This window comes from Cyanistes caeruleus, chromosome 24, assembly GCF_971803275.1.
Source record: "Cyanistes caeruleus chromosome 24, bCyaCae1.hap1.1, whole genome shotgun sequence".
NCBI lineage: Eukaryota > Metazoa > Chordata > Aves > Passeriformes > Paridae > Cyanistes > Cyanistes caeruleus.
The window spans coordinates 173,672-311,399 of NC_141724.1; the positions used below are offsets into that span (position 1 = coordinate 173,672).

At 49.4% G+C, this 137,728-nt stretch overlaps 7 protein-coding genes across 18 annotated transcripts; 3 read left to right on the top strand and 4 right to left on the bottom strand.

The window, feature by feature from the left end:
- Positions 1 to 14,731: 14,731 nt before the first annotated feature.
- On the bottom strand, positions 14,732 to 37,570 carry TAFA3 (TAFA chemokine like family member 3). Of its 3 annotated transcripts, XR_015279049.1 has the most exons (8): positions 37,453 to 37,570; positions 32,179 to 32,263; positions 31,792 to 31,910; positions 25,856 to 26,005; positions 24,752 to 24,876; positions 21,095 to 21,472; positions 16,868 to 17,004; positions 14,732 to 16,030 (listed from the first exon to the last, which is right to left on the bottom strand). XR_015279049.1 is itself a non-coding variant. In XM_086862093.1 (6 exons), the coding sequence occupies exons 3-6, from the start codon at positions 31,907 to 31,909 to the stop codon at positions 23,429 to 23,431; spliced, it is 405 nt and encodes a 134-aa protein (XP_086718219.1). In that variant the 5' UTR covers position 31,910; positions 32,179 to 32,263; positions 37,453 to 37,541; the 3' UTR covers positions 22,525 to 23,428. The 3 variants fall into 3 exon arrangements, 1 of the variants encoding a protein (XP_086718219.1); XR_015279050.1 differs by lacking the exons at positions 32,179 to 32,263; positions 37,453 to 37,570 and adding an exon at positions 31,982 to 32,021; XM_086862093.1 differs by lacking the exons at positions 14,732 to 16,030; positions 16,868 to 17,004; positions 21,095 to 21,472 and adding an exon at positions 22,525 to 23,440 and having other exon boundaries at positions 37,453 to 37,541.
- A 5,879-nt stretch (positions 37,571 to 43,449) lies between these two features.
- PPM1J (protein phosphatase, Mg2+/Mn2+ dependent 1J) lies at positions 43,450 to 52,495 on the top strand. 2 transcript variants are annotated; one of them, XM_086862062.1, is made up of 10 exons: positions 43,450 to 43,745; positions 44,990 to 45,116; positions 45,585 to 45,908; positions 46,394 to 46,506; positions 48,106 to 48,190; positions 49,723 to 49,841; positions 50,018 to 50,081; positions 50,252 to 50,359; positions 50,501 to 50,652; positions 50,908 to 52,495. In XM_086862062.1, the coding sequence occupies exons 1-10, from the start codon at positions 43,492 to 43,494 to the stop codon at positions 51,053 to 51,055; spliced, it is 1,494 nt and encodes a 497-aa protein (XP_086718188.1). In that variant the 5' UTR covers positions 43,450 to 43,491; the 3' UTR covers positions 51,056 to 52,495. The 2 variants fall into 2 exon arrangements, with proteins under 2 accessions (XP_086718188.1, XP_086718189.1); XM_086862063.1 differs by lacking the exons at positions 46,394 to 46,506; positions 48,106 to 48,190 and having other exon boundaries at positions 43,451 to 43,745.
- A 1,550-nt stretch (positions 52,496 to 54,045) lies between these two features.
- On the top strand, positions 54,046 to 63,135 carry RHOC (ras homolog family member C). 2 transcript variants are annotated; one of them, XM_086862068.1, is made up of 6 exons: positions 54,046 to 54,310; positions 55,533 to 55,605; positions 61,275 to 61,432; positions 61,672 to 61,792; positions 62,101 to 62,231; positions 62,367 to 63,135. In XM_086862068.1, the coding sequence occupies exons 2-6, from the start codon at positions 55,599 to 55,601 to the stop codon at positions 62,538 to 62,540; spliced, it is 591 nt and encodes a 196-aa protein (XP_086718194.1). In that variant the 5' UTR covers positions 54,046 to 54,310; positions 55,533 to 55,598; the 3' UTR covers positions 62,541 to 63,135. The 2 variants fall into 2 exon arrangements, with proteins under 2 accessions (XP_086718194.1, XP_086718193.1); XM_086862067.1 differs by having other exon boundaries at positions 54,206 to 54,310; positions 55,533 to 55,799.
- A 318-nt stretch (positions 63,136 to 63,453) lies between these two features.
- MOV10 (Mov10 RNA helicase) lies at positions 63,454 to 70,798 on the bottom strand. Of its 6 annotated transcripts, none has more exons than XM_023942242.2 (22): positions 69,711 to 70,798; positions 68,981 to 69,074; positions 68,752 to 68,885; positions 68,434 to 68,672; positions 68,107 to 68,347; positions 67,796 to 67,918; positions 67,553 to 67,706; positions 67,313 to 67,467; positions 67,022 to 67,198; positions 66,793 to 66,940; positions 66,541 to 66,702; positions 66,343 to 66,446; positions 66,000 to 66,097; positions 65,800 to 65,919; positions 65,609 to 65,711; positions 65,304 to 65,427; positions 65,033 to 65,224; positions 64,818 to 64,892; positions 64,601 to 64,726; positions 64,337 to 64,425; positions 64,096 to 64,217; positions 63,454 to 63,960 (listed from the first exon to the last, which is right to left on the bottom strand). In XM_023942242.2, exons 1-21 carry the CDS (start codon positions 69,842 to 69,844, stop codon positions 64,103 to 64,105), a joined length of 2,907 nt encoding a protein of 968 aa, XP_023798010.1. In that variant the 5' UTR covers positions 69,845 to 70,798; the 3' UTR covers positions 63,454 to 63,960; positions 64,096 to 64,102. The 6 variants fall into 6 exon arrangements, with proteins under 6 accessions (XP_023798010.1, XP_086718184.1, XP_023798011.1 ...); XM_086862058.1 differs by having other exon boundaries at positions 63,454 to 63,901; positions 69,711 to 70,259; XM_023942243.2 differs by having other exon boundaries at positions 63,454 to 63,936; positions 69,711 to 70,259.
- A 45-nt stretch (positions 70,799 to 70,843) lies between these two features.
- On the bottom strand, positions 70,844 to 82,407 carry CAPZA1 (capping actin protein of muscle Z-line subunit alpha 1). The gene is made up of 10 exons (XM_086862066.1): positions 82,239 to 82,407; positions 78,077 to 78,140; positions 77,776 to 77,827; positions 76,896 to 76,959; positions 75,388 to 75,594; positions 74,931 to 75,010; positions 74,428 to 74,506; positions 73,864 to 73,935; positions 73,221 to 73,283; positions 70,844 to 72,654 (listed from the first exon to the last, which is right to left on the bottom strand). Exons 1-10 carry the CDS (start codon positions 82,275 to 82,277, stop codon positions 72,514 to 72,516), a joined length of 861 nt encoding a protein of 286 aa, XP_086718192.1. The 5' UTR covers positions 82,278 to 82,407; the 3' UTR covers positions 70,844 to 72,513.
- Positions 82,391 to 105,035, top strand: ST7L (suppression of tumorigenicity 7 like). 3 transcript variants are annotated; one of them, XM_086862064.1, is made up of 16 exons: positions 82,391 to 83,042; positions 84,365 to 84,447; positions 85,388 to 85,547; positions 86,059 to 86,113; positions 86,636 to 86,751; positions 88,626 to 88,704; positions 89,447 to 89,601; positions 89,724 to 89,821; positions 90,228 to 90,342; positions 92,067 to 92,139; positions 92,846 to 92,948; positions 95,997 to 96,147; positions 96,287 to 96,379; positions 98,952 to 99,091; positions 104,201 to 104,270; positions 104,499 to 105,035. In XM_086862064.1, exons 1-15 carry the CDS (start codon positions 82,784 to 82,786, stop codon positions 104,252 to 104,254), a joined length of 1,734 nt encoding a protein of 577 aa, XP_086718190.1. In that variant the 5' UTR covers positions 82,391 to 82,783; the 3' UTR covers positions 104,255 to 104,270; positions 104,499 to 105,035. The 3 variants fall into 3 exon arrangements, with proteins under 3 accessions (XP_086718190.1, XP_023798007.2, XP_086718191.1); XM_023942239.2 differs by having other exon boundaries at positions 82,599 to 83,070; XM_086862065.1 differs by having other exon boundaries at positions 82,875 to 83,070; positions 99,033 to 99,091.
- Positions 105,036 to 112,771: 7,736 nt separating this feature from the next.
- On the bottom strand, positions 112,772 to 128,292 carry WNT2B (Wnt family member 2B). Its single transcript, XM_086861892.1, has 5 exons — positions 127,986 to 128,292; positions 116,968 to 117,188; positions 115,160 to 115,437; positions 114,604 to 114,868; positions 112,772 to 113,794 (listed from the first exon to the last, which is right to left on the bottom strand). The coding sequence occupies exons 1-5, from the start codon at positions 128,147 to 128,149 to the stop codon at positions 113,565 to 113,567; spliced, it is 1,158 nt and encodes a 385-aa protein (XP_086718018.1). The 5' UTR covers positions 128,150 to 128,292; the 3' UTR covers positions 112,772 to 113,564.
- Positions 128,293 to 137,728: the final 9,436 nt, after the last annotated feature.

Consider the following 137,728-nt stretch of genomic DNA (forward strand, 5'->3'; position numbering starts at 1 on the left):
GTGTAGCTCAGTAAATAGTATTCAAAAGATTATTTTGTTGGCATATGTACACAGTAATAGACATAGGTATTTGATTGAGGGGATCAAAATGTTTTTCCTTTGCATGGTCCTTTACAAGAGTTTGAGTTGTTTTCCAGTTTGTCATTGGTAATTAAGAGTGGAAATCACTACTTCTAATACCTCATTTTACTGTCCTCTGGTGCAGACAAGTTTCTGTGGTTTCAGGGAATTTTCCGTCTGTGCCATGCACTCACATGGGTGAGAGATGGTGTGTAGTTCACTGTGTAAAGAACCATTAAAAGTGACTCCAGGAGTCAATAAGCTCACAGCTTTGGTTGTGTTATCAGTATCAATTCAGTTAAAAATTAGTTATCTTAATCTCTGCCCTGTGGCTGCTGTTGGTTTAACCCTTTGGAGGAGGCATGCTATGGAGGCATCTGCCTGGCTTCTCCATGATGAAATTTCTTAGGGATTTTCTGCTGTGCTGACCCAGGTGCTCTGCCCTGCTGACTGACTGGAAGCTGAGCTGAGTGGCAGAGCAACTGGTACCTCACTGGCATGGGATTACTGATTCCCCTCAGTGAGGCTGGAAGGGGCTGGAGCATCCTGTGCTGAACCCGGTATTTCCTTGTCCCCCATCCAGGGAGTGTCCAATACTGCACTGGTTTCTCCTAAGACATCTGTGCATGCAATTTCTTGTCCTGACTGTGTCACTTCACTCCCCTTAGTCTTCCATACACCTTCCTCCTTCTTTGACTCTCCACTATTAAATAGCTTCCCATTTATTCTCAGGAAAAAACATTCTTCAGCTCCTAATAGCTTTCCTAAAGCCATAACCTGCTTTGTCTACTGTTTAATGGGGAATCAATATTGTTGTAATACAATGAAATTTACATTGATTTGTCTCATTTTAACTGGCAGCTAAACCAATAAGGTATTAATCCATGTGCTCCTGCCAGGAGGCCCAGTCAGCTTCTTCAAGCCTGACATGTTTCACTTTGCTAATAATTAATTACAAAAATCTGGCATAAGGTTTGCAAAGGGGGTTAGGCACAATTACTACTTGCAGCACTTTTCTAAATTAATACAAAAGTGGAACCTATCAAGCTGAGATGCCTTTTAAATGTGTTCACACTAGCAGGTGTAGGCTGGACAAGGACATCCCGCTTGCCAAATCATCACAGAATCCCAGAATAGTTTGGGTTGGAAGCAACCTTAAGGCTCATCTCCTTCCAGTTCCTCTGTTATGGTCAGGGACACCTTCCACTATCCCAGGTTCCTCCAAGCCCTGTCCAGCCTGGCTTTGGACATTCCAAGGATGGGGCAGCCACAGCTGCTCTGGGCACCTGTGCCAGGGCCTCACACTCAGGTGGGTCAAGAGAGTTGTGTGGAGCCTGTGCCTTGGAGCCATCAGTGGGTACCCAGCGTCCTGATGATGTTACACTGACTTTCACCACAGCCATCTAATTGCCATCATTTCAGCTCCCCCGATGCACCCTGTTCTTCCACTGAAAGTGTGGTTTTAGGGTCAGCTGTCTCCTCTGGAGGCAGGGGAAGCCTGTGTGAGCAGTGGTGCTGCTCTGCCAGTCTCAGCCCTGCTGTCCCTACCACAGCACAGGCAGCAAAGTGTGGGCTGGAGATCTGAGCCTGAGGTGTCTGTGCCATGCTCTGAATGCTTAATTAGCCAACAGCTTCTGTAATTACAGCAGCACAACCTGCTGCAAGAATATTCCCTAATATTCCCTAACTGGCAACTTCAGGAGGTCAACTGTGCATCCCTGTGCATCAGGAGGGACCTGAGATCACCCATGGAATGACACAGGCAGGGGGAAAGGGCAGGATTCTTGCTGCTTTTGTTTCAACTGCCAGTGTGGATCAGCCAACAAGAAATCAAAAGCTAAAATGGATTTCAAGCCAAGGAAAAATGATGTTTGACTCAGGGGACTGGGAGAGCCATTTCTCATTGTAACAAAGCAGTGATTAACTCAGAGGCAGGATGGCTACTACTCTGAGACAGGAATGCTCCCAACTACAATTTGCATGGGATCTACAGTAATTCTGTTGTATTAATATAATTACCAGACAATCCATTTCAATAACATCATCACAACCCATATTTCATTCCTCAATTAGAATTCTGATGAGAACAATTTCTAAGCCATAACCTCCTCACAAACCCACTACTAAAAAGAGAACAATCCAGTAATTTCTCTCACCATGTTAAACCAATTAGCCAGTGGCTATGGAGCAGAAGGGATTTTTTCATATTGATTACACATCAGGAGTGGAAAGAGAAATTTCAGGGGAAGAACATCTGTCTCTTCAGATGCCTTTTTTTTTAAGGTTGAGCCGTTTCTCCAGTCTCTCAGTTCTGCCTTGGCTATCCTTTCCAATTTTGCTATGGGGTTTTCCACTGTTTTTCCTGTTCCATCTTCCTGCACTTCTGCAGGGTTTTCATGCTGCTGATGACACCAGGCTTGGCCAAATCCTGTTTCTGCACCCAGTGAAAGGAAGGGGCAGGATGAGAGACAGCTCAGCTCACAGAGGACTGAGACACCTGAACTCACATTTTTGGACTCTCCCTGTCTCAGAGCTTGATCTGTTCCCAGCTGGTGATGCAGAAGGTCACATCACCCTCCTGCAGGTCCAGCTGCCTCCAGAGCCTGCACTACCTCCTGCTCCAGAGCTGCTCCAGATATCAGCTCTATATGTCCTAAATTTAAACAAATTACATTTCCACCTGTCCAGGACATGACAACAAGATGCATGGGATGAATCCTGCTTACCTCAGCACTGGAATTAAGGAGCAGAAATGTGATTGTTTGCCACAGGAAAGCAGTTCAGAAAGCTGCATATTACACATTGTCATGTTATACGTGATGGCTTTGCACTGCAATCCTTGGAGACTGTAATGAATAAAATCTTAACAATGTTTTCTCCTGCATTAATCATTTTAAGCTGATCCTACAGGATACAAGGGCAAATTAAATTATATTTGCAATTTCATGCATGATGCCCAGCATGGCCGATGCCTAAGCCAGCAGTTTTTCAGTAAGACAAGCGTGTAAGCTGCAATTATGCAGTTACTTTCTCCATGTGCCAACTCTCTTATTACTGACAAATTTATAAATGAAAATATATGAATATTATTAAACTCACCTTCAAGGATGGAGCAAATTAAAATGAATAGTTTATAAGACTGTATTTGAAGAAAACACTACTTTTAATGGTTAAAATGTTAAATGAAACATGTGCCTTCACACACTGCAGGGACCAGGAGGTTCCGGTTCCAACCTGCTGGGACCAGCACCCAGTCTCATGCCTGGAAATAAGCATGAGCACCCCTGGCTCCAATGGGATGGTCATACCCTGTCCTAGGGTGAGACACCCTGTGGTGTCTGGCAGGGCTATACAGGCAGCTCACAGGCAGCACAGAGATGGGTCTTCAGCCGGGTGGGATTTTCCAGACACTTCTGGCTTCTTGTAGTGATTCCAGCATGCTTCCTTCTTCCTTTTGAAACCATAAATCGCAGGACGAGCTTAGCTATGGAGCCCTTTGATGAGACAGGGAGGAATGACTAAACTGACAGATTTAGACTGCAGATTAGGAAGAAATTCTTATTGTGAGAGAGGTGAGGCCCTGGCACAGGGTGCCCAGAGAAACTGTGGCTGCCCCTGGATCCCTGACAGTGTCCAAGGCCAGGCTGGATGGGACTTGGAGCAGCCTGGGACAGTGGAAGGGGTCCCTGCCCATGGCAGTGGTGGAATGAGATGATCTTTAAGGTCCCTTCCATCCAAACCATTCCACGATTCAATGATTCCCAGGCCCTGGCAATATTAGTCAGCTCTGGTGGGGCAGGAAAGGAGCCAGATAACAAACCTTCGTCGGGGAGAAACGTCTTAAACTTCCCTTCAGAGGAATTAAATTCCTGCCTAAGTACTCCCCAGCTAACCAGCCCTGTGATCTTCTGTCCCGCTCCATGGCACAGCATATGCTGATAATGCTCTGTGCAAAAGTTCAAATCTATTTCCTGCTTCATTTGTAAGGAGCCCTGTCTTAATCGGGTTAGAACATAATAAGCTTTTAGTCCTCTGGAGGGGAAACTTACACTTTTCTTCAAAGCAGTTTTCTCTGATAACTTAAAATCTTCCCCCTCTGCCTTTCTCCTCCTTTGGTGTTATTTCTCCACTGGGAGGAAGTGAGTTTTGTGAAGTTACCATGTAGAGTATCATGTACCAGACCCCTCTGATTCAATCTTTCTCAGAGTAATTGCACCAGAGCCTCAAGAACACCTGGGGACCAAAGCACTGGAGCTCATGCCACTGGGATAGTGCAGCTCCTGCCCCACTTCTTGTGACGGCCCTGCCCATCTTCCCATTCCCATAGAGTATTTTCCCTCTCCATTATCTTAGATTAAGGAACTCATCACCTGAGACTGCAAAAAGTTTGGTAAGACCCTGGAAAATATCGGGCATCAGTACAGTGGACAAAGAAACCTAAAAGAGGCAGGTTTACATTGGATATTGGGAAGTAATTCTTTACTCAAAGGGTGGTGAGGACATGGGAAAGGTTGTCCAGAGCAGTTTGGCTACCCCATGTCATGAAGTGTTCAAGGCCAGGTTGGACAGGGCTTGGAGCAACCTGGGATGGTGGAAGGTTGAAAAAAGATGAGCTTTATGGCAGGGGTTTGGAACAAGGTGGTCTTGAAGGTCCTGTCCCTCCCAAACCATTCTGTGATAATATGAAACCTGTGCTCTTACAGCCAGCCCCTCACATTATTTGTTCACCTCTGCTTCTCCCTCCCTCTCCCTGCTCTGTGTGTCATATTTATCCCCGTAACTAGGTCAGCCAGCTCTGCCATGCATTCAGGAGGGCATGTGCCAGAGAGATTATCTGTGTGACCCAGCAGCAGGGCGCTGTTGGGACCCTGGTGCCACTGCCATGGCCACACAACCCACAGCAGCTCCGTGGGACCCATCCTGCTCAGACAACCTGCAAGAGCTGCCATGACTATCAGATCTCTTGGCAGGGAAGCCACCAGCCTGTGGCTGCCCCATGAAGCCTCTTGAGATGCTGGGGCAGAACCTCAATTGTACAGACTCATCCCAAGACTCCTGTACCTGTGTCCCCTCTCCCCATGGCCACGTGCTCTCTGCTGCCCAGACCCTCCTGCTTCTGGAGCTTTGTGAGGCACATGAAATCCTAACTGTGACCTCAGGCACCCTGACAGGGAGCACATCAGGTCTGACAGCAAGTGTGCAGCAGGCTGAACCCTCTTCAACAAAGCCGTGTGCCCCACTCTGTGGGTCCAAGTAAAGCTGTGAGCTCCCCGCTACAGCTACTGGCCTCTCAAATTTACTTAACCCTGGAAACACAGTCCTGATTAAAATATTGACAGGAAGAAGTGGAATCGATCAGCAGCTTGCAGACCAGGACAAGCTCTGCATTAAGTAGAAGGTGCTGGGCTGTGACAGGCTCCTCGGGTGACATTTAATGGCTGTTTGTACAGAAGTGACCCCTGGCTCAGTGGTGGCAACAATTAGCATCGAGCACACCACAATGTGAACGATTTAAATGTCAAATAAAGTCTCCTGGTCCTGCTACCCTTGAGCATCCCAGCACAAAGCTGAGTTTTATTTTTGAAGGATGATGAAGGTCTATTCTCAGGGTTCTGGGGTGCAGGGTTCTGGGTATAGATCATGCAGGGTGGTTGTTATTGGTTGTCACCCTGTAGCAGCTTCCCCTGGGACCTGGCACAACTGAGGGGAGACTTTCTCATGTGCTTTTTGGGGAATAGCAGCCAAACCCTGGGATGGAGGGAGGAGAGGAGAGCCAAGGGCTTCACCAAGGAAGGTGTTTGGGAGAGAGGGTTTCCTTCAGCAAAGCAGGGTGGGATGTGGGGATTTCAAAGCTGCACTTGGTACAACTTCATGCTTGCAGGTAATAATGGGGTTCTTTTCCCCTCACTGCCCTCACCAGTGTCCCAGCTGTGTGTGCACAGCATCAACCGGTCCAAACTGGGCTCCAGGATTCAGCCATGGGTGCCAATGAGAGCAGCTTAGCCCCACTCCTGCCCTGCACACTGCTACTGAAAAATGTGAAAGCAGTGTTATGGGGAGCATCAAAGGGCTGAGGAGGTATTTTTAACCCACATCAAAGATGGACACCCAAGCAAGAGGCTTGGCAGGGGCAACAAACACCATGACAGCCAGATGAAAGGGAATAAAACACCAAGGTGTGCAGTACTTCTCTGCCAGCCAGAGAGATAACTAAAAGAGCTTCAAAGAAATCTTCTGCACTCATAACTGAGCTCCTAACTCAGCTTGATGAGCCTGTTGCTCTTTACCTTCCCGTCTCTGCTCCACACAAAAGCAAAAATCACAGAATCATGGAATCACAGAATGGTTTGTGTTGGAATGGAGCTGAATCTCATCTCATCTCATCTCATCTCATCTCATCTCATCTCATCTCATCTCATCTCATCTCATCTCATCTCATCCCACTCCTGCCATGGGCAGGGACATCTTCCACTGTCCCAGATTGCCTCACACCCCATCCATCCTGGCCTTGGATGCTTCCAGGGATGGGACAGCCTCAGCTTCTCTGAGAAATTTGTGCCAGGGCCCCACTACTCTCAAAGGGAAGAATTTCTTCCAAATAGCCTAGAAATGGGTAAATGCTTGATGGGAAACACTTGAGGATTTGCCTTCACTGTATATTCATTTCCCTTACATGGTCCAGGGCTCCCAGGCCCAGAGAGAAGGTGATGGTCCAGGACCCCATGCAGAACATTCCCAACCCTAGCATGTCCTGCCCTCCTCTTTCTCTGCTGACTGTGGTTTTAAGTTGATTCTCTTTAAGACTACCTACCATGACTCCTAGCACAAACTGTCCTCTCAAGAGTTATGTTGAAGAAGCATTATAAGACTTCCAGAAGTGTAAGTTTTCACACTCCTGTTACCTCCAGTGTCTGCCAGCAGTGGCACTCAGAGCTAATTAACAGCCCTTGTTACCAACATATGAAACTCATTATTTGCAAGCAACATTTTTCCTTCTCCCAGGGTATGTTTAGAAAATGACACATCAGGCAATTTCTTGTAATTCATTAGTTACACTCCATTTTCTAGGTATTTTGAGAAAGCATCATAGATTTCATTCCTTGGGAAATGGGGGTTTTGCCATCTGGGAGAAAACCCCTATGTGACAGTGACATAGCCCTTTTGATCCCCTTCCCAAATGACTGATTCTGTACCATGGGCCTGTGGCTACTTCCAAAATAACAATCCCCTGCTCCAGCAAGAAAATACCCAAGGTTGCAGAATGTCCTGTGGGGTGGGATCATCCATCAGTGTCGGAGCACCAGGGCTCATGCCTACCTTGCCAATGGATGAACCTTCCCAACACACAGAACCTGTTGGGTGGGGCCTCAAAGGGAACCAAATTATCAGCATCACTAAGAAATGGCTCTTGTTCATCCCCTTCTTGTTTTGATAGCATTTTGAGGCAGAGATGAGACAGCCCAAAGAGTTTCTTCTCAATTCTGATAGCTTCATTCTTCTCTGTTCTCATGGGGCAGTCACACATCCACCAGAACCAGGGGTGGAGGTGTGACTCCCTTTGGAGGCATTCGGGTTATTTTTCTGATTTTTTGGACATTTTTCCTGTAAAGAAAGCTGTAGCAGTAAACCCAGAGTTGAGCAGAGGAGGCAGGACTTTCATCTAAACAGGAAATTCAGAAAATAAGCAGGGAAAGAACTTGGCTTAAAAACTCTGAGCAAACTGCATATTTTTCTGTTTAAAAGAAATGAGCATGTTGGAAATTTCCAACAGGAAATTGGACAGTTTGGGTTTGAGTGTTGGCGAATCAAAAGCTGCTTGTTCTTTGTATCTGGAGGCAGTGGAGTGGCAGAAGCAATTCCCAGGCTCTGTGGGGTCCGTGGGCCGGGCTGGTTATTTGCTCAGTGGCTTTAACAAGAGTTCACTCAGGCTTATCTGTGATTATTGGGTCTTTAGACTGGTCATGGTGAAAATGAAATAACAGCACTGTGGAGACAGACTGAGCTCCGTTTGCTCAGCAGATCTAGAGCCCTCACCCTGCTGGGCCACCAGAGCACAGAATGGTCCATTTAACACTGGAACTGAAGCCAAACAGGAAGAAATTTATTCATGGCATTTTTGCAGCTTTTGTTTGGGATCTGCAGGTGGGAATTCACTGTAAATGTGCCTGGCTTGGCTTTCCCTAACCCTTGGTTTTTTATGAATGAGGGAAAGGGAAAAGCAGACTGTCAGGCAGACTGTGTGGCTCCTGATGTCCTGTAAAAACCAGGCATAAATTCCTGGAAAAAATTTCCCATGAAATGTGACACAAATGCAGGCGGTGGAATGAACAGGCTCCTCGCTGGCACAAGAGCTACTGCTCTAATTCAGCACCATTGGTGGCACAGGATCACATCTCCCCTGACCTGGACCATTTCTCATCCTGGCAGGGCTTTGGGACCTGATCCTGCAGGTTAGTGTGTGCTCCATTCAGTGAGAGGTTCCCTTAGAGTCTCCTGCCCTACGAGCTCTTGTTCTCACTACAACACTGAGGATTATTTTCCTGATTTTTTTTCCTCTTTATTAATTTTTTCCTGAATTCTCCAATGTGTTTGGAGCACATTTGCATTTGCAGCATTTATACCAAATCCCTGGAAGTGTTCAAGGCAAGGCAAGATGGAGTTTGGAGCAGTCTAGTGGAACGTGTCCCTGCCCATGGCATGGGGTGGAACAAGAGGAGCTTTAAGGTCCCTTCCAACCCAACCCACTTTGTGATTCTGTGACTGCTCTTCCCTGGCTGTTCCACTGTCTGACCCGGCTGCCTGAGGCTTGCCTGGAGGCTCCTCAGAAAATCCAAGCAAAGGACTTTTGTATCAATTTATTTAATTGCTGATTTAGGCTTAGGAATGTGTATATTCACCTCAGCTGTTTCACATCCTTTATGGCTTGGCAATGCAGCTGCCTCCCCTGACAAACACACAGCAGCAAAGGTGAAGAACCTGGGAGGCTGAGGCAGTTAAAGGCTGTGGAGCTGAGGCTGCAAATAAATGCCTTTGCTGCCAAAGAGTTCTCTCAATATGGGGGTGCACAGAGCCATAACCCCTGCTCAGCTCTGCTCGTGTACTCCAGCCCCTCTCACTTGGTTCCCTTTGCTCCTTGTGCCCTTGTGTTCAGCCCTGCTCTCGCCCCAGAGCCTCTGGGCAGCTCTGCCAGCATGTCTGGAGCAGCTCCTGGGAGCCAAGCCCAGGAACTCCCACAGCCTCTGCCTGCACAGAGGCGTAGCTGTCCCTGTGGAGCTCCAGAGCTGGTCTTCTATCACAGCTGGAATAAGACCTTTTTATGTGTAATGGGGAGATGAAGAAGTGGTTTCCACCCTGGGAGCCACAATCTGACATGTACGTATTTTTGTTGTTTCCTCTGAACATATTCAGAGGATTAGAGAAAACCCACATCATACAAGGGATTTAAAGGTTATTAAGGGGGAAATGCATTTTTCAGCACCTGCTGCCTGAAAAGTGTGCAGCCAAGTGTTCTAAATACCCTGGTGCTATTATTCATAGAAACCACTTTTCTTTTATTTTTTTCTTTCCCATTTTTTTTCCATGTAGCGGTAGTCATCACTCAGCCTTATAACTATAATGGATGGTTGCTAGAAGCTTTCCAAACAAGGCAGCACAATAAGATACAGACAGTTAACCCACATCAATTCTCTAAGGAAATTTAATGTTGGGCCCTTTAATTCACTCTTTTTGAAATTATTCTGATCAGCCAGTGCATAGTGCACTGCTGTAGGGAAAAGATTGAACCTGGAAAAAAGTGGAATGAGATTTGAAATAGTAAAAATAAAGAAAAAACACAGAGGAGAGATTCAGGTACACTTCCAAAATTCTAATGAGCTCATTTGCAGAGCTAAAAATTTCTCAGGGACTCCAGCTGATTCAAAGAGAAATGTATTTAATTTAAAACAACTCACTTCAGGGAGCTCTGCACTGGGATGAAATGTATTAAATAATTGATCAACCGGGGAATAAGAAAGAGGGGGGAAAAAGGAAAGAAAAAAGAAAGGAGGAAAGGTACCAGGATGATATGTGACTTGGAAATGAAAGACACCTCTACCTGGGGGGAGGATGACAGGGGTCACAGGGCCACTACACAGTGCCCAAGGCTTGGTGGCACCAGCCAAACCAGGGACACATCCCTGTACCCCTCCAGTTCTTCACCTCATCCCACCAGAGTACTGTCAGAGTATTGACACAGTACAGCTGGCCTGGGCTGAACAAAGTGAATCTGACCATAACACAAAGCCAATTCAGCTAGCTTAGCTCATGTGTGAACATGTCCTTGGATAAGTTACAGGGCACCCTCAGCCAGCCTCATCCAAGCTGAGAAGAAAGCACACAAATGGCCAGGACGCTGGGCAGGGAGAGAGATCTCAGCCAGTGCTTGTATATCCTGAGAGATTTGAACTGGGCATTTAAGTGAGTTTTGAATAATAAATGAGGTTGTTTCTCTCATGAGCACCTGGAGCATGAGTTGTGGATCCTTGTCTCCCCACCCATGACCCGCACATTACAGAGTAACACAAGTTTTTATTACATTTCCTTCCAATCCCAAAGTCACACAGAGACTCTGTGTTCCATGTGGCCTCTGCTGTGAGATTGGTTTCCTTCCATTTTCCTTCATTGGGTGTTTTACAGAGAACTCAAAATAAAACAAATATACTTCATCCTTTCTCCTCAGCAGCTCTAAGGGAAAATTATGATGGAGCTGATATGAAAAGACACACACTGATAATTTTTCTGCAGTGGCTCGGATTTGGATGTAAAATGGAAATACATGTTTAGGGCTTGGCTGTGGCACTGCTGTGCATGCAAACAGCAATTAAAACCTGCATCCAAATGCCATAAATCCACCAGTGACAGAGCAAATGCTGTTAAAGACAGAAAATGAAAAGGAACTGCAGCTCATTTGCATTTTGTAAGAGTAATTTTGTTCAGGCTACAGTTGTTCTGAATGAAATGCATCTTCTAAGTCCTGTTTCATTGCACTGAGGCCAAGCTGTGAGTGCAGGAGGCTTTGACTGGTCCCTGGTGGTTTTCTCACAATGAATAATTCAACAGCCACTGACACATGAGTAACATCTCCTGATTTGCATTGAGCATCGTTCATTAGGGAGCAGATGAAAACCTCACCTATCTGCCAGCTAACACCCATTTCTTGAAGTGTCCAAGGCCAGGTTGGACAGGGCTTGGAGAAACCTGGTCTAGTGGGAAGTTTCTTTGCCCATGGCAGGGGCATAAAACTGGGTGAGCTTTAAGGGTCCTTCTATTGCAAGGCATTCTGTGATTTGATGATGATGCTGGTTCAGTTTCTTGTCCAGGACCTGGATGCACAGTTCCTTCTGTGGGTAGGAGGGGAGCACCATGCTCTGATCCCAGGGAGTCCCCACCCCATGGAGAGAATTTTGGGACCATCAGCCCATTGAGCTGTGGCCACACGTGGCCTCTAGCCTCCACCACCATGCCAGGGAGTCCACCTCTCCAAACCTGCCTCATTTCTAGCATCAGCCTTTTGGCATTTTAAATCACTGAGTGCTATGCAGAGCTGATAATCAGATTTGCTGATGGAACTTCTCTGTCTCAGGGGCTCAACTAATCCCTTTTAATCCTTTTCTTAAACTCTTTCTTACAAGTGCTTACAACAGACTTTATCTTTCAGCTTTGCATCTAATTTTGATTTCCAAATGTGTTTTTTTCCCAAGAAAGCATGTATCTCTACTCGTTATTTGTAAATGGCTGAAGTAGAACACATTATACATGCTTTACAATTATTACACTGCTCCCCCAGCTCATGCACCATCCTGAAAAATGCATCCAAACATACCAAAGGGGCTGGGAGAGACATGGGCATGGAGCTTGGCAGCAGCTTTGCCTTCCTAGAGGGTATGTGCCAGCATCTGCCTGGCATGGTGCCCGGGCATGTCCAAGCTCCAGGCTGACAGAAGGGAGGTTTTTAGCTCAGGGATCATTTTTAGGAGAGATTGGTGGTTTGTGGTGTGTGATACGCTGTCAGGATTGAGGCTCGGCAGTCCTATGGCTTCTTTTGTTCCTTCTCATAGCTGGCAATAATCTCCCAAATTGAAAAAAAATCCATTTTTAACCTGTGACCAAACTGGTGAGATCAAGACGGGCAAGGACAAGGGAAGGAACAGCCTCTTGCCTTCCCACCAGCAGCAGATGCTCCTCATGCCTGAGTAGTGACCTTTAGGAGTGAAGTTTAGATTGGATATGAGGGAAGATTTCTTTGCTGGAAGGGTGGTCAAGCATTGGAACAGGCTGACCAGGGAAGTGGTGGAATCACCATTCCTGAAATTGTTCAAAAAACATGTAGATGGCATGTTGAGGGACACGGTTTAGTGGTGGACATGGCAGTGCTGGGTTAATGCTGGACTCGATGATTCTAGAGGACTTTTCCAACCTTCCATGATTCTAAGTTAAAGGTGATACAGAAACTAGTGGACAAAAATGAATCGCCTGTTTCCTTTTTTTTTTTTTTTTTTTTTTTTTTTTCTGTGTAGGTGCTACAATCATTTCAACAAGTGATGAGATTGTTCTCCTGTGAACACCTCCTCATTGCATTCTAACTCCAGTGCCCAGGCACTGTTTGGGATGGCTGCAAATTATATAAAAGCCCAGCCTGAGTCACACCAATTAATCTCTGCATCTGCAGCCCCACTCATTCCTTCTTCTGCCTCTTCTGCATGTGGGCTTCCAATCAACAAGCTCAGCCTGTTCCCATAGAAACTGAGCAGTACATCACTACAGAGTCAGGCTGCTAGGGCTTTTTAAGTTCTCATCAGAGCTTTATTCCACCCCTCAGAAAACCAAGCTGTTCGCTGTGACTGGGGACAGCCACTCTGTCTCGGCTGCCAGGAGAAAATGGGACTCAGCAGCCAATGATCCTATGGCAGCACCCAGAAAGCTTAGAAGCTGCAGTTTGCTGTCAATATTTGCATCTCATTAATCTATTCCATCTGCAGGTGAGGCAAGAAAGAGAGCAGACAAGATGGGGTAAAGCCAGAGATGTTTCTTGCCCTACTGGCACCAGTATTGGTTCCTTTACCAGTATGTTAAAAACTGTTTTCATCGTCTGCTATGAAGATCTTTAAGGTCCTTTCCAAGCCAAACCACTCTATGATCTTATGATTCTAAAACTAGCAAAATTGCACATCCTCTTCCATCTCTGCCAGTTCCATGACTGTGTCCAATTGCTGTGCAGGTGTGGGCTGCATGCCAGCTCTTGGAGCAGAGGGAAGATTGGGACACCACTTTCAGAGCATCCCACGAGGGCTTGAACCAGGCTGGGGCAGCAGCAGCAGCTTCCTTGTATTTCTCAGCTGGAGATTCCAAAGGGCTTTGGAGAAAGGAAGCGATGACCACTCACCAAGCCCTTCACACAGGGGAATTGAGTTTAAGGCCTCCAGGTAGGGTAACAAGTTCTTGTGAGCGAAGGTCTTTAAAAGCACTGTCCCTGGGTTCCAGGGCATCCCTCCACATAAAGCCAGGCAGAGTCATCCAAAAAATCCTACTCCACTGGGGAGAGCAGCAAGAAACCAGTAAATGTCAGAGCTGCATCTGATAAGAAACCTTCTGCCTGGAGTTTTGGTTTTCCATCTAAAGCTGCTAATATAAGTATTTACTGGCAATTTTCCCCATTCTATTAATGACTACTCTTTGTGCAGGCTGAGTTTCTTAAGGAAATACTTTAAAATCTACTTTATGTATTCAAATAATCTCCAATGCTTTTATTTAATTTGTTTTTTTGGTTTTTTTTTCCCCAAGAGTGGAACTCCTGCACATATGGCTTTGCTTATACAACTAGTTTGATTAGATTTTACATTTCCATCTGTAATTCATGGTAAATTGCCTACAGATTCATTAAAAAACCCATCTTTTAAATATGTCCTGAATAATCTCTTCCATGCATTTTATAGATAGAACAAAAGCAGGATGATTCTGTATTCTAAAGGGACACCTACTGATAAGAACACATTGCATTTGTAGCAGTTTAAATGCAGGATATAGAGAACATCTATCTTGTTGGGATTTTAAATCCCCACTAAAGTGCATTTCAAGTAATCAATCAGTACCAAGTCAATGTACAAGAACTGCTTTAATAAATCTAGAGGTGTCAGATTCTAAGTGACTTGCACATTAAATAAAATCTGATTCTTCATTGAATGTATTGATTATTATCATTAAGGACAGATCTGCTACTCTTGGCAAGCAGGGGGCTGACAGGATGACAGCAGCACTGCTGAGATCCAGAGAAAGAATGTTTTGTGTGCAGCCTGGGAAGTATCACAGAATCCCAGAACAGTTTGGGTTGGTTTTTAGTTAGGGACACTTCCCACTAGACCAGGCTGCTCCAAGCCTTGCATGACTTGATCTGATCTGAACTCCATGCACATCTTGCCAGCTCTGCTTGAGAGCCCAGGGGTAAAGCAGGAGCTCACCCCCAGGATGGGGATGGTGGAGATTGTGGGGATGGAGGGGATGGAACACACTCCTGCTCTAGACACAGCACTGTGCCCTGCACTGACTTGAACCACTGAGCCATGACTGTGGCAATTTCTTAGTTCATTTCTTGCACACAAATAATGTTTGTAAAATAAAATGTTCAACCCACTGCCCCTGCATTTTCTTTAATTCTTTTAACCAGTTCAGGACAGATATTCCATAAATAAATAAATATGTAAATATGTAAATATGTATTCTCCCCAAAAGGCCATTTTTCAAGCGTGAGTTTGATGTAAAACAAACTATTCCAATGTCTGATTTATAAGGCATGTGAAGTTTCTAACTGAAAAAGAAGATGATTAATTTCTCAGGTGTCTCGCTGATTTATTTGCCATGTGGCAATTGATTACTCATGTCAGCAACTTCATAAGTAACACAATTAATTCTGAAGTTATCCTCAAGTTATCCAAGTCCTGTGTCATTGATGAATATGTGATGGGTCTGAGTTATAGGTTGTCTCTGAACTTGACTGACTCAAAATAAGTCATGAAGCTGAGTAGTAAATCACAAGAGCTGGAGTACATTGCTGAGTCACAAGCAGGTTGTCAGGTCACACACATCCTGATTTATGGGCTGGTGCGGTGGTTTCTGCTCTGTTCTCATTGTTTGGGAGTAAATGTCAAAGTGTAAATCTAGGATGCCCAATATCAAACAGCCCTTTCCTTGGGGACATGCAGCACCTTCGGGCAGAGCCATGATGTTCCTGTCACACACAGGAGCACACTACAATCAGCACCAGCATCTCCTCCTTGCAGAGGAAGAACTCCAGGTGTGCCTCACATCTCTGCTCTCTCCCCCTGAGGTACCGACTCCACAGTAAGCCTGACTGGCACTGGCAGATATTGCAGGCTATTAATTAAGATGTCGTTTACAGGCCCACTGGGTGACCTTAATTAAACTATAAAATGGCAAACACTAATAAGAAAGATCATATTCCTGGGAAATCAAGCACATTAACCTCCTGGTGAGTAATTTGTTCTTCATCTGACAGACATGAGAGACCTCACAGTTTGATGCAAGGTGTCCTCAGGGTCACTGCTGGGCTCTTCATGGGACACATTCCTTCTGCACCGTTGTGATGCCTCCTGTGGAGCACAACGTGATGCTTAACTCCTCCAGACTTCACACTGGCACAGGGAAGTCCTTGGGCCTTTTCTCAGAGCATCAGACACTGCTTTCCAGGAGCATCAAGATGGAGTTCTTTTCTCTTTGCCCTTCTCCTTTTGAGTATCTTTTTTTTCTGTTTATTACCACAGACTGAGGTGGAGATCACCAGAAACTCTGAGGATGTACATGAAGCTCTTCTGTTTGTTTTCTTTCTTGTGCATCGCTCCAATGCTGTTACACTAAACATTCATTTCATATTCCCAGGAGGTGAGGGAGATGCCATGGGAGACACATTTACATCTGTAAACTGCAATCAAAGCTAATTAAACCCAACACAAATACTGATTAATAGAAAAGAGAACCTGATGTCAAGTCCCATGGCCTCATCCCAAATAACAGTGGCTTCTTTTTCAAGGCACAGATTTGCTTGCTCTCTTTAATTCCCAACATCTGGTGGCAGATCTCCAGCTCATGGCTCCAGGGTAGCTGTACTGCATTTGGAAGTGATACAGGGAAAACTATCTGACAGCCAGAGCCTGAAATGCAGCTTCTCTTTAAAAACTCACCATTGGGACACTACAATATGACATAAACTCCATCTTTGTGTTCATTTTGCACCAGAACATTGATTTAATTTTATTTCATTAAAGCTGAATTTATTCCAGCAAAGCAGTTAAAATATTAATTAATAGCTTTTCTGCCTTTAAGAGTCCTGGATTTTTTGCTCCAGGCATCTGCTTTTCCAGAGGTCTCACATGGAATAGGTGCTAACAGGAGAGATGAAGGTGCAGAAACAGCTCACACTGGAGTGAGTGGCCACACCAACACCTCATCAGCAACTTTGTGGTGATGTGAGCACAAGCTACAGGAAAGCCCCCCCCACACGGACTCTGTAGGAAAAGCACAGAGCATGGCACTTGTTAAACACCTTAACATACGTGGAGCACTGAGGGGAACCTGGGGGAATGGTTCTCAAGGGAGAAAAAGCCAGTTTGTTTAAAAAGCAAATTATTGATTATTGAGGAGAGAAATGAAGCAGAATCACTGGATGAGGTAGGAGTGACGGACATTTCTAAGAATATTGATTTGGAAGTGGTAACTGTGGCATCAATCATGGGATGTGTCCTGGCAGACATAGACCCACCTGCCTAAGCACCAGCGATGGGACATCTTCCTCTTTGTCCTCCTCCAGGTCAGGTCAATTGATTTTGTGCATCCAGAGTCCAGCACTCAAGCCCAGGGTACACCTGCATCCTGGATGGATTTGGCACCTCTGTGTCACTGCAAAGCCAAAATTCTCTTCAAAGCCTAAATATTCTCAACCAGATTCATGGATTCAACACACTGTTTGGCCTGTAGGGTGGATTCAGTAACTTATGCATGATCCTGGCTTTCTAATCAAAATTTCATTATTGTGACTGATTCCAAAAGCTTTAGTATTTTATATTTTGTCTTTGCAGGGAATTTTAAACACTAATTTTCCCTTGGTGCTGGTGTATGTAGCAATCTTGCTGATCCACATTCATGACCTCTCAGCCTTGCAGTTCTTGCATAGTTTTCACAACTCATAAAGTCATTACAGAACTGACTATCCACAATATTTATTATTGTTGTTAATGGACATGGTCTCAATCCCTGTAATAATCACAGGATTCCCACTGTATTTATGTATTATTATATTTAAATAATTGATTGACTTGGAGCTCACTAAAATGAATACATCCAGGAGTGTTTAATAGGATCATTACTTAATCCTGGCTCCGTGCACTTTATCATGTTAACAATAAATCAATTATGCATCTCTCTGGTTGTAGGATCTCACTCCTGGTGGCTCAGAGGAGCAGTGGGGAGAAGGTGGCAGAAGGGAGGTGGCCAGTCCTACTCCACAGGACTCCAGGCACAGCTGGCTCCTGACACACGTGGGGAAGCTGAGACCAGAATAAAGCACATCATTAGAAGGAAATGGAGCATGTGCTAATTTGTCTGCATTTTCAATTAGCAGGCATTTATTAGGGATGTCTGACTTGCTCATATCCAGGTCTGCCTGCTAATACATTAACCTCTGGTGCCACTGACATGCACAAGAAAAATTCAAAGCACAGTTCACAGGGATTTTACACACTGCTCGAGGTGCTTCCTGACCATGCCCAGCACTGGCAGCTGGAGGCACTGCTGGCTGCCACCACAGCATCCATCACCCTGACAAGGGAGAGATGCTGAGGCTCCCGAATCTGGGGCTCTGGGCCCAACAGCAGGGGGTTGGGACCCCTGTGAGACTGGGAACAGTGGGCTGAGATGTCCATGGTACAGAGAAGAGGGGACTGCAACTATCCTGTGATGGGGAGCAGGGGGTTGGGACCCCTCTGAGACAGAGACCAAGGTATTGGGAACCCTGGGAAACAGGAAACAGTGGATCAGGACCCCCAGGACACAGGAAGCAGGGGATGCTGAATGGGTCAGGAGAACAAGTGCAAACATGTTCCTGCAAATGTCAACAAAACTGTACACATATTTCTACCTATTTGACCCATTAACTAACTGCAAAATTTCTCAGTAATCCCTGGTAGATGAGCATCAGAGCAGACCTATGGCCCAGGCTAATCCCTTTATTACGAAGCAGTGCTACGGAAATCAAATACCAGCAGTAAATCGGGAGATTAACAAGCTGGGAAATGCACAAATTAAATTGCATCCTCCCTTTCTACTCTGCCCCAGCCAATGGCACTTTTTCTGCTGTGGCCACTGCAGCTGCCCCAGCAGGAAAACGAGGCTAGAAATCCCTTTATAAAAATAAGCCTCTATTTAATCCCTGATCCAGGTAGTAAGCAGAGTCTGCCCAGGATGAACCCATGTCCGTGCAGCCCCTCATGTCCAAAAGCCTTTCTCCTGGGGAGGGGAGAGCATGATTGTATTACTCTATGATCTGGCTTTGCCAAGCCTGCAGGGATCCAGATGTGGAGATGGGCAGGAGAGACATATGGCCCTTGGGTCACCTAACTTTTTCTGCCAGTTTGGGATGGGAGTCAGACTTGGGGTTTTGACTGCAGCAAGATGGGACATGGGCATTGCCCTCTGCTTCAGTGCCACCTCTGCAGCTCACCTGCCTCGGTGTGGCACAGATGGACTGACCCTGGACAGAAGAAAATACACAGCAGCAGAATTGTAGAATCCAGAATGGTTTGAATTGGAAGGAACCTTAAAGATCACCTTGTGCCACGGGCAGGGACACCTTCTACCAGACCAGATTGCTTCAAGGCTTGTCCAACGTGGCTTAGATCAATTGCAGGGATGGGAGAATCACAGCTTCTCTGGGCAACCTGTGCCAGTGTCTCACCATCCTGTTCAGCAGTGTCTGCTCCAGGGCCAGATGGATCCATGAGTTCTGCATTAAGGGCTGTGCCAGAGCCCCTGGAGAGCGCTGGGCCCTCCCAGGCAGGTGGCAGCAAGGACCAGCATCCCTCATCCACACCAGGCAAATGGTGGGGTTCTCGGGGATGTCCTGTGCAGGCCAGGAACTGGACTCAGTGATCCTCGTGGATCCTTTCTAGCTCAGGATATTCTATGATTCCATGATTCCCAGGGATCCTCCTGGGGCCTGGCAGGAGTCAAGCTGCCTGCAGCAGGGCCAGCTCTGCCCTGAGCCAGCAGCGCAGTTTCTGCCCTGACTGCCTTTATTGCGCAGTAGCATCTGAATGAATATTTGATTCATTCCCTTAAGAACATCTCCACAAATGCACATTTGAATAAAACATGAGGATGCATTTTTGGGAGAGCCATCTAATGCTTCAAACAGCCACATCACAGTGTATTAACTAGAGAAAAGACTGTGCTGCTGCATTTTTATCTTGGTGATTCTAATAGAGTCCCATGGCATGCAAGGCAATGGGGAAGGCGCCCATGGCCCCATGGCCCTAGGGCCACATGTCCCCACATCCTGGGGTGGGGCTGTGGCTGCTGTTGGCTTTTGTCCTGAGTGCTGGAGGGATGGGGCAGCATGTCTGGATGCTGAAGCCATTTGCTACACATCCCCAAAACAGGATCTACTTACAAACAAGCCAGAGAGGGATGGGGAAAAAGAAAAAAATTAAGAGTAGAGTTTCTTTGTGAAAGGTATTGGCAAAGTAGAAAAAGTCTGACCCACATGCTCATGTCCAAACACAAGAGTGCCAGAACAGCCACATGCACCTGCCATCTCTGTGAATCTTGTAAGCTAGATGAGACAGATTCTGCTTCTCAATAAGCAAATTCTGGGTTTCTCCATTCCTGAGAACAGCACAGGGAGATCACAGGGATGGTTTTGCATAGCTGAGGTGATCCTAACAAAAATCTTTCAGTAAAATTCTGGAAAAGACAATTCTTTTCTTGTTTGAATTCATTGAAAAGCAGCAATAAAGCAAACGGGCAGAGAGGAGCAAGCACAGCAACAACAGGAGGGTGGAGGGGGCAGAGGTTATAGGGAATGGGAGCCAATTAAGCCTGAGAGGAGGAAATTTAGCACAGTTAAAGAAAATGTTCCTCCAGCCCTAAACTGGACTTCAACTGATCAGTGCAAGAGGCCACTGAGGGTAGGTTCCCTGTGAGATGTAATACCTGCAAAAGTCACAAGGGTGGCACTAGTTAGAGCAGCAATGCATCAGGGAAAGGGAACCAGTTTTTGGGGGAGGGTGCACCAGACGTGTCCTGGATGCACCACGGCCAGTGAAGGAAAGGGCACCAAAGATGTGACCCTTGGAGGCATCACCTGTTCCTACAGTGGCACAGGAGAGCACAGCAGCCCCATCTTGGACAAGGTGAGGTCCCTGTGAACAGCATCCCTTGGAAAGCTCCTGTTCTGGAATGGCTTGGCATCACTGCTGATAGGTAGCACTGATTTATAAAGCAGAAATAAATGAGCCTGCTCTGCAATTTCACCTAATTTTGTCTCCCATTTCAATTTGCCGTCTTTCAGCATAATGCTGGGTGGTTAATTATGTTTCCATCTTATTTCTCTGATAATACTGCACCTTGTACTGCTCAAAGGGTTTCATTTTACCTTTCATTTCACCTCCTAGCACAGCTCTAAATTTAGTCAGCTTGTAATTTGGGGGTATTTTATGCATTATGCTTTTAGTATTTGTAGGTAAAATGGAATCCTTGTCTTTTAATTCACTCTCTAATAATTCTCCACCAAATCTTAATACAAAAGACTTTATTTTTTCCTGAAGACTAATTGAATGGGGTGTAATTACAATACCGAGGATATTGAAAATACATTAACTGTGACAGTTTCCTCTGACTAATCACCCCTCAGACAACTTCAGATCTTGTCTGTGCACGCTCCCAGTCAGTTACTGCACAGATGTGCCAAGACAGAACTTTGCACAGGACTTACCCACCAAGATGGGGACTTGGGCAGGATGGATCTGGGAGCCTGGCGTGATAGTCTGGGGTCTCCAAGTTGCTGATGCAGCTGCAGGGGCTGATTTGTCCTTCAGGGACCAGCAGTGTGGTCACATGCAGAGAGAAGGGATCAGGATGTCCAAGGTTGCTGGGGACCAGCAGTGCAGGCAGCATTGTCCCACTGAGGCAGCAAAGAGACAGGGGATCAAAGTCCTTGCCTCAGCCCAGAGATGTTCCCATCACCATCACCGTCCTCCTTGGTTTATTGCTCCAGGAGCTGTGGCAGGAGCATCCTTCCTGGCTGTTCAGGAACCAGAGATAACACCAGCAGTCCTGCAGGCCACAACGTTTTCCTTGGAAACACATTTACCTGCCAGGAGAGGAGCAGCAATTTGCAGTATTTGTGTACTCTGATGGTGTGATAGCAGCGAGGTCAGCACTCAGCAGAGACACCAAGGGGCTATTTCCTCACTAAACTGTGGACTGCAGTAAGTGAAAAATAAGCTGCAAGGGTGCCTATTATGAAGGCAATAAAATATTTTTATATCAATGTAGGTGTCAAGTCCAGTACTTCTGCAGAGTGGATCCCTCACATTATGAGCGAACTATGAAAATGCTCAGTCAAGCAGGGATGCTCCCATCCACCTGATGTTTGCTACTGGAAATAACAGATTCCTGCTCTGCATTCATAGCATGGGTTCTCAGGGGGGACAGGGCTCCAGGTGGGGACCTTACAATCACAGTCTGGCCTTGGATGGGGTAGCATCTGTGGGGACATGGCACTGCAGCAGTGGGAGCTGCCACACAGAGGTGGAGGGACAGGACAAGAGAAGCTCTCAGGAGAGCACCCTGTAGAAATTAATGCACTTTTCTTTAGGACCACTATGAGCTAATCAGCTTTTGCTGGCCACAAAAGGCTTTCAGCTCTCCTCCAGAGCCACCATTGCACAAGCTGTTCGGGATTGGAATGGCCAGGGCAGAGTCCCCAGCCCCTTCACCTTGGATTCAGCAGCATGAGAAGCATTCCTAGAGCCTCCCTTTGCTGCTGAGTGAAAAGAGATTAAAATGAATTTATTATTTCACAGTGTGGTATTTACATTACATCTGGAGAGGGTACTACATACCCCATTACAAAAATGAGTCATTACTCAATAATGAGTCTTGTGCTGGGAGTCAGGGCAGGAGGCAGGTGGCAGCAAACCCAGTGACCCCCTCATTGTCATGGCCCCCTCCCCATCTCCAGCCCCTCCTGCACCAGCACATCCCTGCAGGGACCCAGAGCAGGGCTGGAGGTGCTGGCCCCACAGCCCCAGGGCCCCAAGCGTGTGTGACACTGGGGGCACAGAGCTCACATTCTCCCCCACCTTCAGTCTCTATACCACAGGAAATGCTGTGTCCTGGAGAAGGTCATGAGCTCAGGTCCAGGAGGTGGTAAATTTTTCTTTATTTTGGATTACTGCAACAAAATCTGGCTCAGTCTGAGATGCTATCTGGGCATCTGCATGCCCTAGACATCCCACAGCCACAGACAGAGAGATCCCCTTGCACAACTCTGGAATTTAATTGCAAACACAAGCAGAAACTCAGTGCCTGGGACTTGCATGGTGGAAAACATTAAATTTTCAACCTGATTAATGCAATTACCAAGGAAGGAGAAACCAGCAGCATGCTCCATGGAGACATCTCACCATCCCTGGGGGCCAACAGGCTGTCAGACACCCTCTGACTATGCTGCCCCATCTGCTGCATGTGATCATAGCAGGAAGGCAGTGGGGCAAGGAAAGGCCAGTGCTCCGAGGGCACAGCAGCCCCCAGTGATTCAGTATCAGGCTGGAGCTCAGAGGCTGCTCCTAGGAACCCCAGGGCCAGGAGCCACATGGGGAAGGGCTTCACATAACCATAGGCTTCTTGATTCCTGACTGCAACTTGGATTCAGCATCTCAGGAGATAGTGAAAGGCGACTCACAGCAATGATTTCAGCTATTCAGATTAAAGCCCATTTTGGGGGCCTGCTGCCTGTCTCTGGATTGTCAACAGCTCTTACATAGTGGGAGTATTTTATTTAGGAGGATGTGTCCAGAGAAAAGGAGGAAACCGTGAAGTGATGGGATTCTGGCAGCTGCAATGGGGTCCCTGCCTGCAGCCTCCAGGGAAGCTGGGGCTCAGCACATGCTCTGATCCAGTAGCTGTCACGGTCCCGCTGACGGGTGTAGGATGGTGGCCCTGGAGCATCCCACCTCTGCAGGCACTGGGCCACGTCCTGCTGCTCATGGCAGCACCAGGACCCACGCCAAGGCTGGTCAGCCAGCGCCACACGGCATGGAGGCTATCGAGTGACCTGCAGAGGAGAGCAGAAGTTAACCAATGCATCCAGCTGATTCCCCATCCATGAATTATCAGCAAACAGCCTCAAGAGGTGCAAGTAAGATCAGCTCTTTACTTTCATTTTATGGAGTCACCTTATGAATCGTCTGTGATTTCTGTGCTCTGGGTGCATGTCCCACTGAGGTCTGGCTGCCCAGGGGACTGAGATGCAGATCCAGCCCTTTGGAACCATTCCAAAGGCACTCAAATCACCCAAAGTTACCAGAAGTCCTTATGAAAACACAGGTCTGTGTTTCAAAACTGTCACCTCCCTAAGGAAGGGCACGGCACCCAAAAGGAGAGGTCTGCTGCATGAGGCAGGAGAGCAGAAGCTCCTGAGTCCTGCTCCCATTCCAGATGGGAATGGTCCCAGTGAGAATTCAAGACAGCAAAGGCAGAGCAGAGGTTTTGGGCTAAGTTAGTAGCTGGGGGAAACAAACCAAAAAACACTAAAGGGGGAAAAAGACAGCCAGCTCAATGTAGTGCTGCAGTTACTGGTCAGTGATAGATGCTCAGGGCTGGAGGAACCTTTTTGGATGTCCATAAAAGCACTTCAGCATGAAAGTGCTTTCTGTGCACAAAAATAATAGCAGCAATGAAAAGAACCCTGACATTGCTTAATACAATAATTTTGTGGTGGGGGATGTGGGGCAAGGAAAATGAAAGCATAAGGAATAATTACAGTCAACAGTATGAACAATGATTACAAAATTATGCAACTGATTAACCATGGCATATATGTAATTACTAATGAGTTTGATAAAATTTTAATTACACCTTGTTCCTTGGGGCATTCAGCAAGCCATGAAAATAATAATCGTGTAGTGCTCTGTCACAAATGATTGCCTCAGACAGGGAACGGGGACAGATTCAGGGCTGTGCCACTGGGTTGGGAAAGGCAACCTGCTGCCCCGGAGCAGAGGGTGGCACTGGGGAGTAACCTGGACACCCTGGGAGCCCTGGGATGTTCCAGACACACACCTAGGATGTCTGCTCAAGGGCCGAGCCATCCAACAGCAAGGCTCCCAGCAAGAATTATCAACTGGAAAATCTGTGGGATTCACTCAGGTTTGTGGTACACCTGCCAGCCCCTCCAGCACTAGTGACAAGTCCACAGCCCAGCCCCTCTGCTCTGCCTCAGTGAGTCCTTATTAAACAGTGTGTGCCCTGAAGGAGCTGGAGCTCTCTCCTTCCCCACAGAATTGGGAAGGTCTCCTGGTTTTTGCTTGCCCCTGGCTGGGGAAGGCACAGCTGGGTTCCCCCCCATCACCTGCTGGGGACGCACCTTGGTCGTCTTCACTTTGTTGCCACTGCTGCAGCTCCACCCCGAGAGGTCAGGCAGCACTTTGCACTCTTCCCCATCGAGACACGGCTCCATCTGGCACCACCACTTCTGCAGCACGATGGAGGCTAGGGGAGAGGAGGGGATCAGCAGCCAGGCTGCAGCACAGGGTATGGAGGACCAGTTCTGCTCACCTTTGAGTGACATCAGGAGATACAGCCCCTCTCTCCAGCACAGCTCATGCTGAGGAGCCCTGGACAAGGAGCTGCTTGTCACCTGCCTGGCCTCACCTGCCCCAACTGCTCCACCTGCCTCCAGAACACCTTGTTTTCTCTCACTACCCCAGGAAAAAAAAGCCCAATGTCCTCTCTCCCAGCAAGAGCAGGGAGAGCAGTGCTGCTCAATAACCTGTTTCAGGCTTCACTAACAGAGCGAAGGGATTGTCTTCTACCACTCTGCTCTATTAGGGTCTTGTGATTCATGCCTCTAGTCTGGGCAACCAGAATAGGCTCTCTTTTATTTGGGAACAATATGACCTAAGCTGCTGGGGACAGCAAGAGCCTTCCCTAACAATTCATTCTAGAATTACTTGGTGTTGCACAGAACTGCAGTCGCAGGGCACTGGCTGTCAAGCAAATCAATACCACGCTGGCGGGGGCTGGCGGTGCTCCCAATGGCTCTTTGGTCATGGCACGTGATGGCACCAATAAAACATACAGAGTTTGCGTTTGGTGCTCTGGACACGCAAAGGTGCTGCATGGCTGGAATCACATCCCCACCTCCAGCTGTGGCAGCAGGGTGAGGAGGTGTGCAGGGATCAGTGCTGCACACCTGACCCCAGCACAGTGGTGCTGAAACTTCAGTAACTCCCCCACAGCTCATGGCCCAGGGCTGCACAGAGTCAAGTATCACAGCCACACCACTGTGAGTGTCCAGTGAGGTGAGAGTGTCCCCAGAATGTGCCGCCTTCCTCACGACTCTGCTGCAGGATCCCTGGGCAGGTTAATGCCTTAATCCTCCTCTGTTAATGCCAGGGACATGGAAACCCCACACCAGTTTAACTGGATGTGAAGATGAGGTCAGGGATTGAAAAGGATGGATACTCACCGTCCACACAGGAGGGAGCTGCCCGCGTTGTCCCTGCCACCTGCCCTGGGAAACAGGAGCATTTCACTGTCTGCGAGCGCTCCTCGATCTTGTTCTTGTTGCAGCACCGGTGAGCTGCAATGACTTCGCATGTGCCGGGCTCTACATGCACTGCAGGAGGAGAAACAGCCACCATCAGACCTCAGAGACCTCAGGCCATCTGCTGCCCACTGCCTTGAGAAGAGACCCTAGACCACCTCCTGCCACTGCCCTGGGCAACACTGCTGGGGTGAGCGGTGGCCAAGGCCCCAGGAGAGCCCGGCATGTGCAGTGCTGTCCCAACCTCTAGAATCACCCCCAGAGCTGCTGGTGACATACAGGTGTCTGGGCACAGCATCTTCCCAGCCCACCTGTACAGAAAAGTGGTAGCTCCTGCTCCACACCTCTTGCATCTGAGCTCTTGCTCCTAAGAGCCCTCATGCCCATCTTACCCCCCAAAATTCATCCCCTCTCACCACGGCCAGCCAAGAGGTTTACTGAAACTAATGAGCACACCAGCTAATTGCAGATGATAATGCAGCTTTGCATTAAACCCACTTTGCTACAAGATGGGATGGTGCATTGTGCTGCTTTTGGCTTCAAGCAGAGCACCATCACCTCTGACCCCAGCTACAATCAATGCCTCCACCTCTCCATCACCCACCCTCTGCCTGGAGAAGGAAGGATCAAGATGCTGCTTCCACCCTGCAGTGGCAGAAAAATGTCAGAGTGTTCATCAGCAATCCAAGCTGCTCTGTTGCTCCCCCTCCCAGTGCCATTAAAATATTAAGGAAATAGAAAACTACTGTGTTGGCTGATCACCTCTGGGATCAGAGTTTAGAGCTGGTCAGCATCTCAGATCAGTGCTTTGGCTGGGTAATGGCCCACACAAGCACAGTATCAGCCAAAAAGGGCTGAAAGACTTCATTCCATGACCCCAGAGATCCCTGCAGGTCCTGCTTAATGAGCACTGGAGGAGCAGTGCAGAGCCACACATGGGCATGCCCTGGGTACCTTGGGTCACTGGGAACAGGCTTCTATTCCCTGGCAAAAAGGAGCCAAGCTGGGTAGAGGACAGGGAAGCTGCATTCCTGCAGTGTGGTGTCCCAAAATGTAGGCAGGTAAGCAGGCATCAGGGCATTCCTGGTTGTTCCATATGCTTGGCTCAGGACACCTTCCACACCCTGGAGTGCAGGCAGGAGCCTCCAGGAGCTGTCCCCAGAGGAAAGGTTTGGAAGGAGGTGCAAGCAGGACATGCAGGGCTGTGTGGAATGATGTGTGCTGCTGCACCTCTGAGCATAAGCCCACACTCGGTCCTCTCCCAGCACATGAGGCTCAGCAGTTGCTCTGACCCACCTTGCATTTGCCTCATCCTGCCCACCCCGTCACAGCTCCCAGCTCTGCCTCGCTCCTGGTCACTGCTGGAGTGTCCTCTGCAGATCCCATCCACCACCAGTGCCCAAATTCAGGGGGACCAGGGCAGCTGACCCTTATTTATTGCTATTTCATGGTCATTTTCTTTTAATGGACACTTACTTTCATTTCTGTCCATAATAATTACACAATTATTATATGGAATATTTTGTAATAGTGTCTCTGGCCACAGATTTTATCTACCCTTTGAAAAGCCATAGTAATGCAGTTTTAATAATGAATTCCGTTCTTTTTGTATACAGAAATGGTAGAGTTCAGTGAAAGTGAGAAGGAAAGCAGCTCTTTGCAGCACAAACATGACTGTTTTGCCCCTTCTTTAAGCTCCATGGGATTTTTCAAATAATCTCAGGAAGAAGTAGAGATCCTTGGCTTTGGCTGCCTATGAGCCCACATTCCTATCACACCGTGGTCCAGGACCACAAGGAGTCTCTCTTCCAGGCTGCGCACCTCAGCAGGGAATTTTTCACCCTCAAGCCTCCATGTTCTCATTTTCAGAAAAGCTTCATTAGCAGAGCTTTTCCCGGGAGGGCTGCCCAGGCAACCCCTGCGCTCCCTTGCATTCCTGCTCTCCAGCTGCTCATTTTCAGCTAATTTTAAAAGGTTCAGCTGAGGGAGAGCCAGGCAGAACTGAGAAATCGCTCATTACAACCATGCAATAGCAGTTTGCTAACGTGTCAAAGCCCTTTTAATTTGCCCAGAAAGGTGCAGCCCAGAGATAAAGAGCGATTTTACTCCCTCTGCCTTCCTAGCTGAGTGTGGGGCATTGTGGTGCTGGACCTGCAGCCTCAGAGCCCCTGCCCAGGAAGAGCTGCCTGTGTGGGCAGGTCCCCATTGCCCTGGCACAGCCACACAGCCCCTGGCACAGCCACACAGCCCCTGGCACAGCCACACAGCCCCCTTGGAGCACACACAGCAAGGGCCCTACTGATGGCAGAGCTGAAGGAGCAGCACACAGCCCCAGGGACCCATCCCACTCTCAGACCACAAAATACTTACATTTGCCTAAATGTCTTAGAACTGTAGAATCAGTGACTGGCTTGGGTTGGAAAGAACCTTAAAAATCATCTCATTCTGCGCCTTGACATGGGCAGGGACACTGGACTAGGTTACTCCAAGCCCCATCCAGCCTGGCCTTGAACACTTCCAGGAGTGTGTTCAAGAGCAACCTGTGCCAGGTCATCACCGTCACAGGAGGAATTTCTACTGAACATCTGGTCAAAACCTGTCTCCTTCCAGTTTAAAATCATTCACCATTGCATTGTCTTGTGACCATCTGGCACCCTGCCCTAGGACACAGTGCCACTGGAAATTTGCCCCCTCCTGATGCCAGCCCAGCCCTGGCAGCAGGATACAGTGCGTCCCCTTCCCAGGCCATGGCATTTGAGCAGAGGTGACATGCCCATGAAGAGCCAGGTAAGGCTATCCCAGCTGGCATAAAGCACCTCAGCTCCTACACACCAGATTCACTTGTTTCCCACCTCTGGCCCGCAGGCAACATCAACCATGCCAGACCCCAATGTTCATGTGAGCACAGGAGTTTGGGGGCTGTAACTGAGAGCCAAGGAATCCCTCTGCCTCAGACATGGTGATTCCCAGGATGTCAACAGGAGACACTGCTGCTTCCTCGCTGCAGAGGAGAGGAGCATCCCCATGCCATGGGACACCAGCAGCAGAGCGGTGCTGGGAGGTCCCTGCCTCACGGGGCTCCCACATCCCACACCTGGCAAGTGTGAGCAGAGAGGCTGAGCCCACGTGCAGTGTGAGCTGCGGGCTCCAGAGCTCCCTGCAGCTGCTTCTCCTTCTGCTGAGCAGCAGGAAGCTTGGAACAAAATGCATATCAGATGGATGGTGTGTTTAACACCGACAGCAGGAAACCTCCCGAGAGCCTGGGATAAATTCCAAAGCTCTGGCATGCTTCTCCCTCCCATTTAACTGGTATTTCCCCACTGGAACCTTTTTTAAAAAGACACAGCTTATCTCATGAAACCATAAAAGAATTGAAAGAGCAAAAGGCTTTTGAACCCGGCATGCAAAAATAAAATAAAAATGCTGTCCTACTCTTGTTGAACTTTAAATGAGCAACAGAACATGGGGTTTTTATAGCATAACCTGAAATGGCACATTTTGAGTGTCTCAAATAGTGTGGGCACCACTCCACATGTGCAGTGTAAAATACTGCTGGCTGGTGGAGAGCTACAAGATGAAGAGAAGTTGGATGCATGTGAGTTCCAGGCAATGCCCAGAGAACCTCATTTCCCAAAAGAAAAAATCCCACCTGATTTAAATGCCTTTTACTTCTGCTTCAGGTTGAGTGATGAACATAAAGGCAAAGACAGCCTTTTGATTATCAGCACTAGAAGGTGCTGAGGCCACCTTTGTGGGAGTTAGATCCTGACATTCCAGCCTTTTTCATCATGAAGACCTCACCATGTTACATAGGGGATTAAACTGCTGGTGAATCATTCTTCACTGAGGAGTCTCCTACTCTGTTTCCAAATGACTGTGCTTGATTCATGTGGCTCTTTAAATCCAGCCACATTCTGCAGGAAGCAGCGCTTTGCTTGGAGAGAGCAGCGTCTCCATGTGCTGGGTGGGCACAAGAGAGCTCAGGCCCATGGTATGATCTGTGTGCAGAGCCAGGAGCTGGACTTCATGATCCTTGTGGATCTCTTCCAACTCGAGGTACTCTATAATTCTATTATCAGACCTGGTTGCAACAGTCAGATGTGTCCCTGGACAGCAAACAGAGGGCTTGCACGTGGACTCTCTCTTCAAGAAATTTGTAAGTTCGAGATCACAATTAAAGATCTTCCTCTGCTATTGATAATTTTTAGGTGGTTTTGCCTGTGAATAAACACAGTTCTTTAATGGAATGAAAGCTCTGGATATATCTGTCCCTCAGCATCTCTGACTCTAAGAGTCTCAGGCATCAGTGACACAGTTATCCCTCCTCAACTCCACACAGGAACAGAACTGCAGCTTCCTTGGACACAAATGTCACTGCCACTGAGAATTATGAAAGCAACATTACTATGCAGCATTATGTTTCAAACATAACCTTCACCGAAACCTGTCCCAAATGCAGCAACAAGAGGGCAGACAACAGGAGAATAAAGCCCATGAACTCAGTAAGTAGTCAAAGAATTCCTGCTTTGAGACCATGGAAATGCAGCCCAAGAGATGAGGCAGTCACAGGAAATTCTTACAATGTCAAGAAAGCAGGATGGGCAGAGAGAAATGTGTTCATACAGACACGGAACAGGGTCAAACTTCCACGTGTTTGCTCCTGGTCTGCCCTCTTTTCTGAGGATCAAATTTTCCTGAATAAAAATCATACAATTTTGTCTGGTCTGGGTAAGTCTTTGAGAGCAAAACATCCCTGACTCTGTGTCTGCTGGCACATGAATACAAGAGCCTGGCTGCTCATGGATGAGTGAGATTTATAGGTAATTCACACCCATCAGTACACCTGGGCATCTGCACTTCAAACCTCATCTGCTTTGTTAATCCCTGCTGTGACTCTTCCCCAGAGAAACAGCTCCCTGCAAACTGATCCCATGGAGGAGCAGGGCTCTCTGGCACCGGGGTTGGGCAGGTTGACTGAGCACATAAACTGCCAGTAGTGCCCATATCCTTTGTAGAACTGATTCAGTGTCAAAAAGTCATCCCAGAAAAAAAAGAAATAAAAGAAAAAAAAAAGAACAGTTTTCTCCCAATTAGAATCACAGAATTGTTTAGGTTGGAAAGAAGCTTAAAGCTCATCTTGTTCCACTCCCTGACACTACCAGGGCCACCTTCCACTAGAGCAGGTTGCCCAAAGTCCTGTCCAGCCTGGGCTTGGACACTTCCAAGGATGGGGTAGCCAGGGTTAGGACAAGGGAAAGGCAGGTGGCCGTGGACTGATTGGGGGAGAGAGTCACTCCAGAAGATGTGTTTTGGTTTTAAGTGATGTGGGTAGGGATTACAGGATTAGAACTGCTTTAACTGTCAGGCAAAAATGACAGAAGTAGGACAGGGTTAGGTGTGGGGTCAATCAAGAGCATGAACGGTTTCAAATTAACCCATAAATGCCCTTACCAAGCAGAGGCACATGAAGCAGAGAGCAGGTGCCCTGGGATCCAGGTGTTCGTCTGTGCTGCCAGATGCACAGCTCTGCCAGTAACGTCAGTAACACCAGTACCACCACACGTCTGGCACACTCATCCTGGCTTGCCCAGACCCCAGGAACAGCGATGGACACTGATCTGCTTCAGCCTGTCAGCATTTGGTCCCCAGAGAGACACCTGTCTGCTCCTGATGTGCACCACAGCCTGAAACTCCTCCTCCCCTCACCAAGAAATGCGAGACAGAACTTCACCAAGCATCTCATCCCCATGAACCCACTTCAGGCATTCCATGATGATCTCAAAGTACTGCCATTAACATGGGGACACAGATGATTGCACAAGCATGTGACACAAGCAGTGAGGATCTTGCTCCCCTACCTGAATGGCTTCTGTGGTGATGCATGGAGGCCAGCGTCAGTCGTCCCCACAGCGTGGTAAGGCAGAGAGTGAGCACGAAAACCCATTTGGTCAGGTTCTGTATGTCTCTCTCACTCATTCTACCGAAAAGAAGAAGAGATATGTGGAGGAAGAGGGACTGAGGAGGGCTGGGAGGTGCAGATCCACTCACCAATGTTCCTGCACGCAATGGTACAACTCCTGAACGTTGTGAGGACTGGGGTATCCTGGCTGTGGGGACATGGCCCTGGGAGATGAAAGGATTCACCCACCACCCTCAGATGACCTCAGACTTCATCAGCAGCATGGGCCATTGCAGCAGGACAGAAAGAGATCCCACCAGCAGTTGTACAGGTGAGTGATGGTTACCTTTTACTGGGGATTCACGCTCACATCTGTGCATCTGCCAGCCTCAGGTGGGTCAGGTCTTTGCAAGGAGCAGACATCAGCACATCTGAAGGAGAAAGAAGGACATGGGCAGTGATACCTGTCATTCAGTGTGAGTCACTGTGTCCCTGGGAGTGGCTGGGGACACCTGGGAATTTCACCAGCCCCACTTCACACTCAGGACACACACTCTGAGACACGTATGCATGAGCACGTGCCCATTGCACCACTGAAACTTCTCCAGGAGCTCAGCCCATAACCCTGCACCCCTTTGAACAGCAGGACCTGAGAGCTGCTCCTAATTTTTACTCCTAAGAGCATAAAATCAGGTCCTTTATAGAAGGTTATTAAAGCAGATGACACACACTCAATGCACACCCAGTGTGTTTGGGAAGAGCCATAGCAGATCAGCAGCGAGTCATTTCGGGTTCTGCCTTTTCTGTGCTGTTTTATGTGCTGTTCTTGTCCTTGTGTCACTGAGGTCCCTTGCAGTGATGCCAAGGCTTGGAATTTTCAAACCACTTGCTGACAAACAGAAGGATGGGCTGCTCCCACTGGATGTGCTGGGCCCCCAGGAAGCTGAGGAACAGGGCAACTGATTGCCAGTCGGATACACAGAGCCCATGGCAGCACCAGGACCTTCAGGCCACTCTCCCAGCGTGTTATTGTTCTCCTGGGGCTGTTCCTCCTGCCAGCACAGATGCCAAGTTCATGCAACCACACACTCAGAACTGCATCGGCGACCTCTGGACACACCAACAACCTCTCTTGGCACCACACTGGCACCACTCCCACTCCATGCAGCACACGCTGGGAAGAAGCCAAGTTTTACATCATCTAGAGCCACTAGGGAAAAAATTCCAAAAGGTATGTTTTCTTCACTATTTACAGCCACAGCCCTTCAGACAGGAACATCTCCAGCGCTCCGCGGGCAGTGGCACCAACAGTGACGTGACTGCTTGGCATTTGCCAAGTGACATGGTGACCTCCCAGCCTCCATTACCACCTGCTGGGCTCTAACCAGGTCCAGCAAACAACCATGTCCCACATAAAATTTTAGTGCTGGATTGATCATAACTTACTAACAAGATACCAAAGGCAAGTGGTGATGACACCGAGGATGGGGAGTGCTGCCAGGACCAGCAGCAGGTGCCAGGGGTACCACTGCCCTGTGCCAACCTTGCATCCACAGTCCCCTCCACAGGCAGTGCAGAGTTCCAGCAGTGCACTGGACAAACCCACATTTCTCAGAGAAGAAATCTTCAATTTTCAACCATGTTTGAAATTTTTGTCTGCTCTGGACCATGAGACAGTGAAACAGACTCCTCTAATGAAGAGCCAGGACACAACATGCTGACATTCTTAATCAAAACAAAGTGATTTGAAGTGGTAAAAAGGACATTTCTTGTTTTGAAGCATTTAAAAATGAATTGTCCTGTTTTAAACTGACATTTCAAAATGAAAAATGTTTCATTCCGAAGTGGTGATTTAAAGTGGTATTTTGCACTTTGATTCTCCCATCTGGAAAACAAAAATCAGAAAATGTCATCAAAAGCATTGACATTTGCCCAGGAAAAAAACTCAAAAGTATCTTGATGAAACCACATGTTTTATGCTAAAAAGGAATTTAGAGGTAAGGAAATGCTTCTAGTTAATGCTGTACAATGGTCAGCTTGGCCAGGAGCAGACTGAAGAGTGGCTGGCAGGATCCTACCTGCTGTCCTGACTCCATTGCTGCCCGCTGGGTGATGAGGGGCTGCTCCTGCTCCAGCCCCTCCATTGTCAGAAAGAATCCAGTACGGCTCAATGTGCAGGAAAACCATTGCTCCTCAAGGTGATGTGGTGGGACTGTGGGACTCTCCTGTAAGCCCATGTTTAGGATCTCTGGTGCTCTGGCAGAATATGCTCTGCATGAGGCTTCTCAGAGGGGAATCATTCAACAGCTGGTACTGTTGGAGTCCCTTTGGAGATGTGCCAGCCCACTGTACAAATACTGATGTCAGCTTGAAGCATGCACTGTTTGCTCAATGACAAAGCAAACAGCTCTCTCCGAGCTGCTCGGTCCTGCACCCAAATCCAGAGGCAGTGTGTGCCCCAGCACTGCATGCAACCAGGCCTGGGGATGTGCCCATGCAGGAGCTGTGTCCCAGCTGGACAAGCATGCAGCAACCTTGCAGCCCAGATGTGAGGACAGGAGACACAGTGCCAATGCAATTTTTGCGACAGTGAGTCCCCAGTGCCAACAAACCTCCCACGTGCCTTCCAGCAGAGAAGCCAGGTCCCCATCAGGAGATGCTGGTTTCCTGGGTGCTGCTCCAGCTCCACTTCATGCAGGGAGCACAGCCCAGCTCGCAGGCACCAGGCCTGAGCCCCACAGCACACACCAGAGTCCCTCTGGAGGAGCCCATCCCCAGCTCCTGCCCATGGAACCCTCCAGGGTGAACCCATGTGAAGTTTCCAGGAGACATCCCTAAACCTCTCAGCTAGACCAAACACCAAGCACTCTACTGGCCAATCCATCCCACAGAGAACAACAACACACTCCCAGTGCAAAGTATATTTAGCTCAAAAAGGCTGAGCTGTTTGCTACAGCCAAGGAAGCATAAATAAATTACAGTGTTATCAATAATGCAATCCACACTGTTCATGCCACACTCCGAAGGGCACACTGAGCTGGGCAGGAGCCATGGTGGTGGCCAGGAGAGCACATGTGGTTCAGGGCAGCACGAGGACAAGGAGCTGGCAGAGGCACTCAGAGCTTCCACTCGTGCCCAAAGTCCCATCAGAAAACACAGGTCCTCAGAAATTGCTGTTTTGACAGTTATCAACCTTCAGTGTCGTGAGATTACAACTACAAATGTTTGGTCTGACTAGAGACTTTTCAGCCTGGAATGTCAGTGAAATGAAGAGTGATGTTCTGGCATGTCAAAACACTTAATTTTGACTGAGAATCCCAGTATTCTCCATTCAGTTATGTGCTGTTTGGAATTTTGTGGACTTTATCACTACCATTTTTTAGCTGCTTTTGCCTTTTGGGTCTGAGCTGGGACATGAAGGAGCTGCCAAATTCCCCAGTCTCTCAGATTATCAATCTCAGTTGCAAACAATAGATCAGGGGATGATGGTTCCTCTGTGTGAGTCCAGGTGCTCTCCTCCCTGTAGGCACATGTGGGCATGGGCCATCATCCACATGGGAGCTTCACTAAAGTTCTCCAGCACAGACACACTCCAGGAACAGCTCCCTGATGTCTCTAGTATGGTTCAGTCCTCAGCAGCCAGAAAGAGGACAAAACAGAAGGGCAGGATAAGCAGGAGGCATCTCCTTTCTCCCTCTCATCTCCTGAAAAAAGAGCATTGGATCCTGCATACTGGTCAGGCGAGGAAATGCTCAGCCATGTATGGACTGTGAGATTTGGGCCCAGGACCTCCAGAATCCTCTGTTTTTGCCCATCCTGGGCACAAGCCTGAGGGTTCTTGGGGAGACTGGCGAGTGAGATGCTGCCATGCCCTGAATACAGACCCACAAGAGCAGCAGCCTCCTCGCTGAGCTGCATCGCAATCATCAGTGGCAGGCCAGCAGCCTGGCTCGGTTCCTGCTCCCTCTGCAGCGCTGAGGATGCTCCATTAGAGGCAAAGCTGGGAAGTTGGAGCTCCCACAGTAGCAGAGTTGAATGGCCCCTTGAAGCTGCACTGGTGGGATCCTCATGCATAATCTCCCACACCTCTCAGGCTGCCTCCAAGGCTGCAGTGTTCCTCCCCAAAGGGAAACCCCACCACAGCAGAGCCTGGCCCAGACCCAGAGCTCCAGGTTGAGCCAATTCCTTCTGCACGCTTCATTTTAGCTCTTAATCGAGGATAGTCACAATGGCCCAGCCCCAAAGATGTGCTCACGAGGGCAGCATAAAACATGTGCCCTCTGACCAGGCAAAGAGGGCCTAGCAGCACAGAGAAACACAAAAGACTTCTTCCCCCAGGCGTGCTCCTTTATCCTCTTCTCTACAAGGATTTATTATTTCCAGCTTCTTGCTCATTCCTTCAGCATCTGCAGCACTTCCTTCCCAGCCAAGATGAGCGGGAGAGTTTTTAATTCCACCCAAGCATGGGCCCATTCCTGTTTGTTCACTTGGCGGATCCCACTGCCCCACTGCCATTGGCATTTTGAAGGTCAGCTCTGCTAACAGCCCAAACCTCAGCCTCATCCAGTGCCAGGATTGTTTCCCCAAGGGATACATCTCACCTGTGCAGGCTCTTTGCTGAGGTGTGCGTGTCCCAGCACAAGCGAGCTCTTCCAGACAAAGGGCACCCACACACTGAACAGACCCCCAGGCCTCTCCCTGCAGCAAAAGGGGTGGCTGATGAGCACGAGACTCCTGCTTCCCTGCCTTGGGACCTATGGCATGGATGAACTCATGACTCCAGAATGGGACTGGACTCACACTCTCCTCTGGACCACTGAGCCTCTACTCGTGGTGATGGGGCCATCTGATCTGTGCTCATCCTGTGCCCCTCAAGCTGCCCCCCGAGGCAGCTGGATCTCAGTGCCACTGCTCTACTCCAGCCTGGTGTTGGCCCACAGGCAAACCCATCCTGGCTGGAAGAGCTACAGCAGAGAGAGAGGAAGCAGAGGAAAATTAAAGCCCACATCCGATCGTGTCCTGGTCAAGGTTTTGCTTGAGCTCACAGCTTGTGCTGAAGGCAGCAGCAGTTGGGATCCATGGCCCCTTCCAGAGTAAAGGAGGATCCTTGGCTGCAGAATCTGGGATCTCTCCAGCAGTGCTTTACCTCCCAGAAAGGCGAGTAGCTTCGCAGCGCTGGCAAAACAGCATCGGTGACGAGCCCACCCCCAGAGCCGGTGGCCGGACAGGGCCCACCGGGTCCGAATCCCCGCACAGCCCCCGCTGTCGGAGTCACCGGTAACGGAGCGCAGGGCAGAGCTGGCTCCAAGAAACTCACTGCGCCCTCCGGGGCCCCGCACCGGCACCGGAGAGCCCCGGCGGGCCGACAGGGGACCGGGACACGCGGGGACCGCGAAGGGACGTAGGGCGGCCGGGCGGAGCCGGGAGCGCCGGACCCCACGGCGGAGCCCTGCAGCGGCATCCCGGTGCCGCGGGCGCTCGCCGGCACACCGACCCCGGCGGCCCCCTGAGCCCGGCTCCCCGGCCCTCGTCGGAACCCAGCGGCCCCTCGGAGCGGGCACCGCGAGAGTCGCCCCGGGGGTGCCGTCTCGTTCCCCCCCGCCAAACTTTCCGCACGTACCTGCCGGTGGCCTCGCTGCGGGCGGGGGCCGACGCTGCCCATGGCCGGGGGCCGCTCTGCTCGCCGGGTCAGCGCCGCCTCCGCGGGCCGCAGCCGCCGGGGGCCGCGGGCATCGCCGGGCGGCAGCGGCGGCAGCGCGGGCTGGGCGGGGGCGGCGGGCGCGGAGCCGAGCGGAGCCCGGCGGAGCCGCTGCCAGCGCGAAGGGGCGCAGCGCCGCCTGCTGCTGCTGCTGCCGCCCGGGGACCGGCCCCGCGACCCCGGGCTGGCACCGGCACCGGCACCGGCACCGGCACCGGCACCGGCACCGGCACCGGCACCGGCACCGGCACCGGCTGCTGCTGCCGCCCGGGGACCGGCCCCGCGACCCCGGGCTGGCACCGGCACCGGCACCGGCACCGGCTGCTGCTGCCGCTGCCCCGGGACCGGCCCCGCGACCCCGGGCTGGCACCGGCACCGGCTGCTGCTGCCGCTGCCCCGGGACCGGCCCCGCTACCCCGGGCTGGCACCGGCACCGGCTGCTGCTGCCGCTGCCCCGGGACCGGCCCCGCTACCCCGGGCTGGCACCGGCACCGGCTGCGCGCAGAGCCGCCCGCCCCCGCCCCGGTCAGCCCCGGGGCCCGTCAAGGCGCTCGGGGAGGAGGAACGGGCGGAGAGAATTTACCGGAAAAATTATTTACATACACAACTCCTTCTTCCCCCCCGGACCCCCCAAAAAAAACCAAGACAAAGGGGGGTGATGGCCCCGCCACTCCGAGGATACGGAATGTGCGGGGATGGACGGACAGCCGGCCAGACTGATTGCTGGCCCTGGCATTCTCCTCGAAGGGTGAGCCTAGTCAGACCTAATTTACCCCCAAACCAATTTCTCTCCCAAAAAAAGAGGTATGATGGCTCTGCAAGCACGGAGGGTTGCTGAATGGTGTGGGGCTGAACAGACAGACATGGACCCACTCCTGCAGCCCTCTTCTCCGCAAAACATGAGCCCGTCTTTGGTGTCAAGCCACCAAAATTCAGTTTCTCTGGAACTGAAATAGCGTCACCAGCCTGGATTGTGTTGTGCAGGAGACTCTCCCTTACACAGGGGATTCCAGAACCTGGCACCACAACACCAACCTGGGCCAGTTCTTTTCCCAAGGCAGTTCCAGGCTTGTCCAAAAAGCTTCTCTTGGTGCCCTCAGGACACAGCTTGCATGGCTGCTCTAGCATCAGGCAGCAACAGGCTTTAAAACACCAACAAAGAGCAAAAGCAAAGGTTCAATTTTCACAATTGTTGCCAGGAATTAGACCTGCAACGTCAGCACAGCTGAGATGAAAGGTTGAAGCTACGTGCACTCATTTCCGTTGTGTTGCTCAAACCTATTTGCACATCGATGAAAGCTTTTGGTTTCTGAGGACAGCTCCTTGATTTCTCCTGGACCTTCCACTCCAGTGCTCAGCTGGAAGTGTGGAATAATTTCCAAGACCAAGTTGAGTTAAAAGTGAGCAGCAGCTGTTCAGACAAATCACATGTGGGCAGTCTGCAAATTTCGCAGCCATTTGCTATCCATGGGGTCCCAAAGCCTTTGTGCATCCCCCCTCCCTTCCCCAGAAACCACTGAGTCCCAGCCAAGTGCCAGGTTGGGACCCCTGGCAGCCTCCCCAGGGCACCAGACAGATGGCAAGGCAGATGCCCTGAGGTGACCCACCAGCTCCTGGGGGGACTCACAACCCCCAAAATGCACACAGGTATCCAGGGGAGAGTACCCCAGCTCCTGACCAGAATAGGTTACTTTGCTATTTTGTACTAGGAAACTGAGTTCCTTTTCCCCCTTTACGGAGTCAATATTGCCATATGTTAAATTTCAATTAGTTAGACTTGGTTACTCAAAAGAAATAAGAAAAGTTCTACAAGAATCCCAGTTATAAGATATTAAGGAAATAAAAGCATCTCATTCTTCAGATCAGAGTGCTTTAATAATAATGACAAAAAAACCCAGTATGAAACTAGATTAAATCTGCTGTTTTTATTCATCAGGTAATTTGATCGAGAGCCTGCCAATGCAGGTCTCTAGTGCTGTGGTAAGTAAATACAAACATACTACTTTCAGATCACAAAGTTTTAGTGGAATGATCAAGAGCAAATGAAATCAAAGCTATTTTCCACACCAGACAAATTCCAATTAAATTAGGCCAGATTATTTAATAAGGAAGCCTACAAAACTCCAGCTCTTTATAGATGTAATGATACAGAAATATAAACTTGTTGCTTTCCAGATCACAGCATTTAAATGCAGGGGAGGAATTAAGACTTCAGTAAAACTGGTTTAATTTAAATTCTGGTGAAAGTGAACACAGTTTTCCTTATCATCATCATCCTGACTTTTTACTGAGTGTCCAGCAGCAGCCTTCAGCCTTGCTCTCTTCCCTGACTGTGACTCCTCAAGGAACCCAGTACTTTACTGGATGAGGGGACCCAAGTTTCCAGTATCCATAACAAGCCAAGTTTGGAAAGGAACTGGCCAAGAAAACCCCAGCAACATTTCCTGATGTATCCTTAGTGATAAATCCTGCTCCCATGTAAGAAATCTGTCCCATGCCTGGAATCCTTCTCTACCTTCCAGGTGAACAAACAGCTTTTTTTTTTCCTTTCCAAGAAGAATACTCGTGGATTTGGGCTTGGGGTACAAGAAAGGTTAGGGACAAATGGTTATGCAAAGGCAGATGGGTGTGTCAGAAGATTTCAAATGCTCAGTGCAATCAACTTACCTGCAGCTGCTAATAGGCAGACGGGTACAAATTATTTTATTAAAGCTGGAAAAAGCAGAACTCCTGACATTTTATTCCTGAGGAAGATTTATCACACCCTATTTTCAGTGGATCACTGAATTAAGATTCAAGTTTATTTATCCCCTTCATCTGAGGAGGCCCCAGTGCCTCCAGGCTGTCTCAGCACCGAATACCCACCTCCGAGGATTTTGTTCCCTTTTCAGAAGGTTTTGCTGACAATAGGGAATTTCAGTGCAGATTCCCAGCCTGTCAAAACAGCAGTCCAGGGAGAGGATCTCTGGGAAGCCTGGGCACTGCTGCAAGAGCAGGGAGAAGTCTTGCTTCCTGCATCATCTGGAATGTGGGTCTGTGCTTCCAAATTGAAAAATAAGTTCCCCAAAGGTTCCATAAATTCCAGTGAGTGTTACTGTTATACATTTATTCTTCTTCTTCTGTATTCCTACTGTCAGGTAATATTAAATGAGACCAGAAGGCTCCAGAAGACTTTGAGAGCAGAATTGCTAATGAAGATCCCTTGGGAGATATGAAAATGGTATGGAAGATTTTGAAGCAGCAGAAGGGGGAAAGCCAAGTGACCCAAGGAGGTTAATGTGCCTCCTTCCCCCCTCCCTTTTGCAGAATGGAGAGGAAAGGGTAAAACCCTCTGGGAATCTGCACCAAATCCAGGTCATCTGCTCTGCAAAACACTGATGTATTCACCTGCAGAGAGGTCACAGACATACCCAGAGCAGCAACGCTCTGAAGGCTTCTCTGCACTCCAGCAGAAACAGGCAGAATAAAGATGTGTGGTTGCAATCAAATTATCCATTCAAGGAAATAACAATAAATGCTGAACTTCCCAATTACGGGACACACAAACCTTGGAAACCATTAAGAACCGCTTCTTCTGCTGATGAATTATCCAGAGTGCACAGAGCTATTTGCTGAGCTTCACTGTATTATGCTAATTATAAATTAATATATTACTCATTACACAGGCTCAGGCTCTGCAGTCAACTAATGCACTGCTGCAAAGAGCCTGTTTTCAAACATCCTCTGGTACTTTTATGATCTAGATGTTTAATTTACTTCTGTTCAGGCTTAAATGCCACCAACATGTCATTCTTTCACAAAGAGATATCCCTGGCTCCATCCTACCTCCACTGGGGCTCAGCAACATGGATGAAAGATGAAACTTAGAAAGGCTTTTTCAATGCTAAGCAGTTGCATGAAAATTTAACTAAAATAGCATAATTTAAGATTAATTCCTATGTTACTAATTTGTAAATGGTTTATCATGGCAGCATGCCGGAGTGCTTCACCTGAAGCTGTGCCCCTGGAAGGTGAGCACCTGACACCCCCATGCTCAGGGAGGGAACTTCGGGTGAGATGAGGAGACAGGGAAAGCATGAGCATCCCAGGCAAGACTCCCAGAGGGATGGGAAGGGTGAAGGACAGAGCTGCTGGTATCCAAAGTGGCTGTTTACTGCGCTGGCCTCCACTGCACTCTTAGTCTGACTCAGTCTACAGCATCTGCATCCCCGGGCCTTGTGCCAGGCATCCTTGTGAAGAAGAAAATCAGCCTCAAAGATAAGAAGAAAACTTCACATGGATCTGTCAGGCAGGATGAATAGGAGGAAATGGAGCCCTCTTTATTGGAAAACAGTCTTTAGCACCGCATTGTTTCATGGAGCATTCCTGCAGGAACATGTTTATTTGTCAGACCATTCTTTCCATGCCGTGCTCAACATAATGGAAATAAATACAACAGGGTCACAGAAGTCAGTCTGGAAACTGCCAATTCCTTCTTTCCAAGGAAAGCATCCTGGTGACTCAGCAGTATGGAGCAGTCCCACAGTGGAGAGACACATTCACTGGAGAATCCAGTGATTTTCAGCCTTAGTAACACGATGGTACTGCACTCAGAATACCTTAGAGCACCTCATGTGTGACCAGCAGCTGGACAGGGATGCTGTGAGGGGAAGAGAGGACCCGTGAATGCTGGAGAGGAACTAGAGGGGTGCTGGTCTCAGGCTGGAATGGTTGGTTTGGAAGAGACCTTAAAGATCACCTAGTTCAGCTGCCCACCACAGGCAGGGATGCTGCCCACTAGATCAGGTCCTGAAGGGTACTGAAAGAGCTTTAAAGTGCACTTAAGACCTTAAATCTTGGGATTAGCAGGTGGGAATATAAGTACCATGGAGTCATTTCTGTACAGTTTGAAGACCTCTGGCTGAAGATGGCTAAAGACTGGAGGGCTTCTCAGTGCTGCTTCTGCTTGAATCTTACAATGCAAAAGCCCCGTGGTGACAGGAGTAAGTGGTTGCTCTGTGAAACTGAGGCACTGGGGCACACAAATTTCAAGAAACAGCCTCAATTTTCCTTTACAGTAGGCAACTACTGTGGTTTTGAATTTTTTTTTTTTTTTTTTTTTTTTTTTTCTGAGCCCAGAGGCAGGGGGCTCAGGCTGTGCAAGCGATGGTGTTTACGCTGGCGACTCTTCCCCTCCCAGCCAGGGAGGATGTGTTATACTGGGTCAGCTAAATCCGCATCCTGCTCACGCTGGAGCGCAGCATCCTGGGTGAAAGGGAGGGAGAGGTTCGGCTTTCAGCTCTCTCACGGTACGCCCCTGCTCCTCCGCAGGCTGCTGGTTATTAATAGCCCGGAATGGCCGCGCGTGGGCTGACGAGCGCGACAGGGGTGACAAAGCTCCTGGCGCTGGACGGAGATGTTGTCCCGGGTAGGCGGCTCTGCTGGAGGCTTGGGACGATCCAGTTAGGAAAGTCATCTGTCGGCAAAATGCGTGGACAGGGAGAGCCTGTCCCCCCGCAGCCCCACCTCCAGCGGGAAAAGACTTTCCCAGAGCATTTGCTGGCCGGGACGGCTCGTATTTCCCGGGGCTCCCGGAGAGGTGCCGCGTCCCTCCCTGCGAGAGCCCGACCCCCACCCGGCCGCGGGATACCGGCGGGGTTCATTACCCGGGAGGGCTCGTTCTCCACCCGGCCGCAGGATACCGGCGGGGTTCATTACCCGGGAGGGCTCGTTCTCCACCCGGCCGCAGGATACCGGCGGGGTTCATTACCCGGGAGGGCTCGTTCTCCACCCGGCCGCAGGATACCGGCGGGTGATGCGCGTACCCGCTGCGGTGCTGAGCTGCCGCGCCTGCTTCCCCCCCTCCCCCTCGCACCGCGGCGGGGCGGGAGGCGGGGCGGGGCGGGCTCGGCTCGGTTTGGCACGGTTTGGCTCGGTTTGGCTCCGCTCGGCTCGGTTTGGCTCCGCTCGGCCGAGCTCGGGATGCTGCTGCGGGTGCGCGCCGCCGTGGCGCAGCTGGCGGCGGGGCTGGGCGCGCAGCCCCCCGCTGAACCCCGGGGCGGCGGGGCCGGAGCCGGGGCCGGTCGGGGGTCGCCGCCGCCAGCCGCGTTCTGCCGGCCGGCCTTCCTCCAGCTGACTCCCGAGGAGCTGCGCCGCGCCGACGACCACACGGGGCGGGCGGTGCAGAGTCCCCGCGACGGCCGCCGCCGCCTGCCCTGGAGCACGGGATACGCGGAGTGAGCGGGGCCGGGAGCGGGGCCGCGCTTTGCAGCCTGGGGAGGGCAGGATGGCACCGCTCGGCACCGGAGCGGGGACCTCGGGGACGAAAGTGGGTCGCGGCGGGCGGGGAGCTGCGTCTGTCCCTTTTCCAGCCGCAGCAGCGAGGAGCGGGCGCTGCGGATGCTCGTGATGGGAGAGCATCAGCGAGGGCTGCGCTCTTACCGACCCCGAAGGGTTTAGGCTCTTCTGTCCGTTTTGTTTTCTGCGCTTTCTGCACAGCGCCCGCTGTGACCGATGGGTACCGAGGGCGAAGGAGCTGCGGCGCCTTTGACAGGACTCGGGGGGAGCAGGGAGCCGGGGCTTTCCTGGGAGTGACCCTGCTTGAGACTTCCCCTTCAAGGACCTGATTGTCTTCTTTCACTAGCTGCGAGTTTCAGCCCTAACTGAAAGCGGACGGGAAGATCAGACTTCGAAGGCTTTTGCTGCTTAGTGCTGTCAGCTCACTCCCGCATTCCTTCCTCGAGCTGATCTCCCGATATCCTAGAGAGCTTTATGAGATGTTGATTTGCCCCTGGAGATCGTGGGGTACGAGTACCCAGAGTGAGAAAAATCCCCTTTTTTGGTGTCCCAAGAGTTCTTTCTGCAAACAACTTGGAAAGTCTGCCCAAAGAAAAATCACCCTGCTGTGTTTACAGCTTCTTCCTATAAGCAGGTTCTGCAATCTCGACCTGAAATCTGCTGTGTCAGCACAGGCTGGGAAAAATCAGTGTGAATCTTTTTGCAAAAGTTCTACTGGTTTCATCATCATCGCCCTCTCCTCTCCTTCCCTGAGCCCCCTGCTCCCCACGAGAGGTTATGGCACACGGGTGAGGCTGTGTTTCTCCCAGTGTCCCAGGCATGTGTATTTAAGACTGATGTAGGTTTTGGGACAATTTTTCTGCCTGGGGCAGTGCTAGAGACCTTCAGCAAACCCATTTTGTTTCTGGTCACCTCCCTTGGTAGGCGCGTGGACAACTGCTTCCCCCCTGGACCCTGCTGTGGATGGGATTCAATGTTGCTCCTGGCTCCAGATCAACCCACACCACTGGTCTGGGACACCTGGGACAGGACAGGGCAGGAGCACCTGTGCAGGGCATCCCTGACATCCCTGGGGACTTGGGGACATGAGTTGGGGTTGGGGGGAGGGGGTACCGCAGGATGCCATTTACTGGAACATGATATGTGAAAGAAAGGGCCTTTACACCTGTTTTCCTTCTGGCAGGGTGATAAATGCAGGGAAGAGCCAGCACAATGAGGACCAGGCATGCTGTGAGGTGGTGTTTGTGGAGCAGAGGCCCAGCCCAAGGGGCCGGCTGCCATCCAGGGAAGGCAGCGGGGAGCTGGATGGGGTGAGAGATGTGGTGGTTCACAACAGGGAAGATGCCCAGCAGCAGGGCATGAGATGGGACACACGGCAATGTGTGCACACTGCGGATTCCCTCCGTTTGTGGCCCTTCACTCTGCCTGCTCCTGCCACACTCCATCCCCACGTGACTACACCAGGGCTGGCTGGCCCAGGGCTACCAGTGGCCCACGTGCCCTGGTGGGCTGCAGAGGTGGCTGCTGGCTGTGCTGGCACCGTGGTGCCTCCCCTTTGGAGGCTGCTGGAGCCACGAGGTGTCTGATGCAGGGCTGGGCTTCAGTCAGGGATCAGCTGTGTCCAGACACCCTTGGTCAGCTGCCCACAGTGTTCCTGCCTTCACTGAGACCTGTGAGACTCGTGTCACTGTCCTCAGCCAGTGGCCCCAGCTACTCTGAATTCCCCATCCCATCTGCTTCCTTGCAAACTCATTTAACCTTCCCTCTTCTCCCTGCAGGGCAAGAAAGGTTTTTATTTCCACTACTGGGCCTTGTTCGATGGTCATGCGGGCAGCGGTGCTGCTGTCATGGCATCCCAGAGGCTCCACCTGCACATCTGTGAGCAGCTCCGGGACCTCGTGGAGATCCTGCAGGACCCCTCCCCACCTCCCATCTGCCTCCCGCACGGCGCAAAGACCGGTCCTGCAGATCCAAACCACATGTCCTATACGGAGGACTGTGGGGAGGTCCCAAACGATGCTGCGCCACGGTTTCACCTGGAGAAAGCAGTGTCCCACGAGAGCCTGGTGATCGGTGCCATTGAGAATGCCTTTAAGCACATGGTGAGGATCCCCTGCCTGTGGGATCATCTAGGGCATCCCCTGGGAGCATCTCTTTGCTGGCCGTGTCTGACTGACCCCACTGGTAAAAGGCAGCTCTGCAGCAAGGAGGGGACTGCAGGGAGGGCTCCAAGCATAATGATCTTGGGGAGCTCTGTAATGCTCCACATTTTGAGCTTTCAGAATGCACAGGCTTTGAGCTCCAGGCCTGTGTGGGTGCAGAAAGCTTCACTGCACTTTTTTCCAGGAGGCCCACCTGCTCCCCTCCTGTCTTCCTCTCTCCTGCCTGTCCCACTGCCCCAGTGACGCCACATCCCTGGCTGCCCCACGCGACCCCTGGCCTTCCAAGCCCTACAGCCTCTCTGTGGCTGTGTGGGGAAAGGTACCCTGGCTGGTCACTGCTTCCCACCTGGAGCTGAGGTGCTGCTGGTGCAACCAGGTGCTATTTGGGGCTGCCCACATACCCTGTAGCCTCTCTGTCTCCCCAGGACGACCAGATCGAGCGGGAGCGAGCATCCCAGCACCTGGCCGGGGGGTGCTGCGCCCTCGCTGCCATCTACCTCATGGGCAAGTTCTACGTGGCCAACGCTGGTGACAGCAGGTACAGCCCCACAGGACAGCCCTCACCTTTTGCTCAGTGACTGGGGACACCCCAGTAGAGTGGGGTGGTGCCAGAAGGATGGCTGGTGAGGAGCCCAGCTCCATCCCTCTCTAAGGGAGGGTGAAGGTGGCAGAACTGGGCAGAGTCATCCCCTGCCTGCTTCATGCCCCAGGGACAATGTACCCTGCTGTGATCTCTGTGTTTGCCAGGTGCACAAATAAGGCTGTAGAATTGCCTCCCAGAATCTGGGATGTGCTCCCTTTCTTTTTAAAAACATCCTCTCTGCTACCCAGATGGCTCTGGATCACACCCTGGCCCCTGCTGCTGGCACTGGCCTGGGCTTCAGGTTGGAGAGTGAAGACTGTGCTCAGGAAAGCTTTCAAAATATGCAAGAAGTCATTTAGAGTCCACTTTATAGCAGTGAGCTGTTTCAGGAGAACGACACAAATCTATGTGCAGATAAGTGCAGTGGAAGCTCTTATGGCAATTGTAATTGCCATATATATTTCCAGAGGTGGGCTACTGGAACTGCACCCCTGTGGGCCCACACCTCCAAGCAATGGCAGAAGGGCAGGTCCACCTTACACTAAAGGTGACACTGCAGGTGAAGCTGGTTTGAACTGCTCTGTATTTATCACTGGATCAAAGAATGCTTTGGGTAGGAAAGGACCTTAAAGCTCATTTTGGTCCACCCCTTGCCATTTACAGACACCTTCCACTAGACCTGTCTGACCTGGCCTTGAACATTTCTGAGAATGGGGCAGCTACAGTTGCTCTGGGTTACTAGAGGTCTACTGCGGGTTACCTTGTCCTCAGCAATGTCAGACCAGCTAATGCAGGCTCTGGTCAATGTTTTGAGGCTGGATGTGCTTCCAGCTCTGGGACAAAGGAGATCCCTCATACCTCTGCTTTTGGGTGTAGGTCCCCCTCCATGGCAGCAGCGGCCAGGCACCAGCCATGCAGGATGTCAGCGTGCACAGGTCCTGAGGCTGTAACTGTGCCTCTGGGTAACAGTCTGTGTTACCTTCTCAGGTATCAGACACTTCCAGAGATGAGCTCAGCCTGGCCTTAAATCTTTGGAGGCAACTCACATCCACCAGTGCTGTAGATCCTTGGGCCTACCATGACATCCAGAAACATCTCATAATCAGACCTTTATGTGTTTTTGAGACATTTAACTGTAAGAGCAGCCCCAGCAGCCAGTGGTAGTGCTGGTGTGGGATGGGCATGTAAACCTGTGTCTTGCTGTAGGCAATTTCTGCTCCTGCTGTGTGCAGCTCCCCTCTAAAGGAGGGTGCCCCACCTTTGTGCTGCTCCTTTTCTAACCATATCCTGTTCATTGATTTGGTCTGCTCCATTCTCCTCTGCCCCATGCTTCTCTCCCATCTCCCTTCCTTCCTGCCCCTCTCCTGCACAGGCAGGAGGGATGCCATGCCCTGCCCAGGGGGACACTGAATCCAGCCCCCACCTCGGGCTGGGAAAAGGGTGGGCAGCAGAGGGAAAGGGTTGCACCACTCCTGGGAATAAGCTCTGGAAAGCCAGGCTCAGCTCCTCCGCCAAGTCTTCTCTCTAATCTCATCCTTCCATGTTTCATTGCAGGGCCATTATCATCCGTAATGGGGAAATCATTCCAATGTCCAGGGAGTTTACTCCAGAGACAGAAAGGCAGAGGCTGCAGTTTTTAGTAAGAAAGACCTTTCTTCTAACCTCCTTCCTGATGAAACACCTCCGGGCATCTTCCCAGTCCCCTGTGCTGCCTGTTGGGCTGCTGCCATGGTGGGGTTCTGGACTCAAGGGCAGCCCCATGGCTGGGACCTGCTGTTGGCACTTGTCCATCCCAGACTGCTCCCTGGGACAGGAAGAGGCACTGGGATGCAGGGAGCTGGCATGGGGATGTCTTGTGGCTGGCAGAGGCCTGGTTTGCTGTGGGCTCAGTGTCAGGGTCTGTGACTGCAAGCCTGGCACAACCAGGACATGGAGAGGCCAGGCTTTTGGCATGGGGCTGGATTGCTACATTTGCATGGAGCCAGTTTTGGTCTATCTTGCCCTGTTGCTGTCCAGGGGACAAGAAGCGTCCCTTGCCTCAGCTGCTGTGACCTGGAGGAGCAAGGCTCTGCTCCCTCTGTGCACCCTGCTCCTTTTCACTGTCAGAGGAGCTGCAGTGCTCCTGCTGAGTCCTAGTTTCTTCCCTGGCTGCTCTCTGGAGAGTCAGAGCTGATGTGTGCCAACGGGTTTCTGTCCTTCGCCCTGAAAGCTCCCTGTCCCTCTCTTGGATGAACCCCCGGTGCCACTCAGAGAGACTCTTTAAGGTTATAAAGACCTCTCTGAGAGCAGCACAAGGGAGGAGTTTGTGTTGGAGAAGGTCTTGGTGGATGAAATTTCCTGGTTTGCAATGTACTTGGAAAAACACTGAGGTGTTTTCTCTTGAATCTATTTTTGAATGACCGAGAGGAGGAAGCTGCTGTGATCAGAATCTTACCAGCTGGCTGCGAGGGGCAAGGTGCAGGCTGGGGACAGGCACACGCTGCTCTGCCATGTGAAGCTGTGGTCAGGGCTCCCCCAGAGTGGGCTGGGAGTCTCTATACCTCTGCACCAAGCCCCTGCCACTCCATCTTCCCAAGGGATCTCCTCTTCTCTCCCTGCTTTTCTTTCCCCTTCGGCATTTTCCAACACTCCCTGCTCCCAGTTTCCTTGACACTGTTCTCCATGAGAGCTTGGGACTGCCCTGGGAAGGGCCCTGTGCTGCTGCTCATCCCTTGTCAGGGTCACAGCTGGGACACTGTTTCAGAAAAGACTTATCACTCTTTTCCTTGGGTGAGTGTCATGCCCTGCGCTGAGCCTGGGACCCTGAGAGGTTTGCAGCTATGACTCCTTCTGGGTAAATTCCAGCTTCTCCTGGAATTTGCTGGGGTTTGATTGTTTGATCCCTTTCAGAGATCTTTATTTCCCAAAACTCTTTATGCAAAAGCTTCACCTTCTTGCTGAGTGCTGCATGGCTGTCCTCAGCTCCAGTTTCCCCTCTGGCTTAGCACAGGTGGGTGGTTTGAAGCTGCTTTGCCAGCACCCATTCAAGTGGCTCAAGAGCGGCCGATGTTATCCTACCACAGAATGTTGTAGCCAAAGTCACAGTGGATGGTGGATCCTGATCTGGGCAGGGCTGGGTCCACAGAGCCCACTCTCCCAGCCCTGTGGCTGTGCTGACCCTTCTTCCTGCAGGCATTGCTAAGGCCCGAGCTGCTGGGGAAGGAGTTCACCCACCTGGAGTTCCCCCGCAGGATCCAGCCCAAGGAGCTGGGGAAGAAGATGCTCTACAGGGACCAGAACATGAATGGCTGGTAACCCCCAACCTGCTGGTGGCACTGGGGTCCTGCTCTGGTGGCTGCTCATCTCTGGCATCCCATCGCACGGGGCAGGGGGCTCTGGCACTCTGGGTACCCAGGTCCCAAGTGGTCAGTGGAGGTGCTGGAAGCCTTCACCTGCTGACATCTTGTCTCTGGCTTATTTTAACCAGGGCTTACAAAAAGATAGAAGAAGATGACCTGAAGTTCCCACTTATCTTTGGGGAAGGCAAAAAGGTAAAGTACTGAAGAAGCAGAAGTATGGCTGAGGTTGTTCCCTGCCTGCTCTCACTATTTTGGGGGATTTCAGCCCCTTTTTGGTGGTGCTGTCATCACCAATTCTCAGCTGGGAATGGAGCTAGAGATAAAGCTGCTTAAAATTCTCTTTTGATTTCCCCATTCTTCAGGCTCGGATGATGGCCACAATTGGGGTCACAAGAGGCCTGGGAGATCACGACCTCAAGGTGTTCAGCTCCAACATCCACATCAAGCCTTTCCTGTCCTGCTTCCCAGAGGTAAGCCTGGCTGCCGGTCGCTTCCACCCAGGGGTTCCTTCAATGGCCAGAGCCACTCGGCAGGACCAGATCCCTGAGTGCAGCAGGAGCCTCCTCTGCCTCTCTGCCTCTCACCCTTGCATCTTTCCCTGTCGCCTCCAGGTCAGGGTTTATGACCTCACGCAGTATGAGCACTGCCCTGATGATGTTCTGGTGCTGGGCACTGATGGGCTCTGGGATGTCACCAATGACAAGGAGGTGGCTGGTGTGGTGATGGAGGTGCTGACGAGCTACGAGCCCAATGACCCATGCAGGTGAGCTCCCAGCGGGCAGGGAGATGGGCATGTTGTGCACTCCACTACCTGCCCCTGGCCTGGCTCCTCAGAGCAGTGGTGTGGCCACGCATCCCTCTGGGCTCCACAGTGTGCATTGTTCCCCTGGATGTGCATATCTGAGCCTGGCACTCTCCAAGGGACCATTTCCTGCACCTCTAGCTTCTCTCTCCTTGCCAGGATGCTGCATCAGCAGGTTTGGGGTCACTGCTGAGCTGTGCTCTCCTGTGCCTCCAGGTACACCATGGTGGCCCAGGAGCTGGTGGTGCGGTCACGAGGGGTGCTGAAGGAGCGGGGCTGGCGGCTGGCCAACGACAAACTGGGCTCTGGTGATGACATCTCTGTTTTTGTAATCCCCCTGGGTGGTCCTGGCAACTACACGTGATGCTGAATGAGCCTGGGGCAGCAGGGCTCACCTTGCCTGGATGGAGATGATTGTTGATGCTGCCTCAGGGCCACTCCTCCTCTAAGCACTTGTTTTTTGAGACAGCTGAAAGAAGAGTAAGAAACCTGGAGCCTCAGTTTGTGCTCCTGTCCAGAGCATCCCCCTCCACCTGCTTGCATCTCACTCCCAGGTGGACACAGAGAGGCCTTGGATAGAGAGTGAATGCTGGGGTTGAGGGGTGTTTTTATGCTGCTACTTTCTCAATGCTGTGAAAAGCTTGAAGGCTCCTTGGTTCCTCGGCATGTCCTTTGCCTCTTGCCATGGCTGTGCTGACTCTGTGACAGCCTGGGAGCTGCTGGGGCACTCACACCTGCTGCAGTCACCCCCTGTCTCCTGCCCTGTGATACTTTGGCCAGTGTCACTGAAGCTGCTGCTGGAGCTGGGGCTCAGATGGGATTAAATTAATGGGAGCAAAGTCCCATGGGTAGCTGGGCAATACTCAGTCTGGCACAAGTTCATTTGTGACCCCACATAGCCATCCCAGCCTTGTGATCCCAATTTTCAGCCCCTCACACCTTGATTCTGTCATGGACCTTGTCTCAGTCTCCAGTCTGGGAGACTGGAGCAGTGACCAAGCTCTGCCATGCACCCAGAGCCCTGAGGAGGGATAAGCCATTGCACTGGCTGTGCCACAGGTTCCACCCCCATCCTCTCAGGCCTTGGATCACTGCAGTACTTCTGGAGCCAATTATTTATTAACTGGAGAGCTGAGCTGGAAAGTTTCTAAATCCTTTCTTGGTGTGGGGAGTCTATGAATGTATGTCTATATTTTGGAGTGGTTCTGAGTTAGCAGCCTCACACAGAGCAGCCCTATTCAGGTGAGCTTAACGGCTTAACTGCACTGGATCTGCTTAGCCCAGAGCTCGGAACCCACAGTAAAAGCAGCTTGGTGTGACCAGGGCAGGGAAAGACAGCTCCCGTGTTTTCCTTAATGATCTCAAAAGTGGTGCAGAGGGGAACTGGAGCAGTTGATCTCTGCACAGGATTTTTGCATCACACACGTCTCTGACCTGCAGCATCCACTTCCACTCTGCAGTGTTGCATCCTCCTAAAGTGCGAGGGATTGTCTCATTCTGGCAGTGTGGGGATGGGAAGAGCTGGGCCACGGTCCCTTGCTTGGGAAAGGTTCCATGGCACCAGTAGTTTGTGTCCTGTCACTGGGTGCAGCCAGCTCTTGTCAAGTGTCACCTCTGGTGAATGTTGTTTGTCTCCTGTAACCAGTGAGATGTAAATAAACTGGGTGCACATAATGGAAGGAGAAGGTTATGCACGAGATTTGAACCTGTTGGCATCCACGCTGAAGGGAGCAGGAAGTGGTGCTGGGGCCGGGAGCCTGTCCTTGTGTTACTGTGTGTTTAAATAAAGATTCTGCCACTCACAGTCCTACTTCAAAGTCTTTCTTTGCAGAGCTCCTGCAAAGAAGACTTACTGAAAAGCCAATTAGCTCTGATTAATTTATGTAGGCAGGCAAACAGGCCTGCGCAGAGCCACGTGAGCTGCTGTCCATCTGCCCTTGGCACTGGTCAGAGCCCATGGAGTATCCATCCAGCACCCGTGGGGATGGGAACCACTGGTGTGCTGCCTGGGGGTCTTGGATCTCTGGCTCTGGCTGGGAGGCAGCAGCAATGGCCAGTCTGGTCAAGGAACAGGAACGTTACACACAGAATGGAAGGGAGAAAAGGCTTATGGTTTTCCTGTCTGTGGGGGAGGGAGTGGGGCAGGCTGCGGCTCCAAGGAATCTGCCTGTCTCTCTCTGGGAGTTCAGACATTCAAACAGCAGCTACCTCTTCCTCAAGGGTGGGCTGTCTGCTGGAAGCATCCCTGCTGTCTCACATCCCTCTGATGACCATCTGGTACCCCTGGTGCTCCTGATGCTCTCTTCACACTTACTTGCACAGCCCTGTTCCCCTGGCACATTCCTTTTCATGCTGGTGGCTCTGCTTTTCCAGGTCACTGCCCGGCTGTTGGATAAGGCAAGGAGGCAGAGGCTGCTGCATTTAAAGTTTCTTCTGTGGTTCCCTTTATTGCTAAGGAAGCATTTCCTTTGGAACCAACTCCTGGCCTCGGGCTTGATAAATTAAGAAAAATTGTCTGCAATCCCTTAAAATAGCAGCGGTTTATGAGCCTGGGCCCCGGCCAGGCTCCTGGGGCTGCCTTTCCCTGGCTGAGGGACAGGAGCTTTGCCCTGCAGCTGGATGTCATGGGGGGAGCAGCCGCCAGGTCCTCCCACCCACGGTGGGTGCGGGGAGCCGGAGCCCCACCACCGGCACCGGGGTCACCTTAATGCAGGACACAACACGCCACAGGCCCCCTGTGCCAGATCCCCTGTGCCAGCCCCTGTGCCAGCCCCCTGTGCCAGCCCCCTGTGGCAGCCCCCTGTGCCAGATCCCCTGTGCCAGATCCCCTGTGCCAGATCCCCTGTGCCAGCCCCCTGTGCCAGATCCCCTGTGCCAGCCCCTATGCCAGATCCCCTGTGCCAGATCCCCTGTGCCAGCCCCCTGTGCCAGATCCCCTGTGCCAGATCCCCTGTGCCAGCCCCTATGCCAGATCCCCTGTGCCAGATCCCCTGTGCCAGATCCCCTGTGCCAGCCCCTGTGCCAGATCCCCTGGAGGGACCCCGGGACGAGGCACATGTCTGTCACAGGGAGCGTTTCTTGCTGCTGGTCTCACCTGGCACGGGGCGTTGGGGCCGCAGCTCAGCCCCTGCCGAGGGGGTCGCCCCCTCCCCACCTGGCCTCGGGAGCCTGAACGCGCTGAACGCCCTCGGGACCCCGCGGGGAAACAGCGGCGGTACCGGGTGACCCGGAGCCGGGCGGGGGCAGCGCTGGAAGGGGCTCGGCTCGGCTCGGCACAGCCCATCACGGCTCGGTACAGCCCATCACGGCTCGGTACAGCCCATCACGGCTCGGCACAGCCCCGCACGGCACGGTACAGCCCATCACGGCACGGTACAGCCCATCACGGCTCGGCACAGTCCCGCACGGCTCGGTACAGCCCATCACGGCACGGTACAGCCCATCACGGCTCGGTACAGCCCATCACGGCTCGGTACAGCCCATCACGGCTCGGTACAGCCCATCACGGCACGGTACAGCCCATCACGGTACGGCCCCGCTCGGGGCGGTGCCCGGAGCCGCGCGGCGGGGCCGGGACGGAGCTGGAGAAGGGAGCGGGACCGGGCAGAGGCCGAGAGAGGTGCGGGGTCCGGGGGAGCCGAGCGGAGCGGGGACAGCCGGGGACGGGGGGATACTGGTGGGGAGGGGGGCCCGAGCTGGGATCTGGGGGAACTGAGGTCTGGGTTACTGGTTGTGGTGGGGTCTAAGTTACTGGTGGAGTCCGGAGAAACAGGGCTTCGTGGTTACTGCTGGGGCTTGGGGGAACTGGGGTCAGGGTTTCCTTGTCGGGTTTGGAGGGACTGAGATCTGCGTTCCTAATGGGGTGTGGGGTTACTGCCTCTGGTCAGGTATGGGCTCAAAGGTGGGGTTACTGGGGTGTGGGGTCAGTGCAAGGGTGGGGGAATGGGGCATAGGGTGGGTGGCCCAGCCGGGCTGCTGGGTGGGGTGCAGTGCGACAGGGTGGGGTGGACGTGCCTGGGGTGGGGGTCCCTGGGTGTGGTTAGGGTGGGTCAGCTGCACTTTTGTTGATGCGGGTTGTCATCCCTTGACGGTGGCCTTGGGCTGTGGGTCCCAAGTTGCCTGGTCTCCCAGGCAGTGTCTGACCAGGGATGGGAGCCTGGGGGCTGCTGCCCCATCCCACATCCGTCCCCACAGTCCCCGCTCCAGCAGTGTCCCCATGGACAGCCTTGCTTATGGAGTGGCCGCTCTGTGTTTTCTTCAGAAAAAGGAAAAAAAGTTCCCTTTCTTTACTGCTGAGCTCATTCTTAAACATTTATATTAGGGGGGTTTGTGGGGAGGGGAAATAATTGTGTAATGTCTTAGGAGCAGGGGAGCATTCCAAAAGCATGACTGCGGGGCCTTTTCCAGCACTAGCACTCTGGCAGCCAAGTCTCTCAGTGGCCGCCAACCTCCCTAAACCCAGCCCCAGCCTTCCCACCCCTCCGGGAGAACGGGACTGTGATCCCTGGCTTGCATCTGCGTGGAGTGGGCTGGGAGCAGGGGCTTGGCTGAGCCCCCTCAAGCTAATATCCCTGGGAAAGTGTTCCAGTTGGGAAACTGGACACTAGAGGCAGTGGTGTGGCTGGCTGCGTATCAGGGGGACCAGTTGCATTTTGTTTCTATTTTGCCAAGTGCTTTTGGTGTCCAAACAGTTTCAGTTTATGTGCAGCTCCTCCTCCTCAGCTCAGGTAGACACTGCATGAGATTTTATGGACTTCTGCTTGCATCCAGGTTCCTGACAGCTACAGCTTCTCCAGGGAAATATGTAAGTGAAAATAAGCCAAGTCACTATCTTCCTACAGGTTATCAGGAACGTTTAACCAGGGTCACCTCCCGACTTGCTGTTCGCACTGGAGAGGCGCACTGACATGAAAAGTAAGGAATTGTATTAGCAAATAGTGATCGGCGCTGGGGCAGGCAGGCGTTGCACAAGTACAGGCATCTGCTGACATTGTGGCATGTTGTTGGGAGCTTTCAACAAGACATTTGCGCTACCGTGAGGCTGGGAAGGCTGTCACTACTGCAGGAGGTAAAATAAGAACATGGCATGATGTCCTTTGGAAAAGGAGGTAAGGGCAGGCAGCTTTTCCCACACTGCTCAAACACTTGTGGTTTGACCTTTGTTTAGGCTTTCAAATTCTTCTGTTCCAAGTCCCTTTCTCTGTTTTGCTTGTGGATGTTTTCTGGGGGATTTAGCAATGAAAACGAGCCGCCCCGGACACTTTGCTCCAGGTCTAGGTCTGGGAAGTTGCCCTTTTCCACTGGAGTGTGTGTTAAGCCCAGCCTGCCTGGTTGTGCACAAATATCTCCAAAACCATGGGAAAGGTCTAAACTTGTGCACTGGGTTGAGCTCCTACTTTGACAATCACTTGTCATTTGGATATAGCAGGTCTGGAGGTCTGAGGAAGGTTTCAGGCAGCTCTCAGTGGTAAATACAGACATTTTCCTTGGTCTTTGCTTCTGGCAGCAGAGGGATGGCAGGTGAGCCAGGAGCAGTGGGCAGCGGTGGTGTGGGTGGGCGTGGGTCAACCCTGGGTGTCAGCGAGGGCTGCTGGCCAGGGTGAGGGCTGCTCTGTGCTGCACAAACTGCACAGCTCGGCCAGCCTGGGGGCTGGATGAGCATGAAATTACAGGTGCTGCTTTGCCAAAGCCAGCGCCACTTGGATGGTCTTGCTGCAATCCCAAGCTCTGCCCTGCCCTTTGTATTTCCCCTCAGCACAGCCGTTTGCTTCCAGCCCATTTTGGAAATGTTTTCTGCCATTCAGCCTTAATGATTCCATGATTCTGTAGTAAGAGTCCCTCCGGTGCTTGCAACAGTGGCTGAGACACTTGTCCTGTACAACCTTGGCCATGGCTTAGGTATGTCAGCAAATGAAATTCCCCTCAGTGGATATCCCTGTGGGGTTTAATTTGGAAGTTTCCTTACTTTATCATTGTACCAGTGAGTCCAAACTGCTAAAACTATTTCTGTAGTGGAACTGCCCCACAGCACTGGGGGTATCCCTGTGGGCAGTGTCCCTGCCAAGGGGCTGCTCCCAGCACAGCTCTTTGCCCCCCCAGCCCTGCCCAGAGTCAGAGCTGTGCCTCTGGCCCGGGCTGTGATCCCTGGTGTGACTGGTCTGACTGGGGTGGGGCCGTCAGCAGTGCTTGGGAATTTCTGCTTTGGAGCAAAACCCCTCTGTTACCTCTAGGAAGTTGAGTCTGGCCAAGGAGGCTCATTGAAAGATTCCTGCCCCTGGTTGGAGTCCTTCAAAGCACTGACATCTTTGTCTGCTATTCCTGAGTCCCCATAGCAGACACTGGATGATGGACACATCCTGCTGCTGGAGGAATTCCCCATATCCTGCTCAGCAGGAACTTCACATTTTGAGGCACAAAGCTGGGAGAGACCAGCAACACAAGGGCTGCCCTGGAGCCTGGCTGATTTTATGGTGATTTTATGGTGATAGCTATAGAATAGTTGCTTGGAAAGTAGAACAGAGCAATCTGGGGTCATGTTGCAGCTTTGTGGTGAGCTGAAGGAATGCCTGCTCAGGATTTGGCGGGTGCTGGCAGTGCTGGCACAGATTAAACCCACGGCCAGCCCCGTGTGGGCCCAGCCTGCCTGCAGCAGCAGGTGCAGGGATGGGCACAGGAGCCCTGAGGGGGTTGGCAGTGGGAAGTGCTGGCACACAGTTGCTGTTCCCTTTTGTTATCTCCATGGATGAGCAGGAGGCATCTCCTGTGAGTGCTGCTCACACCCCAGAGCTGCCAGTTTGGATTGCCAGCGTGGGCTGGGCAGTGTTGGCTGTAATTTTGGGTGGTTGGCACTTGGCAGAGTTTAAATCTCAATTTACATGTCTGTTGTGAATGACTGTGTGCTTTTAATCATTCGGCCTGATGGCAGTTGTGGAAAAGCTGTCTTCAGATTATCATAGAATCCCAAAATGGTTTGGGTTGGAAGGGCCCTTAAAGCTCATCTTGTTCCACCCCCTGCCCTGAGCAGGGACACCTTCTGCTCTCCCAGGTTGCTCCAAGCTCAGTCCAACCTGGCCTTGGACACTTCCAAAGATGGGGCAGCCACAGCTTCTCTGGGCAGCTTTTGCCAGGGCCTCACCATCCTCTCAGGGAAGTATTTCTTCTGGAAGGGGCTCTGAGGTCTCCCCAGAGCCTTCTCTTCTCCAGGTTGAACACCCCCAGGTCTCCCAGGCTGGCTGCAGAGCGGAGGGACTCCAGCTCCATGGTCTTGCTGCAGCAGCTCTGTGTTTTCCCTATGCTGGAGCCCCAGGGCTGGAGGCAGCTCTGCAGGTGGGGTCTCACCTGAGTGGGGCAGGGAATCCCCCCCTCATCTGCTGCCCACGCTGGGGGATCAGCCCTGCACACCTGGGCATTTCTGGGCTGCCAGTGAACACTACTGTGTCATATTGAGCTTTTTATCACCAGCACCCCCACATCCTTCCTTGCAGGACTGCTCTCTCTTAATTCTTCAGCATTTGTACTTGGGATTGCCCTGTTTGTCTCCATGAAATCGTCTTCACGTTTTCCACGTATTATCTGCTCATAATCTGGCGACAGTGCAAAGACTTTTGCATCAGAATCCTCATCCCAGGGACTGGCCTCATCCTGCTGAGCAACAGAGCATCCACTGGCAAAGCAGCTCATTTCTCCTAGAACAGAGAGCTGCAGGCATCAGTGCTGTGCCAGGTGCTGGGTCCAGGGCATGGATGGGGGCACCCAGCTGACCCCTGAGGCTCACACCTCTTCCAGCCTGCTTGCCCTGCTCGCCTTTGCACACCAGCTCTGGATTAGTAATGGGCTATTTCTGGATGGCTCTCCTGAGTAATGGAATGAGTTGTGCTGAGAGTTTGGGTGGGGACAGTGCCTCTGCCCTCTGAGTCACCGCTCAGCATCACGCTGGACTCGGGAGCTGCTGGGGCCCGGAGCCAGCCCAGGTCAGGGAGGACATTGGAGGCCGTGGGAAGGAGCTCGGGGTGCTCTGTGCTTGGTCTGGGGCATCTGCTGTCCCCCTCGCAGGGTGGTGTGTAGGCAGGAGCAGTGCCACTCTGGTTTCACTTTCAGTCCAGTGTCTGCAGGCTGGGCGTGAGCAGATCCTGGTGTCCATCTGGGGGTGGGTGTTTGTGTCCTTGCTGCTCCTTACAATGCAGATGTTCTCATCTATGTGGTGCTGTGGGTTAGATATTGGCACAGCCCAAACTGCCTTTCTTCTTGGAGATACGGAATCACAAGGTGTATCATGTTTTGCTGTGGGCAATGAATCTTTGTGTCCAAGTAAACAGGCTTTTTTCTCCCTAAGCCCTCCTTTTTCTGTGCTGTGGACATGCTGCTGGAGAGGGGACGAGCATTTGGTCAGACAAGAAGGATGGTTTGCAACAAGGGTTGGACTTGTGCATCTTGGAGTTCTTTTCCAGCCTTAATGATTCTGTGGCACTGTGGGTTTGCCTGGCCCAGCTGGGACAGGCAGGAGCAGCAGGACATGAGGAATAGGGACAGCAGCTGTTTCCCACTCCATGCTCAGCACTTGCCTCCCTGAAAAGTGCCCCTGGTCCCTAAAAGGGACCCTTTGGAGTACTCTTTTTTTTTCTCTCTGACTTCAGTGTTGCACAAATGTGCTTACCTTCCTGTAGACATGCTGCTCCACTGGGATGTGTGCCTGACACCAAGGATCTCAGCTGAGGAACTTCACATCCTCCCGGATGCAGCCCTTGATCGTCACTCTTCTCACCTTACAAGTGTCAGCTTTCTATTTTTATTAACAGCTCCAGAGCACTCAGCAGCCATGAACCATTCCTGCCTCAGCTTGTGAACTAAAATGCTTGGAACCTACAAAGATCCATGACTAAGCAGGATCTGGTCTGGGGATGGGTGAAAACTCCCTCTCTTTTGCCCAAACCATTGTGCAGTTTGATTTGTGAAATGTCTGTGGGGTTTGTGTGACAGGGGTGCCCTGCCAGGCACGTCGATGAGACAAGTAGGTCTGCAGCCTGCCTTTGGAATGTGAATCAGCCATTCAGGCTCATTTCTTAATCCTTCCCTTGCAGCTAATTATGATGCAGCCAGACTCCTGGTTTACCCTTTTCCTCCCTTTTCTGTTGGCACAGGACTCACCCTGTGCTGGGATCACTGGGGCAGGGACAGATTCCTGGCTTTTGTTAAGGCTCAGTGTGAGTGCCCACGCAAAAGGCCAGACTTGTGATATTCTGGCCTTCCCAAGGTGATCCCAGTAATCCTGGAGTGATCCCAGCATGGTCCTCTCCCACTGCTCACAGCTCAGTGTACCAAGATTGATGTGTGTGTTCTTCCCACAAGGTTATTTCCTGTGACCCTTCCCCAGGCTCCCAGTGTGAGTGGCTCCTTCCCATCCTGCTGCCTGGGCACTGGCTTTGGAGAGGGATGGGACAGAGAGGGAAAGCATGGAACATCCCTGCCTTCACAGAGGTTTCCTGGTCACCTGTGTAACACACACTCCCCCAGAGCAGTGTGAATTTTCAGGGATCAAAGCCTGATGTGTCAGCCTGCATCATTCCCAGGATCTCTGCAGGGACAGGGAGCTGGTGATGTGCTGAAGGCACGTAAGGAGTGGGTCAGGCTCTTTGGACTGGGACTCTGGGGATGGGAAAGAGATTTTGGTCACAAGGTTGGGGAGGAATGTGATCCCACTCTGGCTGATTTCCTCATGCCTCATTCAGATGCTGTGCCAGGCGTTTTGTAGCATTGTCCTGGCCAGTTCCCAGGCTCAGCTATAGACCCCTTTTGAAAGTGAGGGATGCAAAGGCATAGTTTTCCTTGCAGAACTGCATCCTTTTTCCCTGGGGCAGAAAGCCTCCCTGCTTTAGTTGTGGGCTTTCAGCTCTGTTTGCTGAGTGATGACTGGCAGCTTCTCCTGCTGCCACTGCCAGCGTTGGCTCTCTTGGTTCCATGGCAAAGGCTCTTTTTTCAGACAGGCTGGGATGGGGCCAGGTGCCAGTCACAGAGGTCCTGCTTGCCCAGGCCTCCAAGAGCTTGGCTTGGCGTGTTCCAGCTGCTGATCAGATTATTTGGGGTCTGGTGAGTGTGCTGCGGTGAAACTCGGAGCACAGTTTCTGCTCTGAAGAATTTATAATTTAAAATAAACCCAGCATGTGCATGTGTTTATTTTAAATAAACTGAGGTTGTCTAAAGTCCTGGTTACCTGGGTGATAGCACAGCAAAGCCAGGGAGAGTTGGATATCTGGGGAAGGCACTCCCATGAGATCCCTGCGTGTGGCCACCAGCACTACCCACATCTGGGACAGTTCTCCCAGCCACAGTAGCAGTGCTGGGTGTAAAAGGTTCCAGTTGGGCCGGTTCTTGTGGTGCCCATGAGCTGGTGTATGTGGTAGCTGGAGGGTGTCTGGCAAAGGGCTGGGGGAGCCTTTGTCCTGTCTATCACTGGCTACTCACAGCAGGATGTGCCCCAGGTGCTCGTGTCTGCTATCCCCCAGGCTGTTGTGCACGGGAATTTGGGGGCCCAGGAGCATGAACTGCCCATGCTACTCTGTCCTGCTCACCTGCTCGTGTCCCCACAGCGATGGCAGCCATCAGGAAGAAGCTGGTGATCGTGGGAGACGGTGCCTGCGGAAAGACGTGTCTGCTGATCGTGTTCAGCAAGGACCAGTTCCCCGAGGTGTACGTGCCCACCGTGTTTGAGAACTACATTGCTGACATCGAGGTGGATGGGAAGCAGGTAAGGGCCACTGCCACTCCCAGCCCCTTGCTGTGTGTCTGTGCTGGCAGTGCCACTGCCCAGTGCTGTTCTAGGATTGCTCTGTGTGCTCGGAGGCCCCTGCAGTCCCACGGCTCCCGCATTTCCAGGTCACACTGAGCCTGCCCCGCTTTGAGGAAGAGCACAGCTATACCTGAGGAAGATAAATCTGTCACTCCTGGCCTGCAGAGCCACTGAGCCATGTCCTTCTCCCTTCTCAGGTTGAGCTGGCCCTGTGGGACACAGCAGGACAGGAGGACTATGACAGGCTGCGGCCCCTCTCATACCCCGACACAGACGTAATCCTCATGTGCTTTTCCATCGACAGCCCGGACAGCCTCGGTAGGGACCGGGGGTTGAGGGGGGACCTGGGGCTCCCACAGGACTCGGTGCTGCTACTGAACCCCCTGAGGTCTGGAAAGCCCCTGTGCTGCCCCCGGAGGATGCCAGAGCCTTCCCTTCTTCCCCTGACTTTGTGTGCACTTGAGGAAATGCTGGGAACTTGCTGACTGGGCAGAGGTGGTGGGAGAGGAGGATGCTGTGAGGGAGCTCTCCCTGCTCCAATAGGAAAAGCTTGGGGCTGGTTTCTGTGAGGAGGCTGTGGGGTAGCAGCCCTTCAGCTCATAAGATTCCACGTGTGCTTGTTGTAGAGAACATCCCTGAGAAGTGGACGCCAGAGGTGAAGCACTTCTGCCCCAATGTGCCCATCATCCTGGTGGGGAACAAGAAGGACCTGCGGAACGACGAGCACACGCGGCGGGAGCTGGCCAAGATGAAGCAGGTGAGGACAGTCCTGGGTCCCCCAGCCAGCAAGGCACCTCTGTCCACACCAGATCCCGTCGGGAGGGGCTGGATGCCCCAAGGGCAGTTGCTGTTGCTGGCAATGTTTCCAAACGCTGTTTTTACTGCTTCCTAGGAGCCAGTGAAGCCGGAGGAGGGGAGGGACATGGCCAACAGGATCAATGCCTTTGGCTACCTTGAGTGCTCGGCCAAGACGAAGGAAGGGGTGCGGGAGGTGTTCGAGATGGCCACCCGTGCTGGCCTGCAGGTCCGGAAGAACAAGAAGCGCAGAGGCTGCCCGCTGCTGTGAGCGGCCCCAGCTGGCACCGGCACCTGGCTGCCCTGCAGACAGCCCACGCAGCACCTTGTGGTGCCACTACGTGCCCTGAACCCTTTGCACCACAGCTGCCACCCACACCCGCAGGGTGTCCCTGTGACATTCCGGGGCCAGGAGGGGCCAGTGCCTTCAGTACCTGCTGTTCTCCATGGGCTGGGCGTTTGTCGCTCCCCGTGTCGCCCTGGTTTGTGCTGAGCTCCCTGGTTTTGCCTTTCCCACGGGCATTGCTGTGGTGTTGCTCTCCTTCCCCAGCTCGGGGCAGGTGCCACAGAAGCAGGAGGTGCTAGTCACAGCTCCCGTGTGGGCTGTGCCAGGCCCTTGGTGTGCTTTGCCTGCTCTCCTTGGCTGTGCAGGCAGCACACAGAAGCGTTACAGACTTGCCTGGGCAGCTTTAGCCCTGGCTGTGAGCAGTGCTGGGCTCAGCTGCTGCCAGGAGCTCTGCTCCCGGGACGTGTGCCCAGCTCTGCCGGTATCGCCTTTGAGTCTGCCTCGGTCATGGACCTGGCAGCAGTAAACAGAGCTGCATAACTGGGAGAATAAATGCAAACCAGTATTTTAGTAATGGTAACTTTGCTTGTGTGGTGTTCTTCTGGCTCTCCTTTGTGCCCCTCGCTGCTCCAGGCTCCTTGTGCTGCAGGGTGAGGATTTGCAGCTGCTGGTGGAGGACCAGGACTCAGTACCCTGTGCTTGCCAAAGAGCCAGGAAGCAGTTTACATGGGAAGGGCCAGGCAGGAGCTTCCCAGCTGTACCCAGTCCCTGCTGATGGGCAATGCCAGCACTGCTGGAGCCATCCTGCAGCTGAAGCAGGGCAGGGCTGCAGTGAGCCTGATGCTGCTCCAAAGCCCTGTCTGTGTAAGCAAGGCTCACCTAGGACTCAACAATACTCTGTTTTTCTCAAAACATTTATTCCAGGGAAATAGAGTGCCTGCAGAGCCTAAGGCCAGGCCCAGTGGAGAGCTGAGCCAGCCTGTCCCAGGCCAGGTCCCTGCCTTCCCCAGTCACCCATCACAGCAGCTGTGTACCTAGTGATGCTCTTTGGAGGCCAGAGTCTCCAGGCTTAAGCCTTTCCCTGAATGGTGAGACTAGCCACAGAGAATTGTTCTGCCACAAACATGATTAAAATGGAGACTTGTCCCAGTCTGATGCTGGTGTGGGCTTCGTGGCTGGCAGCAAAGCCTGGCAACACCTTCTGGTCCGGAGGGTTCAGTCCCATCTCCTCAGGGGTGCATGGAGCACCCTGAGACTGAGACAGAAAGAGCAGGAGCTGCTGCAGGCCAGGGACAGGCTGAGGGGGATGGAGCTTCATGGGGCTTCTCCCTTCACTGGTGCGTCTTCTGCAGAGAAACCTCATGGCAGAGCTGGCCCCTGACTTCAAGATGGAGACATGCAAGCCCTAAGCAAAAACCTCTTGTAAGCCCTGTTGCATTTGGGGCAGGAGAAGCCTCCCAGTGCCCCAGCTGGAACTCTGGCCATGCTGCTGCCCCAGGATGCTGTTGGGGCCCCACTGGCAGTGCCCAGCTCTGCTCACCTGGTGACTAAGCACTGAGCTGCAGCATGTGCAGGTTGTCGGCGATTCTGTCCTCAGCTGTGCTCTCAGGCTCGTAGGGGTATCCTGTGTAGGCTCCCTCGTCCTTGCAGTACCTGAGGAACCTGCAGATGCAGAGGCAGGGCAGCGTGGGCTCGCGGCTCTGTGCTGCGGGCATGGCCAGGCACCAGCAGCAAGGAAGGGCAGGAGCTGGTGTCTGTGCCAGGGGCCAGGAGCAGCTCACCTGTGCCAGTGGGGGTCCTTGCTGAGCACGATTGGATTACCCACCACGATCAGCAGAGCCTTGGCCCTGGTGATGGCCACATTAAGCCTCTGAAGAGGACAAGCAAGAGGGCTTTACCTGGCTGCAACACCTCTCATCGTCTCGCAGCCCCATCTGGGTGCAGGCAGCTCTGGTGTGGCACTGAGCACGCTCTACCTGCCTATGAGAACCAGAGGGGAGAAGGGGATGCAAAGGAAGAAGGGTCTGCCCGGGGCAAGGCAGTACCTTGGGGTTCTTGATGAAGCCCAGCCTGAAGGTCTGGTCGAACTGGAGGTACGTGCTGCAGCTGCGCACGGTGGAGATGAGGATCACGTGCCGCTCCTGGCCCTGGAACTCTTCCACAGAGCCCACCTGGGACAGGGACAGCAGGTGAGGGGCCAGGAGCACCCCTGGGCTGCAGCTGGCAGGGCATGCTCCTCTCTCCTCCGTGCCCAGGACATACCTTCAACTGCCTGATGTCCGGCAGCTTCTGCAGATCGGGATCCAGGGATGTGATGGCTTTCCGGATCTTCTCTACCTGAGTGGAGGCATGTGACAAAATCCAGCCCCCACAGGACCATCCTTGTGCCAGCCCTGGGGCTGCCCATCCATCCCAGTGTTCCCTGTCCCTTGGGGATGCCTCTGCCTATGTCCTGCCCGCAGAGCTGTGTCCCTCACCTGCTTCCTGTAGGGAGAAATGATGCCGATCTCCTTGGGGGACACGGAGGGGCAGCTTCCCTTGCCCTGGCTTTGCAGCAGCTTCTTGAGGTAATGGACCAGGACCTCAATTTCAGCCGTGTTGAAGAATGAGGGGCTTTTGGCCTCTCTCTGGTCTTCCCCGCAAACCCCATGGAAGATGATGGGGAAGCCCTGGGGATGGAGAACATTTGGCTCTGCTCTGCCTGTGCCTCAGGGATCCCCCTGGGTCAGTCCCTTCTGCACCCCTCACTTTTTTGGGGAGCTCCTCCCAGGTACAATACAGATTCTGGACGTCAAGCCTGTCACTCTTGCACACCTTCAGCTCGTTCTCATAGAAGAGCTCATTTGGGATCCTGAGAATGGCCTCGTGGGACCTGGCAGAGGCAGGACAGTGCCCAGGGTGAGTCCAGAACTCTCAGGCACTGTGCACCCAGGACAGCAGGTGCACTCCCACCTCCCACACCAGCTGGGGCATGAAGAGGCTCTGGGGGACAGATCCTGGAGGTGCCAATCCCTGCCTGGCTCAATCCCTTCCTGCACCATCCCTGTCCCCACCTGTAGTTCCAGAGCAGCTTAGTGATGAACTGTGGATTGTATCCTCCACTCGACTTCTTGTACAGGGGATTGTGCAGCATCAGCCTCTCCAGCAGTGAGGTGCCTGTGCCCAGTGACATCCTGTGGCTCCCCACAAGGCCACTGAGCCCCTGTGGGGTACCTGCAGCACTCCCAGCCCTCTCCCTACTCACCCAAACCATGCTGGATAGCCAGTGGTGAGGTCAGAACAGGGCCCAGTTGCTTGGGGTCTCCTGCCAGCACCAGCTGCCCCCCATTAGGGTTGGTCTCCTGATCCATGGGAGCCAGGAGTCCTGGGAACAGGGAGAGCTCAGTGGGGGATGGAAGGACCCCAGGCCATGCCAGAGATGTTGGTCCTTGGGACAGCACTCACCCGCAATGGCAACCAGGCTCTCCGGCTCTACCGCGTGGCCACACTCATCAATGAAGACGTGGGAGAAAAACCCAGGGGGGAAGTTGGCTGACACCAGCCTGGAGGAGAGATGGAATGAGGGTGTCTCAGCCTCACCTCACCTCATTCCTGCCCCACCTGGCCATCCTTTTTTTCCTACCCTTCATCCTCATTCTCCCACAGAGGAGGGATTTCACCCCCTGTTGCCTGCCCTCGTCCAACCCCTCCCTGCTGAATCCCAGAGAGATTGCCTTCACAGCCTGGCTGCAAGGCAGCCCTGGGTCCACCTGCCACAGATGCTGGGGACAATCCCAGCTCCTCTGACCTTCCTGCTGTCACCAGTGTGGTGATGATAATCCGGTACTGCCTCAGGCTCTCCTTGCTTGGGTACACGTAGCTGCTCTGCTCATCATCCCAGTTGCAGCAGGGCTGGAGCACAGGCATTGGATGAGGTCCCACTGTCCTGGGGGATGCCAGCCCAGCTGTGCTGTCAGGATTTCAGGGTGCAGGGGCAGGGACCTACCATGATATCGGTGGGTACTTCCCTGGGGCTCCTGGAGCTGGCGATGAGCCTGTAGACATTCTCAGGGGCAATGTCCTTGATGAGGCACTGGCACAGCAGGTCTGTGGCACTGTTGGAGGGGGCACAGGCCAAGATACGGGCGTCCTTGAAGCAAGTCCACACCTGGGTGGGAGGAGGAGGCAACAGCATTGAGCCCCACACACAAGAGTGGGAAGCAGTGCTCAGGGTTGGATTTGGGCACCTACCACTCACCTGCTTGATGGCCTCTACCATAGTGACCGTCTTGCCAGTGCCAGGGGGGCCAAAGATGAGGTACGGGGCTGGCCGGGACATCCCTGTCACAATGTGGGTCACGGCTTTGCACTGCTCCTTGTTGGTCTCCAGCTTGCGGTTAAACCACCTGTGGGAGCAGAGCTGCGCTGCTGGAGCGCCATCACCTCCGTCCCTCAGGCCCTCCCACCCTGCACAGCTGGGGACTCACCGGGGCTGGAAGGGGCCTGGGAAGAGGGACTTGTGGCAGGAGGCAGAGGGAAAGAGGAGGCTGAACAAGCCACGGCGCACGGCCAGGACTGCAGCCCGATGCTGGACCTGCAGTGGCAGCCGGTTGAAGGTAAAGGTCACATCGAACTTCAGGTTGTTCACAAACTTCTTCTGCAGCCTGGGAAGGAATGGTGTGAACAGAGCACGGGGCACTCTTCCATGTCCTCCTGGCCCTTTCCAACCTGGCCTTTGGCATCTCTGAGAAAGGCTGCTGGGACCAGACATCACTCACTTGGAGGAGAAGCCCAGCCTGACCTTCTCCAGTTCCACGCTGTGCACGTAGCCCTTGTACTGGACGAGTGGGGAGTGGTCCCGCTCGCTGCTCAGGTGGGCAAAGAGGTGGTCCCCTCTCAGCAGGGATGGGCGGCTCTCAGCCACGCCAGGCACCTGTGCCAAAGGGCCAGCATGATGCCAGGCACTCTGGGAGTGCCAGTGTTGTGCCAGCACCCCTCATCCCTCACCCCCTACGCACATTGAGAACCAGCAGAGCCCTCTCCTGCACCATGGTCACATCCTGCATGTCGTAGCGCCGGATGTCCACCTCCATCTGGATCTCTTCCAGGTGCAGCAGCAGCTGGAATTTCTGTTGGTAGTTCTCAGCCTGCAGAGGTGCTTCCAGCAGCAAGCTGTGGAAGGGCAGCAGCTATGTCAGTGTCCCAGGGATAGCTTGGCACTCAAGGAACACCTCAGCATGCTCTCAGCCCTCGGCACTCACCGCATGGCAGCCCAGCTGGAGCTGGCACTGGTGTTGGGTCCAAGCAGAATCGTGTCCTTGAGGCTCTTTGGGTACTGGTAGGTACCCAGTGGGATTTCCCTCTCCAGTTTGTTTTTCAGGGAGCTGGGTAGAGAGGACAGCAGTGCTGCAGGGACTACAAAATTGTCCCCTACCCCACTATCACCAGCCATTGCACAGGGCTGAAGAACTGTCCTGTGGTGCCAGACAGTCAAGGAGCTGAACCTTGTCCTGGCTGGAGAACAGGCTGGGTCCTTCTGCTCAGGATGGCAGCGGGTGACTTCACCACATACCTGTCGGGGGGGATGCCATCCTCAGTGATGACTGTGACAAGGCGCTGGAGGCTGGCCTCGTAAGGCTGGAAAGGTGCCGAGGGTCCCAGCTCCTTGGCTAGCTGGCTCTCGGCGATGGCAGCAATGTAGCGTGAGATGCTGAAGGGCTGGTCTGGCTCCTTGGTGAACTCAAAGAACACCACAGCGTTGAAGTGCCCATTGCAGGTGGTGAGGCACCGCACCTGGATGGGGTATGTGGCACCTGCAGGGTGAAGTGGTGAGATGGGGTCCTGCATCCTCTCTGCCAGGCAGGGCAAGGGGCAGGGCGTGGGTGCTGTTACACCCTACCTGGGTGTAACAGCAGGGACTGGCCCTGCACTGCCCCTTGCTCGTCGGTGAAGGAGAGCTCCTGGGACTGCTGGCGTGACTGGAAGCGCTGCAGCGTCACCACCTCCGTCCCACAGTTGTGCACCAGGACAGTGACTGTCCGGGGCTCACCCGGCACCACAGGGAAGCGAATATTCCCATTGCCCTGGTCATAGTCTGAGGCGATCTCTACCCCGTGCTTCCCACGAATGAGCTCAGCCCTGCGGGGAGGGAGGGTCAGGCTTTCCCAGGTGGGGTGAGGGAGCCAGGGGCTATGCTAAGGGGTGCTGCCGATCCTACCACTGCTTGCCATAGATCGGGGGCATTTGTGGAGTGGAGCTGAGCTGCTGTCCTGAGGCAGACTTGGACATGGATGTCTGTGCATTCATTCTGGGTCTCCGGTACTGGTCTGCCACCACCACACACCTCTTCACCTGCAAGGAGCAGCCAGAATCATCGTGGCCCCGGGATCCTGCAGGGGGCTCCTGAGGAGCCAGTCCTAGTGGCCACTGCCCCAGCATGAACTCACCTTGAATTTCACCACCTCCCCTCGCACCTGAACCTGATGGGCTGTCTTCAGTGCGTACAAGATGCAGGAAAAGCCGGGTGTCTTTGCATCAGTCCTGTGGAGACAAGGGAGAGGTTTGTGTGGGAGACAGGCTCAGCTGCCACAGGCACGGGCAGCTGAGTTGAGGCAAGTAGGAAGATGAAGCAGGACACTGAGGCTGCAGTGAGGGAGTTCTCAGCAGGCCCCTTCTGCTCCAGAAGAGGAAGAAGGACTTGGGCTTCCCACTGGCCTGTGCAAATCTTACATCCCTGCTGGCTGCTCCAGCAATTCCGTGCTGTGCCATCGCTCCAGCTATGCCACAGCTGTTCCAGCTGTCTCACTGCATCACCGCCTGGCCCTGACAGCCGGTCCCCTCATGAGCTGAGCTGGCACAGGCACTGTGCTCCCAGAAGCGGTGACTCCCCATGTTCCTCCTCCCAGTCCCACCAGTGCACCGAGCCCTGGCTTTCCCAGTGATTAACAGTGGTGATATTGTACAAGGGCCAGAGTGACTGCTGTCAGCAGGGTGAGGTGGGGGAGGGAGTACGGTGGGCAGTGGGTGTCCAAGGCCATCCCCAGGCAGCTGCTGGGGGCCCATGGAGCTGGGGATCATCCCAGCAGGGCTTTGGTGAGACAGACGAGCTTGGGGACCCCAGCGATGCTGCTGGCCCGGCACTGGGGATGCTGCCTGGGTCTGGCTGAGGGCTCTTACCTGCCCCGGAACTCCTGGGTGTAGATGATCCGCAGCGTTTCCCGCAGGCTCACCTGCTCCCGGCCCGTGTCCTGCAGGAACTGCACAAACTGATGTCCCCAAAGCCTGGCCTCTGCCATGCTGAACCGTGGCATGCTTGAGCCCAGCTGAGCCGAGATGGTGCCGTGTCGAGGAGTGCCAGATCAATCCAGGCTGGGCTGGGCTGGGCTGGGCTGGGCTGGGCTGGGCTGACCCCGGGCTGGTGGCGCAGGGAGAAACGAAAGCGAAAGGGGCTGAGCAGTGCAGGCCTGCTCAGGATCGAGGAGCTGGCAGCCAGACAGCAGAGCCTGCTGTAGAGAAGGCTGGTGGGGGAGAAGGGCCAGGAGGCAGGAAGGGAACGAGTCCGCCTAAAGGATGATTAGCTAAAGATTTGGAGAAGGACAAAGAGATAGAAATGCTCTTAAGGCGGTGAACTGGTTCCAGTGTAGCCAAGGAGCTAAAGAAGGCTAGCCTTGAGGCAGATAAAAGCTGTGCTGTGTGCAGTCTTATCTTGGGCCCTACTTCAGCTTCACATTCCTGGAATTGCTGCAGCTGTTTCCTGGATGGGTCCAGGGCCGCAGCCCACACCACCTGAGGCCCACACAACCTTTCATCTCCCTGGGTGCTGCTGCAGGGACGACCCTCTTAACAAACTGTCCTTGAGTAGCTCCTCGCACAGCACTGTGCAAACCTCCAAAAAGCCCTGCTTTGTCTTGTGTAGGACACAACCAGGAGTGTCTGAGGTGTTACAGCAAGACCCTGAGGATGAGTGGAATTACCTCCTTGCTGCCTTTTTTCTAGGGTGAGGAGTTGCTTCAAAGCTCTGTGATTGTTTTTATTTTAATTTGGAAGCTCAGCTCTTCAGATCCCATGTCTGTATACCAGGGTGGGAGCATCACCCATGGGTTTGGAGTGATACCATCCCTGCCTTTCTCGAGGAACTGCTAAGGTTAGAAAAGAGCTTTGAGATCAAGTCCAGCCATGAACCCAGCACCACTAAACCATATCCTCAAGGGCCACATTCAGGTTTTTGAACAGTTTCAGTGACGGTGACTCCACAACTTCCAAGCCTTCAGGAATTAACAGGAGTGAGACCAGGAAAGAACAGACACAAATGGCTTTAAACAAACACTGCTGTATTTGCACTAGACTAGTTGATACAGATGCCTGAGGGATGAACTGTCAGTCTCAGCAGCAAATACAAATACATTTTATTTAGATAAAACTCACAAAGCATAAACACTTATTTTGTGGTGTTGCTGTGCAAAACCTGAAGTGTAATGCGCAGGCAACCCCACCCCTCTCTTCCCAAGCCTTTTTTCCTTTGTGTATTTAAAAACAAGAACACACGAGTCAGTTTAAAAACCAGAACCTGCAAGGCGCCCAGTGATAACCAAGTGCAAACAAAGCAGAGAGTTCCCCAAAGGAGGTTCACTTTCTAGTGAATCCACGTTCCAAGATCTGAGAAAGGCATATGGGTATCTCTTCATCCTGCCCTTCAGAGAAACTGTTATGACTGCTATTTTGATATTACAGGGGCAAAATAGTAAAGCAGAACAAGCATGTAGAAGAGATTCATCCAAAATCCCCTCTAAGCATGACAAGAAACTGTTGCCCTGAAAATTAAGCCTTCTTAAAAGTCCTTGTTTTCATAGTTTTAATTACTTTCCCATGAAAATCCTGTAAACATAAGTTGTTTATCACATTCCTTCTAAGAAACGTCTTTTGATGGACGTTTCCCATGACCAGTGTGCTTGGGAAGGTGATAACTTAATTATCCAATCCCTGGTCATTGTTGAGAATATATAAATGCTGGAGTCAGAGAATAAAGTCATGGGTTTTTGTTCTGACACTGAGAGTGGTCATGTGAATCATTTTGTGTCCTTTAGCGACAACTGTCCACAACTGAGACAAATGGAAAGGATTTTTTCTTTCACTTTGGTGCAAGTTTATTTATTTTGTACACTATTCATCCATACACCTGTGATACAAATCTATGAGCCTGCCACAAAGCATTAAAGCACAACATACCTACTATTCTGTAGACATTTGCATTTTTAATCACCATCCAGCCCTTGTGGATCAGCAGTGACTCATCTTGTAGTTCTGTGAAAATGCAGATGTCTGGTAACCGTACGTACACGAGGGAGGGGAGAACAAAGATGTTCACTTTTAGGGAACATGGCTCAAACCTTCAGATTAAAAAAAAAAAGTTACATCCCTGGAAGAGCTAGGTCAGTAGGGAATTCTGTAAAGGATCCTGTAAACTCATTTTCTACATTTCTCATTTCCTTAGATTCTAAAATCTAACCCTGCAGGCATCTGCTTTGTGGAGGTTGGGAATAAGGATACACAAGGACTCACTGTCTTACACTTACTGTGTCTTGCAGCGCCGTGAGCTCTTGGCAGGTTTGACAAACTTACTGGATACCTGGAGTGCTGGATACAGGTGAAGGGAACGCTCTGCACCTTCTCCTGGGGTAATAATAGGGCTTTTCCAGCTAGGAAGTTTTCCAGCCAGTGACTGAAAACAGCTGTACTTCTGAGCCATGAATGGCTGAATTTAAATGACCTATTAAATGCAGCTACAACAGGAAGTTTATGTGGCAGGAAACACAAAACACAAAGACAACTATTTGTTCCATGGTTCCCTCTCAGGCTAGAAAACCTGTTAACTTTGAAAGCCCTAAAAAAATGCTGCTCTGGTTTAGAAACCATCTACTTGGCATAGGACCACATTTGTTTTTTTGCACACGAATGTTTCATACACCTCCTTGTTTCTGCATTAAGCATTCTGCATTTCTTTGCCAATCTTGTAGCTGAGGATTTTGTTCCAGTCAATCTTGGTGCGGGTGACGGGGAGCTGCCGGCGTAAGGCTTTGAAAGTGGTGTCTGACATAGTCTGGTAGTTTTCACTGATTGCTGTCTGCAAGGGCAAGCAGGTTTGGTTAGGGCACTCATAAAACACTATGAGAAAGCTCAACTCTGTGTTAAAGCCACAAACTCCTTTCTATAAGGTGTAAGGCACACTATTACCTAAATTAATAATGCAGTCATCAGTGTGTGTGCAAGTCAAAGGCTTTCTATTCACTTCTCCTGTATTGCAGCAGCATCCCCTTACGTCTTTCACTGATTTATCTCTTTCCAATCTCCTTGCACACAGGCTGGGACAATGTAAAAGCAGTTGCACAAATTTCCTCCTCAGTATTTTTAACTGTCACAGAGGAAAATACATCTATACTCTAGGTATCATTTGTAACCCTTACGAAAAAACATACAGCAAGACTGATAGTTACTTAAAACACAGCTTTGTAACTTTACAGCTTTATAACTATATTGTTTAAACAAATACTACTGCCCTTTTCTTAGTAATTCTTACAGTCAATACCATTCAGCCAGGAACACAAACAGAGGTCAGTTTTCCATGTTTTCATTAACTGCAAATGAAGACTGATATGATTCTGTGGTTTATTTAACTACCACTGATCTTACCTGGTACTCATTTTCTGCATTTTCTATGATCTTAATAAACTCCTTAGCAGTTTGGACATCACTCTGCAAAGGAGGAAAAAAAACCAACAAAAAGTTTGTATGTTTAAGAGCAACTTACATAAGCTACACAGTAGATTTCTCCTCAAATGATAGGCTGAGTACAGATAAAGTGGGTAACATCATCAGTTTGTGCCTCATGGTTGTAGCTCGGCTCCTTTCACTTACTACATACTGGGTAGGGCTTGTGCTCCAAACTGGAACAGGGCTGCACCCTAGTGAGCAAAAAGGAAGTGGACCTTCATGGTAAAATGAGTCACTTTGCAGATGTTCCTCCCTGTACCATACCAGAGGGTTTCTTAATTTCCCTTCGTGTATGTCTCTTACTGTTCCTTTCCCTTGCACAGAGATAGAAAAGCATATTCTGTCCTCTTCAACCCAGACTTCCAAGAGAAGCTTTCTAGTAGAGACTTTCCAATAAGATTGAATTTTATGCAATTGTGAATCTGGACTCTGAACACCACATTGACCGTGCACCCTAAAATTACTTTAAAGTCAAGAGAATGCAGTCATAGCAGTGCATGTTTCATGAGCTGTTTAAGGAATAAAACCACTGCTTATCTTAAAGATCTTCTAGCATACTTACTGACACCTGTACAGAGTCCTGAATGTCTTTGTGGCTAACCAGCTGGACGTTGCCATCTTCATAGTAATGGACCTGGACAATAAGACAGAATGCAGGTTTTATCACAACCACTCACTCCAGAATTCCTGAGCCCAAAAATGCTACTAAAACGGCACAACAGAGCTTCATGCCAGTCTTCTCTGCTTACATGGAGACTAAAAATAGGCTGAATTTTCTAAAAGGTTTCATTGTCAGGACTGTTCAAGATTATGTTAATCAGTAAACACCTAGAGCTAAGAGCAATTATAGAAGACTCAAGGTAGAGGTTTTAGCCCTATAAAGTGAAGCAAAGAGGAGGCCTATAGGGTAATGCTACATGATAAACCACAGGCCAGATGTGATTCCTGAAATACTAGGATAATCAATAGAATCAATAATGAATTTCTTGAATTCGTTAGTTTAATAACATCCTGACTTGAGAAGGACATCTCTGCTGCATTTCAGCATCTCATTCTGAGCCAAATGCATTTGTGTAAGAGATGCACAATGCAGCTTCTCCTGTTACTGCCAGGAAAAAGAACTCACCTGGATTTTGAGCACTGCAGCCACTTGAGCTGTGGGTGGTGTGATGGTAAACTTCCATTCTGATCTCCAACGCCCATTCCTAAAAGCAATCAAAGCATGAAAAACTATTTCCAAAAAGCTCTAACAGCAAAAAGATCCAAATTAACGAGCAAGTTGTTTCAGATGTTGTCTTATCACCAATACCATATAGGATTTAGTGCTTTAGATGGCATGGAGTTAAATTTCTGCAGCCCAGCTGAATAGAATGCAGCTTTAGTACAAAGAAGCTCCAGAGATGGAAAGTAGAATCTACCCAGCTCTGCTACTGCCTTTTCCTTTGGATAGGTCACAGGAAGAGTTTTGCTAAGTGCCAAGGGGGCTGCAAGGAAAACAGACTACGAAACAAAAAGAACTTCTTGGGAAGCCCAAAACTCCCTGTCCTTCAGACAGTGTCAGAGCTAGATGATGGTTGGTTTGAGGAACCAGGCAAAGGAAGAAAACACACTAAGTTGAAATAGTCTTACCAGAAGTTTTTGGGCTGAAACTGGTGGCTCTCAATACAGGCAATAATTGTCTGCTGTCCATCTATAGATTTACCATAAACCTGTATTTAGAAAAAGAGTTAAAAAGGCCCAAGAGCTAAGGAAAGCCATTCTTAATCTCTGTTCCTGGCACCAGGGTGCAGGCTGCTGTGGTGGGAACATGCACCAAGAGTTACATTGTCCATCACCTCCCTGGAAGCCATTTTATTACTGGTAGGTGGGAAGGTGCTTGGCAGTCATGCCTATGAAAAAGGTTTAATTCATCTTTACCTCTGTGTCATACCAAGATAGCTGCACCCTCTTTGGAACATGTCATTCCAAAGTTAGCCAAAATGCTAGTGAGGATGGAGAATTCCAACAGCTCTGCCCAGCAGAGTCCACTCTAGGACTGAGTGACTCAGAGCAATACAGTTTCAGGGTAACAAGATGGATACTCAACAGTGCAGAAGCCATTGGGGTAATGATCTTTGACGTAGGCTCTCAGTGCACTGTCACAGGCATCTCTCCACTGTTTTAAAGCCGATTCTGTGTCCTCGGGCTGGGGATCACTTGCTTCTTTCCTTAAGTGATCAAACTTAAAAGAAAGCTTGTTTCTTGGGTCTAAAAATCTGCCATTGCCCAGATCACCATGTTCGGTGATTAAGACCTGCAAAAGAAATTGAAATGATGATACATTTAGGCTACCATAGATGTGTTGTTTTGCAATTTCCCTACTTGCATATCAGTGTTACAATAGGTTCCTTCATGGAACTATAAGCTCACATAAAGAAAATCAAGTATTTTCAGTAATAATTTAAATTAGTTGTTGTGTGGCTAAAGGTAAGTCTGCTCTCCACAGTCTGCACTTAGACTTCTGTCCCAGAAAAAGCTGAACTATAATAATCTATTTATATTTGGCTTAAAATTGGGTATCCTTACAATAGAAGCAGGTTGCTTTGCCTTCAAAATTATTTTAGCTGTTTTCCTTGTTCCTTTCTAAAGGAAACAGAGACTTCTGCTCTGGAATCTACCATTTATTGCCATGTTCCATGTTGCAATAGCACTACTGCTGTGCAAGAAAGGTACATAGATGTGACTACTTCTAAAATACACCAACTAAAGCAGACAGCAAAGCAGCATTGCACATTCCCTTCTTTTTTCTTTTTCACTTTAATTCTCTGTCTTCCCAAATATTGACTTTATTGGGGTGTGTTTATTCTTTTTCAGGTTGTACTGTAACTTTCTTATCAAATCTATTTCTGTGAACAGTCCTCTTAATATATGCCTCCCATAAACATATCTGGGACACCAGAAAAGCTGGGTCAGAGCTTGGCTCAGAGAACAGAACAGATGGTTGTGCAGTTTTCTGGCTTCTCTATGACTTGCTGTTTACTCTTAAAAAGAAATTTTAAAACACCCTGAAATAACTTGTTTTGCTGGCATAGACTGGTTACCACTAGGTATAATCACTACACCAAATCAATGATTTGGTACAAACAAAGATACAGTTTGTTTTTTAGGGTAGCTGGGGTGGATTAAAATTGCAGAAAATAAACCAAACAAACTATGAAGAATCTACTATCAATTGTCAGTAGGAACTGTAAGCAAGTAGCAACATGAGGATGTGTACGTGAGCTTTAAATAGACAGTAATCTTTAATCATTCATACACTTAAGTAAAATTCCAGTGACTTCAGCATGGAGCTTTAAGGAACTATGAATTTGATTTACTAAGTAGTACGACACAGAACTTAGAGAATATTTTGTTTATGCTTCATTCTTATAGAAGAAAGTTTGTCAAGGTAATGATGTGTGGGGGAAGGAGAAGGGGTGGTACCTTGTGAGCAGAATGAGTGAGTCAGCTGATGGTGATGTTGACTTGTGAGCCAACATCCTGACAAAACAGCATTTTTATTGCTTTTTCCCAGTGCAGTAATACAAACCTCAAGTGTACAAAGTTTGTTCTCACCTGATCATCGTACCCTTCTATCTTCACCGGAGTGAACTGATCCATGTTGTACTGTGCAAACGCGCTGTTGAGGATCAAAAGAACATGCACTTCAGCTATACATGCACACTTATTTTGACTCAAGTTCACTGTGTGATCATATTACAGCAAGCATCAACTTAATTGGGCAAATAATACACACTGTTAAAGGATTTTCCAGTACCTTTTACTGTAGATAGCTATAAACCCCAGGTCTAAAAGCAGGTTTGTTCAGTGATGACCAGGAAAATACAGAGTTCAAAAGTAGAGCAGCAGGTAGCCTGGGGAAATGTGAGCAAGCCAAGGCAAAAGAGCAACACCCCAGCTACAATTTAGACAGCAGCAAGGTAAACAAATGAATAGAAGAATATTCACAACAATTTTCTTATGTAAAGACTTGCTGAGTGACACATCACCTAGCTTGAAATAGATCTTAGCATCAAAAAGCTTGCATGTGTAATCTTTAAGTACCTTCTGATGAAGCTGAAGTAAACAACAAATTTTGAAAACTTTTTCTTGAGGGCAGTTGTTTTTCTAAATTCAGCCTATGGATTAATCAATATTTCAGGCTTACTTTATTAATCAGATGGTTCAACATGATCACAAATTTCTGCTGCTGCAGAGTTAAACTGTTTGGCAGAGTGCCTTCCTGTCAGTTTTATAGAGCACAAATTCCATTTTAGGGCTTTTAAAAGGAATTGTCCACACCTTTCATTATATATTTTGTTAGGTGGGGTAAGAAATTATAGAAGATTGCTCTGAATACAGCAAATGGTTTTCTTTGTCACAGAATGATGGGTATAAAGAAAACAGAAGTATCTCTGAAGGTAATTTGACTTGTGTTTGAAATCTTAGTACTTACTGTGCTGCTCCTTCCCTGAGAAGATTGTCATTGTTAAGCAATAACCGGACATCTGGAGAAGAAAGGGTTCAGGTGTGTTACTGGATTTTTTGATCAAATGTTTCTCTTTGTGCACTATATTTTCAATTGCAAACATTAAAATGATTAAATAATTTCATTAAGCAGAAGTAGTCCAGAAGAACTGCATGCTTTCCCTAGCCACTTAATTTTAAAAGGAATATGGTGTGACACAGCCTTAGATTTTTATAATAGATAAAACATGAAGAAAACATCACAGATAATTTTTTCCTTAATTGCTTACCATTGAATACTTCATTGAACTCTCCAGGGGGTGCATGAGTGATGAATTTTGCAGCTATACGCACCTACCACGAAGAAGAAAAGTAATTAAAGACAAAAGATAATTTACTGAGTTCATACATATTGAAACAATTCACCAATAAAACCAGTACTGAAGTGATAGTAAGTGGCAGATTTAGGGAGAGATCTAGGCATGCATTGTCAAGATAGAAATAGTCTCGTAAGACTGCTCAAAGCAAGGCTGGGCAGGGCTTGGAGCACCCAAGGGACAGTGGAAGTTGTCCTTGCCCATGGCACGGGGTGGAACTGGATGATCTTCAAGGTCCCTTCCAACGCAAACCATTCTGGGATTCTATGAAGCCATGTGGAACTGTGATGATGAAGGCATCAATAACTGAAAAGGCTAACTTTCAATATCTAGAAACTCTGAATTTGGGAAAAAAAAAACTTCATCTCTTCTAAAAATGTAATAAAACTGCAACATGTTCTGAAATCTAATATACATGTCTTGGACTGTTAGAATATAGGTGGTCCAGGTATTGATTCTATTTGAATTAGTAAGAGTTTATGGTTTTCATTATCAATTTTTTTATGGATTTTACAGGTCCAAAGGGAATAGAAAGATCTTGGAAGAAATGAAAGAGGAAATGTCACAAAATTAGACCTCTCCCTTAGAATAATAAAAGTGTCCCATTTCCTCTGATAAGCCCAGCTGACTAAGCAGACCAATGAGCCTCTCTGGTCTAACATGACATTTATTGAAAGTGACTGCAGAGTTGCTCATTACAACACTGATTATTTTCTACTTTTCATTTTGAGCAGCAAAACAAAGAATTGTATATATATATATACACAACTGCTTCACCTGAGTTATCATCAGAGCTGGAAATAACTCACTTTCCTCAACAGTCTTCCCTGTTCTAATTAGAAACTGTTTGTATTGTTTGTCACATAATTATTTAAAGCAAGCCACGAAAGGAAGTAAACACTTTTCCAAACTAAATGTAATTGCTTTATTCCAAAAGGATCAAGTAAAAAGTCTGCCTTAACTGGATTGAGCTTCAGTTAAAAAATAGACTGTGTTCCAAATCAGCAATGCTTTCAAAAAATAGATATACATTCTTTGTGCCTAAAGTAATTAAGCAATATGAAGAAAACATTAAAAAGACAGTATCTTGTGTAATTGATATAGCACAGGACAGAACCATTTTCTCTTAATCTTCTGGTTTTAGGTTGGTAAGTAACAGCAATTCTAAAAATGGAGATCTTAGATTGTTTGAAAAATGTCACTATTTAAAGAGCTGTAATTAGGACAGATTGCTGCCACAATATTGCCAAATTTCACTGTCAGAAATTTGTGCAGTGATGAAGAGAGCCTGGCAGTAGTTTAGAGAGACCCTGCTGCTCTATATCCTCGAGTGGACTTTGCTCAGAGACTGCCCCAAAAGGCTGAAAGATTTCTGACAGGACACCACATGCTTTTCTGAGCAAGTACAACTGTAAGCACAGTACAGAGTATCACTGTGCTAAAGCTCTCTCAAGTATCTACCACTAATGCCAGAATGCCTCACAGTGGGAGGACAGCACTGGAACACATCCTGCAAATTAACTCCCCAGATGAACAGATTCTCTTTTATAAGGTGCTTCAACATATGGCAAAAAAAGGGCTCTAAAAAGCTATAAAATTTAATATCTTATAAATTAATGCAATGATGCTGTGGCTGCAGAACATGAAACCCTCACAAAAGGGGTCACTGTTTTAGTAGGCTGAATTTTAGATCAATGGATTCTAATAAGGAAATCCTTATGGGAAAAAGAAGCAAACAGAAAAAAAACCCTAAAGTGTTATGTGAGAGATTTTTAGTCTTCCACAAATTCTCTCACTTGGAAGGATGAACAAAATTAAATCAACACGGAAGGGCCTCTGCACTTCAATCAAATGTTATTATAAACACAGTTCTGAACAAAGCAAAGGCTGCAAGTGGGAAGTGTTCACTTGGATAATTATACCTTGCCTTGCTGCTCACAGACCCATAAAATACAAAGCATTACAGTCAAACTATTGAAATCAGGAGTGCAGGAAACAGGGAGTGTTTAATTTGAAATGTCAAGCACTTGAATGGTTGTTGGTTTCTCAGAGTTGTCAGGATGCTCCTCTGCAGAAACATCAAAATAGGACTTTCTGCAACCTGCCCCATTTCCTGGCCCACGGGGCCATTTCAGATGCCATTTCAGCTCTGAAACTTCAACTTCCTGCTTCTAAAATGGGGAAAGTGTCTGAGGGGAAGAGAAGCTGTGCAGCCATTAGTTTAAACTGGCAAAACAGCAGCAGAATGAACTTGAGCAAACCAGGGAGATTTCAGAGGAACTTAATCACAGAATCCCAGACTGGGTGGGTTGGAAAGGACCTTAAAGCCCATCCAGTGCCACCCCCTGCCATGGACAGGGACACCTTCCACTGTCCCAGGCTGCTCCAAGCCCTCTCCAGCCTGGCCTTGGACATTTCCAGGGATCCAGGGGCAGCCCCAGTTTCTCTGGGCACCTGTGCCAGAGCCTGCCCACCCTCACAAGGAAGAATTCCTTCCCAAAATCCCATCTAATCCTGCCCTCTGGCAGTGGGAAGCCATTCCCCTTTGTCCTGTCACTCCAGGTCCTTGTCCCAAGTCCCTCCCCAGATCTCATGGAGCCCCTTTAGGTACTGGAAAGGGCTCTGAGCTCTCCCTGGAGCCTTCTCTTCTCCAGGTGAACATCTCCAGCTCTCCCAGCCTGTCTGAGAAATGAATCTCTTACCTAAAATAAATCCACAGAGAATAAAGGAGTGAAGCTTGGAGGATGGAATGAATTAATTTTGTTGCCCAAGTGATGTTTTTGGGTCTTTTGCTTTAAAGTACTCATAAACTCAATATATAAAGTTCTAGACTCATCTGAAAAGTCACAAAATGGATACTACAGCAAATCTTTGCTGTAATGTTTCTCTTTCAGATCCTCCCTTAAGATTATCCTTCTCTGCCTGTGTGAGGCTTGAAGTCGGTTGAAACTGAACGTTCTAAAGGCCATATCAATTCTGCTTGGGAATACTTATTCCAAAAAACATCACCTAAAATACTGACTAATGGATGAACTGCACCTCTAAAGCTCTGCTTGTTTCACAAATGATGTCGCTGAAATGAAGCTGAAATTGCAGTTTAAGGGAAAAATGAAAGCAACTTGTATAATCCTTGAAGATCCATGATCCTGAACAACTCCTCCAGAACATTAAGAAACAAAGCAAACACTAAGTGTAACACTTCTATGATGTAAGGAAGAGTACCAGTGTATTTTTAAATTACTGTGTGTAAACAACAGTGTACTACCTGGCAGATAACTTGCTGCCTGTAACTTTCCCACATTCTGTCAGAAGAGGAACAAAGTGCTCATTACCCTTTCCTAAAATAATTATGGCTCTATCTGCTCCTTTCCATCCAGTATGATTTGTAGAATCTACATCAAACCTCCTGTCAGCAGCTGGGGTGAGCAGAAAATGCTCATGCAGAGCAACATGCAGAGGGTGTTTAGGAAGTGAAGAGCTTGCAAAGCACCTTATAGACATGCTGTTTACTTTCCTGATTTGGGAAAAGCAGCACAGAAAATAAATTTTCACGACATCATTTTGGTTGGGAAAGACCTTCAAGATCACCAAGTGATCAAGCTGTGACTGACCCCCACCCTGTCAACAACACCAGAGCACTGGGTGCCACTGGATCCAGTTCTTCCTTGGCCATGACCAGGGATGGAATTCCAGCACCAGCCACCCTCCCAATGTCTAATTGGCCTCTCTGTTAAGAAACCCCTCCTGATCTCCAAGCTAAACTTCCCCTGGTTTAGGTTGAGACTATGTCCATTTTCAAGCACAACGACTGGCCGAGACACTTCAGCTGCACCGAGGCAATGAGGAAATCGGAAGGCAGTGAGGAAATCGGAAGGCAAAGTGCTGCGCTGGTAAGGAACGGCCGGTCCTTCAGTCGGACGGCGGCGGCCCGGTGGTCTCGGGGACCCGCCCGCCCCGAGGCACCCGCAGGCCGGCACACCGGCACCAGGGAGTTTGCCCGCCAGTCCCCACCCACGCCTTCCCGGGGGCAGCGGCGCAGGCCCACAGCGGAGGGGCGGCCACCCCCTTCCTTTACCTTCTCCTCATCCGACACTCGCTCCTCCAGGTCCGCCATCTTGGCAGCTGTGTGCCCGGCCCCGCGCAGCGCATGCCGGGAGCGCCGGGCGGCGGGCGGCCTGTGCTGCTGGCGCCATCTTAGCTGCGGGCAGACGCCGCGCGGCCGCCATCATAGAAACTGGTGAGTTCTCGCGGTACCGGCTGACAAAGCCGCCGCCTCCCAGAGCCGTCGGGGCTCCCGGTCATCGTGTGGGATATGTTCGGGCGGAGCAGCGGTGATGGACTCGACGAACAGGCTGCCTACGCTCGAGGAGCCTCGCCTTGGTCGTCCCGGCCCTGTCCCGGCGTTCCCCCGTGGGCTGAGACGGTCGGGATCTGTAGACCGGAAACGCGGCTGCCGCCATCTTAGCTGCGGGTAGACGCTGTGCTGCCACCATCATAGCAACGGGCAGGTTGTTCGCTAGCGGGAACACGGCGGTGGCCGACCTGCCGCGTCCCAGAGCCTCCGGGAACGCCGGCTACGGTGTGGGGAACGATCGGTCCCCGCTTCACGCTGGAGTAGTGATGATGGGGTCGGTGAACAGGCTGCCCGCGCTGGCGGAGCCCCGCCCCGGTGCTTGTCCCGCCCCTGTCCCGGCGTGCCCTGTGGGCCGTGATGGCGGAGGGCAGCGGTGGCAGCGGGCGGGGGCCGCCGTGCCCTGGGGCGGCCTCGGCGTTCCGGCGTTGGGAGCAGCTGCGGCGGCGGGCTGCGACGCCCTGGGCCCGCGGGCTCCTGGCCGTGGTCGCCGGGCTCGGGCTCCTGTACGCGGTGCTGCGGGTGCCGGTGCGGCTCCGGGACGGCCTGGCGGCCGGTGAGGGCAGCAGGGGCGGATGGCGCGCTGGGTGGACCCTTCATGTGGAGTCGGGCGTGCGGGCAGGGCCGGCTCGGCTCGGACCGGTCCCCCCGAGCATCCTGGGCTGTATCGGGAGGAGTGCATCCAGCGGGACCGGGGCAGGGATTGTTCCTCTGTGCTTGGTGCTGGCGAGCGGCTCCGCAGGTGCTGTGGCCGAGTCCGGGACCTTCCATTCAGGAGGGACGTTGAGAGACTGGAGTGTGTCCAGGGCAGGAAATGGATCTGTGGAAGGTCTGGAGCCCCAGGAGCAGCTGAGGGAGCTGGGAAAGGGGCTCAGCCTGCAGAAAAGGAGGCTCAGGTGGACCCTTCTCGCTCTTTACAACACCCTGACAGGAAGGGACAGCCAGGGGGGATTAGGCTCTGCTCCCAGGGAACAGGGACAGGATAAGATAAAGTGACCTCCACCTGTGTCAGGGAAAGTTCAGGTCGGACATCAGGAGGAATTTCTTCATGAGAAGGGTGTCAGACATTAGAATGGGCTGCCCAGAGAAGTGGTGGAGTCCCCACCCCTCGTGGTACCCAGGGAACAGCTGGCTCTCAGTGCTCTGGTCTTGTTGACGAGGGTTTTCCAAACGAATGATTATTCCGATTCTGTGAGTCTGTCCCTGCGGTGCCTACGGGCTGGTCGTGCATCCCAGCTTCACTCGGTGACACACTGAGCTCATTGTCACCTAACTCCAGGGTTAGGGACACGGCTGAGGACTGGGCAGCTGAAAGCAACCAAGGCACTGCTATGTGCTCCCTCCTGGAGCTTTCCCCCTCTGTCAGCTGCAGCCCTGCCCTGGCCCTTTCCAGCTGCTGCCAGGTGACAAGGCTGATGTGCAGTTTGACTCCAAACCACGGTCAGAGCACCACTAGGTAATTGCATTCCCTGCTTTGTGGTCTTGAAATCAGGATGGAGAGGTCTGTGGAAAATGTATGTTAACACAAACAGGATGATTTTGTCTTAAAGTGAAGTAATACATTAAATTGGCTTGTTGTGGTCTACCAGCCACATGGGTGAAACCATAAAGACACTTTGTCTAGAAATGTACAGCGATTTTTTTTTTTTTTGGCTGGATATAAAAATTGTCTCGGGTATATACAAACAAAATAATAAGTGGTGAGGATTCCCATACCAGTGTAGCATTATAAAGCTACTAGGGCTATAGTATACTATGTATTTGCATGTTGTTGGGCATTTTTTAATAGACAAGCTATTTTTGTTTTTCAGTTCTACTTATTAAGTCTTTGGTTTTGTTTCTCTTAACAGTGACTGTGTTCTTAAGCACTTTGACTCCAAAATTCTACTTTGCCCTTACAGTAACTTCATCTTTTATATCTGGACTGATATTTGTAAGTAGTCCATTTCTTTTTTTCAAACAACTTTAGCATGTCCCAGATGACTTTATGAGGGGTAAAGGGAATGAATATCAGACTCTAGAGGGTGCCTTTGTGCTGGGAAGGAACTTCTCTGATGTATCATTGCTTCCTTTTTGCTGTGTGTGTACTGTATATTTGGACTGATGAGTCTGAGAAAATAACTTGTGCAGAGTGCCAGAATGGTTTAGCTCCACTGACACAGCTTCAGCTGCTCCTCTGTCACTGGTCACCAGAGAGAAGAGTGCAGTACCTGATCCAGGCACAGGATCCAAATTGGTCCAGGGCTGACAGTTTGGTGTAGTCCTTGAGGGCTTATGATATGCAGGTATTTTTAATTGCTTCAGGAAGAGATGGTAATATTTTTGGCCCAAAATTTCTGCTAAGTGACTGTCATTGCTGTTAACTTAGCCATATCTCTTTGTTAGCCTCTCTCTTTCTGGTAAGAATTTCTGTTTAATGGGCCATTTTATCCTTTATTCTTCTAGATTATTTTTGTGAAATGAAAGAACTACACCGGTGTTAAATACTACAAATTTGGTACTACAGGTAGTGCTACAGCTTGAAGTATCCTCTCCAGTAAAAGAGGATATCATGTTTTTTTGCCTCTGTTTCCAGTTTTCCTATACAAGCACTTCTAAAAGGGTTTATGAGTTACCCTAATGACCTGAGGAAGGGAGGAACATAACATTTGACTAAAATTTTGATGTTTTTTTCCCAATCTCTTTCATGTTCTGAGCGATCCTGCACGACAAGACAGGCCAAACCAGGTCATTAGTGTTACTCTATATGGAGATAAGTTCCATCCCTGATCATTTGCAAGGGGATGTACTCTCTGTGAACACTCTTCATCCCTCGTGTTTGCTGGGAGGGTGTCATCTAAGGAAATTCCTGGTGCTTTTTTCTCCTGTGACAGGTGTTTGAGTGGTGGCACTTCCGAAAATATGGCACATCTTTCATTGAGCAGGTTTCTGTGAGCCATTTGAGGCCCCTCATTGGGGGTGCAGAGAACAGCCCCCCAGCCCCAGCAGCTTTCTCAGCGGGGGAGAATGAGACCAGCAGGCAGAACATGCCAGGTGATTCCTGATGTGTCCCGGGAGCTTTCCTTAAGCTTCGAGGTGGCTTTTAATGGCTTTGGCTGTGCATTAGTGCTTGTAAAAACTGGACAAAATCTACATCTTAGAGTGTTTTGTCAGTATTAATAAAAATATACTAAATAATAATGTTTTTTTACTGTAAACCATTCATTGTTAAAAATATGATTTAGAAAATGTTATACATATAGCTAAAACTGTTTCAGTAACATTAGTTATTTACTGTTCTAAATATGTGCAAGGTAAATATTGCATGAGTGTACATGCATTGCTTAATCTTCCCTCCCTGTGCTTTTGTACCCCAGCAATTTTGGAGAGCAAAAATGGAATATTATATTTATGGAATAGCAGAAGTTTATGAAGATGATGATTGCATAATAATAAAATTAAAGCAGTTTTTCAAAGAACAACTGTTTTTGCATTACTGCATTTTAACATCAAGATAATATTTCCCGTGCTTTTAATTTAAAAATACTTTTTTTTTATTTCTCAGAGTGCAAAGTGTGGCGAAATCCTCTCAATCTTTTCAGAGGGGCAGAGTATAGCAGGTATTAATTATCTTGCTTTCCACTGCTTATTTTTAAATTTAATCGGGGGCATGCACATGAGTTCCTCACTGAGCTTGCACTGGTAATGTCAGGAGACAGCTGCAGACCTGCAAGATTATAGGGGTGATTGATACCAATTCTGTGTTTAAAAGGCACCAAGCCAAGCCTTGGCAGTTTCAGTGTTAAGAACAAAAGTATTACTGTAGCATTTTTTTTTTAGAGTAATGTAGGAAAAAATCTTTTTTCAGAGGTTGAGACAGTGATTCTCAATCTAAATTCTCTTTTATTAAGCTATATTTTAAGTCTCCTAGTGTTACTTCATGGGAAAAGCTGCTTTCTAGGAAGCCAGTTCCCAAATTGTTTACAGCTTTACAGATTTCTGAACAATAGTACTTGAAACTTCGTGTTAGTAGGTTTAGTCTTTTATTACAGATTTGCTGCACTAGGCACATCAGCTATCCCTGTGGTATCAGCATTGCTAATTACTAGGAATGCCTCTCACTGAGATTTCTGCTGTTTTAGGTACATGTGGGTGACTGGGAAGGAGCCTCTTACTTACTATGACATGAATTTGTCTGCTCAAGATCATCAAACCTTCTTCACATGTGACACGGATGCCCTTCGGCCTTCAGACACAGGTAGTGATGTCTGTGTAAGGTGTGTAAGTGTTGGACAGTGTCAAGTGTGTGTTTTTAGTGAACTCCAAAGTAGTGCAAGTTACTGTGTCAAATATTTAGTATAGCATTTCTCAGGTTCTGAAGAGGTTTAATAGATGTAGAGGATCAGAGAGTAGATTGGGTTGGGAGGGGCCTTCAAGCTGATCCTGTTACACCCCCTGCCGTGGGCAAGGGCACCTTCCACTGGACCAGGCTGCTCCAAGCCCCCTCTAACGTGGCCTTGAAATTTAGTGTTTAGCGAAATTCAGTGGAAAGATGTTGTTTTATGCTGTGCACTCTCTACTACTTAAGTGCTGTCAGGGTCCTGACTTTTTAAAGATCTCACACATTTCAAATAATTAACACAATATTGCAAACCTGGATTATATTCTCAGCAGCCAAAATGTGGTCTTATTTAAACCTTAGTAATGTATGCAGTAATGAGTGCAGTCTCCAGATTTTTTTCCTTGTGCTCCACGTTTAGTGCAGAAAATGTTCTTTACCTGGTTATTGTCAGTGTGGGTGTGAATTATTGTCAATTTGTCACATTCCGGAGGTGTTCCTTGTCAGCTGGCTGTGACATGTTTGATATGAAAGATATGTTTTTATTTCACAAAAGGGAGTGAATTGTCTCGCTTGCTGAGCCAAGACTAATATTTTGTTTCCGAAAGAAAACTCAAATATTTTTCCACGTTATTCTTGCTTGACAGTAGGAGGTTTGGTTCCAAAAGAAACATGTATAGATTCTTCAGTTTTCTTATCATCCTTGAGATAGGCCAGATATAGAACTCCATGAACATAAGCTTTTGGAGTTCTTTCAGTACTGGTTTTTGGTGTGAAAGTTAATAATCCTGCATAGAAAATGGTAGCTCTGAGCGTGTTGTTTTCCTGGAAGGTGGTTTTCAGTTTGTGTTTTCCAGTTGTACTAAATGGAAGCATGGTGGAGAGGGGTTTATAGTCATTGCAGTGAAATAATTTTAAATTCAAGTTATAGTTCAAAGGACACTTCCAAATAGATTTCACCCTTTTTACTTGTTCCCTTGAACACTTTCTAGTAAGCTGATAAATGTATATCTTGAATTGGCTTTGCCACGTGATGCCACCCAAATCTGCTTTGTAAATTTAAAATGAAGTTGTTTATGATCTGACAGTTGTCTAAAACTAATAATGGAACAGAATCCCAGAACGCTTTGTGTTGGAAGGGCCCTTAAAGCTCATCCAGCTCCACCCCTTGCCTTGGGCAGGGACAGCTTCTGCTATCCCAGGCTGCTCCAAGCCCCATCCAACCTGGCCTTGGACACTGCCAGGGGCAGCTAGAGCTGCTCTGGCCAACTTTACGTACAAAACTCTACCTGTGTAGATACCACTGCAGGATACAACTTACTCCATTGCTGTTTTCTTTGAAGTTCTGTTTGAAAGCTAAAATTGAAGTTCTGTGCAGGTCTGTGCAAGAACCTGTGTTTAACAGTTGCTCCTGCCAAGCTTCCAGCAAATCTTGGGAAATGTTTCCAAAAATCTGTAGCAATTTAGAAATTGTACATCTGCCTGGTTATGTAAGCTGTTTCTGTGGTCCATGTAGGAGTTCTGAAATGGTCAGTGAGGAATCTTCCTCACTGTTGTTGGTTTTTTAAGCTAAGTTTGGGGCGTAATGAGCTGTTGCATGAATTTGATGCTTGTGGTAGGAACAGCCTGAAATTAAAACACTTGTTTGTTCTTCCTTATAACAATCATACAGCAAACAGGAATTTTCAGACTGGAAGGGAATGTTAACTACAGCTGGCTCCAAGCAGCCAGTGTTGTGTCCACTGGCTCCCAGGTCCATGTCCCTCACCAGCCTTTCCATGTTTTTGCTACAGTTATGCAGAAAGCGTGGCGAGAGAGGAACCCGCAGGCCCGGATTAAAGCAGCGTATCAAGCTCTAGAGTTGAACAATGAGTAAGTTTATAAGTTTAGTTGCTGTATTTCTAGTGTAAAGCATTAAGTAGAAGGATACTGAGCATACTATCAGTTTCTTCATCTAATAATTCACTTGTAGCAAAGTTCTAAATGCTTAAGGGGGACTCTTTGGACTGGGAATTGCACATGGGGTGTAAATTGCCCTGAAGTATTGAACTGTTCTACTAAAAACATCTTTTGTGCTGCTTTTTTCTTAAATTGTTGTATTAGTGGCAATAACAAATGAGGAATCTTATTCAGGTATAGGATGGTCTTAATTGAATATAATAATATTAAAATATTATAATAATAATGTGATTCAGAGATGGCATCGTGGTAGAACTGTATTTGGAATTCACAGATGCCACTCCTGTAAAGGATTTAAAACTACTCTGTAGCATAAACCGAAGAACTTCACCTGCAACTGTGATCTGCTTTCCTGACAATTATTGGCTATTTTTACAGTTTCAAGGAAAATATTTTAACTTGCTTTTACGATTTTTTCCTTTGCTTTTTGTCCAGATGAGAGGGGTATGTGTGTTTTTTTCTTTAAAATGGAAAAGGTTTCTTTTTTCCTGTCAATCCCCCTTTGAACTCAAATCAGTATTTTGGAATTTTAATATTGTCAATGCTTGCATCTTAAACATAAGTGAATCTTGCTCATTTCTAATACTTCTAATACTTATTAAATGTAGTAAACTCCCTCTCTCAAAATAACTAGTAGTTTTTTCTCTTATTTCAGTTGTGCTACTGCATATGTCCTCCTGGCTGAGGAAGAAGCAACAACTATTGTAGATGCTGAGAAATATTTCAAGCAGGCTCTGAAAGCAGGAGAAATTATTTACAGAAAATCTCAGAACTGCCATTCCCAGAGCCCACAGCATGAAGCACAGCTGAGTAAGGACTTTGAATCACATGAACTCTTGGGTTTGTGTGAGCAGAAGTGTAAAACTGAAGTTATAATGAGGAGAGGTAAGGATTGAAACTGGTAGAGTAATTTTTTTTGTATTTGTAATCAGGAAGAGACACCAATGTATTGGTGTATGTGAAGAGGAGACTAGCTATGTGTGCCAGGAAACTTGGAAGAATACGAGAAGCAGTAAAAATGATGAGAGATGTAAGTAAAAGTGAAAAACCCTGAGTTAACCATTGTTTTCAGTCACACTGTCCTAATTGATGGTTTTAAAGTTCATTTCTTGGCATCAAAATTAATCTAATTGAATTATTTTCCCATGAGATTTGCACATCATGATTGGACGGGGCTTTGAGTAACCTGGTCTAGTAGGAGGTGTCCCTGCCCTTCTGCTGTGGCAGGAGTGAGATGAACTTTGATTGTTTCCAACCCATTGTGTGATTTTATGAAATGATGCAGTTCTTTTCATGCTGTTTCCATGCCAGTTTCTTATACTCTGAGACAACAGAACATTAAAAAAATCCTAGATTAGTTTACTGATTTCTATTAAGTATTTCAGTGATTCAGCTGCAATTCTATATGTAATTTATTTCTCTTTATTGATTTGCAGTTGATGAAAGAGTTTCCACTTCTCAGTATGCTGAATATCCATGAAAACCTGTTAGAGGCCCTTCTGGAGTTACAGGCTTATGCAGATGTCCAGGCAGTTTTAGCCAAGTATGATGGTAAGTGATAGCTGTTGGAAAATGTGTGTGTTTTTGAATAAAAGTGAGGTGGGCAAGGGATGTGTGTCCACAAGCAGGAGTCTTACCCATGACCTCAGCAAGGTGAGCAGATTCCCTTCTGCAGTAACGAATAGGTGCTTGCAGAGTGCAGGTCAAATTCTCCTTTTGACTGCTGAAGTCAAATTTAGGCAAATTAAATTGCATATGAATTACTTTCTATGTTTTTAAGTTACTTCTAATCTGTAAAGAAATCCTTTCTTCAATTCAAGGATTATATTAATTAATCTCTTCTACATCCCTGGATATGCCTAAATTCATCAGCCTTTTTCAGCCAGCACATAGGCCTGTAAGGAATTGATGTAAATAAGCTGGAAAAGGTGGTTTTCCTTTTGTTTTTTTATATCTTCCAGGCTTGGTGCTTCTGTTAATACTGAGGTTGCTTGTCAGAGATTAGCAGTGTGCAAACATGCTGCTGCCAGAGATCAGTGCTGTGCATCAAGTGATGTAGTTTGCTTTCACTTTGTCTCAATTAGTAGGTTGCAGGTATTGTGTAAGTTTAAATAAAGGTTAATAAAATAAATACTTATTTTTTATTGCCTTCAGCTTTGCCACCTGGACAGTGCCCACTTCATGAGTGTACGAAGGGCTGCTGTCAAAGCAGGGCCTTAAATCACCTTTGGAATGGAGGGACATAGCAGTATTTTATGGCAGTTATTCTCAGAAGTTGTTGAGTTATCTTATGTCAATTCTTTATTGCCTCAGGGAATCAAAGGTATGATATTTTTGCCCAAATCCTGTGCCACTTGTACATGGCCAACCTAGCACCCTGCTCCCATTCCTTGATCCTCTTCTGGGTGGATTCTTTTTGATTTGTGAAAACCATTTGCAGTTTGCCCAGTGCTTCTTTCTGTTAACACCAGGAATTGTGGCACTGATTTTTTTTTTTCTGAGCATCTGGAAAAATGAGTACAAGCTTCAAACTCCCTGCAGCACCCCTGTGTTTTGCTTGACACAACAGCCAGACTTGTAGTAAGTGATGGACAGGCCCAGGACGGGATTTACAAAAAAAGCAAGAGCCATCTGACTATACACAACGTGTTACTTGGGAATTACACCCCAGACTTTGTCTGCTTTTAAAGTAAACTTGCACTGTGGAGTGCTAACCTTCTAATCTGTAATTGTCAGCTCAGACTTGGCTTCAGATGTTCTACAAAGCTACAGCTAATAGAATTTTTCCCCGTGGGACTGCAGAAGAGTGGAAATTGCATTTTTGTTAGAATTCATCTACCTGTCTGTAATGTAATTTTTTGCGGTCAGCTTCTGGTCAGTCTCTCAGTATTGTATAAAACTGTGTTAATGTACACTTGCAAAATTAAGTAAAGATTAGAAGCTTACATTAAATCTTTGTGGGTTAATACAGAAAATACATTCTGTTCTTAAGTTTATTTATGTGCACATTTCTCTTTGGATTCAGTTTCAGCTTGTTGGTACATTTAGAAACAAAAAATGGCTCTATCACCTAAATACAACTTTGAGTTGTCAATCTGAGAATGAGTGGTGACTGTGCAGAGAAATTCAGAGTTTCTAATCACAGCTGAAATGTTCCAGATGTTACGTTCATTGTCTCCTATACCCAAGGAAAAATCTTTAACTCAAAGGATGTGGGTTTAAAATGTTTGTATTGCCTTAGAATCTTACGGCTTAATTATTTTATTTTATCACAGATATCAGTCTTCCCAAATCAGCAGCAATATGTTACACAGCTGCTCTGCTAAAAGCCAGAGCCGTTTCAGAAAGGTAAGAAAGGACATGTGTGAAAACAATGGTTTGTCACTAATCTTGGCTTCTGATGTAAAATATGAAGGAAAAAGGTCTAAATATTTTATGTTTTAAAATTGCTTCTAATCTGTAAAGAAATCTTTGCTTCGGTTAAAAGATTATTTTAACTTTTTAGTCTTTTTTTATATCCCTGGGTACGCCTAAATACGTAGTAGTTACATTTCTAAGAACAAGTTGAGTGTATTTATATACATACATATTTGTGTGTGCAGTAGAACACACTTTAAAACTACTTTTAAGCGTCCGTAGAGTTAGTACAGGTGAGGATGTTTTTCACAAGCACATGTATTGGCCAAGTGCTTTTGTATAAATTCTGTTTTCAGTGTTTTGCTTGGGATTTGTCTTTTGGAGTGGGTACAGGATATTTGTATTAGTTGATGCTGGCATTTCACTGTCGTCTGAGCCCAGCTCCACCTCCCAGCAGATGCTGATGCTGTAACAGGGAGCTGAAACAGGGCACTCACCTGCCATGATTGACATGAATTTCATATGGGCATGGATAACATGGTCAGCTTAACATGAACATTTGTCTCTTAGAAAGCTTTGTTTATCTTTCTTGATGAATCAGCCAATTTTTAATGAACTCCAAGTTTACAGTGCAAATAAGCACCTGGTTAGCGTTTATTATTTATTACTTTTGTTCAAGGTGGGTTTTTCCCTTTAGGTTCTCCCCAGAAACTGCCTCCAAGAGAGGGCTGAGTACAGCAGAAATTAATGCTGTGGAAGCAATTCACAGAGCTGTGGAATTTAACCCTCATGTTCCAAAGGTAAGAGTATTTTATTTCCTATTGGACCACTTGCAGTGTATTCTGAAAAATACCAGATAATAATATCATATTGTTATTGGAGCCTTTCTAGCTCCATATTTTCTTGAATTTGGTTATAACTCCAGCCGTGGAGTTGTTAAAAACTTTATTTTTTTTATATCATAAGTATTTTGTAGCCATATTTTTTTATATATAATAGCTGATATTCAAACAGGGTTTTTTGCACAAAAACTTAAACTTGGAATTTCCTAACTCGTTGGAAAATCCAGTAATGTATTACTGAGGGCCCTTTACTCTCAGTAAGGGTGGTCATTAATAAATATAAATGTAGATATTTAAAACCATAAAATAATCACAGAATGGTTTGTGTTGGAAGTGACCTTAAAGATATATCATTCCATCATCCTGCTTCCAAGTCCCTGAAGCAAAATTAAGTTCTCCAAGCAATAATCACTCTAGTATTCCAAACCCCTTTATTCTGCTGGGCTTTCCACCATAGCTCCATGGTTATTGAAAGATCTGCAGTCACTTATTTTCTTCATCCATGTATAAACAAGATTGAGTCTGTATCACCACAGGCTGTAATAGAGCATCTGGCATCAAAACACAGATTCCACAGAGCATTGGGTGAAAATAAAATTTTGCATTGCTTTTTACTGTACTAGTGATGCTTTCAGTATGAAACCTTGAAGCAGGAGGTTGGCTCAGTGCAGTCTAATCCTCTGCAAATGATGATGGAGTCCCAGTGGCTGCTGCTGGGGAGGCTGGAATGATCCGGCCACTCTGTTCTGTCTGCCTGTCCAATCCAATAGAATGTGCACTGAGGAAGCTAATTGCTGCTTCTTTGCATGACTGATCAAGAGCGTAGCAAGTTCATTTCAGACAGTCTCAGACAGATTTTTCTTTAGCCCCTGCCTTTAGGGGCAGAAGATTATAATGCATTATCATTATCTAAAAGTTCTTTTGTTTGGGTATCCTCCAGTTTCTGGAACCTCATATACCTTTTTAAAGAAGTTGGGAGATCGTTTCAAACAGGCTGTTGTTAAAATATGGTCTGTAGTTCTGCAGACAAATGCAGAAACTGATTCCACATTTCAGTAACTTGATTTTCTCTTTTAATTGTATATCTATCCATTCCTCATGGGTTTTTTATTACGATACTGCCTTGAGGTGCCAATTGGTTAGATGACAGAGCAGGATTTTACTGGTGCACACTATTTAGAACTCTGAAATGTTTATGATCAAGGCAAACAAGTGACTAAGGGCAGAGAAGTGAAGCAACTTGCCCAGTGGATCACAGAGGGAGAAGAAAATCTGATCTTTGAATTTCCACTCTGTTTTGTCCCATAGACTAAAAATGAGTACATAAAGCAGGAAATCCCTCTGTTCACACATCCGATGAAAGTGATTGTACATAACGTTTTGCATAAGGAAAATAAAATAAAGTTTGTTTCTCGTTGTTCTGCTTTTACAAGGCTGGGGGTTGTTTGGAAAGTTAGAACCAGCTGGAAAATAGTCCTCTTAAGCCATTTCAGATTAGAAATCTGTAACTGCATTTTGGTACTTTATAAAACAATCTTTTACAGTCATCTGAATATCTTAGAAATTTTTATTTCATATAAGGACTTCAAAACCTTCAGTTCAGCACTGAGATACCTTCAGTACTGACACCTTGCCGATTTCCAGACTGGAATTTTTCTGTTTATGTGGTAACATGGGCTCAGAGAGAGCCAAAGGCTGGAGCTGAGCATTGGTGTGTTGTGGCAATGCTTGCAGTGGGGCTTCACCACCACTGCTGGGTTTATATTCCCAGTTAGCATAATGGAAAAGTGGGCACTGTGGAGAGCATGAGGAGTTGGGTCAGGGGTCAGATATTTGAGACCATTTTCCCACAGCAGTGCTGTGTGAGTGATCCTTTACTGTGTAAAAAAAAAATTAAAAAAAAAAATGGAAGAGGATTAGAGGGGATTAGCAAGAATATTACCCTCCGGTTTGCAGGCCCAAGGCACTGAGAGAAGAACCTAGCCAGGCAGCAAATGTGCTTTATTTGGCTGGGGCACAACCCCTCCTACATTCCTTGAAGAGTCTGAATGGGAAAAGTTAAGTCCTCAAACTGGATTAGTAAATAATCTCATAGTTTGTGGCATCTGCTGAAATAAATCGGTGAGTTAGCTGCATTCTTACACTTCGGGGGACACTCCAAGGAATTGCCAGCTATGTTGATCAAAGATGTGGATTAACTTTGGCTGTTACTGAATGAGACACTATGGTAGGAGAGGACAGCTCACAGGTAAATACTAGAGCTGAAACTGTAATTCCATTCTTGTAAAAAGTAGTCATCTGTTTTTAAAAGCTACCTGACTTTTTTAATGTACCATGAGAAAAAGTGGTATATTAAAAAAAATTGCATGTTCTGTGTTGTAGAGAAATAGGAAATGATGAATCCTTGTGCTCTTTGACTATTCTGAGCATCAGATTTTCTGCTGATGGAGGGAAAGAGCTGAAATTGAAAAAATCTGAAATCAAAGATACTTAGTGGTTGCACAGTAAGACCACATTAGAAGAAGATTTTCCTGGATTTGGTTTATTATTGCTCTTTTGGTTAGCACACCGACACTTTCAGGTTTGCTGCTCATACTTCAGAGCTAACAAGTCCTCAGCCACCTACACGGAAACTTTCAGTGATGAACTAATGAGCAAAAATATTGTTGGTTTGGGGTTATTTATCAGCCTAAATTTGTCCCTCATTGGTGTTGCACCTGCAGCATTATACTTAATGTCTGATCCACAAGGATATATTTTTATTTTGTCTTACTGAAGCTGTATGTTTATTCTTGATTTTTTGTGTGTGTGAAAGCCTAATTTAAGAGTCATATACACAGGAGTGTTTTGCTGCTTTCCAGTTCTCACTTAGTGCAGCCTGGCTGCTCTGTGTTAGAAGCTGGCCCCTTCTATGCTCAGTTACACTAAAACGATAATTTATATTTCTCAATCAAAGGTTTTTGAACATTCCATGTAACCAGGTGTACTTTCCATTTTTCCTTCCAGTATTTACTAGAAATGAAAAGCCTCGTGCTGCCTCCAGAGCACATTCTGAAGCGAGGGGACAGTGAGGCAGTAGCGTATGCTTTTTTTCACCTCCAGCACTGGAAGAGGATAGAAGGGGCTCTAAATCTGCTGCACTGCACATGGGAAGGCAGTAAGTATATCCTTTTATATTGTTCTGTACAGTAGAGTACTCTCTCTGCCTTTGCTCCCCTCAAACACAACTGGTTCTCTTTGTGAGAAACCGGTCTCCTGATCAGATACAGATCTAATGTCACTCACCCTTTTTGCAGCATTTCGGATGATTCCATACCCATTAGAGAAAGGACATCTTTTCTATCCCTACCCAAGCTGCACAGAAACAGCAGACAGAGAACTGTTGCCAAGTAAGTGGTTTCTAAGCAGTAATGACAATAAAACACAGGCTAAGGACATATTCAGTTTGTGGTATTCTGTATTTACCTTACTGTAATTTTTTTAGTTTGAGCTTCCTGTGAAGGGGATTCAGCTATTTGTTGATGTCCCTCCCAACAGATCCAGAAGCACTTGACATGTGTGTGGTAAATGTCAGCTTGATGCTGTAATAGCCTAAGTCCTTCAGAGATGAAATCTGTGTGTGGTACATTCAGACTGAGTCTGGCCAACCTTGAGAACAACAAAGTTGAGCATTTGTTAAAAACTGCTTTTAAAAGAGTTCATGAATTTGACTGCTATTGTAGCAAGGAATTAATCCATGGTTCCAGTCCTGCATTAGGTATCCAGTAAAACCTCTCTGTGAACTTACAGAGAATCTTTGGTTAATCTGTAGCTTCACAGAACATATATTGCTTTCTGTCATAAATTCAGTGGTCTGTATTTATCTGCGGGGTGCCTCCTGGAGCTTTTTATACATGTATTTCTGTGGATTGATACTGACATTTGATACTGAAAAGTAAGTCTTTTTCAGCTGCTCTTTGCTTCAAGGTTACTTAATGCAATTATGAGCCTACATGTTTTTTTTTGTGGGCAAGACAAATAAACTATATCATTACTGCCTGTACTCATGATATTTAGGAAAATAGCATTAATTTAGATTAGAATTGAGCTGTTAATTATACATCTTATTTGAATTCCTTTGGGGTTGAACTTCTATGTCTTGAAGAAACACAATTCCCCTGGGACTGGACAGGGCTACTGCAAAAGCACCAGCAGCCCTACAGAGACCACAGATGTGGAAAGGAAAACTGCACAGACGTGTTTCTATTTAAAAGCCTGAAGTTATATTTAAAATGTGTAATTTAAATTTGCCCCTCGACTGCTTTAAATTACTCATTTCTCACTTATGCAGGATATTGCACAAGGAATTCCTTGGTTAGTAACTAACCCTAAATTGTAGACTTCCCAGCATAATTAAACACCAACACATGCAGATATTTCAACAGGATCACTCACGCATTCCTGTTATGTTTTAAATATAAAACTACCTATAAATAAAATCATCTTAACACTTTTATTGCAGTACTTCCTCAAGAAATCTTGACACTTAATTTTTAAAATATTTATCTATTAAAATAATGTTGACTAAATCAATGATTCAAAAAACCTGGATTGGTCTGAAGAGTAACGCTTCTTAAATGTCTGTGAACGTATAGAATTAGCTTTAGTTGTTTTTATCTATTTTGAATTTGGTTTTAATTTTCCAGTGTAGGAAAAGCTACTGCAAAAAGAATTAATTCCCATTTTTGAAACACTTTCCTAAATTATATTGCTCCATGTTTTAGAAATGAGGTGAGTTTCTATATAGTATGAATCTCTGGGTACAGTTACCATCTCTGATGTTAGATATGGATCTCCAAATACGTAAGTACGTAATTGTACTCCAAAATCATATCATTAAAACCAAAACAATCCCTGAGCACTTTGCCATTAATGAGTTGCAAGAGCACAAGACACTTTTGCTGGATTTACTCTTCTAATGGTGCTTTAATGTGGTAGCATTCTGAAGCAGTAACTGGGAAGGTAAAGTGTTTTTTTCCTCCACACGCTTCAGCTTAAGAAGGAATACAATTGTATTTTCTCATTTTACAAAAAAAAGGCTCATTCATAATTTTAAGTTTTTGTTAGATTTTAAAAGCAGCTTGTCAAGAAGGGCAGTCCTTTTATAGTTACTTATGTCTATAGAAACTATCTTTTTCTTAATTTAAAAATATTTTTGAATCATTAGATAGAAATCAGAGCTGCAGGTATCCAGGGCCATTAAATAACTGCAAATTCATGCAGCGGGTTGTTGGTGAGTGAGCAGCAGTAGTGTTGTGAGTGCTGAAAGCTCCACATGCCACCCTTAGCCTGGCTAATCACCTGCTTTGGATTTTGTTACCAGAGATTGGAAATTGCAAGGAGCTGCTACATACAGAATTTATAACCCAGCCCTGGTGCTGTTTTCTTTGAGGTCTGCTCTGTCAGCTGCTCTGAACAGATTTACTATAGTCTACAACCAGAAGTCTTCAAGAAGTACTAAGAAATATGTGTGTATACAACATGCTGGTCATTTTGTACTTGCTCAGCTTCCTACGGGGTGTGGAGATGTGTCGCTCTTTTCAGGTGACAGGATTAGAGCTCCAGAGGGTTGAAAACACCTGAATTGTTTTATTTGGTTTGGATAATTTTGACAGCTTGTGAACTTTACAGGTGTTCCCTCTGTCCTGTTAGAAAAATAGGTACTGAAAACTGAGCCTGATGAAATGCTTCAAAAATAAAGCCCATGCAAGTGAAAAAGAAGACTGGGAAGAGAATATTAATAATGAAAACAAACATGTGATGTAGGAGAAAAATTTTTGAGAAGTTAAAGTACTGGAACCTAAGATGTGCTGCAGGAGTCTTTCCTTCTGAAAGTCCAGAAATGAGTTACAAGGCCATAAATAATTCAGAAAGCAGTCCTTGATTGTCAAATGTCAACATTCTTCATTTTTTTCCTTGTAGCATTTCACGAAGTCTCCGTTTACCCCCAGAAGGAACTTCCCTTTTTCATCCATTTCACAGCAGGCCTGTGTTCCTTTTCAGCCATGCTGGCCCTCCTTACCCACCAGTTCCCTGAGCTGATGGTTGTTTTTGCGAAAGCTGTAAGTACTGTCTCCATCATGGGGCTTGCTAAGGTATCTCATGGGTTTTTGGGAATTTTGAGGTCCAGGGTGAAGCTGCCTCTAGTCAATCTCATGCTTGTGGAGCATAAATTATTTTATCTGCTTCTGTAAGAATCTTGGTAGTGACAAACACATACTGAAATCTGGGCAAAATGTCTATTTTGACAAGAGATGAACTATTGCTCATCATTACATACCATGGCTTTAATTTGCACTGTTACGGTTAGAGAGCAGCATTTCAGCACCAGAGAAATTCTTCCACAAACCATTGTGGTGAATATGGATTTTAGCCTTGTGGAAGTGCACAACTGCAGTGGGAGAGCCTCAAAAATAAATTTGTTGACTGGAAGTTTTGAGAAGTGAGGAAAAGGCAGGCCCAAGTGCAGGCAAACAGGACTCTGTGAGCACTGAAAACCCACAGCGTGATGTAAATGGAATGGATGAGAACAGATAAAGTAACTGGTGACTTCAAACCAGGTTCAGAACTGAGTTCAGCTGTCACTTAACGTCTCAGGAGCTCAGCCACTGGTTTTATATCTCATCTGGTTTCACGTGCTAGATGGAGAATGTATTCAGTGACCACAGTTCTGTCATTTGAGTGCCTTTTCAAAGATAGAAGTTGGCACTCACTGGTAATACTCTGTGATGCTTTAAATGTATCTTAAATATGTCTGTTCCTGTGGGTGCCTTCTGTGCCTCTCTTTTCTCCCTCTCTTCCCTGCTCTTTTTAGGATTTCTTTCCCTTACTCATTTGTTAGCATCTGCTGTCTGTAACCTTGTCATCTTTCCTTGGATTCTGGAAGCTGAGAAACAAAGTACATAGGCAGCTTCCCACTCCAGCTGCTCAAGCTACTCCAAGCAGTCAGTTTGGCCTTTATTGAGCTGTGGATCTCATGCAGTAGAGCAGAGTAGCAAATAAAGAGCTCTGAACTCCTGAGGGAATCATTTATTCTGGCCTTGCTGGTCAAAATAGAGAGTAAAAACTTTTGTGTCCTCGTGGCTTAATGCAACAGGTAATGGGGACTCAGGAGGAAAGCCCTTTTTTTTTAAGAATACTTTGTTCATAAAAGTGTTTGCTTTACTAGTGAACCCAGTTCATTGTCCAAGTCCTGCAGGTCTGAGAATGGGGCCTCATTTCCACACAGTGGTGTTGATTTTTATGCTGGAAAATGTAGTTGGACATGCCAGTGACAAATTTCAGTGCTGCTTATAATTGGCTGGATTCATAGGAACTAGGGGTTAACTATCTGCTTGATTAATTCTGTAAGGGCTGCATTAGCAATGTTGTATGATTTCCAAAGAGATACAAGGTCAAATGTTATGCTAACAAAGAATTGCTTGGTGAAGTTCTCTCTGCTGGGTTTCTTCAACCAAAAAAAGGACAAGACTTTGTATGACTGAGTTGGCTTTGCAGTTGAGCTGTCCAGTGACATGTCCAAGTGCAGGGAAAAAACTTCCCAGGGTTTACTCATTTGGCAGTGTGTTTATTTTGTTTATTTTCTTTAGGAAAAGCTGGATGGTGTCTGTTCAGCTGAAAAGGTAGATCATCAAGAACACTACACATTGCCACAGCATTCCCACAACCAAGTCAGTGGTAGTAGGCACAGACAGAGGCTCTTGACACTCTCTGTGGCAGTTTATTATCAGTAAAAGTTGAAACTGTGCTGAGATCATCAGGCAAGAAGGGAATTCTGTATTACTCTCTTGAGATTGACAGCTGAGAAGGAAATACGAACTTCCAGTATTCTGCTATTTTAGTTAGAATTAATGTTGACTCTCAATCATACTCTAATGATAAAAATTCTTCCATATTTTACGTATTGGATGATTGTACTCATTATTCCATTCCTGATGTTTTCAGAGGGATTCAGAAAACGTGTAAGAAATGATGATGCTCAACATCAAAGTAACATTTCTGGTTTTATTGCTCACAACAGGGATGTTGGAACTAGATGACTTTTAAGGTCCCTTCCAAAACAGACCATTCTATGATTCTGTGTTTTAGTTAATAGATTGCTTCAATAGTTTAACTACAGATCATGCTGTGATGGCTGCTAACACTTTATAAATACTCTCTTGCCTTCTGGAGGTCTCTGTAGTAGTAGCAGCTACTTGAATTTTCATAGCAAAAATGGAAGGTTATCGTCTGTTTAATGATACCAGCCTTTCCACTCAAGCATACTGTAATAAAGCAATTATTAATTGCTATATTAAGCATTATATTTTCAAGTAATTCCAGTGCTTTGAATTTTTAGATTTTTTTTTTTGGTATGTTTTTCATTACTTAAAGTATTTTTCATCTTACTGTTCTTTAACTTACTAAATATAGTAATTTGAGATAATAAAGTTCTAGCTGATATATCTGGAGTGCTTTGGCCATACATTTTGCATTCCTTTTATCTATTTCCAACTCTTGAATTTCCAAGAAACCTAGAACACTGTTTTAGGAATGGCAATTGGAAAGTATTGTGTATATGGAATTTTTCATTGTAAATCTCCAAGCAGTGACTCCTTAGATTACATTTCAGTTACTTCTTAATCAAACTGTTTTCCAGCATTTGAATCCCCAGTGAGCTGAATGCCTCAGAAGGGGTTTAAGAAGTTGAATACCTTTCTATTGACTTGAAAAGTCTGAGTTTACATATTTTCATTTGTTAGTGCTTGAGATTGTTTCCTCCATAATAAATCACAGGGTAAACCTTGGCAAATTGCTAAAAATATTCCAAGTGGCCAAAAATCACAAGGAAGCGTTTTCTGGTTCCAATGTATACAGTGTGCAGCAGCAGCAGCCGGAGCGCTGGCAGCGGCCGCGGGAGCCGCTCCTGCCCCACGCTCCCAGCCCTGCCCACCGGCGCCACGCGCAGTCTGGGGGTCTTGCATGGCCCAGGGGCTTCGCAGGTGTTGGGGACTGGTGCTGGCAGAATGTTGAGCATTTCCTGATGCAGTTAGAGAAGATACCCTGAGAAGCTGTGGCTGCCAAATCCCTGGAGTGTCCAAGGCCAGGTTGGAGGGGGTTTGGAGCAGCCAGGGATAGTGGAAGGTGTCCCTGCCCAGGACAAGGTGTTGAAATTAGATGATCTTTAAGGTCCTTTTCAACCCAGACTGTTGTGATTCCATGAAAACTGTACGAGTTAGTGCTGGTAAGGACAGTGGAACAGGCAGTGGTTGAGGATCCACAGGAGCTGCAGTACCAGCGCAGGTGCTCCCTGGGCCTCACTATTAGTTTCATTCAGATTTCTGATCTCTTGGAGAATCCCACTGTTCTTGATCATCTTTCTGAAGTAGCTGCTGTTTAGATTCTTTGCAGTGACAGAAGGGAGGAAGCTACACAAATGATGATAATCTGAACAGCTCTCTGAACAAGCTGAAAAACACTGCTAGATGAAACAACTTCTGTCGAAATTTCAGACAAAAGGGACTGATTATTTTTTCATTCAGTATGAATTTTTATTTTTTAATATTTACGTAGATGGAGGACTGGGTGGACATGAATCATCTTGCAAAAGTGAAGTTATACAATTCCTTCTGTAATAGAAGGACACCAAGAAGTCTGTGAGAACACCAGTGATACAGAGTGATAGCAGGCACTGTAAACACATCTCAGAAGTTCCTGAAAACACTGAACATACCTTCATAGAATCATGGAATGGTTTGGGTGGGAAGGGACCTCAAGGCTCATCCCATTCCACCTCCTGCCATGGGCAGCCTGGGACACCTCCCACCATCCCAGACTGCTTTCAAGCCCTGTCCAACCTGGCCTTGGGCACTTCCAAGCATGGGGCAGCCACAGCTTCTCTGGACAATTCCAAACAGATCAATCCCATTTTTTACTTTGGAACTTTATGTTGCTGGATTAGACCAGTGTAAATTATTATTAAAGTACTGAAAAAATAGTGCAGCAGTGTTCCTGCTGTATCATACTGAAAACAACTTTCTTTTTCAGGGAATTGGACAAAATCCTAAGAAAGTCGCTGTTCCAAAGTGGTTTTGTATGGATTGCTTGATACTTTCACAACAAAGAAGTCATGGGACTTAAATTAAAAATTGGCTAATTTTTATGACTGTAAGATTAGGAGAAAACATTTTGCATTCTTGCTGTTCCCTAGCTTCCTGTTGGAGGATTCCTTGCCATTTGTCTGTGGCAGCCATATAGGGACAGAAAATAGGGCAAAGCAGAACCCTGTCTGGCAAGTCTTGCTTCATGTGACACTCTGCTTTACTTAAAGAACAAATCCCCCTACCACTTTCCCCAAAGCTCATTAAGTGAGACCGGAGAATTAACTTTTTAGCCAGCTGCTGAACTTTTCATATTTATAAACACTTGAGTCTTTTGCTTATCTAAGAGAAAATGTGTATAGTTTGGAGATGTGCACTTCCCTGCCAATGTGTAATGAGTGGTTCTACACTTGGTAGGGAAAAAAAAGCCTGAAGTTTCCTGTCAGAGCTGAGTGTCGATGCCAAGGGCAAAGGTTTCTTGCCTTGCTAATCTACATCTTAACTCATGCACTTAAGTTGAAGGTGCCACACGCAAACAGGCAGGGAAGCAGCCCACTGCAAGGAAAAGCTCCTACACTGCTGTGAATGTTATGTTTTAAAAGCCTTTTTAATGTAATATTTGAGGTTATGATAGAAGCCAGGAGGACCAAAGTAAAACTTTCAAAGTAAATGAGTCCTGTTGTTGCTAATTCATGAAATGAGGGTTTGCACAAGGATAACCTGAGTGCCAGCAGAATATCTGGGGGATGGGTTGAGAAGGTGCAGAGGAGTTTGCACGATTTGTTTTAGCCTAATCTTACTTCTGGAATGATTTAGGTGGCTTCTAGAATATGGATCCCGTCTGGAAGCACAGGCTGTTCCTGGTGGATGGGCTGTTCAGTTTGAGTCAGTGACCTGTAAATAATCTATGCCTGAATATTAAAAAAATGAGGTGATCTTTAAGGTCCCTTCCAACCTAAACAGTTCTGTGATTCTCTGAAAATCCACTGTCCTCCCCTCCGTAGTCTGTTCAGCCCTGGAGGCACAGTGCTGAGCAGCTGGAGGAGTTGTGGCAGGGAGGGATGCTGTCCTAACCCTCGTTCTTTTGTCCAGGTGCTGCGGGTGCTGTGGCCGGTGAGTGCTCCCAGCGTTCTGGCCTCCAGCTGAATGGACTGTGCCAGGGGTGAGTGGACAAGGCTGGAACTGGGGCTTCCAGAAGGTTTTCCTTCTACTCTGTGTCTTCATTAATGTGTAACGCTTACAACAAGCCTATTTCATTGCATCAGCAGTGAAGGGATTGGAATTCTGTTGCCCTGAGGGAAAGACACAGAGTGATTTTTGTTCATACCTTGAGTCTGCAGAAGGAAGTTGGTTTGGGAACTGATTTATTGTTGTGTTCTGTTTCTTCCAGTGCTTTGGGACTCTTCTTTCACCCTTCATCTTCACTATGGAGCACATTGAGGACCTGCTGCTCTCCAGCCCCCGGCATCAGCTGACTCTAGTGTGACTGGAGTGTATTTTCTATGATAGTTTGATTTTATTCTTGTGAGCCTCACTTGGTGGTTGGCTGACCCCCAGTTGTGGGGGCCAAGGAGGAAATCTGGGCTCTTCCAACTGATATCCTTGACAGGCTTCCATGTTGATGGTTCTTAATATGTGGATTTCTTCTTTAGCCTTAATCTGTAATCATCTAAGAAAATAGTTCTTGTTGAGCAATAGTTTATTGCTCTCTAAATCACTCAGACAACTGGAAGCTCATACTTCCTCTGTAAGAAAGGAGAATACACAAACTGAGCAGGTGTTTGTAGTATTGATGCTTCCTTCTCAGCTGCAGATGCACCAGATACTTGGCTTAGATTTAATTTTATAAGCCTTTTTCAAAATATTTGTTAACAGCAAAGTATGGTTCTGCTTTCTTTATTAAAATGTTGCTACTTAACACATTGAATTTGTTGACTTCTTAAGTGTCTGTTTAATATAGATTATAATGTGCAAACAAAGATTTGTTTTTTACCTTATGGACTTGCATTAGTCAAGGAGATGGTAAACTCCTCTATTTCATGTTACTTCTTTAGATTTAATTGTGCCTATTTTTATTCTTCAAAACAAAGCATTTTGAAAGACAGGATTGCTTCTGAAACTGCCCAAAGTGTTGTGATAGCTTCCTGGGAGTCTGTTGGGAGACCTGAACTTTCAAATGTTAGTCCAAAGTGGTGTCACTGTTGAGATGAAGACTTGAAGAGAATGGAGATGTGGAAAACTGTTCAAAGGATTTGCTTCACCTACTGACCAGCCCTGAGGGTTTGTTTACTGCAGAGATGAAAAGATGACTGTGGCAGCTATGTTGTTTGAGGCAATTGGTGTGACTTCCATTTCCACTCTCCCATTAGAGCAAAAGTCTTTTTCCCATGCAGGTCTGCTGCTTGGGGTTGGGGAAGCAGAGTCATGTCAGTCCAGGCTTCTTAGAGGAGGCAGTGATAACAATAGCACAGGCTTGTGGGGAAATGCTGATTCTGAGCGCGTGAAAACCCATCACCTTACTTCTTGCAGTTACCACTAAGAACTGGGGAGATTTTACAGGTTTGATTTCCTCTATCTTTGTGAATGTTTGTGACATTGATGGCTTCTTCCAAAGCTGATGTAAATTAATCCAGTTTCTGAATTCTGGATGGAAGAATCTTGCTGTAGCCTACTGTACTCTCTGAGTCAGTCCCTATATCAGTCGTTACAAATCGTTTGCATTGACTTAAAATACCTTCTTACACACAAGATCAAGAATTAACTATTTTTCTTTTTCCTTATTTTCAAATCCTTTTTTACCTTGTAAACCAAGTTCTACCAAGCAGAAAGTCACCTCTGCATCTCATGTAAGTGTAATTTATTTGTAGCTGAAGGGAAACACACTGGTTTAGGTAGAAATGCCATTGTTTGCTCTCCACTGTTTATTTCTGTTGACTGGACTTAAATCCAGGTTAACTATTTGAATTCATCAAGGAATCAAAAGGGAAGCCCTACAGAAAGATACTACCAGTGTTTTTAAAGTTATCTAATACTAGAATGTAATTTTCTCAACTTTCTTTCCAGTTGGTCATTGGGGCTGTTTCTCACTTTGGAATCACTGTGGTGATTAATAGGCCTGTTGTGTTCATGTGATTTCACTTCGTGGTCTGCAGGGGCCCATAAGGTAACCAGCCTAATGCTTTTTAAAGTTGAACCTTTTCCAGCAGTTGTGTGGGGTTATAAATGAAGCTCTGCCTCCCATGTATCATCCCAAGAGCTGCTTTCTCTCACTGTCCTCCCCTGACATAACAGGAACAGAAAGGGGATGGGCTTGTTCTGAAAGGAGAGCTGGCAGCAGGCTGTGAAATGAAAATCTTCCTGTCCCTAGAAGTGCCAGCAGTTCTTGAGGAAGGAGTGCACTCTATGATTTTCCAGCGGGATTGTTCATGCTTTTGGGAAACCATGCTTAGGAGCAGGGACTTACACCTGACCCATACCTTAGTGATATCCTATCAGTTATGTTATGTGTGTGTGTGTCTATGTTTATATATATATATAAATACATAAAAAATTGCAATTATGACTCTGGACAAGACAAATATTGATGTAATTTCCTTGAAACAAGAACTGTGGTGACTTTTACAGCCATTGGCATGGCAATAACTTTTCCACAAGGCTTTATGCGGCATTGACAGACCCCTCAGATTTTCAGTTCATTCAGAGTAGCCAGTGATAGTCAAATCTTGAAGATCAGCATTTATTTCTATACCTGGATCTGTGTATTTGTAAACCAGGGTAATTATAGGCTCTTTGATCAGTTGGGCAGAGTTTGAGTTTGGGGTGAGTTTAGTTTGTTGGGTAGTTTTGGGTGCTCGCAGTGTCTCACCATGTCAGACAGGTTAGTTCTTGATCAGGATGCCCAGGAAGAGAATGTAGCTGCATTCCTTCCTACCAACCTCTGACTTCTTCAGGAGTATTTTCCAAAAAGGACAGGAAGGGTAGAAGAGGGGGAAATGTTATCACAGTAAACCTATTGTTTGTGAAGCAATTAAGCAGCTGAATTCTTGTGTTAATTTGCCCTGTCTTACCACTGACTTTAATGAAAAGTGTCTAAAGATCTTTGTGAATCAGGACTTTATTGCATGTGAATCTGGAGAGATGATACAAATGTGATTTAACACATTAACAGCTTCCTAATGTTGTCTGACTTGAGTGTTTGGAAGTTGATGCTTACATGTATTTGATTGTATGTAGCTACTGAAGTAGGATTATTTCAATGTAGTGTACCATGATGGTGCTGTGGGTGCTAGAGCAAAACTTTCCACTGGCTACTGGCACTGTTAGAATAATACAGCTCTTACAGCAGAGGTGAAGCAGTTTAGACTAATAAATATTTCATGGTAACAAGGTCTGTTCATTGCAACCCTAGTTCATGTGGGCTGTAAATCACATCAGAATTCTGGGGAATAATCTCTGGCAGATATTTACCATGCTGGGAGCCTTTCATTGCTGAAATTTGGAATAGATGCCTGTTAGTAGCTTGTATGTATGTATGTATGTGGGAAAAGGATTTTTGATGCTGTCAGGCACCTTGGTCACTGAGGTTATGGGGACAGATTCATAGGGAGATGGCCCTGGGGTGGTTCTCCATCCAGATTTGTCACAGGCCAGTTCCCTTCCTGCATTTCTCCAGTGCTGGCCAGGCATGTTTATTCCCTGCTCCTCATCCTGGAATTGTTGTGAGGGTGCCAAGCCTCATAGATCCATGACTCTGAGCAAGCCAGGGTGTAAAGGTCAAAGTTGAGACCATTAATAACAAGGTGCAAACGGCTGGTTTATATGTAATGTGAAGCTTTTTACTTATTTCATTTTTGCACTTTGGGGGCTCTGTTTGCTTATGGAGCACTTGGTGTCTGGTACCTATTTAGCTGAGAGCAGGCAATTGGGTTCCTTCAGGCCTTCAGAGGAATGCAGAAAATTGTTCTCTGGTGTTGTAATTCTGCTGGGATAACTGGAGCTTATTTGTCTCCCTGCTTATTAAATGCATACTTGTCTAGAGGTCCTCTTTTCTTTTTCTTTTTTTTTTTTTTTTTTCCTTTTTCTCTTTTTTTCATGAGAAAATGTTGGGTGAATCCCAAGGACCACAAGTGAGAGGAAGATTCCAGGAGGAGGGGGAGAGGGAAGTGCCTGCACTTCTCCACAAGCTGCATCATCCACCTCCAGTGCCAGCAGAAGGAAGAGGTTAAATATGAGAGCAGACTCCCTTAGGGAAAGGAGATGTATGTATGGGGCTCAGCCAGACATAAATTAGTATTGCCCTTCCCTCTGCTCAGAGATGAGACAGTGAGGGGAGCAGCACCTCCCAAACACCAGCACATGGGGTGTGTGGTGGGGAGCCAGTGAGGCTGTTGGGATGTCGCAGTGGGCCCAGCTGTGCAGGTCAGGAGCACATGGGAGCTGTGCTCTGCCCTGTGGGCAGCAGGCTCCTGGGACCACAGAATATCCAGAGCTGAGGGGACCTGCAGAGATCAAGTCCAGCTCCTGGCCGTGCACAGGACACCCCAGTGATCCCACCCTGTGCCTGGAGAGTGTTGTCCAAACGCTCCTGGAGCTCTGGCAAGGGGCTCTGACCATTCCCTGTCGAACTGTTCAGTGCCCAGCCACCCTCTGGGGTGACCCAGTCTAAACTTCTCCAGCATTCATACTCTACCAGCTTCCGAGCAGTGCCCAGCCTGCCCTGTTTTGCTGTTAAAAGGGACAGACTCCTCTTGTCTGCATTTAATTAGGATGCTGCAGAGTGATGTATGAGCTGTTGTCACCTGCTTTTGGGTCAAAAATCTCTACAGATCAGTCAGGATGACAGGAGCAATCACAGTGGACTCCTGTGCTCTGAATTCACCCATCTCACAATAAAGGTGGATAAAGAGTAAAAGCAGCTTCAGTTTCCAGCTCTCTCCTGGTTGTCTCCTCCCTGTCTGGAGCCTCCTTGGCAGGGTGTGCTCTACACACCCCAGCCCTTACTGAAAGGGACAAGGCCGAGATCAGGGATGCTTCTCATGTGCTTGGAATTTTCCTCATTTCCAGCCTTGACTGCTGTTGTGAGCTCTTTGGTGGGATCTTCAGTGAGTCTGGTCATTGGGGAGAGCGAGGTAACACACCCTTGCTTACAGCATCAGGAAGGGTGCATCCACCACGATGACTGTGTTCCTCCGTTGGGATCTCCCCCCTTCGGTTATTTCTGGCCAGCAACACTCTCCTTTTACTCTGGATGCATTGAGTTGTGCAATCACAGTGCAGCCTCATCAGCTGGACCCTTCTCTTAACAACCTCTTGATTTCTTTGCTAATTTGGCTGTGGGCTTTCATCGGTTATAAAACAGTGACACAGAATGTGACTATTGAATTCTCCTGCCTTGACTCACCAGCTGTGATTCCAGAGCAGTGACCCCCCTGCTGCTGCTGGAGCTGGAGCAGCCCTCCGTGACTCGGCATCGGGAATTCGGGATGTGGAAGCTTGCACGCACATCTTGATAGGATGTGTGAATGTTGGTCCTAATGCCACAATAAATCTGCCCCTGGGGGTTGGGCTTGTTACAGCAGGTGATCCCCCATGGATTACACTGACCACAGGTACTTGAGCAAACCCTTCTGTGCCTTTATGAACCCAACAGAGAACAGAAAGGGCCCATGGGGAGACAAGGGGGTGTTGGGATTGGGATGTAGCTTGGCAATGTATTCACCTGCATTGCTGAGCTCAAGAATTTACGGGTCTTGCCATTACCTCCATCCCAAAAAATGGTGGTGGCACCTGGGCTAAGGCCTGTTCTCACCCATGTAGAGAAAATCAGTCATAGAATCTCCTGGACTGTGGAAGAGACCCATGAGGATGCATCATTTGGATGTCAACTCCAATTCCTGGCACTGCACATTATTCCATGTTTCCAATGCCTTCTGCCTCCTCCTGTGTGTCCTGTCCAGCTGCTTCAGAGAAGGTAATATAATCAGAAGCTCATTAAGCAATTAATTCTGCACCTTGTCCTTGAGTGCAGGCATGGTTTTTGACTGGAAGATAATTAGAAGGTGAACTTGTGTAAGAGGCTCCCTCCCCATTTTAGGCAGATTACTTAAGAGGGGCTTGTGAGAGGGACTGAGTGTTCCCTGGCGAGACTGTAGCCTTCAGGAATGTTTTGAGGTGGAAAACAGCTGCTTGCCAAGGATGAGTGTGCTGGGGGGAAGCTTGAGCTTCCATGGGGCTCATCTGCAGTAGGGCACTGACCAGTCTGCATTTCTTTCAGCCCACAGTGGGACCTTGTCTTGTACAAGCACTGGGAGTTTGCTCTGGCTGGCCAGAGTATTTGTATTCCAAGTCTGTGGTTTTCTGCTAATTGTTTGTTAATAAATGAGGGTAGCCTTGCATAGTCCTTTGCAGAAGAAACTCACTTCTGTCAAGTGGACTTGAGCTTGATGGGCTGTCTCCATGACTGCTTCTCCAGGTACTTCTGTAGCACTTGCACTCCATTCCAAGTATTTTACTCCTGTTATTTACTGCTGTGACAGACGAATGCAGCTGCACAGGTGGACCTGGCAGGACTAGGGAGGGCTCCTGACTCAGCTGTGGTTACTCTACAGAGCACTAGAAGCATCCAATTTCAGCAGCTCACTGATGAAACCAGAAAGGGGGCAAGCCAATAAACACAGCCTTTCCTCAGGAGTTTCCCTCTTTGTTTTAGTACACGAACATCTGCGTTCAAGGGGAGGATATATTTAGGCAGCAGCCATTGATTGAGGTGTCATTCATCAGGTGGGCCCACAGATGATCTACAGGCACCCCCAGGGATCCTCTGCAAAAGAAGTGTTTGTTGATGACTGACCCTGGGTCCTCAGGCACTGGGTCCCTCCCAGCTCAGGGAGTGTGTCCTGCTCTGGGGGGGAGGCCTGGATTGATGGCTGAGGGAGCAGCATTTTTTTCAAGTCTGTCGTAAATTGAGAGTAGGTGGAGCAGTAATGAAGATAAATGAGAGGCTCTTCTCGGTCGATTAGCCTGTGCTGATGGATGCTGTGCTGGCTTGGGATGCCTTTGGCCTGCCTCAGACCTCCTGCTCACCTGCCAGCATTCCTCAGTACAGCCAGGATGGGAAAATTGTCTCTCCCTGAAATTCAGAGAGTCTTGGAAGGGCCTGAGGGGAGACCAGAAGTCTGGATAAACACCAACTCCAATGCAAGAGCAGGGTGCAGTGCAAGGTGCTGCACAATCCTCTTGTGCTGTCAGGGAATTGGTTTAATTCTGTAAGAAACAGGTTAGGCAGTGGGAAGATGGGATTCCTGTAATTCTCTTAAGTGCTCCATTAAAATGTCACCTTTTGGCTTGGCTGTGGCTTTGCAGAAGCTCTGCTGAAAGCCCTTTATCTGCATGAGCACTCTTGGGGGTTTGGCATGGAGGAAGGTGCTTAATCCAGCCCATGGCAGGCTCTTTTAATTCTTGGAGCATTCCCCCATTAAAACATGTTTCAAAAAGGATTTCTCTCCCCACTTAAACTATTATTTCCTAGGGCCACTGAGTAAAGTCCCTGTTTGGAGATGCTTTGGGTGCAGTAGCTGATGGGTGGCTTAGGACCAGAATAATCTTCTTTGCCTTAATCCCATCCTGCTCCTTTGACCTTCCTTCAGACTTTGCTCTTGTAGCCTGCTCAGCTCTCTCCTGCCCACACTGCTTCCAGGAGAAAACCCCAGCTTCTCAGGGACCCCTGACATTCCCTCTGCAGCAGTAAAACAGACTCAGCAAAAAGTATTTGCAGGTCCCTGTTGACTTGGCCTTTCTTATTGTTACAAATTTGGAACTTCCATGAAAACTTCCTCTGTATGAAATGCCCTCACTTGCCCATCAGCACAATGCTGAGCAATATTAGGAAAATGAACCCCATTTTTCCTGACTGAGGGAGGAGGCACCTCTGCCTGGGGCAAGGTGCAGCCTAGAACTGGTGGGGGAACTGCAGGAGCACCCTCAGCTTCAGCAATTGCAATGATTTAAGGTAATTTTTTACCTGGGTCACTTTGGTTTCCAGGTTCAACTGTTACACATTGCACTTGTTTGTGTGGATTGGGACCTTTTGACCAGACTCCATAAAATATCTGTATACTAAATAAAGCATTTTTATAATGTCTGCTTGTTCAAACTGGTGGAGAAAAGAAGAAATTTGTAGAGATGAGGGGTGGATCACTGTAACTTTCCTGCCAGTAGCTCAGCAGCTGCCTTCCCCTCCCCTCATCAACTTCAATTTTAATTGATTATGTTTAGAGTGCTTGGGGGTTTTCTAATGGGAAAGATTTATTTAGCATATCCTGCTCAACCCAGTGCTATAGAACCATGGAATGGTTGGGTGGTACAGGACTTTAAACCTTATTTTGTCCCACCCCCTGCCAGGGGCAGGGATACCTTCCACTCCACCAGGTTGGTCCAAGCCCTGCCCAGCCTGGCCTTAAACACTTGTGGGGATGGGGCATCCACATGTCCTGAAGCGTGGGGCTGCTGAGACAGGATTCCCCTGGGGCTTTGGATGCTCAGCTTTGTAGGAAGCTTTGGGACAAACAGGAGCTGCAGACAGCAGGGAAGACAAAGACTGCAGGCTGGTTCCTGCTCTGAGGGCATGCCCGGCTGAGGGTGTAAGAATTCAAAAAGCAAAGGACGTCATTTTCTGATACAGTTTTATAAAGAATTTTGACTTAAAATAATAAGCAGTATACACAACATACACGAGTTGTACAGAGATGCTGTTGTATCGTTGACTTCAGAACCTACCAAGAAGTTCACAGGTCTCATTTGCTCTCTCAGGCGCCCCACCAGCAGCTAGAGGTGGCCTTTGTGCAATCCTTCAGGGTTCAGTTCCAAGTTACAGCTCCACTGGTTCCCTGTGCTGGGACACAGGGACAAGCCTCGTGCAGAGGTGACTCTTGCTCAGTGGGGTTAGTGATGTGTCAATCTGCTCGAGGGAAACACGGGTGTCATGGAACTGTTACAGATTCACAACACCCTTCCTCTGGCCTTGCAAAAAAGAAAAAGCAAGAATGCTTTTGCAAGAGTGGATTATTCTGAACTAGTGTTTTTTGCTGGTGAAGCTTTACTGTAACGTAGATTCTGTGGGGAGGTGCAGGATTCCTCAGCCATCACGTCCTGATAGTCAGTCCCCAAATCTGTATTGGTTGCACTGTCCCTTTGCCAGGAGAACCTTTGCAGGTTCACAGTTCAAGCAAGGATCACAGCCTCCTGCTGGGTCAGGGATTAGTTTTGCTGAGCACATCGAAGGGCCCACAGTACCTCCTGGGAACTGTAGTCCTTTCCTTAGTGCTTTGTAGAATTAATTAAATAAAAGCCATGCAGCTGAACTACAGCTCCCAGAACATCGTGGCCCTCAGGGCACAAGGGTTTAAAAAACATTGCAGGGGGGGTGGCAGTGGCTTCTTCCCTCAGTGCTCCCATCTCCTCAGGTCTGGTCCAACCACTCAGCCCGTTTGGGTGCTTTACAGGTGTGCACGTCCACAGTGTCCTCGCACTCCTTGCAGCGCACAGCGCAGCACCAGTGGAACTTGCACTCGCACTTGGTGACGCGGGTGACGCGCGTGGTGTCGTAGCCGCGCCCGCAGCACATCACCTCGCAGCCGTCCGTCCCGCGGGACACCTTGCTGCACACCCGGCCAGCCGTGCCCAGGGAGCCTGGGGAGGAAGCGACAGCAGGTCAGGGTGCTCCTCTCCATCGTGCTCCAGCACTTCCCCACCCACCCACAGGAGTTACTGGTGACACTGAGCGTCTCCTTCTACCATGGCGACCTTGGGGGCAACTGCTTTAGGGGGGAGGTCCCCTTGTTCCTGCTGCAGTGGGGTCTCCAAAGGCTCCACTCCAAATCCTGCACTTGCTTTATGGACATGGGATGCCACAAGCCCGGCCAGGGATGCAGCTTTGGTGTCTCTCATGTCCCTCATGATGGAGGGTTGGAATGAGATGATCTTTCATGTCCCTTCCAACCCCAAACATTCTGGGTGTCATTCATGACAATCTGCATGGCCCCTTTCCCATGCCCACTGCTCAAGCCTGTGTTTGCTACTGCCAGAGCACAAGAGCTGTAGGGGACAGGGATGGGCTCTCTGCAGCCCCTCTGTGCTTTGGGGGACCCCTGGAGCAGTGTGTGCCCACCGAGCCAGGCTTTGCAGCTGGAAAAGCTCAGAGCTCTGTGCTCAGGCTGAGGATGGTAGGACCATATGCTCCTGACCAAGCTCCCATGGCTGCTGCAAACTAAACTGGGAATGCTCCAGGCTGAGAAACCATTGGTCATCTCTGCAGGAGTCCGGCAGCCCTGATACCTCTTCCCCAGTCCCATCACAACCTTGGGCTGTGTTCAGAGGAGCAGCTGGCAGCCTGTGCACAGAACAGCTGAGCCCCCGGGCTGGACTAGCTGGGAGCTGCTGGCCTGTTGGGAAGGGAGGAAGAGATGCTTTTGGGTAATGACTGGAGCTCTGGGTTTTACCTGCTGACTTGTCCATCACGCAGTAATCAGGTGAGTTCTCAAAATACACCAGATCTGTTTTTGTGGGCTTCCTGAAGTTCTTGTTGGCCACTGTGAAGCCAGTGCCATCCTGATTCATTGTCACCTGGATGGCCCCATTGTATTTCCTCCTTAGGTAATCCCCTGTTTTTCGAAAATCTGACATTGCCAGCCAACAAGTCCTTAGTGTGCAGGAGCCGCTGACCCCGTGGCATTTGCACTCCAGCTTCAGGAAGCGCTTCACAGCCTATGGGAAGAGGGATGGGTAAGGACCAGTGGGCACCTTTGGCATCAGGCACTGCACCAGTGTCTGCTCATTCCTGGTGCAGCTTATCAGCCCTTGGCTGTGTGGGATGGGGCTCCTAATGGGAGATGGGGCTGCGTACGGAGGTCACTGGTGCCAGCATCATCAAGGGCACAGGAGGCAAAGGTAAGCGAGGTCCTGCCATCCCTGTGGGGCCATTCCCTCGGGCAAAGCGTGCAAAGGGTCTCCGTGGGAGGGGCGAGCGCTGGGCTCTGTGGCGGGGGCTGCACTCACCATCCTCCCGCAGCGGTTGTTGTGCAGGTTCATCAGCGCCCGAGCATCCTTCACTTTTTTTTCCTTGGCATCCACAAAGGCTTTGGCAAAGCGGATCCCGTAGTTGATGTTGTCGCTGCAGCCGCCCCAGTCGAACTCCCCGCGCTCATCCTTGGAGCGGCCTCTCTTGAGCGGGTCACAGCTGCACACCTTGAGGTCCCCTTGGCTGCACGCCCGTGTGATGGCATAGACCACCCCGGCCGAGGAGATGGCGTAGACGAAGGCGGCCTCCCTGCTGCCTGCCACGGGGAGAGAAACAGGGATAGGGCGTCAGTGTGCCAGGCTGTGCCCAGTGCCTGCAGCCCATGAAGATCTGGGGCGTGGGGAGCGAGAGCATCCTGTATGGGGGTAATCCAAACTGCTACCACAGCGTCCAGCCTCGGCTTCCTGGGAGCCCTTCACACTAATTGCAATGTCATGGCCACAGGAGCTGAGACCAGCCAGCATCCTTCCCCAGGGCCACTCCCTGTGCTCCCTCCTGGCGCTGTGTGGAGCGTGGAGGCACTGCCAGCTCTGGCCAGGCTCTCCTCTCCCTGCGCAGCACAGCTTGCCGCCTGCTATTTTATGTCTCTGGTTCAAGTTCGCAGCTGTTTTTATAATGTTGTAAAAGAAGCTGCAAATCAAAACCATGTTAGTCTTCATTTCAAGAGCCTTTGAAAGCAACTTCAAAGGCAGCAGAGCTCTCTTTGGGCCTCGCAGGATGGGGCTGTGGCGAGGAGCTTTCATCATTCTCCGTTCTTTGCCAGGAGAGGATGCGAGCAGGAGAAAAGGTGCCGTGATGGGAACAGAGAGGCTGAGCAGGCAGGCTGCAGCATGGCAGGGTGAATGCTGGAATTCAGCATTCCAGTCCCCTTCCCTCCAGTCAGGTTGGGCATCCTGGCTCGTGGCTCTGCTGCTTGTCCACCCCACAGGTAGCTGCCCCATCCCCCTGCCAGCTAGAAGCAAGCCCCCCACTCACCAGCTCCTCCTGTGGTGCTCATGTGTCCTCCATACGAGCTGCGAGTGGAAAGACTCTTCCAGCCGCTTTTGATTTGGAGGCCACATGGCTGGATGCTCCCAGCACGCCATGGGATGCAGCAGCATCTGTCCTGCAGTGCTCCTGCCTGTGCCGGGGCTTGAGCCCGCTCCCAGGGCCTGTTTGCTCCCCAGATACTCCCAGGGCAGCTGGAGCCCATGATGCTGCTCCTGCTCTGGAGCCGCCCCATCCCTGTCCCCATCGTGCCTTTCCTCTTTGTTCACTGGCTACATTTCTTGGGTGCATTCCTGCTTGAGCTGTATCCATCCCTCACCTGGAGTGGGAAGGTCTCTCCCGGGCAGGGGCCATGCCCAGTCCTCTGTGCAGGGCTGGCACCTGCCCCGTGTGTCCTCCTCCACCTCGGAGCCTGGAGCAAGGATTGGAGCTGCATCTGTGCCTTGCCTCCCTTGCCATGTGAGAGAACAGCCAGTTCCCACGTGAATTGCTGAGTCCTGGCCAACCCCTCTCTCCAAATATTTATATATCCCATTACTGTTTACATATGAGCCTGTTCTCCGGAGGTGTCTCCTCCTTTGCCCTTCTCCCCCAGTGCTCCCCCTGCTCCATTTCATCTGGTGCAGCTATTCCAAATGCAGTGCTCTGCTCCCATTACTACTTGATTAATTTACAAGGAAAAGCAAAGCTCTCCTCAGGGAGTAATCCAAGCCACCAGGCAAGGCAGCCCAGCGGGAGGAGAGGCTCTCCCAGGAAGACAAGGCACACGGTGGTGGGAAAGGGACAGGGCAGAACCTACTTCGCAGCATGACCCGGCCGAAGACAGTGTGGTCCCGGTCCAGGGTGCTGCAGTTCCAGCGGTGGTGCCGGAATTGGTGCTGGCACTCCCGGATCCACTCCTTGGCTCCCTCCCCAACTGACTGCATGATGTCAGGGTACCTCTGGCAGAGCTGTCGCTGCTTGTTCACCAGCCCGGGGATGTTATCACAGATCACCCTCGCTCCCAGTGCCCCGATGTACCTGTGGGAGAGAATGGTGCCACATCACTGCCCTGCCTGCAGAGGGGACTCAGAATCACTGAAAATCCTGAGTGGGATGGGACTCACAAGGATCATTGAGTCCAACTCCTGGCCCTGCACAGAACATCCCCAAAATCCCACCCTGTGACTGCAAGTATAGTCTAAATACTTCTTGAGTTCTGGCAGCCTTGGGGCCATGACTACTGCACTGGGGAGCTTGTTCAGTGCCCAGCCACTTTCTGGGAGAAGAACTATTTCCTAATATCCAGCCTAAACCTCTGACACAGCTCCAGGCACTGCCTTGGGTCCTGTCCTTGGTCACAGAGAGGAGATCAGAGCTGCCCCTCCAGTACCACTCAGGAGGAAGCTGCAGACCCCAATGAGGTCTGACCTCCGCCTCCTCCAGCTGAACAAACCAAGTGACCACCAGCTCCTCACCCTACTTGATGGGCCTTATATTGAAGTCTAGCTTTCCCTCTTTCCTTTCTAGCTGTGTCAGAGCTGCTCCAGGCTCTTCCCAGAGTGACTCCACACAGCACTGTGCCCCCTTGCAGCATCCCATTTGCATGGGCGAGCTGTGAAGCACATGTCAAGACCTGCCTGGGGCTGTGGTTCAGACAGGCAGGACACAGGGACAGGGCACAGCTGAGCCATCCCTGACTTTTTGTGTAATAAACCAATCCCAAACTGCACCAGCCAGGAGCAAGCAGAGCCTTTCTCAGTGTGTGCATCCCTGCAGGAAGAAGCAGGGAGTCTGTGGAGCTCATCTCCCGCCGCAGACAGTCAGCTCAGACAGGGTGCTGTGAGTCACGGGATGTCTCCCATAAGCCTGGGCTGTGTCAACTCCTGGGGCAGCAGCAGAAACTTGCTGATGTGCAAAACCTCCCTCCCACCCTCTTCCCAACATCCCCGCGCTGTCGCTCAGCCCTGCTGAGCACAGCAGGATGGAGCCCAGCTGAGCCCAGCACGGCTCATGCAGGCTCTGCCCTGTCTCCTGCCTGCTTTTGTCGGGAATGTCCATGGCACACACACCTGTGATCATCTCCTGGTGCTGCATTCCTTACCCACACTGCTATCCCCCAGCTGTCGATTCCTCTCTGAGCATCTCCTGAACATTTACTCTCGTGCCCTGAAGTTCCAGAAGTGGCGGAGCTTTGCTGTGGCTCCCACCTCGTGTCTCTGTATCGCGGTCCCCTCCCTGCAGCAGTGGGGAGCAGAAGACACGGCACAAAGAGCAGCCTGCCAGAGCCTGGCTGAGCCCCATGGGCAGCTTTCCACAGCCACGGGGGAGGGACCTGAGCTCTGCCCCGCACTCTCACACCAGCCCGGACAATGGCAGCGACGTGGAATTTTCCATCCCAGTCAGCTCCCGCCTGCACCACCCGCTCGCCCCTCTGGCTGCTTGTGCTTGAGGATGATTTTTGCCGCAGAGCACGGAGCTGGGATTCTGGCTGGAAGGGATGAGGTTTGGGTGATATTCAGATTTTTTCTAACCCCCAGACTGGAAGCAAAAACCTTCCTTCAATAATAATAAAAAGCAATAAGCTTGGACAATATTTCATTGTCTCTCTCTTGACATGTTCTCTCAGTTCTATCCACCCCAGAGAGGGCTCCCAGGCTCAGGAAAGCCCTGCAAGCACAGAAAGCAATGGGATCTGTTCCCTCTTTTAAAATATTTTGTTTAAATGCTGGCAGAAGCACAAGGTCATCTCGGGCTGGAGCTGAGGATAATAAACCCAGCTCCCCATGGCTTTGCAAGACCAGACTCCAAGGGGCAGCGAGCACTGTTATCACAGGCATGCTCACCAGCCTTTCATCCTGAAGCAGAGGAACAGGGAAGCAGCAGAAGCTGTTAGGGAAAGAAAAGCCAACAGGAGCTCCTCAAGCGCTGCCGACTGTGGGTGTTTCACTGCCTCGCTCGTGCCAGACTGTGAGAGCAACCCATTCCTTCCTGCGGAGGGCAGGGCACGGCAGAGGAGCATCCCAGCAGCTGGATGATGGCACGGTGGCGTCGAGTGGGACTGCAGAATTCCTACGGGGAAGCATGGTCAGGTCCCCAGCCCGAAATTCATTCTGCCCAGCCAGGATGGGGATGGCTGGTTTACCCTGCCTGGGCTGGCAGGAGCAGTGATGAGGTGCTGCAGGATCCAGTAGCCAAAGCTTCTCTTTGCTGGAGAATAGTGATGCTGGGGAAACTGGAAAAGCGAAAATGTTCCGTGATGGGCCACCTCACCAGGGGCCTTGTGGGGACCCCATCCCCTGCCTTGCACCAGCACTGCTGAGCTGGGGCGCTGGTCTCCAGTCACAGCAGCGGGCTGGGACACAGCAGCTGCTCCCGGACTGGAGAGTGATGGATAAAGCACTAACAGCATCCCCTGGGAGACCGAGATCAAGGGAAACCCTCCAGACAAGATAAACACTAGGCACTCCCTTTTTCACACTGGAAACTAATTACTGCTCCTTAATTCTCCTGCCAAATACCCAGATCAGAACAAACATTATCAGCAGAGAAAGTGGAAGGAGAGTAGTGCAAAGGGCACCAACTGCTGCAGCAGCACCTCGCCATGTGCACCCCAGAACTGCCAGGGTCAGTGGCTGCATCTCCCTTTGCCCCTGGCAGTGGATTTCCAACAGTGCCTACAGGATTCCTTCAGAGTTTATGTACTGAAATGTAACACACAACTAAAGGGAAATTCCTCCCATGTCCTGGAAAGGCTGTGGTTATCTCGGCAAGGACGAAAGCTTCCACTTGGTGAGAAATGCTCCAGTTCGGTTCAGTTACTCTGAAATGCAGCAAGACAAGGAACATCAAAAAATTCTGCCAAGCAGAGTTTTGGGAGGGAAAAAACCCAAACATTTGTTTTGGATAGATGAAAGTATCCCTTCCAATTTTATTTCTCAAAATCTGTGACATTTTAAAAACACTGCAATGGGACAGACAATGGATGTTCTGAGAAGTCCCCAGCTGCCTTATCAGAACTTTGTTTTTGAACAAATGAAGCTGTGCTGGAAGTGGCACACTTCTGCAGAGTTGTTCTCTGGGAAAATCTGAATTTTCCAGCTGAAAAAAGCCCCACACAACCCAAGCCCTGAGTTCGGAAAAGTCTGTGAGAAACAACTGCTGGTGCTGGAGGCTGCTCAGGCCTGGACTTCAGGGTTGGGAGGAGAGAGGCAGGAGCAGGAGCTGGGCAGTGAGGGGGAGCTGGAGGAAGGGAAGAAGGAAATGGATAATTGAGTGCACGTGGGGATAAGGATCCCCCGCTCAGTCCAGCTCGATTCCATTCGCCGCTGCCTCCTCAGGGTGCCCAAAGCCCCGGCATCGCCCTTTGCCGGCTGCAGAGCCGTTTGCCCAGCCGGGCAGGGCTGGCACCGTCCCTGCGGCCCCTGGGCTGAGCGGTCCGGCAGCGTCGCCTCTCCCCGAGCGCCGGGCATGGACACCCCACGTTCCAGCTCTGGAGCCCTGCTGGCTCCCTGGCAGCCCCCCTGGTCCCCGGAGCCGCAGGGATGCCCCGGGGGCTGCGGGAGCTCGTCCCGGTGCCCGAGGAGCGGACGCAGCCGTCATGCGGCGCCTTCCAAGCTGTTCTTGCGGAGAGTCTGCTGACTTCGGCTCTTGTAAACAAGGAGAAACCTAAATTGCTTCTAAGATAAACATGCAAATCAGAGGCAGACGCATCTATTTACTTGGTAGCGTGCGGGCTGTTGCAGCCCCGTCCCGCGGCTCTGCGCTGGGTGGCTCCGGCTCCTGAGCCTCCCCCAGAGCTCGGCCAGGTCCTGCCCAGGGCACAGCTCACAGCTGCCCACGGCCGCGCTCCTCCCTGCCCCTGCTCGCAGGGAAACAAACGCCTCTTGGAAAATGAGGACTTGAAGAAAGAAATTAATGTAATGGGAAATGGTAAAATTACGTGGAATCAGAAACTGTCCCGGTGCTCTTCCATAATACCAAGGTGTTCCTGCAAAATGAGTGCCCTAATTTAGTTTCCAATAAATTTATACTAGATGCTGCTTTAGCTAAGACTTAATTTTTCATCATTACATAAGGCATTGGAAAACCTATTTGAACATGACTTGATTTTAAAAGGGAAAACTTTGGATTTGCCATTCTCAGACAAATCAACATTAAAGTGCTCTGAATTAAAACATCTGCTTGAAACGTTATAAATTCCCATCGTGGGTTGCATTAAAGGCACAGATTTAAATCTGATTAATAGAAACTTAACTAAAATCACTGTCACAGCTTTATCTGGGAGAAGGATGTCTGTGCAAGCAGCTCAGGTGATGCTCAGGATCCAGGTGTGAGGAAGCTCACGGAGCCCACAACTGGTCCTTGACACACAGAGAACCAGTGCATGAGGCTCCCTCACTCATTAATGCCACTCATTCATGGAGAGAGAGTTTGTGGGTGAAAACTCGAGCATCCCAAAACTTTGCCAGTAGTTTTCATCTCCTTGTTTGGTGGCAGAGCTGGGTGGGAAGAGGAGCATGGGTGGACACAGAGCCCAGGGCCAGGAGGAGCTCTGGCCAGACACAGCACCGTGAAGCCCTTCAGCACGATGGCTTTGAGGTGGAGGGATGCTCCTTCCATCAAAGGGTCTCCACAACGGCAGCAGGCTGGGCTCTGACATCCCAGGGAATGGTTTTCAGATGGAGAGTTTGTCTTTCCTGGCACAGCTGCTCCCTGCCAAGTGCAAGGTGTGCTCAGCTGGGGTAAGGCAACCTGGAATCCTCAGCCATGTCAGCTGCTCGCAGAGCTCTGGGTAGTCTTTGCTTCTGAGGTCTGAAAAGAGCTCTGAGGCTGAGCAGAGAACATGGTCTGGCTTCTTGGTGGCATCAGAGGCTGCTGGAGTCCATCCCCAGGAAGAGTGATTCCGTTCCCCATTGCTCTGTCCTCTGACAGTCCTGAAGGATCACACCGAGATCCAAACTATCCTGACTTCTGCTCTCTCCCCATCCACTGAGTCCTCATGAAATCTGTATTTTGGAGAGAGGCTGGTAAGCCATGGGCAGCTATTGGAGACAGCTTGTGCAGATCGGATCAAATCCAACATCCCTGCCTCTTTGCCTGCTAAGGAGCAAATTCCACCATGCCTGGCAGCATTTCACCTCCTCAAGTTCTTTGCATACTTCCCAAGGATGCTGCACCTTCCCTCCCCTGCTCTCCCTGCTGTGGCAGACAATTTACAGCCAACTGCCAAGCACTTTGGGTTGCAAGGTGCTATACACATCTGAGACATTATTTTAGTATTACAAACCCTGAGTATTTTATTAAGCCCCACTGGGAACAGGGCCATCCTGGCCTGCTGGAATTGTTAACGCCTTTGAGTGATTAATAGTCCTAATTTCCTCACTTAGAGTCACTACTCTGGATGTTGAGAACCTTAGTCTCACTTCAATAATTTTTAATATCATAATGCTGAGCCACTACCAGTGCCACTCAAGGGACATATTTTTCATTTTCTGCATCATTATCTTTCTTTTCCTTGTGCATCCCTCTTTTAAAGCTGTCTGCCTTCAGATCCTGGTCAGAGTCCCCTCTCTGGTTTTCCTGCACCCCGTGTAGTCACTGGGATGTAGTTTCTGTGAGGACTGAAACACTGTGGTCCTGGGGAGATGGAGCAGGTGGGTGCTGTGGTCTGCTGTCCCCTGGGCAGATGTGGGAGGCTTTCCTGCTGGCATCTCACATAACAGTAACCTGAAAACTGAGGTCTGAAAACTTTGGCCAGTGCTGGGTAAAAGCTGTTCCCCAGGGACATTGTTGGTGGTGCATGAATATAAAAGAACTGTTCATTAAAAATATGCTTTGCCTTTAAGGACCCATTTTTTTCTCCCCAGATCTCAAAGTCCTTTGCTAAGAGGTGGGAGGTAAGATAGCCTCTGATAATAAAGCTGGATGTATGATTCTCTTTTGCATGGCACCTCCTGTGCCACCCAACAGGGTGTGAGCTGCTCCAAGAGGAAGCTCTGTTTCCATGGGCTCTGGCCCAGCACAGATCTCCTCATGGCACTGCTGAAATCACTTTTGGTAATGGTAAAAGCTAATGAGTTTGGAAGAGCAGAAGGATTTTTTCCTGCTGCATTTCTTTCTGATTTCCCATAGGTGTAAGTGACCCTAATGAAAAATGGACTAAGCAGCACAGTTAGGATTATTGTAACGGTGCAGAGTGATGGAGAGAACCCATCTGTTCCACCCACCCTAACCAAGAACACCAGGGCTGCTGCAAAGGCCACGGGGTTCATTCTCCATCAGTCTGACATTACTTTAAAGCTTATTTTTCACAGCATGGATGCCTGGACAGCCAGAGCAGCAGAGTGCCTCAGGATAAAGACTTCCTGGTCACTGACCTCCTGCTTTTATTGCCATGCAAAGTGCTCTGCAACAACAAACTGACAGCCGGGGCAAACACCCCGGGGATCTCCGTGTCCCAAGAGCTGCACGTCCTCTCTCCTTGGAGGTGGCAAGTTCTGCTCCTGGAAATTTGTCCCCTGTCCCCACTAATTCTGAGGAGCTGGAGCTGGATGCTTTAAGGTCCCTTCCAACCCGTTCTGTGATTCTACAATTCTGTATCTTGCCTGCAACGGTGCCAAGGCTGAAAGGGTGAAGAGCTGAGCGGCAGCAGAAGCAGAGGTGGCGCAGGCACTGGCTCACCCATGGCACAGGATGGGCTCATAGCTATGGACACACAGCCCTCAGAGCCCCCACACCCCTGTGAGACCCTCTGGGAGCAGAGCCCTCGGGGGCTGCTGTGGGTGTGCCCAGCTGAGACTGGCACGGAAGGGAGGAGCAGCACCCCCGCGCCCCAGAGGGTTCCATGGTGGGCTGTGGAGCTGCTCCATGCAGCTGTCTTTCCCTTGGCATAATTTCAAACATTCCTATTTATGCTATTTCCCCTCCCACACACCTTAGCATGATGCCTGCTTAAACGAGCCTCTCTCTCTCCTACATCCTGTATCCACATATGTGGGGCTCTATTTTCCACCACTCCCTGTACCTGGACCATGAGCAGCACTGGTGCCACAGCAGCCATACATGGCAAATCCTGCAGAAGAACAGCCCATCGTGGTTGGGTGGAATGTCCCCTTCTCCATCTGCATGGGGGTGTCCTTCCCAGGCCCTTGGCCAGAGCCCAGCACCGTGTCCAGGGGTTGCTCTAGCACAGAGGGAGACACAGGCAGTCCTGCTTCACAATTTGCCCTTGGCATGTTTTCCGTGCCCATAAACACACTTCACCTTCCCTGGCCAAAAAAGGGAGCTGGACCATGACAGCTGCCTGACTCTGGGCTGGTCATCCCTCAAAATCCCCATACAGGCATCACACCCTGGGAGGCAGCAGCTCTCCTGGAGCCTGACAGCACCAAGGGTAGCCCCATGTGGTTGCTGGGCTCCCACACACTCTCCAACCCACACCCAAACTCGCAATCCTCTTCCTTCCACAGATTTGTTTTATCTCTTTGGGAGCCTGATGCCTCCCATCTGTTCCAATGCCAGATGAAATTAAATATTTGTAGTTTCCAAGGGCTGTGGTTAGCAATAAACAAGTTCTCTAACAAGGATTTGGTATGCTGGGGAGCTGGGGGGGTCTGTGTGGGTTGCAGGAGAGTGGGTGTGTGTGAGGGTGGGATGCAGGGGGATGTACAGGGCTTTGTGTACATTTTTCTTTAACCAAACCTTTAATTTCAGAATGGCTTTCCACACCACAACAGCTCGCTGGGCTCTCAATAGCGAGTAAACTCTACTTAGTTATTTACACCAAGTTTGTTTATTACACAGTTTATGTTTATAAGCAACATTTGTCTAATCTCCCAAATCTTTCCAAAGGAATTTCAGAGGCCGCTTTTGGGGTCTGACGGCCTCACCCGGCGCAGCCCTGCCAGCCACCCCCGACCACGCTCTTCTCCCTACCCAGCACATGCAAGTGTAAACGGGATTTAGGGATTTTCCCCTTGCATTCCTTCTTAATTTCTGTCTGTGTTTCAGCCGGTATTTTGTTGCTAAGTAACACTTTGGAAGCATTTATGCAAGGGTGCTGCTGCCCACAGCCACCCCGCTGTCACTGTTAGTCACAGCCCGGCCACAACCACACGGGCCACAACCACAGTGTCCCCAACCTGTCCCCTCTGAGCTCTGAGCACGTGCACACGCACACCCACAGCCACTCTTTGGGATGCCAAAGTTCACCAATTCCTGGCGTTGATGTGAGGCGGTTGGGCCATGCCTGACGTCACTGAAAATTAATAATTTGCAGTTGTTTAGAAGAAACATTTGGTTGATATTTCCTTTCCGTGTACTGTGATCAGAGTGGACCCAGTTTTTCCTATTAAACTACTTAAAAAGTTGACTCTGAAAATGAGAAGCATTTCCTCTAGTTCCACAAGTTTATTGTGTGTGAATCCCTAGAAGAATTTGGCAATAATAATTAAAATAAGGAAAGATGATGTACCACCAAATGTATTTACTGTAATATCAGTGGTGCTAAGGATGTGCTTGGAAACCTATGCAAATCACTGAATAACTTTTTCCCAAATCACAGCTGGTTGAAACCATTTTCAGTGAAACACAATTTCATCTAAACACTCTATTTTATCTGGACTGACATGTCCAACACATCAGCACTTGGTTCAATTCAGGCTTTTCTTAGGAATGTTCTGCTTTCCAGAAGAGAAAGTTCAGTTGAAAGTGTGAATCTTAAGAGTTTAATCTATTCCATTTCTAATGGTTTTTGTTTTAAAAGTCGTGTATTTAAGGTCCTTGGGACCAGTACTGCTTGGCAAAGATGTCCAGAGGGATTTTGCCTGGCTGCCCCGGGGAGCTCCCTGCTCTCCTCTCCCCTCGAGCTGCCAGCCAGGGACTGCCCGGCAAGCTGAGAGCACAAACTGCTGTGGGAGCTAAATCTAGCTTCCTCCAAACAAGCCACAGCTTCTGAGGCTTAAAACGTGGCTGGTTTTCCTCCCGCTTGCTGGGAAGCGACACACGCTTGGAATGAGGGCAGACCACAGCGGAGCCGTTGTGGGGAGAAGTGGGGTACGAGAGCAAGGGAAATAGGTGGTTTTAACTCTTCTCCTAAAGAAGGAACTTTCACCCTTCGGGCATCATCCACGTGTGCTACCAGAACTGCTCATCTCTGGGCAGATGATGCTGTGACTACTCCATTCCTCCTTTCCTTCCAGCTCTAACAAACTCCTTCCTTCCTTCTTTCCTTCTTTCCTTCTTTCCTTCCTGCCTGCCTCTCAGCTTTTCACATTTTACCAACCTCACCTTGCCCACAGAAGCTGTCCTGCCCTCACCTGCCCTGCCGGGTTGGGGCAGAGCTGGCTCTGGAAGCCAGGTCAGCGCTTGTATCAACCTGAGACTCCCCAGCACTGACTCATTTTCTCTCCCAGCGATTCCAGCTCCCCTCAGCTGACCAGGCTTCGGGAAAGCTCCTCTCGGCGTGCCTGTGAACAGTGTGAAAGCGCCTTGCTCTTTCTACTTTCCGTTTGCCCCCTAAAGCATTTTCTGGTCTCTTGAAGAAGTTGCTTTTGTGCTTGGTTGCTGCCAGCTGCCCTGTCCCCTGTCCCTGAGCTTCCTCCCAGCCCCACAGCTTTTCCACCCGCCTTTCTCAGCCTGGAATGGCTCTTCTGGGAAAGGCAGCCCGGCCAGACGTGCTCTCAAACTCCGGGAATACTTGTCCTATCTGCATGTGCTCCCGGTCCCTTACAGAATGCTCCACGGTAGCTGAGAATTTCCAGAAACTACTTTTTTCTTTCAGTGGCAGATGGGTTGAATTTGATGAAGTTTTGCCTCATCCACCGTGATCTGTTAATGATGATGAGATTGGCATGGAAAACACTGTTTTCCACAAGATTAGAGAGGACTTTTAAGGGTGGGGGACACTGAGAACTTTTCTGCAGCCAACTATTTTTTTTTTTTTATCCTCCAGTGTTGCTGAACTACTGAAACAGCCCAAGGTCTCTTGGAAAATTTCTCGGTCCTTGTTTTCCTAATTACTGTTATTCTGCATAGATGCATTTTCATTGTTACACGAACCGGGGCAGGAGGAGATTAATTTCCAGAAGGTTTTTGTTATGGCCTCATTTCTGTCTGTTACAAAGCCTCATCTTATCTAAAGGAAGGGGGACATCAACTTCTTCGCTTCCCAGGAGCAAAGTAATGTCATGCTGTAATGCTGTGCAGGCAGCAGCGCAGCCCGCGGGGATGGGAGCTCCGGGCTCAGGGTGGCTCAGGGGCTCCAAGCGGCCGTCGCTTCCCCCGGTCTAAAGCGTGGCTCTCAGAGCTCCCGCAGCCCGCGGGCTTCGGCTCCCGACAGAGCCGGAGGTCCCTGCGGCGAGTCCCATCCCCAGGGAAGGAGCGGCGGCATTTTCGGGGTGCCCGTGACCAGCGCGGTGACGGCGCCCGAGGAAAGACTCGGAACCGGCCCCGGGGCGGTTCCGTCCCCGCCGCCCCGCTCCGGGAGTCCGGGAGCGGCACAGGTGGAGCCACGGGGAGCCCGCAGAGCCCCGGCCGGTCCTCGCCGGCTCCCACGGCCGCACGTCGGGCTCCGGCTCCGGCTCTGCGGGGCTCGCGGCGCTGCCGTCGGCGCTGCCCCCACCCCCAGTCGTTCTTCTCCGTCCCCATCCCCATTCACGTCCCCACCCTGTCCCCGTTCCCGTTCTCATCCCTGTACTCCATCCCCGTCTCCATCTCCATCCCCGTCCCTCGACCGCGCCCCACGCACTCCCCGGTGCCCGCGGTGGCCCGGGGTGGCCCGGGGTGGCCCGGGGTGGCCCGGGGACCGTCGGGTCGCCGTCGCGGGGTCTCACTCACCACCACGAGGAGTCGGCGCGGGGCGTCAGGGCGAGCAGGAGGAGGACGAGGGGAAGGCAAAGCCGGGGGGCCGCGCCCGCCGTCCGAGGGAAGGCTCCGCACTCCGCACGCCCGGGGGCCACGGCAATCCCAGGAGGCGCTTCCAGGCGGTTTGGGCTGAGCATATCTCTCCGGGGCGGGGTCCAGATGGAGAAATGACCGGGGAAGGGGGTCCTGCCCGCTCTCCCCTCGGGGCACTGCCCGTCACGGCCCCGCGGCGCGTCCGCCGGCTCCGCGCTGCTGAGCGAGCCCCGGCTGGGCCCCCGCGGCCGGGCTCATTCTGCTGCGGGGGGCGGCGGGGGGGCTCCCCCGGGGCTGCGGGGCGCTCAGCGGGGCCGGCGGCTCCCGAGCGGAGCGGGGCGGGCGGCGAGGCCGGGCCGGGCCATGGAGGTCCTTGCGCGGAGGGCGAGGGCGCTCTGGGGATGGGAGCGCGGGGGCCGCGGCCAAATATCGCCGGCGCCCGCCGGGCTGCGGGCTCTCATTGGGCAGAGTCAGAGACGCGGAGCCGCCGCTCCGGCCGGACCGACCCCCGCCTCCCCGAGGGCACGTCGGACAGCCCCCTCCGGGCTCCTGCCCCCTCCGGGCTCCTGCCCCCTCCGGGCTCCTGTCCCCTCCGGGCTCCTGTCCCCTCCGGGCTCCTGCCCCCTCCGGGCTCCTGTCCCCGCCGCCCCGCACCGGAGCCGCTCCCACCGCCGCTCCCGCACCCGCGGGGATGCTGAGCGGAGCCGCCGGTCGCGGCCGCCCCGTCGGGGCCCTCCCGGGGAAGGGGCTCAGCGGCGCTGCGGGATGCGGGGTGAGGGATGCGGGATGCGGGATGCGGGATGCGGGGTGAGGGATGCGGGATGCGGGATGCGGGATGCGGGATGCGGGATGCGGGATGCGGGATGCGGGATGCGGGGTGAGGGATCCGGGATGCGGGATCGGGGTGCCGGGGCTGGGGCCGGCTCCGCCCGCGCTCGGCCCCGCCAGGTGTCACTGCTGGGTGCAGAAGCGCAGGGCGAGCCGCGCTCCGCGGGGCCCCGCGGGGCTGTGTCCGCCCGCAGCAGCGCCCCGGGCCGGGCAGCGCACGGAGATCGGCTCGCCGGGAGCTGGCGGCTCCGCTGCGGGGCTGCCGGGAGGATCCCAGCCGTGGGGCGGAGGCGGTGCGGACCCCACAGATGCCCGGGGACCTGCAGGTCTGGGGCACAGCGACACAGTGGGCATCCACTCCCTGGCACGGTGATGGCCAAAGCAAGAGCCACCACTGGGTATCGGTGTCCAAGCTCACACACAGCCCTTTGCACTAACTGGGCGAGGGCTCTCCCTTCTCTCCGTGTCTCTGTCACCTGAGCTAGCGGATGAACAGCCCCGTGTTCTCAGCTTTCCTTCCTTCATCGCTCTAAAACTGACACTTGGTGAAGACCAACCTTGCCTGGCAGTTCCCTCTTCTCTTCCCCACGCGGTCCCTGGCTGGTCCTTTCACACCACGGAGATGAGCAGGCATTTTGGTAACCTCTCATTGTCAGCACTTTTGTGATGTACCTGATTAATTACTGGGACTGTAAACCCCATTATCCACCAAAGTCCTTTCCACATTGCCAGAGCCCTCGGCCGCCCCCTCCCCTCCAGCCAGCTCAGCTCATTCTGCTCTTTCCTTCCTATTCCTGTTCAGATCAGTGACTTCCCCAGCCTGGGAGAAACACGGACTAGAAGCTCACACATCGTTATAATCCAATTATGCTTTGGAAAACTGCAGTGACAGAAAGCTGATGCTGGTGGGGTGCTGTCCTTTTGTCCCAGAGCCCACACAGAATATTGCATTACAGCTTATCCCCAAAGTGGACTAAAAAGGCTGATATTTATAGACTGGAAGGCTGTGAATTTGTTCAGAAGACCCATCACAGTGGGCAGCATGCTGGAGGCTCTGCTGTGGCCGTTTTGTGAGCTTTTCTGTTACTGGGTTGTTTTAACACAGAGACAGGGGCTGGACTCTGAATCCTGCTCTCATGGGAGGGAGAGGGAGGAGGTGACAAGCACGATGTTCATGTGAACGTGCAGGTCTTGTGTGAGACCTCTGGCTCGGGATGAAACTCAGGATGGGAGAAGACACAGCAGTGCAGGCAGCAGTGCCAGCCCTGGGAGAGGAGGGTGATGTGTCTTCAGGAGGGGTCACAGCTGAATTTTGGTGTGAGGTGAAATGTTCAGGCTGGGTGTCAGAGCTTTGCACCCAAGATACTGAGTTTCTCTGTCAGCCTGGTGGCTTGTTTGATGCTCCTCTCCATAAAAGCCGGCTGACAGCCCAGGCACTGCCTGGGTTTGCAATGGGCAGCAGAGAGGCCAGGACAGCTCTCACTCCAACTGGGCAGAGCCTCGTGTTTGATCTTCCATTCAAATTAGCAGCGCTCGGGGTGTCTGGGTGCTTCGTCCACATGAGCTGCGGTGAGTAAATAAACAAGGCTCTGCTTTCAAAGGCTTTCACAGTTCATTAACTTCAAAGGAACGGGCTCTCTATTTTCTTAGCAGGTCGGTCATTCCACAGCCGTACTCTGGATGCTGAGGGTGGTGGCTGGTGATGCCAGGTAGCCGGGGCAGCTGCTGCAGGTCCCGGTGTCACACACAGAGCTGTGGCGAGGGGCACAGGAACAGTCCATGGTCAGTGTTATCCCGAAGGAGGAGAATTTCTTGCCCCAAAGAGCTGCTCCAGAGGTGGCATTCAGCCTGCAGTGTGCTCGAGGCACCAGCAGCCAGGGTTTGCAAGCCATGGATGGTCCCATCTTTGCATGGAGATGAAGACAGAGTGATCTTGCCTGCCCCTGTCCTCTCCTGTTGTCTCTCCTGTCACAGCACTGGGTTCCTGCTTTGGCTGTGCAGGCACAGGGGCTGGGCTGAGCCAAGGTGCAGAGGGATTGCCCCTCCAAAGCCCGTGCTGGGCACTGCCAGGGAGCTCACCTTTCCCTTGGCACTCCCAGGAATCACTCGGAGCCTTGCATAATCACAGCTGCTTAAAACAGGGAAACATCACTGTCCTGGGGTTACCCTCAGTGCCATGAGGTGCTGGCTCACCTCATGGGAAACCCTTTTTCTGAGGGAGCAAAGACCTACTGTAGACATATTTATTGGGAACTTATTTTGGGGTTGATAAAGCAGCTCAACCAAAGTCCTGGACTTGTGGAGAAGGGACTGGGGAGGGCTCCACTGAGCTCATTTCCAGCACGGCTGGGGACAGTGCTGGACATTGTCACTGCCCAGCCCAGTGGCACCAGTGGAGCCCCAGGAGAGAGGTGGGCCTGAGACAGGTGTTCCTGCTCCGTGCTGGGGCATCTGCTGCTGGCCCTGACCCCCACATTCCCCAGATGGTGAATGATGCTCAGGAGCAGTTCCAGCTCTCTGGAGACAGGGTAGGGGTTCCTTTCTAGGATGGGTAAGGGGTTCCTTGCTGGGGGACAATACCAGGACATGAAAGCCATGGGAGCCCCGGGCCCTCTGCAAGCTGCACCTGGTCCAGCAAAGGTGAGCATGTGCTTCGTGTTGAGTCCTGGTGACTCCAGCACTTGGCTGTGGTAGGAAGGTCTTCTATCCCCCAAAAGAACACTGCTCCCAAAGGCTGAGCAGTCCCCAGTTAGCCCCTGGCTATCTCCCTGGGCTCTGAGATGTGAAGAATGCATTTTGGATAGATACAAATAACCAGAGCAATGAATTGACCCTTTGATATGGCCCCCACCTCCATAGGAACAGAAGCCAAACAAACAAGCCCTGTTAGCAGAGTGACAGCATGTGCTTAGTTAGTCTATCCCCTGCTTCCAGTGTTAATTACTTTGTTCCTTCTCAAATTAATTGATAAATTGCACTGTGGACATGCAGTGCCTCACCTTGTACATGTGGTGTGTGTGACCCTTTGGCCTCCGTTGCCGTCTGGGCTCAGACACTGTGGGTTCATCCTCCCCTCCCACATGTGCCCACTGGAGCTGGGCAGCTCCTGCCTGGTGAGCATGGGCAGGGGAGCAGGCTGCAGGTTCAGCTGCAAGCAGGAGTAAAGGTCAAATAGTGGAATTAAATCCCTGATGTCAGACCTGGGTTTCCAACCAGGAGCTTTTGTGCCTTTCCTGATGCCTTTGCCAGGTGTGGTGCTCTGGAGAGAGCTGGTTTCCCAACATGAGATCCAGCGATGGCATCAGCTTGGCCCTGGCTCCATCCCTCCCTTCCTTGCCCACCAGACTGACAGGCTTCTCTTGGAGCACCCAGGTTCAGATGGATCACCGCAAATCCAGCTGTGTTAGTCACAGAAGTCACCAAAGGCCAGAAATGGTGCAATAACACCTAAAAACACCCACACTGCCGAGCAGCCCCGGTTTCCATCATCCTGTAGAGGCATCTGTGTATTGTGTGTGCGGGAGAGCTGGGGAGAATCCGGCCATAAATCCTGGCGGCCTCCGCGTTCAGCCCGGTGCGTCTGGCAGGCGCGAGCTGTCATCGGCACATCAGACAGGCTGAGATTTGACAGGCCTGTGGAAAAACACGGGGTGACATCACGCAGAGACACCAGCCCACTGATTAATCTCCGAGGTCAGTGGCTGCTATATTTATAACCAGGGAAGGGTTTGAGGTGGGTTTTTACAGGATGGAGCAGCACGGGCTGCCTGTTCCTCATCCCCGGAGCAGCTGCCTTCCCGTGCACACCTCTGCCTCCTCTGGGCACTCCTGAAGCTGAAATGGGGCTCGGGAGCACCAAAATCAAGCCTAAACCAGCACGGGAGCCCAGCTGGAGGGACTGGTCCCACCGTGGCACTGGTGCACCTTGTCTGGATTCCAGCTGTTTCCTTTGCTCCTGCAGTTTCTCCTTACCCCCCCAAAAAAAAACAGCTCAGCTCCCCCCGAAACACAGCACGTCAAACTTGAAATGTTTTGTGAAACTCTGTCAAGCTTTGGAGGAAAGGGAAGGTGGTCTGCAGGGCAAAAACATTCTATTTCTTCAATTTCAAAACAACATTTCCCATTTCCAATGGCTATTTGTTCAGTGGTTTTTAACATTCTCACTTTGCTTCATAACACAAACCAAAATTACAGTCAAAGTAATGTATTTTGAATTTATCAGTTTGAAGCATTTCAAGCCATCCATTTATCCAGGTTTTATTTTACAGATAACCTGGAAAGCTTTGGGGTGGGTGATTCTGAATTGGAACAGAAACAGGTTTTAAAATGTTTTGCAAAGGCAGAACTTCATCCCCGTTGCCAAGAGGGAAGTGGCCAAGGGAGAAAAAAAAGCCCTATCGGGTATATCTTTAGCATTGTTTCTAAGTGGAGAATTTTCCCTGTGATTAATGAAAATGGGGAAATTGGGCCAAATCCTGCACATGCTTTGACCACAAAGCTTGTACAAACACGTTGGTCGGGCTTTGGCTGGAATGAGCAGGTTTAATTAGCTCTCTCCTATCTAGGGATGCGGGCTGGTGCTGTCAGTGCAGGGAGGGATTTATGTTTCCTTTTCCTCAGGAATATGATCAGTGTCTGAGTATTAAAAATAATCATTTCACTAAAGTAAGGCAAATTTCTTATCCTACACTGCTGATAGTGAGGGGGACTCTGTGAGCCACAGATGTGGGTTGGATGGGTGCCTGACAGTGATGAGGATTTAGTGCTGCTGTCATGAACCCACGCTCAGCTCCTGGACACAGCGCTCGCCTTCTCCTGGGTGCAGGTGACCCACCTGGGTGAAGATTACTGCTCTTACACAGCCTCACCTCGAGTCCTGGGTGAACCTTGGAGCACCACAGTGTAAGGAAGTTATAAAGCTGTTAGAGAATGTCCAAATGAGGGACATGAGGATGGTGAAAGGTCTAAAGGAACCATACAAGGAGTAGTTGAGATGATTTCCTCTGTTCAGCTGCTCCTGGGCTGGTGGCATCATTGCAGCAGCTTTCCTGATCAAAGTTCCCTTGGGTGTTTTTCTGCCCATTGAGACAGGAAATGCTGTGCCTCCCAAACCTGATCCATCCTTGCCTGCTCCCTAGTGCAGCCCAGGGTGGTCACTGAGTCCTGATGAAACACCACTGAACTTGAGGTTTGGCATGGTGGGGAATCTGGAAGGAAGAAGAAGGTGGTATAAGCGAGGTGTGGAGAGCCCAAGCATAATTCCAAACTAGGGCAGGAAATGCACCACACACAGCTCTAACCTTATCATCCAGGATGGATTTGAAGTGCTTCTTCAGTGACTCATCATCCCTGAATGGGTTTGGAGGACTGTCTGCCAGAGAGGAAAGGCCAGAGAGCTCAGATCAGATAACAGGTTATAGCAAAGCCTCACACTGCCGTGGGGCGTCTGCCAGGGCAGCAGCCACGGCTGCTCGGCCCTGGGGAGGCATAAAATGTGCTCTCTCCAGTGTGGTTCAGGTGGTCAGGGGCTGGAGAACAGGGCCTCCTTCTCCTCTTTCTGAGCACAGAAACACAAGATGGTTGGGTTGGAAGGGACCTTAAAGATCATCTTGTTCTGAGCCCCTGCCAAGGGCAGGGACACTTCCCACTGCACCAGGGTGCTCCATGGCATGTCCAGACTGGCTTAGAAGAATTCCAGGGATGGAGCAAGGTTCACACTCAGTCCTGGCCAGTCGCATTCCATGGACACTCTTGAAGGTGCCTCTTGCCTCCTTCAGAAATTCCTTGTGAAGTTTAGTGGTTCCTTGTAGCCGGGCTCCCAGAGTCAGGTGGGGATGGGGGAAAATACAGTCTGAAACACACATTACTGAGTGCAACCTGCTGTAAAAAACCCTCTCTGTATTGTGCCTTACATGAAAGATCCTGCTGTGGTTCAGAGGTTAACTTTTATCTTAAGCTCAGCTAGAAGCTGAAGAGTTTTAGCATTTTTTAAAATACCAGAAAAACATAAAAAAAGGGACAAATTCTTATCTCTGCTATGTTGGTGTTAATGGGGAGAAATTTAATGAAAGTCTGTAGAAGCTTCTGATTTACACTTGTGTGAGATTGGATAGAAATAGCCCAAAGAATCTCGTTGCTGCTGCCCAGATTCAGCTGCACAGCGGAGAGCTATTAATGCTCTGTTTTCTTGCCTTTGGTCAATACATCTTGCAAGGCAGGAGGAAGCTGGATTATGTCTGCGAGTGTCCCAATGTCATGCTATGTTGGATAATGAACTGTGGATAAATTGGATCAGCTTTTCAGTTGCCAGCCTCTCAGAAATCCAACAAGGAGTCAGGGCAGCAAGCTGTGCTTTCAGCCTTTGCTCTGATAACTTGTGTCAAGAGCTATTGTGGTGATTCCAGGCTGGAGCAGGTGCAAATCATTGTTAACCTGGAAAATGTACATCTCTGTTTAGCTTGGTGCTTCCCCATGCCTTAAAAATGCCTGGTCTGGTGCAAATCCACTTTTCAAGGAAATAGAGATGTAATGAGAGCGGCCTCTTGCTGAGCTGAATTCAGGCACTGCTTTTGACCTGCTTATTCAGTTAATCCTGGTGGGTGAGGAGTGTGACTTGAGAAGCATCCAGCCTCTCTGGAGGAACGCAAAGACCCTGAGGTTGGACACCTAAAGTTGTGTTTCCATGGAAATGGAAGGTTTGATCCAGAGATACTAAAGAATATTGAAAGACCCCCACTTGGTAGCAGGGCTCTCAACCCTGGCAGTGGAGGAGACTCGCCAGTTCCTGTCCTGCCCATCTCTGTGCTACCTGTGCTGATGGACACCCCTTCCCTGCCCAGTGCCCTGCAGAGTGTGTGTGGATCAGCCTCTGCTCCCAGTGGGCTCCAAGTGACTCCTGGTGATGCTGGGGTGGGATCCCAGCTCCAGCAGCCCTGCCACATGCTGCCCCTGGTGCAAGAGGGGCTGTGGCTCACTGAGCTTCCAGCAGGTCTGCTGTGGTGAAGGTGACCCAGGCTGCTGGATCAGCTCCAGCCATTCCAGTGGCTGCAGCCCCCTGCTCCTGGCTGGTAAGATGCTCTGGGGACAGCTCGAACACCGAGGAGCCTGAATCATAGAAATCTTCAAATGATTTCTGTTGGAAGGGAACTTAAAGCTTACCTATTTCCAAGCCCTGCTGTGGGCAGGGACAGCTTTCACTAGAGCAGTTTGCTGGAAGCCCCATCCAGGCAGGTCTTGGATGCTTCCAGGGATGGGGCATCCACAGCTTCTCCGGGAAACGTGTGCCAGGGAATTTTTGCATAAATAATTTCTTCCTAATATCTAATCTAAATCTTGTTCTTTCAGTTTAAAACGCCTCCCTGCTGTCCCAGTCCGCCTGTGTAAATGCCGTGTGGCTGGCAGAAAGCTGAGCCCTTTCCCTGCGTGTCCATGAGGAGCTCAGTCCCAGCTTTGTCCTGAGTTCCCAACACCCTGGAGATTCACAGCCCGGGGCTGCAGTCAGGGGGGCTGCCCTGGCCAGGGGTGTCTGGGTTTCCATTGGAGCTCCCGCGAGTGTAATCCTGTTAAGGGCTGAGCGTCTGATTCAGCTGTCCTGCGAGAAGGATAATCCTGCCTCTGCATGACCCTGCGGCAGGGCTGGGGTCACCGCGGCTGTCTCTGCCCCGCTGCCAGCCCCGCTCTCCTCCCTTTGGAGCAGCTCCCCAGAAAACCTGGGCATTGTGTCCCAGCCCGGGGAGCTGCGGGGCTGCTTTGAACTCTCTGCAGATCAAGACCCCGGGCCCGGCGGGCACACGGACCCGAACCCGGCCGGGCACGGCGAAATTCCGCCTTTCATCCCATTGTCCGCTTCTGGGGCTGTGCTGCTCAATAGATCACAGCCAGGCACTTAATTTACTCATTATCTGTACATTTGCCAGGATTAAAATGCCATTTTTTCCTCACATCCTCCCTTCATTTGTGTGATTTCCCCTTATTCCAGGGACCGGTGCCCTCCTGCTGCGGCCGGCTCTCGCAGGCAGGACATGGCCTGGGGTCACTGCTGCCTGCCTTGGCTTCTTGCAGGGCTGGAAATGCTCTTTAAAAGGAAGATTACTACAGAAAAGGCCATTTTAGTTGCAAATAGTTTTTGATAACACGTGGGTTTGCCCATTTCTCCACTGACAAAAATAATAAAAAAATCCAGTGCTGATGAATAAAAATATGTGTGGATAGAGCTGGTAATAAAATGGGTTGGTGCTTCTGACAAATGTGGGGGTGTGGAGGTCCATGGGAAGTCGACAGTGCCAGGGACACTGAAGGTTTCACTGTACAGCGGCCTTGAATTGGGTTCATTTTGGCCATTTCATTAAATTTGGCCACAACCCTCCCCTGGAGCAGATGCTCCAGGAATGTCCATTTCATCACTTTCCACTATAACCTGAGACAGTGAATCTGGGGTTAAAAGCCTGAAGGAGAGCTGATAAATGTGTATAATATAAACTATTGAAGACTAAAAAATTCTGAAAACACTAGGGAAAGTAAATACAATAAATTTGGGGCGACATTTCTCTTCCTATTTCAGGATTTCCAGTCTCTAACAGCCTAGAACTCCACATCACCTCCAGACAGGGTGGGCAGGAGCAGATTGATGCTGGCCACTGCTTTGGTCTGTGGGCAGAGCAGGGGTATGTGGAGTTGTGACCATGCAAAACACGGTGAAGGCCTTTTGCTTTCTTGCCTGGCTTTTTTGATGACCAATTCCCCCTTAACTGCCAGAATCCTGCCTGCCAACACCTGTCCATGACCCAGGGCTGTGGGCACTGGCTCCAGGTCCCTCCTGGTGCCGCTCACAGTCACAGGGTGAAGATGCTGAGAGG

Excerpts from the sequence above, each read along its gene's own strand:
- RHOC (XM_086862067.1), top strand. The coding sequence starts at position 55,778 with ATGATGTCCTTTGGAAAAGGAG. Across the intron at positions 55,800-61,274 it reads GATGTCCTTTGGAAAAGGAG|CGATGGCAGCCATCAGGAAG; the intron begins GTAAGGGCAGGC and ends GTGTCCCCACAG. Across the intron at positions 61,793-62,100 it reads CGACAGCCCGGACAGCCTCG|AGAACATCCCTGAGAAGTGG; the intron begins GTAGGGACCGGG and ends TGCTTGTTGTAG.
- TAFA3 (XM_086862093.1), bottom strand. The coding sequence starts at position 31,909 with ATGAGTGAGAGAGACATACAGAACCTGACCAAATGGGTTTTCGTGCTC. Across the intron at positions 26,006-31,791 it reads TCACCACAGAAGCCATTCAG|TGCATGTAGAGCCCGGCACA; the intron begins GTAGGGGAGCAA and ends CTCCTCCTGCAG. Across the intron at positions 24,877-25,855 it reads AGCTCCCTCCTGTGTGGACG|CCTCCATCGTGCTGCAGAAG; the intron begins GTGAGTATCCAT and ends CCTCTCCCCTAG.
- CAPZA1 (XM_086862066.1), bottom strand. The coding sequence starts at position 82,277 with ATGGCGGACCTGGAGGAGCGAGTGTCGGATGAGGAGAAG. Across the intron at positions 75,595-76,895 it reads TAGAAGGGTACGATGATCAG|GTCTTAATCACCGAACATGG; the intron begins GTGAGAACAAAC and ends TTTCTTTTGCAG. Across the intron at positions 73,284-73,863 it reads AGGACTCTGTACAGGTGTCA|AGTGATGTCCAAACTGCTAA; the intron begins GTAAGTATGCTA and ends CCTCCTTTGCAG.
- MOV10 (XM_023942242.2), bottom strand. The coding sequence starts at position 69,844 with ATGCCACGGTTCAGCATGGCAGAGGCCAGGCTTTGGGGACATCAGTTT. Across the intron at positions 68,886-68,980 it reads GGGAGGTGGTGAAATTCAAG|GTGAAGAGGTGTGTGGTGGT; the intron begins GTGAGTTCATGC and ends TGCTCCTTGCAG. Across the intron at positions 68,348-68,433 it reads GTCCCTGCTGTTACACCCAG|GTGCCACATACCCCATCCAG; the intron begins GTAGGGTGTAAC and ends TTCACCCTGCAG.
- ST7L (XM_086862064.1), top strand. The coding sequence starts at position 82,784 with ATGATGGGGTCGGTGAACAGGCTGCCCGCGCTGGCGGAGCCCCGCCCC. Across the intron at positions 84,448-85,387 it reads TTATATCTGGACTGATATTT|GTGTTTGAGTGGTGGCACTT; the intron begins GTAAGTAGTCCA and ends CTCCTGTGACAG. Across the intron at positions 92,140-92,845 it reads GCCAGAGCCGTTTCAGAAAG|GTTCTCCCCAGAAACTGCCT; the intron begins GTAAGAAAGGAC and ends TTTTCCCTTTAG.
- PPM1J (XM_086862062.1), top strand. The coding sequence starts at position 43,492 with ATGCTGCTGCGGGTGCGCGCCGCCGTGGCGCAGCTGGCGGCGGGGCTG. Across the intron at positions 46,507-48,105 it reads GCCAACGCTGGTGACAGCAG|GGCCATTATCATCCGTAATG; the intron begins GTACAGCCCCAC and ends GTTTCATTGCAG. Across the intron at positions 48,191-49,722 it reads GGCAGAGGCTGCAGTTTTTA|GCATTGCTAAGGCCCGAGCT; the intron begins GTAAGAAAGACC and ends TTCTTCCTGCAG.
- WNT2B (XM_086861892.1), bottom strand. The coding sequence starts at position 128,149 with ATGCTCAGCCCAAACCGCCTGGAAGCGCCTCCTGGGATTGCCGTGGCC. Across the intron at positions 117,189-127,985 it reads CGCGCCGACTCCTCGTGGTG|GTACATCGGGGCACTGGGAG; the intron begins GTGAGTGAGACC and ends TCTCTCCCACAG. Across the intron at positions 113,795-114,603 it reads CGTGATGGACAAGTCAGCAG|GCTCCCTGGGCACGGCTGGC; the intron begins GTAAAACCCAGA and ends CTTCCTCCCCAG.